The sequence below is a fragment of the Manis pentadactyla genome, chromosome 11 (assembly GCF_030020395.1).
Source record: "Manis pentadactyla isolate mManPen7 chromosome 11, mManPen7.hap1, whole genome shotgun sequence".
In the NCBI taxonomy this organism is placed as follows: domain Eukaryota; kingdom Metazoa; phylum Chordata; class Mammalia; order Pholidota; family Manidae; genus Manis; species Manis pentadactyla.
The window spans coordinates 121,707,069-121,838,080 of record NC_080029.1 but is presented as its reverse complement, the minus strand read 5'-3'; the positions used below and the strand labels follow the sequence as shown (position 1 = coordinate 121,838,080).

Below are 131,012 nucleotides of genomic sequence, written 5' to 3'. Positions count from 1 at the left end.
CATTCGTAGATTCTACCAAACAATTTTCAAAGTAGTTGAACCAATTTATACTCCCACCAGCTGTGTATGAGGGTTCCAGTTGCTTCTCATGCTCACACCACCACTGGATATTTTCAATCTTTTTCATTTTATTCATTCTGGAATGTTTGTTGACAACTTCCCTTTTTAAAATCTCTCAATGCTTCCCATAGATTTCAGGATGAAAACCAAACTCCTTTGCTTAGCACCCAAAGGATTCAGCAGCAGCCCTTGCTCACCTCTCTAGCCCTGTTTGCCATCATGACCCCATTGCTACCTAACTCCATTTTCTTTCTCCATATGTCGATCCCTTTGCTTGAAACCTGCACTCCACACTGCGTTCTCAGGTCAGCTCTTGCACATCATTTTATATCCTGCTCAGCTGTCAACATGCTAGCTGGGTCTGAACCCCTCCTCTGAATTCCCATGCTGCCCATCATCCTGTCTGCCCTTTGGACTGTGAGCTCCTTGAAGGCTGAGGCAGCTTCTGCTTTTCTTCGTATCTCTAGTCTCTAGCCCAGGGACTGGCACACAGCATGTATTCAGGAAAGGTTTGCTGAATCAGTCAGTGTTTTCTAGACAGAATGCTAACCTCCACAAGAGCTCTGCAAAGACTCTGTTTCAGGCATTTCCTGTGTTTGTTTTATGGAAATTGCAAGTAATAATCATTACAGCTAAAATTTATTGAGCACTTATTATGCACAAGCTCTGTGTTACATGCTTAACAGTGACCATTTCTGTTGTAGGTTCATAGCAATCCTATCCAGAGTAGAGTTGCTCAGGGAGATGCAGAGTGCGGCTAAGGTTAAGGCAAGGGGGATGGGCGAAGGGTATCCTTGGGTCATTCAACAAACTTATTCAGTGCACATTCATCAGCCTGGCTTGTGGTCAGACCTCAGTGATTGGCAGCCCCTCCACTGGTCCCTGTGGGACAAGTACTCCTCTGTGTCCCTTCCCAGTCCATTCTCACCTCTGTCATGGCTCTGGCTGCAAGGAGCTGTAGTTTTTGGCTGGCCCATCACCTAACTCAAACCTTAACAGAGACTGTGGGCCCCTTCTGGGCAGGTGCTGAGTCCTATTCATCTCTATGCCCAGACCTGGCACAGAAGAAGGACCTTTGTGGACACAGGTGCTGTAGGAAGCACAGGTGAATAATTAAAGCTGGGGTGGGGGTCCCACAGTCTACTAGATACGGATACGGAGCTTCAGTCACGGACACCCACCCACTGCCGCATGTGTCCAGCAGAGGCCCCCTGCCACTGCGTCCTCAACATGCCCAGATGGATCCTGTCGCCTCCCTGTCCAAATGCCCTCCCTCTGGGTCATCACACCAGTCAGAAGCCTGGTGATCCTCAAAGACTCCTCCTCTCATTCATCTCCCACCAAATTTTCAAGATTCTACCACCTAAATACCTCCCAATTCTGACTCCTCTCTGTTACCATGGCACCGCCCCCTGCAAAAGGCTCCCAGCATGGCTTCCCACCTGGGCTTTTGCAGGCACCTCCTACGTGGTGGAAACTTAGAGCAGTGAACACGACAGGCCCTGCCTTCATGAAGGAGACTGACAATAAGCAGGCAAACATGATGAGGAAGATCACTGCAGACCCAAGTTATGCTGAAAATCCTCTTTGTCCATTTGCCCTTGTTTCTCTGCTCTGCTCTGGGCACTGAGAGGCTGTCCTCTGCAGACGGTGTTGATGGGCTCCTCCATCCTCTGGCTTCTTGTTGGGTTCAGTCAGGGGGAGGCACTGGCATGAGATGGGACTGTTGGAGGACAGTGAGGTGGGGTGTTTTTTCTCCAGACCTTCCCTGCGGAGTCAGCATGGTAGGCTACAGCTCCAATTAGGTAGCTCTCCTCTCCTTACAGTCTCTCTCTCTCTGCATTCCAGAAACAGCCCCTTCCTCTTGCCTCTTCAGGCCCAAGATAGTGAGGGCTCCTCTCTGTTACCAGTCATATGGTACCATGCCATCTTGTGTTGGTTTCCATATATCTGCCCACACCTTCGTAAATAGTCCCCCTATTAAACTCTCTTCAATGACCCAGTTTGAGTGGATCCTGTTTCTTGCAAAGACCCTGTATAATAAACTGGTTCTTTGCAAATTTCTGCTCCACCAGCCCACCTTTTCCCCAAGGTCTTATAGTCACAAAATGGTTGCTGCAGTTCCAGCCATCACATCCAGACATGACAAGGGCCAGGGGGTTAAGAGTTCATCTTTTGCTATGTATCCCTTTTTAGAGTGAGGAAACTTTTCCTAAAAGCTGTTCCACCAGATTTCTCCTACATAGCATTGGCCAGAATCATGTCACAGATCTATGTTTAATCCAATGACCAGCAAGGCAACTGGGGTCACAGTGACTGGGTTCAGGCCAGCTGAGACCACCTCCTTGGGGTGGGGGTGGGGGTTGGGATAGGGTCAGCCTTCCCTGAAAGCACATAGTCCTTGGGAAGGGTGGGTGTTGGGAAGGAGGAAAAAAACAAGGTGGGGAGAATAACTACTGGGTGGTTGCAAGTGTGGAGCAGTTGGGAAAGGATCCCTAAGTTGGTTGAGTAGCCCATTGCTGGCTGGTGGGACAGCCAGGGTGTGCCCTGATAGGCTTTAATGAGACCATGGTAACAACTGTGGGAGCACAGCCAAGAGCATTTGGCTGACAAAGCGACATCTTCAGAAGCCCTGCTTTAATGAGAAGATGAGAACATTCATTATCAGCAAGCCTCTGTTTATATATAAAAGGGCATCTCTAATTTGGAAACAGAGTGTTCCCCTGACCATGCTTAACTTACCCTTCAGCAGGTTAAACATTTCCCTGCAAGGCTGTTTTTACAATTCACTGACTTGGCAAACATTTCCCTAATAATAAAGGGGACTGCCAAACTGAGCAGAATTAGTCAAATTCTGATACATAAATGGGTCTCAACGAATCATATCTGATGCTATTGAAGGAAAAAGAGAAAAAGGTAAAAGAAGGCCTGCCTTCCTCTCTACTGCGCTCTATTTAGGGTCAGCCCAGAGCCCCTGGGCCACTGCCCCCACCTCCCACCAAGTCTCTTCTATGCAGTGTCCTGGGCCTACATCTTTACAGCCCTTCCCCATCCATCAAAACAGGAGGTCTTTTGTCATGATCCTGCAGAGCCCTCTCTGCTGAGAGCAGCTACACCGAGCCTGCCCTCTGCTGATTATTGTGGTGGAACCCAGATTCTGGAGGGAGGAGCCAGGGCCTGTGGAGAGGTGCCAAGGAGGCTTTGATATTGAAAGTGGAAAATAATTATCTACAAAAAAAAAAAAAAAAAAGAAAGTGGATGGGGACTTCCCTTGATGATGGCCTTGTGATCCGCAGTGAGGCCTAGCCCAGATGCCAGCCCTAGATGGAAGGGAAGGTGGCATAATGTAAGATGCCCAAGATGGGCCAGGCTGGGATGAGCTTCTTAAGGCAGGACTGTGCCTGATTGCTTGTCTCCCAGCAGCAAAATGACTAACACTCACCTAGTGAGTGCTGAAGAGAGGATCTGGACCGGAGGGACCCATTCAGCTCCCCAGTTGGACCTCTACCATTTCAAATCTGGTATATTTTTCTATTTGGAGGTTTGACATGTTCCCATTCATTTAACAAATATTCATTTAGTGCCCACAGTGTGCTGGTTTACTATTGTTGAAGCATTGATCAAAGTCCCTGCTCTGCTGGAGTTTACATTCTAGTTGAGGCATGTAGACCATACAAAACATAAATAAGCAAAATACAGGTATATTTCAACTTTGTAAGTGCTACAAGTAGAAGTCAAGCTGAGAAGAGGGACAGAGAGTGAGTCAGGGTAACCATTTTACATGGCCAAGGAGGGCATATTGAGAAGATGATGATTTGGGGAGAAAGAGTTCCCAGGTGGAAGGAACAGCAAGTGTAAAGGCCCTGAGGCAGAATGTTGGGTATCTTCCACTTACCTCTCCAGATCCACTTTGCATTCTTTTCTACTCTCAGTCCTGCAAGGGTGACTTCTGTGGTCTGCAGTAATGGGCCCCTTGTCCTCTGGCTTACAGTTGTTCAGTCCATTGAAGGCACCAGTGGGACATTAGAGGGTGTGTGGACAGTGAGCTCAGAATACTTAGGCTCTCTCCCTGTAGGGTCCTTGCATGCCAGCTGCACCTCTGCCAAAGGCCACAGCTCCTCTCTGTAGCCTTTCCATGGCCACCTTCTCTGGGCTCTGTTTTCTGCTCCTTCTCCCTGTCACCTCTGACCCTGCTGTCATAGCCCTGGGGCACTGCCTTGTCCCTTATTGGTTTCCCTAAGCTTTGCCCATACCTTTTTGAATGGTCTCTTTATTAAACTCTCCTCAATGACCCAGTTTGGGCAGAGGGGGTGGGGCTCTGTTTCCTTCAGAGACTGACTCTGGCAGATACAGGCAGGGACTTGCCTGGGGAGTCTTAGGAACATCCAGGAGGCTTTTGGGCCTGGAGAGGAGTGAGCCAAGGGCAGAGAGAGCAACAGGCAAAGCAGCCAGAGTAATGGGAGCCACGTCTGCAAGGGCCTTGCAGGCCGTCATAAGGACTGTTTCCCCTGAGAGTCCTCATAAACTTCTTTCTGAAAACTTCAATTTGGCTTGTTCTGAACTGGAGGAAAGGATGGCATCTCTTCCTCAGCTAGCAGCTGGGATAGAAAACTGGACATCAGGAGCTCGGCAATGGTTGCTTCCTTGCCATGACAGCAGCCAGCAGGGCGGCAGGCTCCGCTCCTAGCACAGTGCGGTGGTCCTGGCTCATCTGAGGATTCCTGCTTTGCCCACGGGTTCTCCCAAGGCTCTCACCAGCCAGCAGCTCCTCAACGCCATCATGGGGGCTTCTGGGGATGGAGTCAGCCTCTCACAGTGGTCCTGATGGTGGCATTTGGGGCACAGGGACAGACCAGTAGGAAGCTGTAAGAGAGGAGGAACTTCTTAGGATTCTGTCCAACCTGCCCAGGCCTTCCTGAGGCCTGTCTCAAGAGCTGAGCTGTCATCGCTCAGAGAACACTGCCGGGTAAGCCCCTCTGGCTGGCAGGTTTCAGTTATAATTTTTTCAATTGCAAGTCCCGAACCACAACTCCTAGTAGAAGAAGAAGAGGAGGAGAAAGAGAAGAGGAGGAAGAAGAAAATGAGATGAAGAAGAAAGACAAAAGGGGAAAGGATGAGAACACTGATTCACATAACAGAGATGTCTTGTGGGGGAACTCTACTGGCTTCAGGAATAACTGGATCTAGGTGCTCAGTGTCATCGATTCTGCCCCTCTTCCCCACCCCTATTCCCAGTTCTGCTTTTCCCTGAATGGGCATCATTATAAAGTAGGCTTTCTTGAAAAATGGCCACTGGTAGGCCCAGACTTATTTTCTCATCAGCTTAGTCACCCCTGGCAATAAAAGAACCTCTCTTTACAACAGTTTCATAACCACCCCCCACAGTGTTCTCACTGGCCTGGCCTGGGTCATAGGCCAGCTTGCTAGTCTGCAGTAGGTTCAGCTCCACCAAAACTATTGGCTGAGAGTAGGGGTGGGGTGGTCCCCAAAGGACAACCAGAGTAGTGTTGCCAGAAAAGAGAATGGATTCTGGGCACACAAAACCTCTCAGATGTCCACTGCCACCAGAGTGACCACTTAATTCATTGTCCAAGCCAGGACTCTTTTGAGAGTGAAAGAGGGCACTTTGAATAATTATACCAGGATAATAGGCTTAGACCAAGCCTATCCTGGAAAAGTATCATCCCTCTAACTATAGCAGTCAGGAGCCAGGGAGACAGATGGACTGCCCCATTTGAGCCCTGGCTCCTGCACACTGAGTATCTCTGGATCTCTGGGCACAGGGGGGAGAAGGGCAGGTGCTCAGGGTTCTGGCCTTGGGTAGGGTAGAAGGGGGCTAGGCGGGGTGAAGACACATTGGGAGGCCAGTCCCACATCTCCACAGCCACTCAAAGTTTGCTCTTCTCAACTGCCTCGCCTCAGCCTCCCAAGCCCATGCTGCGTTCATGTGATGCCCCCTCCTCCATGCCAGGAACGCCCTTCCTATTCGCTGCTTACTCCATGACTGTTCTCCGGTCCTTCCCTCTCCCAGAGTCCCTTTATCTAACCCCCCACCCCAACCTCAGCCTTCTCACAGCTTCTGTAGCACAGGCTACACACTCAGCCTAGGCTGTGCTTGGGGTGTGGTTCCTGTCTCCACTGTGGGGTAGGGGGCTGTTGTGGGTATTACTCTCTCCCCATCCCCCTGCCACATAGACCTCAGCAGTGCTGACTAAAGATTCTAGGCTGGATCCCTCTGCTGGCCCAAGACCCTCAGCTGTCTCTACCCCTCTAGTCCCGAGCCCTCGCCCTTCCCCACTGCCCCCTGCCTCTGCATTTCTGGTATCGATCGCTAGGGAATCCTGGCCAAAGAGCTTCTCACGCAAAGGCATGCATACTTTGACCCAGGTCAAGGTCCTCTAACCTGCCTGTCTCCCTCTTTCTCTGCCAGGTGCTCCTGAGGGCTCCCTTCGGTCTTGCAAGCTGTTTGCCGGGGCAGGGCTTGAGATGAGAAGCGCAATGTCTCCCGTCACCCGAGTGCACCAGACCCTTGTCCAGGAGTATGGGAGCTTGGGGGGGGCCTGACCCAGGAGCTGGGCCCGTCCATCTTTGGCCCTCTGGGGCCTTGCTGGCAGTCTGGGACAATAAATCTTGGTGGGACAAGCCCTGGCCTGGAAGCAAGAGGCTGCAGTTCTAGGCCCTGCTCTGCTTTGTCCTGCGTCCTTATGCCTTCTCCCCTTGGCATCAGTCTCTCCCGCTGAGAAGTGGGAAGGGAATTGCCTTGATTAGCTGATGAAAATCTTTGGGGTCTAGAGCTTGTTAGAGAGTGAGAGCGGAGCACTGTGTCCTTCACCAAGAGAAGGGATTTTCTGGGTTTCTGGCCAGGAGCCCCAGTGGGTGGTCTCTCAGCCCTGATGAGCAGGCAGCCATGATTCTCTAGAGCTAGGGCCCTGGTGGGGAGTCTGGGCAGCCCAGGGAGAAACTGGGCTGCAGATCAGGACGAAGGATATGGGCAGGCCTTGCTCCCTACTTTCTTGCCACACTTCCACATGGGTTCTTTCTACTCTCTGTGGCTCTAGCTCCACCTGGGATTGAAGGACAAACATCTCTTGGGTACCATGAAGCTGTCAGGTTGAGCCAGAGATGCAGAGGTGAAATGAAAGGAAGGACAGGAGACAGACGGAAGGCCCGGGATACCCCCTTGTCTCCTGCCGGTTCTATTGCCTAAGTTCCACCATTACAGCATCAACAGTTTGGGCTCAACACCCTGGGCATGTGCCCTGTCCACAAAACAGCTGGATTTAACTCCTTCACCAGTTATTGATATCTTACAAGGACTTGTTTTACCAGGTCAATTTCCCACAGGCTGTTTTTCTGTGGCAGGGCATGGCAGAAGGTGTGACAAGTTGGTCTGGGGTCACAGCAAGGGTCTAGTGTCCTGAGGATCACCATGGAGAAGGGCTCCCAACATAGACCAGGAGACACCTAACCTGCTGTGGAGAGGATTCGGACAAACTTCCCAAAGAAAGTGATGCAGCTGAGACTTAAAGTAGGGGAGATTAGAGGTAGGGGTAGGCAGGCCTGGGGGTTCTGCTAAGGATTCTGTTTCCATTCAGATGGGAACTAGTGAAGGGGCCAGGTGGTGACAGAAGGAGATTTTGCTTTTGAAAAGACTGCTCTGGCTGCCACAGATGAAGAAGGAATGAGAGGGAGGGAAAGACAAATTGGAACCAGGTTTGGAGGCTCTAGACACACTGACGTCTAGATCTGACGGGGAGCTCTGCCGGGGGTCTGGATGAGGACATGGCCATGTGGTGGTGGGACAGATGTCAGCACGGACGTCTCCATCTCACACAGAAGAAGCCCCGTGTCTCTTAACCAGGTGCTCTCTGCACTCGGTACAGGGCTGTCCTCCCTCCACAAGCATCCCATCCCCTAGAGGTACGAAATTCCAGGAAAACTTCCCGGTGCACTTTTCCAATGCCCCTGCTACTGCCCCCTCCCTCTAAGCCACTGTGCAGGGCCTTTGAACTTGTTGTTCCCTCAGCCGGGTGGGCTCTTCTTCCAGATTATCTGCGCACCTTGACTCTTGATTCCACACTACTGCCTCCGGTTAGTGTCATTTTCACAGTGAAGCCTTCTTCCGCTACACCATTTTGAATTACAGTCTTCGCCCAAGTAATTCCTACCTGCTCTCTGCTTAATTTTTTCTCTATAGCACTGCCCACCTTTTGACAGTCTCTGTGCATTATCTGTGTTCGACGCCGCAGCACCGCGCCTGCCCCCCACCTCCAACCCCGGTAGGCTCCGCGGGAGCAGGAGAGTTCTCAGTTTTGTTCACTTCTCTACCAATAGCAGACACCCAGAACAGTACCTGGCACATAGAAGGCGTTTGGCAAGTATTTGTGACAATGTTCGAGGTGGCATCTGACGAGAGAGGTGAGGGGTCTGCATGAGGCTCTGTTTTCTGGCCTGGGTTGGCGGATGGTGGGGCCGTTCACTGGGTAAGGGAGCACGGCGGGGACGGGGGCTGATGTAATTAGTTAGGGACAGGTTGAGTCAGACAACGAAAATATGGCTTTTTCTTCTCGGACACCCAACATGGGGGTGTGGGGTCTCGGCAGGGTGGGGACAGCGTTGGAGGCAGCCTGCCAAGGCTGTGCTGGGGCTGCGTGTCCAGCCACAGGCGTGGACCAAAAATACAGACACAAACAGTTCGCCCGCTTGCCGGCAAAAGCCCAGCTCCGCACGCAAACCTGGGCCCTTTGCACCGCCCGGTACCCGACCAATCGCGCACCCGCGAGGCTTAGGCGGCTGCCCTCCGTCCATTCCCACCCCGAGGCTGGAGCTTCAAGAGCCCCGCCCCCGATTCCCCTCCCCCCAGCGCCTTGCGTGACTGTGCCAGGACCCGACCTGAGCCTGGAGTTCGGCGGCCGGGTGGCTGCGTGGTCTCCGGGCGCTTCTCACGCAACCCCCGGGCACCGTGCCCCCGGCCAGGTTGGGCGGGGATGGGCTGCGTGACCTCTGCCCGCCGGAGGGATGTACCAGACACGTGCACGCTAGCCGGGGGAGGTCAGCCGGGTGCCCCCCTCCGCGGCCTGGACTGAGAGCCTCCCTGTAACCCTTTACTAGGCCACGGGGAGCTAGCCGCATAGCCCCATTCACCGCCCGATTTCTCCAACCCTGCCAGAGCAGCCGGGGTCAGGAAGGCCAGTGGGTCCCGGCTGGAGGTACCCCGGTTTGCAGCACTCCAAAATGGCCTTAGTGGCGGCGCCGAGCCGCTAGTGGGCGCTCAACGAGACTGCGCTTTTTTTCATCCATTCCTGCCCATCGGTCAAGAGCGCAAACTTCTGCTAGTCGCCCGGGCTCTGCAGGCTCCAGGGGCCTGGGACAGCCCTTCGGCGCCTCTGGCCTTCCGGCCCCGGTGACCTCGGGGCTGGGGTCGCAGCGCTTCTCACGCGAGCCAGACTCAGTAACTCCGGGAAGGAGGTCCTCACCCGGCAGCCCCGCCCCTGCCTGCCTGGTCCCCTTAGCTAGTAACGAGGGGGAGGCACTTGCAAGCCCAGTGTTCCGGTGGCTGCAAAAATAAGAGTGAGGGGCCCCTGTGCCCAGGGATGGAGGCCCCCCATTTCCACTCTCCAGGCTGTTTGGGGGCTTTTCCGCAAAGCCCTGGCTCTGCACTGGGCTCTGCGCTGTCCATGGGGTATCTTGGAACTGGGGGGCCCAGGTGTCCACAGTCCTCACTCCTTTACACGTTGGCACTTAGATGAGGCGTCCCGACGGTGGGTTCTTACTTGTCCCCCCGAGTCTCCTGCACTTCCCCTCCATCCGGGGGCACAGCGACCCTGCCCCTCAGCCTGCCCCACCCCCTATCCTCTCCGAGCTCTAGGGGGCGTGGCCAAGCGTGCAAATCCACTATAAAGGTGGCAGTGCCCTCACCCTCACCCTGAAGGTGACAGTTCCCTGTAGCTTTCCCTGATCTTCTTGGGGTCCCTGGCTCCAGAGACCAACCTTCGCAGCTCAGCTCAGCACCTCACAGCAGCAGGTGAGTTCTGGGGGCCTCTGGCTTGCCCCTTACCTCCCAATAAAAGGAAAATTCTGGTGCCTTCAGTCTTCCTAGGAAGACATTGGTCTAGCACTTCAGAAAACGAGGCCAAGAGTGTCCTCAGACAGTGACCAGGTAGTTCAGCATCCTGGGTGGGGGTGGTAACTGAGGCCAGGGGAAAGGCAGGACTTGCCCAAGGTCCCACAGGTGGTACCAGAACTCTAGATGAAGATGGCCGCCTCTCAGGACTTCAGGACCCAGGCTGCACCTCCATTCCCCACTGACTCCCTGAATGCCTCGGGGCTTCCCCGTCAGGATCACCTGAGAGGCTGGAGTCCGGAGAGAGCTGTGGGAAGCTGGGAGCATGTGCAGTCCCTTCTTCAGGCTGTGTGATGAGGGTGGATGGAGAGGACAGGGTGGGTTACCAGCTGTATCTTGCCTTATCTAAAAGCTGCTGTGGCCAGTGGCTGGCTCTCCCCTCCCAAGGAATGGCTTGTCAGAGCTGAGATGCGCTGGCTGGACAGGAGGGGCCCATGTGAGCACTGCCCAGCTAGCTTGGGGCCTTCCCTATCTCCTTGGCTGTCTTCTCTGTCCTCTGCGTGGGGCGCCATCAGTGAGAGACAACCAGCTGCAGAGAGAGAAACCATGAGTCCCTGACAACTCACCGGTCACATCCCTTTTAGTTTCCTACCGTCTAAGGCTGGAGGTCCTTGTGGCGCCCAGTGCCCAGTTAGGGACATTACGGCCCACCAAGCTTCTTCCCATTTTACTCGAGGAATTTACTCAGGGAATTAGGGCTGGAGGGTGCTTTGGGATCCAGTTCCCTGGGTGGCCCCCTAGACAGATGCTAACGTACTTGAGGTAGGAACCTTATAGCCTCCCTGTCTTGTGTGGCTGTCCTGTGGGGAAACCTCACTCGTCAGACTGTGATCCCCAGGGTGGATCTGGGATTTCTCTTCTCTGAAATCTAGCTGGGTGCCCTGAATCAGGGATCACGTCCCACCCCCTCTCTCAGCCGATGTACCACAGCCCAGAAAGGTAAAATGATAAGTCCAAGGTCATGCCATGAAACTGGAAAAACTGTCCCCTCACCTCCAGTCCAGGACACCAGGAAGATGCTTTAGTTTGAGCCCAGTGCTGTAGAGAGAGTGCTCCACGAATCTGCCTTTCTAGATCACACCTAGGGAGAAAGTACTGTCTCTGCCTCTGTTTAATTCAGATCCATTCCTAATATTCCTTATTCCAGTCTGCAGTTTTCTTGCAGTCCTGGCCTGGTGGGAGCCTTCCATTTATTATGGGCTTTCTGGTGACTCAGAAATGGGGGAGGCCCAGACAATTCATTCATTTAGAATTGAGCCTCACAAAAATCCTGGCCTGGATTTCTATCACAGGGAGCCTCAATCTGCTGGATCTCCAGTTGCTTTCAAATTTTAAATCAGTTGAACTCTGAGAACTGAGGCTGAGAACAGTGTGGCTAGTGCAATGGAACTTCCAGTCCCCTGTCCCCTATGGCCAAGACTGAATGAAGAATGACTAAAATTCTTGGCAGCTCAACAAACATCTCCTACCACCTCCTCCCCTTCATGTCTAGTGAGTAGTTTTAGATAAAAAGGTTTCCCCTTTTCCTTGACCAGCATGCTGACACTAGGACATTGGCTCACCCCCTCCTGAAGTCTTAATCTTTTCTTCCTGTCCACCTCTCATCAGCCACCTGGAGATCTCTATGAAGATCATGTTTTCTGCATTTGGCCTCTCCATCCCCATCTCAGCCACAGAGCTTCTCCTGGCCTCTGCCATCTGCTGCCTGGTATTCTGGGTGGTCAGGGCCTGGCAGCCTCAGGTCCCCAAAGGCCTGAAGAGTCCACCAGGGCCCTGGGGCTGGCCTCTGCTCGGGCACGTGCTGACCTTGGGGAAGAACCCACACCTGGCGCTGTCGAGGCTGAGCCAGCGTTACGGGGATGTGCTGCAGATCCGCATCGGCTGCACGCCCGTGGTGGTGCTCAGTGGCCTGGACACCATCCGGCAGGCCCTGGTGCGGCAAGGTGATGATTTCAAGGGCCGGCCCGACCTCTACAGCTTCACCTTGGTTACTGATGGCCAGAGCCTGACCTTCAACCCAGACTCTGGGCCGGTGTGGGCTGCCCGCCGGCGCCTGGCCCAGAATGCCTTGAAGAGCTTCTCCATTGCCTCAGACCCGGCTGCCTCATCCTCCTCCTACCTGGAGGAACATGTGAGCAAGGAGGCCGAGTACCTCAGCAGCAAGTTCCAGGAGCTGATGGCAGAGTTTGGGCACTTTGAACCCGACAGGTATTTAGTGGTGTCGGTGGCTAATGTCATCTGTGCCATATGCTTTGGCCAACGCTACGACCATGACAACCAAGAGCTGCTTAGCATAATCAACCTGAGTAATGAGTTTGGGGAGGTGGCTGCCTCTGGGAACCCAGCTGACTTCATCCCTATCCTCCGTTACCTGCCCAACCCTGCCCTGGATGTCTTCACGGAACTGAATGAGAAATTCTACAGCTTCATGCAGAAGATGGTCAAGGAACACTACAAAACATTTGCGAAGGTACAGGCTAGTGGGGGGCAGGTGGGTGGTGGGAAGCAGGTGGTATAAGGCTCCAGAAGGCAGAGAGAACTGGAGCAGTATGGGGTTTAACAGACTCTCGGGGGCCTATACACTGGGATTTTGGAGCCAGTGGTGGAGTGGACTCCATCCTTGGCAGGGAAGTAGAACTGTTTCTTGACTGGCCCTTCTATCCTTCCATCAGACAGTGATATTTACTGAATAGCCAGTCAATGCAGGACCGTACCTAGTTGTTGGGGGGCCAAGAAGAGTCAAAGAGTTGGTCTCCTGGGCTCATGGGGAGAAAAGGCTAAACAGCATGTCCAGATGGTAATGGTGGAGACTCTGTGTTAGGTGTCCCTTGACTTGAGGCTGCCAGTATTCTGAAGCTAGAGGGAATATTTGAGGCCAGTATTCTGTGGAGAGGCAAGAGAGGTTGGAATGGCAGTCTTGGAGGCAGGGGGATCACCTCTGAACAGGGTTGTTAGGGATGGTGAGGGACCAGCCCTGGATAGAGAGGTAGGTCTGGGTTTGGGATTTTGCTCACCTATAGGCCTTTCCTAGGGCCACATCCGGGATATCACAGACAGCCTGATTGAGCACTGTCAGGACAAAAGGCTGGATGAGAATGCCAATATCCAACTGTCAGATGAGAAGGTCGTTAATGTTGTCATGGACCTCTTTGGAGCTGGTATGAGCCCTGATATATGCCCTTCCCATGCCCACCTGCCCTGACCCACCAACCACCTAACTTCTTGCTCTGTTTATCCCTGGCCAGGGTTTGACACAGTCACGACTGCCATCTCCTGGAGCCTCCTGTACCTGGTGACAAACCCCAGCATGCAGAAAAAGATCCAGGAAGAGCTGGGTACGTGGTGGCTTCTGCAAAGTGCTCAGGGCAGGGCGCCTGGCCAGGGTCTGGGCTGCCCAGTCATCCATCTGGTGATTTGTGTTCTGCAGATGCAGTGATTGGCAGGGAGCGGCGGCCCCGGCTCTCAGACAGACCCCAGCTGCCCTATCTGGAGGCCTTCATCCTGGAGACCTTCCGACACTCCTCCTTTGTACCCCTGACCATCCCCCACAGGTGAGGCCCTGTGGATCCACTGCTATCTGATATTTGGCCTTATTCCAATGCATGTGCCTGATCAGGGTTGCTGGGAGGGAGATGGCATGGGAGGCAGGGGATCTCCTTGTGGCCCCGAGGCTGACTGAGCTTTCTTCCTCCCCAGTACCACAAGAGACACAAATCTGAGTGGCTTTTACATCCCCAAGGGGCGTTGCATCTTTGTGAACCAGTGGCAGATCAACCACGACCAGTAAGTTGAGAAGGAAGGCTGCCCTCTACCCCCTCCCGAGCTCCAGAGCCTGCTGTCCCTGGGCCACTTGCCCATCCCCTACTCTTCTGGACTGGGGTACAACTCACTTGATGCTTCTGAACCCCAAGCTGCTCCTTCAGCTGCCTCTCTCTGATCACAGGAAGTTGTGGGGCAACCCATCTGAGTTCTGCCCGGAACGGTTTCTCACTGCTGATGGCACCGTCAACAAGGCGCTGAGCGAGAAGGTGATTCTCTTTGGCTTGGGCAAGCGGAAATGCATTGGTGAGACCATTGCCCGCTTGCAGGTCTTTCTCTTCCTGGCTATCCTGCTGCAGCAAGTAGAGTTCAGCGTGCCGTCAGGTGTGAAGGTGGACATGACGCCCATCTATGGGCTGACCATGAAGCATGCCCGCTGCGAGCATTTCCAGGTGCAGGTGCGCTCTTAGGAGGTGGAAAGCCTGGCAGCCTAGATGGTCTGCCTGGCCTGTCTGGGCAGCCAGCCAGCCAGGGGGATCTAAGCTTTGGACGGAAACCCACAGATACTGGTCTGGCTGATTTTTGTATTTGGGCTATGGGCAAGCCCGAAGCATCATGCCTGCCCCCAACTCTGGACTTGTCCTTCTGCATACTGGCCACAGACAGTGGACATAGCAGGGGCCACACAGGAGCTGTGGAGCCTTCTGGAGTTGTGCTTGAGCTAGGAGGCCGGTAAGGTCAGGAGGTCTTCATGCCTGTAGACACCTCTGAGGAGCTCCCCGGAAGCCCCTGAACCCAGCCGTTGGCTGGCTCTCTGTGGAACCTGGCTGGCTTGAGAAACATCTGAACAGGTCCCGGCAGGGCCTGTCCAATCTCTTTGACAAATGGGAGCCATCAGGGTTGAAGGGAAGAGGCAGCTCGGGATACTGGCACAGAGGCAGTCTCCCTGCCTGAGCAGGTGGTCCCTGACCACAGGGGTGTGAGACTCTGTGCCTGGGGGAATTGTGTTCCACTGCCCTCCCTCCAGGCGGGAGCGCGGTTCCTTCCTGTGCCTTTCCTGGAGGGCTGGGGATTTGCATCCCAGAGGAGCAGAGAGCAGAAGGAGTGCCCAAATCCAGGCACCAGGACCAGGTCAGGAGTGAGAGGACCGGTCTCCTTTGTCTATGCCCTGTGTATTAAAATGTCTTTTTAAAATGTATGTATACAAGGAGTTTTTTATTTTAGACTGCATTTTACTTGAGTGTTTGCATTTATCATAAATAAGAGCTTAAGAACACTTACTGAGTGCAATAAAGTCTAACCCCAAGTATCCAACAACGTATAAGAAACACCTACCTAAGCTAAATAAAGATATTATCCAGAAGTCCTGCAGGTGGAGATTTTTTGAATCTTGAATGAAGCCATCACTCATCCACACACCTACTCTGAGCCCAAGCTCTTGTCGGATGTTACTGTCACAGGAGGCAGGGAAAGAGGAGGCGGAGAAGAGGGGACGCCACTGTTCTTGGGAAGCTCACAGTGTGACTGGGGTACAAGACGCCACTGCTTCACTGCCTTTTCCTTCTCTAACTGATCACATGCTGATGAAGGACACTGAAGGTATAAGGTGAATAAAACACAGTCCCAACCTCCAAGATCCTTCCAAGCTGGTTGGGGGAATCAACTCACAAACACATCATCCAATTCATTGTGATCAGGGCTCTCCCAGACAGATGCACACAGGAGGGAGGCCCATAGCCAGTGGGGGCTGGGAAAGGTTACCAGGTCTTAGGAGTATCTGCACAGAGCCCTCCTTGATGGCTGAGAAGCGGTCTCTCTTGGGTCACACAGCATTAGATGCTCAAGTCCAGGAAGGTAGACTGTGGTCACACTGGCAGGGGAGGAGAGAGGTTCTCAGCTCAGAAGTTGTGGTCTGCTCCTCACTCGTCGTGCCTGATTCAGGTCCTGCAGCCCTGTTCAAACCCAAAGCTGGTCACAGAAGGAGAGCAAGGCCTACAATCGTTGGGCCCCATAACCATAAGCAGACTGTGGCTCAGATTTCAACACTGAAAGCCCCTGTCTATCTAGGATGGCAGAGTAATGGTACCAAGTGGGGGCAGAGGCTGGACCCATATAGCCAGGAGCTATTCTAAGGTACTGAGGGGAAACACATCTTGGGATGTGACCACCAACCTAGCTTTCTTCCTGAAGCTTTATGCAGTGGCCAGCAGCTGCCATTCATGCTCTGTGCTTTCTGGCAGGGGTAGGTAGCTCTGGCTCACTGAGGGTTTCAGGCCACTGCAAGGAAAGAGCTGAAGTCAACTGGAGCGGCCCTGTTTGTATAGGGGAATGAGGAATTTGGTGCTCAGTCATTCTTGCATTGAATTTTTTTTTCACTTAAAAAATAACTTGTACTAAATGCTATAACATAGGTGAGCCTTGAAAATATCATGCTAAATGAAAGAAGCCAGACACAAAAGGCCACATATTGTATGATTCCATTTATATGAAGTGTCTAGAATATGCAACTTCATAGAGGCAGAAAGTAGATTAGTGGGTTCTGGGGGATGGGGATGAGGGGAATGGGAGGTGCAGCATTTCTTTTAGGGGTGATGGGAATATTTTAGAATTAGATAGCTGTATGACTTTGTAAATATACTAAAGAATCACTGAATTATGCCATTTAAAATGGTTAAAACAGTAAGAAAAGAAACTTGCCAACATCCACTCTAAAAAAAGAGTGAGGGAAGAATGGGGACAGCATATGTAAAACAATTTAGGTAACTGTTCTCAGTACCTATATATTAGTAATGGTAATGTTAGTATTGCTATTTTGAGACTATAATATAATATGGGCTATAACAATGAGCAATTAATATATATTCTAATTCACCATCTCTTGTATCCTTGATGACCAGGATTTTTGGTATGAAAGAAAGGAGCTACAGATGTAATTTAGAAAAGGTTAAGTTAAAAAAATATACATTATTATATATAATATGTAATTATGAACATATGTTTCTAAGTGTTAAAAACAATGGCCAGCTCATAGGCATCCCTAATGCGTGGACTACTAGCCAGGACAGGACCTGGGGCAGGAAATGTAAAAGATGAGCCTGGGACACTTGCTTGTACCAGAGAGCCAAGAAGCCATAAAAACTACCAGGAGTGGATCAAGCCATTCAGAAGCCAACCGAAGAAGCAGGCCACAGACAGGACAATTTGAGTGTCAGTAATAATAACTGCCATTGCTTAAAACCCATCAAATATGTTTGAACCCGTGACTTCATAAGGACATATACATATTTTTAAATTAGCTAATTACCTTCAGAGGAACCAGTTCATTATATTGAAAAGTGAAAAACAAAGGCAAGGAATTAGGCATTTACCTGCCTTTCCTGTATGAACCATATCTACAGGTAATCCAACAGTAGACAAGAAGAAGCGTCTCTTCATAAAAATGTTTCAATTAATAAACCAAAGAGAAATAAGAAAATTAGAATGTGATGATTTTGCAGTCACCAGTAAATTAATGGATCTGGGCACTGTGCCCGGCAACTGCTAGCATCATAAAAAGAGAGGAAACTAGACTGTGCCTCCTGATGAAAAGACCCAGCACCGCCCATGGTATTGCCAAAGGGAATGAACCAGAATCTGACTGAGCCTCTGGAGCCAGCTGCCAGTTTGCGATAAAGACAGAGGCTGAAGAAACATGCTGAATGGAGACGTAAGCGCACAATCAGTAAAATTCAGACTTGAGAAACTGCAAGTCAGAAGATCTGGGATCTTCAACAGAAAGACTGTAAAGAAAAGAAAGAGATAGGAAACTTGTAGATTTAAAAAGACTTAAAAGATGTATCAACCTTAAAAAACTAAAAATAGAAATATCATTTGACCCAGGAATTCCACTCCTAGGAATTTGCCCGAAGAAAACAAAATCCCAGATTCAAAAAGACAGATGCACCCCTATGTTTATCACAGCACTATTTACAATAGCCAAGATATGGAAGCAACCTAAGGGTCCATCAGAAGATGAATAGATAAAGAACAGGTGGTACATATACACAAAGGAGTATTATTCAGCCATAAGAAGAAAACAAATCCTACCATTTGCAACAACATGGATGGAGCTAGAGGGTATTATGTTCAGAGAAACAAGCCAGGTAGAGAAAGACAAGTATCAAATGATTTCACACATTTGTGGAGTATAACAACAAAGCAAAACCTGAAGGAACAAAATAGCAGCAGACCTACAGACTCCATGAAGGGACTAGCAGTTACCAAAGGGAAGGGGTTGGGGAGGGCAGGTGGGGAGCGAGGAAGAAGGGGATTAAGGGGCATTATGATTAACATACATAATGTAGGTGGATCACAGAGAAGGCAGTATAGCACAGAGAAGACAAGTAGTGACTCTACAGCATCTTACTATGCTGATATCAGGACGGTGACTGCAATGGGGTGTGTGAGGGGGACTGGATAATATGGGTGAATGTTGGAACCACAATGTTGCTCATGTGAAGCTTTTATAGGATTGTATATCAAAGATACCTTAAAAAAATACAACAGATTTTAAGAAATGAACAACACTAAACTACAGTGTCTAAGAATACACACTTGGTGCTAAATCTTATAAGAACAAGGAAACGATTACTGTAAGAGTCTAGAGAGTGGTTACTTTTTAAAATTTTATTTAATTTTATTATTTTTTATTAAAGTATTATTGATATACATTCTTATGAAGTTTTCACATGAAAAAACCATGTGCTTACTATGTTCACCCCTGTTATTGTGTCCCCCCCCACGTATGCCACTGCAGTCACTGCCCATCAGTGTAGTAAGATGCCAGAATCACGATTTGCCTTCTCTGTGCTACACTGTCTTCCCCCTGATCTCCCCCATTTCATGTGTGCCAATCATAATACTCCTATATCCCCTTCTCCCTCCCTCCCCACCCGCCCTCCCCAGCCCCTCTCCTTTGGTAACTGCTAGTCCCTGCTTGAAGTCTGTGAGTCCGTTGCTGTTTTGTTCTTTCAGATTTGCTTCGTTGTTATACTTCACAAATAATGGAAATCATTTGGCACTTGTCTTTCTCCGCCTGGCTTATTTCACTGAACATAATATCCTCCAGCCCCATCCATGTTGTTGTAAATGGTAGGATTTGTTTCTTTCTTATGACTGAGTAGTATTCCATTGTGTATATGTACCACATCTTCTTTATCCATTCATCTACTGATGTACCCTTAGGTGGCTTCCATATCTTGGCTATTGTAAATAGTGCTGTGATAAACATAGGGGTGCATATGTCTTTTCGAATCTGAGAAATTATATTCTTTGGGAAAATTCCTAGGAGTAGAATTCCCAGGTCAAATGAATGGTATTTCTATTTTTAGTTTTTTGAGGAACCTCCATATTGCTTTCCACAATGGTTGAACTAGCTTACATTCTCACTAGCAGTATAGGTGGGTTCCCCTTTCTCCACAGCCTTGCCAACATTTGTTCTTAGTCTTTTCGAAACTGGCCATCCTAACTGGTGTGAGGTGATATCTCATTGTGGTTTTTATTTGCATTTCCCTGATAATTAGTGATGTGGAGCATCTTTTCATGTGCCTGCTGGCCATCTGGATTTCGTCATAGAGAGTGGTTACCTTTGAGGGGAGTTATACATTGAAATGAGTTATAAAATGAGTTGAAATTGAGTTATAAATTGAAATGGGACATATAAAGGACTTCTGGGATGCTTGATAAAGTGCTATTCCTTAACCTAGGTGTGGCTCAAGGGTGCTTGCTTGGAGAAAAACATATGAATAACTTGGATTGCTCTTTGCTTTTTAGAAATGTAATTAATATATGTTGTTAAAGCCCTTCAGTCAAAGATAACCAAGAACACACCTGCAATTAAACAAGTTTGGGTTTATTATTCATTGCAGTGAGGGAAAATATACATCACAGGGAACTGTGGGTGTCTCAATTGGAGGATGTTAGAAAAAACTTATATGATTTGCACTTTGGTTGAGTGATTTAGGGGAGGGTTAGTTCTAGAGTGGATGCTGTTAGAAAATGGGGACAAGCCTGTGAGGGGCATTTGGTGGGCAGCACTGTGATCATGCTTTCATCTGTGCTTAGACAAAATTATGAAGTAGCCTTGCCTTTTTCCATTCTTTTTATTTTGGTATAAAATATAGGTAATGTAAAATTGCCCATCTTACCCATTTTTAAGCCTACAGTTTAGTGGTATTAATTACACTCATAATGTCATACAGGCATTCCCACCACCCATCTCCCTAGTTCCCTGTTTCTCCTCCCCACAGCCATTCTACTTCTGTTTCTAAGAAAAGCAGCCTTATTTAGTATCATTTTATCATGTTCTCAGAATAACCTTTTAAGATGTTGTTTTTCTGGGAGAAAAATACTGGAGAAGAAGAGAACTGGAGAAGAAAGTGGTCTATGAGCATCAGAACAGCTTATAACAATATTAAGGTCCAGCTGCGAGCATCAGGTCAGATCCAACTATCAGGGGATAGCTCTTTCCCAGGTCCCCTTTTTGGTCAAGTACAAACAGAGTTAGGTTTCAGGACATTTATCCATTATATCCAGATTTTCATCATTGCCAAGGTTTTGCTGATAAGATCAGTTTGCTGATTAAGAAAAGCACCCACTGAATGTAGTCTATAATTGAGCCAGCATTAATCTTTTCCTCTATTATAGGATGAGTTATGGGACCATCTGATGTGGCAAGGACTGCCTTACTAGTTGTGCTCTACTAGTACCTAAGATTCCAGACAGCCTATGTGGGCCAGTTGTAGCATAGGCAATTACCAGATTCAAAATGACTGTAAGTCTTTTGATAGATCTGGAAGCCAAGGACTTAGATTATTAAATCCCACCAATTAAAAATGTCCCCAAATCTGGTTGGACCTATTTTGGACAGTCAGGCAGCTTTATCTATTTACCTTGTAGTATTTACATAGGTTTGCAATTAGTATTCGCTGTAGTCCAAATTTCCCCTTAGTTGACTAAGAGGAAACCATAGGTTGTTTGAATGTCTCTGACAACTCTAGCTAATGAATTTAGACTAGTTTCCTGTGGCCTTTAGAGCACAAGTCGGGTCATATATAACTTCACGTAGGTCGGGGACAAGCTTTGGCCCTTTTCTAGTCATAGTATTCCCACTGTGGGAGTTAGTGATGAAGTATTTCCACTGATAATTACTGATGTTGAGCATCTTCTTACAAGAGTGTTTCTTTTTTTATGGACACTAAATTATACCCTGCTTCCTTAAAAAGACACTCAGAAGCCTCTAAAATGAGGCCAGTACAGATTATTCAGGAGAACTTTCAGGAAGGGTAACTGATTTGGCATTAGGTAACTAACTGGCATTAGTACACAGCCAGCTAATATGGAATAATACCCAGCCATAAAAAAGAATGAAATGTGTGTATTGCCAATGGGTTTCAGCCCTCGGCAAGTTTGCTATGGATTCAATGTGACCAAAGAAATTGACAGCAAAATGTTCTTTGGGGTGAAAGGGTTTATTACCTGGCTTGTTTTCCCGGCGGTAGGTTGAGCGGTAGTGTCTCTGCCTCCGCCCAGAGCACTGGGCCGAGCTCTCTATGTAGTGCAGTAATAGCTTATTGCCTACAGGTGTGGAAGCGGCATCCCAGCAACAGGCCAGTTACATCATCAGGTGGTTTAAGTTCAGTGAGGATCCTGGCCATAGGAACCCCAACTTCCCCACACACTTCCACCTACCTCCAGTCTTGGGGTGGGGCCCAGCCATTTAGGAGGCAAGCCACCTCAGACCACATACCCATTGGCAGACAGTCAACTGTCTCATTCATAGAGGCAGCCCGCTGAAGCACCCCTCCCATAAGGGCAGCCTGTACCTTTCCTTGGCCAACAATGAATCCTGCTGACTATGCCAATTGTCTTGCCAATGGGTAAGTTCACTATGGATTCAGTGAGACTGAGGAATAACAATGGAATATTCTTGGGGTGAAAGGGTGTGTTACCCAGCTTGTTCTCCCAGAAACAGGTTGAGCACTAGAATTACATCTGCATCCACCCAGAGTAATGGGCAGAGCTCTTTATATAGTGACTCACTCAATAAGAGCTTATTGCCTACAGGTGTGGAAGCAGGAGCCTAGCAGCAGGCCGGTTACATCATCATGTAGTTTATGTTGAGGTAAGGATCTGGCCATAGGAACCTTCACTTATCCACACAGAGGTATCCCTTAATTTTCACAATGCTAAACTTTTAAATTTTTTTTAAGGATCTTTGATATACACTCTTATGAAGGTTTCACAAGAAAAACAATGTGGTTACTATATTCATGTTTATTATCCAGTACCCCCCATACCCCATTGCAGTCACTCTCCATCAGTGTAATAAGATGCCACCGAGTCCCTACTTGTCTTCTCTATGCTCCACTGTCTTCCCCGTGACTCCACACACACCATGTGCACTAAAAATGACACCCACAATCCCCTTCTCCCTCCATCCCCACCTGCCCTACTGCACCCCACCCCTTTCATAACCGCTACTCCCTTCTTGGAGTCTGTGAGTCTGCTGCTATTTTGTTCCTTCAGTTTTGTTTAATTGTTAGACTCCACAAATGAGGGAAATCATTTGGTATTTGTCTTTCTCTGCCTGACTTATTTCACTGAGCATAATACCCTCTAGCTCCATTCATGTTGTAAATGGTAGGATTTGTTTTCTTATGGCTGAATAATATTCCATTGTGTATATGTACCACCTCTTCTTTATCCATTCATTTACTGATGGGCACTTAGGTAGCTACCATTATCTTGGCTATTATAAATAATGCTGCTATAAAAATAGGGGTGCATATGTCTTTTTGAAACTAAGATATTGTTTTCTTTGGGTAAATTCCTAGAAGTAGAATTCCCGGGGTCAACTGGTATTTCTATTTTTAGTTTTTTTTTTTACTTTGGTATCATTAATATACAATTACATGAAAAACATTGTGGTTACTAGATTCCCCCCATTATCAAGTACCCACCATATACCCCATTACAGTCACTGCCCATCAGCATACTAAGATGCTATAGAATCACTACTTGTCTTCTCTGTGATACACTGCCTTTCCTGTGACCCCCTCCCCACATTGTGTGCTAATCATGATGCCCTTTATTCCCCTTATCCCTCCCTTCCCACCCATCCTCCCCCAGTCCCTTTCCCTTTGATAACTGTTAGTCCATTCTTGGGTTCTGTGGGTCGGCTGCTGTTTTGTTCCTTCAGTCTTTGCTTTGTTCTTATGCTCCACAGATGAGTGAAATCATTTGGTACTTGTCTTTCTCCACCTGGCTATTTCACTGAGCATAATAACCTCTAACTCCTAGGTATTTTATTCTTTTTGATGCAATTGTGAATGGAATTGTTTTCCTGATTTCTCTTCTGTTAGCTCATCATTAGTGTATAGGAAAGCAACAGATTTCTGTGTATTAATTTTGTATCCTGCAACTTTACTGAATTCAGATATTTATTCTAGTAGTTTTGGAGTGGATTCTTTAGGGTTTTTTATGTACAGTATCATGTCATCTGGAAATAGTGACAGTTTGACTTGTTCTTTACCAATCTGGATGCCTTGTATTTCTTTGTTTTGTCTGATTGCCATGGTTAGGACCTCTGGTACTATGTTGAATAAAAGCGGGGAGAGTGGCCATCCTTGTCTTGTTCCCTATCTTAGGTGAAAAGCTTTCAGCTTTTCTCTGTTAAGAATGATGTTGGCTGTGGGTTTGTCACATATGGCCTTTATTATGTTGAGGGACTTGCCCTCTATGCCCATTTTGTTGAGAGTTTTTATCATGAATGGATGTTGAATTTTGTCGAATGCTTTTTCAGTATCTATGGAGATGATCATGTGCATTTAGTCCTTCTTTCTGTTAATGTGGTTGATCATGTTGGATTTTCAAATGTTGTACCATCCTTGGAAGAATCCCACTTGATCATGGTGTATGATCCTCTTGATGCATTTTTTAAATTCAGTTTGCTAATATTTTGTTGAGTATTTTTGCATCTATGTTCATCATGGATATTGGTCTGTAGGTTTCTTTTTTTGTGGTGTCTTTGTCTGGTTTTGGTATTAGAATAATGCTGGCTTCATAGAATGAGTTTGGAAGTATTCCCTCCTCTTATATTTTTTGGAAAACTTTAAGGAGAATGAGTATTACGTCTTCTCTAAATGTGTGATAAAATTCAGCGGTGAATCCCTCTGGTCCGGGGCTTTTGTTCTTGGGTTGTTTTTTGATTACAAGTTCTATTTCATTGCTGGTAATTGGTCTGTTTAGATTTTCTTTCTTCCTGGATCATTGTTGGAAAGTCGTGTATTTCTAGAAAGTTGTCCATTTCTTCCTGGTTTTCCAGTTTATTCGCATATGGTTTTTCATAGTATTCTCTAATAATTCTTTGTATTTCTGTGGTGTCCATAGTAATTTTTTCTTTCCCATTTCCGATTCAGTTGATGTGTGTAGATTCTCTTTTTTCCTTAATAAGTCTGGCTATGGGTTTATCTACTTTGTTTATTTTCTCAAAGAACCAGCTGTTGGTTTCATTAATTTTTTCTATTGTTTTATTCTTCTCAATTTTATTTATTTCTTCACTGATCTTTAGTATGTCCCTCTTTCTACTGACTTTGGACCTCATTTGTTTTTCTTTTTCCAGTTTAAATAACTGTGAATTTAGATTATTCACTTGGGATTGTTCCTCCTTCTTTAAATAGGGCTGGATTGCTATACATTTTGCTCTTAGAACTGCCTTCCCTGCATTCCACAGAAGTTGGGGCATTTGTGCTCTTGTTTTCATTTGTCTCCATATATTGCTTGATCTCTGTTTTAATTTGGTCATTGATCCGTTTATTATTTAGGAGCATGTTGTTAAGCCTCCATGTGTTTGGGGGCCTTTTTGTTTTCTTTGTACAATTTATTTCTACTTGTATATCTTTGTGATCTGACTAGTTGGTTGGTACAATTTCAATATTTTTCAATTTACTGAGGCTCTTTTTGGTCTAGTATGTGATCTATTCTGGAAAATGTTCCATGTGCACTTGAGAAGAATGCGTATCCTGCTGCTTTTGGGTGGAATATTCTATAGATGTCTGTTAGGTACATCTGTTCTAATGTTTTGTTAAGTGCTTCTGTGTCCTTACTTATTTTCTGTCTGGTTGATCTGTCCTTTGCTGTGAGTGGTGTGTTGAAGTCTCCTAAAATGAATGCATTGCTTTCTACTTCCTTTAATTCTGTTAGTATTTGTTTCACATATGTAGGTGATCCTGTCTTGGGTGCATAAATATTTATAATAGTTATAACCCCTTATTGGACTGACCCCTTTATCATCATGTAATGTCCTTCTTTGTCCCTTGTTACTTTGTTTTGAAGTCTATTTTGTCTGATACAAAATAGTGCAACTCCTGCTTTTTTCTCCCTATTAGTTGCATGAAATATCTTTTTCCATACTTTTACTTTCAGTCTGTGTATGTCTTTCAGTTTGAAGTGAGTCTCTTGGTTTTTTATCCATTCTGTGACTCTATGTCTTTTGATTGGTGCATTCAGACCATTTACATTTAGGATGATTATCGAGGTATGTACTTATTGCCATTGCATGCTTTAAATTCATGGTTACCAAAGGTTCAGGGGTAATTCCCTTATTATCTAACAGTCTAATTTAACTCACTTAATATGCTATCACAAACAGAACGTAAAATTTCTTTTTCATTTTTATTCTTCTTCCTCCATTCTTTATATATTAGGTATCATATTCTCTACTCTTTGTCTATCCCTTGATTGACTTTGGAGGTAATTGATTTGACTTTGCATCTGCTTAGTAATTAATTGTTCTACTTCCTTTGCTGTGGTTTTATTTCCCCTGGTGACAGCTATTTAGCCTCAGGAATACCTCCTTTTATAGCAGTCCCTCCAAAATGCATTGTAGATGTGGTTTGTGGGAGGTTAATTATCTCAGCTTTTGCTTATCTGAAAATTGTTTAATCCCTCCTTGATCTTTGCCATTTTAATTATTATATGTTTTGGTGTTGTCTTTCTTGGGTCCCTTGTGTTGGAAGATCTAAGGACTTGCATTGCCTGAGAGACTATCTCCTTCCCCAGATTGGGGAAGTTTTCAGCAATTACCTCCTCAGTGACACTTTCTATCCCTTTTTCTCTCTCTTGTTCTTCTTCTGGTACCCCTATAATGTGAATATTGTTTCATTTGGATTGGTCACACAGTTCTCTCAATATTCTTTCATTCTTAGAGGTTTGTTTTTCTCTCTGTGCCTCAGCTTCTTTGTATTCCTCTTCTCTAATTTCTATTCCATTTACCATCTCTTCTACTACACGTAATCTTTTAAATATCTCCATCGTATGTTTCATTTCAGATATGGAATATCTTAATGATTGAATCTCCATCATAATTTCATCCCTGAGTTCTTGAATATTTTTCAGTACCTCCATGAGCATGTTTATGATTTTTATTTTTAACTCTCTTTCAGGAAGATTGGTGAGTTCAGTTTCATTTGGCCCTTTTTCTGGTGTTTGTGAGATTTTTATTTGAACCAGGTTCCTTTGACATTTCCTATTTGTATGTGGAGCCCTCTAGTTCCCAGAAGTTCAAGTCTCTGAAGCTGCTCAGCCCCTGGAGTGATGATGGGGTTCACAAGGGAGCAGTACTGGTGCCTGAGTGGAGGAAAGAGCTGTTTCCTGCTTCCTGGCTGCAGTGCCTGCCTCCAGTATCAGAACCAGTGGGCTGAGCACACAGGAGTAAGCCTCTGTGCTTTGCATCTGTAGCTGCCATAGGTGGGTTATCCCTCTGGCTGGCCTGATGCCAGTGCAGGGACTGCCAGTTTGTGAACTGGTGCCAGCCCGCCAGCAGGAAGGCTCTGTAGGCTGCATGTCACAGTGGGGGGCCTGGGAGCTGAGTAGCCAGCCAGGGGGATGGAGCACCTGAAGCTCCTCAAAGTTCCCAACCTGCTGGGCAGAGCACGCCCAGACAACCTTGTCCACCTATCCCTTCTTCCGCACAGCAGGCTCCATGAAAATCCCGCCCCTTCAGCAGCCCTCTTGCTGCTAGGAAGCCTCTCAGACCGCCCACCTTTCCTTTGTCCCAGAGCAGCCAGATGTGAATCCTCATCCTCCACAAAGGGCTGGAATCTCGGTCTGTCCAAGTATTCTGCCTGTCTTTGCTTTCCAACCCCACTAATCTGCAGAGCACCTTGCAATGTAGATTTGTGCTCCAAAGCAGATCTCCAGGGCTGGGTGTTCAGCAGTCCTAGGCTCCCAGCCCCTTCCTGCTCTGTTTCTCTTCCTCCCACCAGTGATCTGGGATGGGGGAAAGGCTTGGGTCCCACTGGATCCAGGCTTTGGTACATTACCCTGTTTTGTGAGGTCTGCTCTGTCCTCCAGGTGTATGCAGTCTGGTGCAGCCTTCTTTCCTATTGCTCTTTTAGGATTAGTTGTATTAACTATATTTTCACATTATATGTGGTTTTGAGAGGAGTTCCCTGTCTCACCTCTCACGCTGCCATCTTGAATCCTTGCATCTTGATCTCTGTTTTTTTTTTTTGGTCATTGATCCATTGATTATTTAGGAGCATGTTGTTAAGCCTCCATGTGGTTGTGGACTTTTTCATTTTCTTTGTGCAATTTATTTCTAGTTTCATATCTTTGTAGTCTGAGAAGCTGGTTGGTACACTTTCAATCTTTTTTAATTTACTGAGGCTCTTTTTGTGGCCTAGTATGATCTATTCTTGATCACATCAAGAATGGAACAGTTGTTCCATGTGCACTTAAGAAGAATGTGTATCCTGTTGCTTTTGGATGGAGTGTTTTGTAGATGTGCATTAGGTCCGTCTGTTTTAATGTGTTGTTCAGTGCCTCTATGTCCTTACTTATTTTCTGTCTGGTTGATCTGTCCTTTGGAGTGAGTGGAGTGTTGAAGTCTCCTAAAATGAATGCATTGCATTCTATTTTCCCCTTTGATTCTGTTAGTATTTGTTTCACCTATGTAGGTGATCCTGTGTTGGGTGCATAGATATTTATAATGGTTATATCCTCTTGTTGGACTGACCCCCTTAACATTATGTAATGCCCTTCTCTCTTATTACATCCATTTTTTGAAGTCTGTTTTGTCTGACCCAAGTACCTCAACTCCTGCTTTTTTCTCCCTATTAGTTGCATGAAATATCTTTTTCCATCCCTTCACTTTTAGTCTGTATATGTCTTTGGGTTTGAAGCAAGTCTCTTGTAGGCAGCATATAGACAGGTCTTGGTTTTTTTCCTATCAGTGACTCTATGTCTTTTGTTTGATGCATTTAGACCATTTACATTTAGGGTGATTATTGATAGGTATGTACTTAATGCCATTGCTGGCTTTAGATTTGTAGTTACCAGTGGTTCAAGGGTAATTCCCTTACTATGTAAGTCTAATTTAACTCACTTAGTATGCTATCACAAACACAACCTAAAGGTTCTTTTTTTTTTTCTTCCTCCTCCTCCATTCTTTATATATTAGGTATCATATTCTGTACTCTGTCTATCCCTTGACTTACTTTGGGTGTAGTTGATTTGATTTTGCATTTGTTTAGTAACTAATTATTTTACATTCTTTACTGTGATTTTATTTCCTCTAGTGACAGCTATTTAGCCCACAATGCTAATCTTAATTTGAATTTGTTGTGTAATTAATGAATGCACCAAATTCTAGATTCTACTGAGAGAATATGCCTCTTACATAAACCTGGATATGCATCAGCATAGCAGCCTTCAGAACCCAGGGTAAAAGGCAAGAAGGGAAAGGATTAACTTAGGCTTTGGAGGAGTGAACTTTGTCAATTTCTGTGTGTGTGGCTTGGGCACGAGGTGGGTGGCAGGAGGCTTGGGCAGGGAATGGTAGTCCTAGGAGGCTTTTCCATATAATGTTAAGCAAAGTACTTGATGTGGTTCCAAAAGTATGGTCTTCTAGCCACCAGAATCAGAACTCCCTGAGGAGCTTGTTAAAATATAGACTCCTGAATCCTACCCCAGGCTTCTGAAACAGACTGCTAGTGAGGCCTAGAATGTGTATTTTTAACAACTTTTGCAGGATGCCACTGGCTTGTGGTTTCTGAAAGAACTTAATGAGAGCAATTTTTCTGTGCTCAAGTCAGGAAGAGAAACAACTCTTTCTCAGAATATTTTCTCAGATGACCAGCTTTAGACAAAGAATGGAGACACAATTTAGAGAAAACAATGTTCCTTTTTCCAATTATGAATGTATTTGCCACTCCCTATAGGCCAAATGAGAAAAACAATAATGCTGAAAAGCATTAAAAGATTTAAAAGACTGGGTGATTGATCCATCCATGAGGTCAAAGTTCAAAAACAATGAAGCATAATTCTCTAAGCCAAGCAGTTCATAGTGGAATTAAGGCAGTTGTTGATCTATTTTCCAAAGTTTAATGGCTAACTAACCAGGACTTCAGATCTGACTCGAGCTTCCCAGGTTGAGCTCTGGGGAAAGTATATGTAGGGGGTCTTAGGACAATCCTTTCATTCCTTCAACAGACACTTATTTTAGCACCTATTATTTGGCAGGCACTACAAAAGGTGATGGAAGGGTAGATGTAACACCCAGCTGACCTCTGGGCTACCGCAATGCCTGCAGGAGAGAACCACCACAGGATGGAAGACTGACTCTCCTGTGAGTTTAAAAAGTCATCTGGAATGGACTGTAGAATCCTAACCAAAGGAAGACACAAGAGAATTAACCACCTTTTCAGGAACATCAACCATGTTCAGATTCACATTATCTCGTTTAATTTCACAGCAACTTTTGTTAGCTATTATCTTTACTTTCTCTCCAGAGTACTATAGCTGATTTGTAAAAAAAAAAAAAAACATTGCCTATAAGGAATCTTTAAAATAATAGCTTCTTAAGGCCCCTCCAGACTACTAAAACTGAACCTCTGGTGATAGGGTAAGGGAGGGGATTCCCTGCAAAGAGGAAATTTTATAATAAAGTTCCTCAACTGATTTTGTAAAGCCAAGTTTGGAACCAGTGCCCTACTCTATACTGCTTGCCCAGGCAGTGGCTCCCAAACCAGGTATCAGGCTTCAAGCCGACCTTGCACACTGTAAGCCCTCAAATTCTTCATTACCCTCAGTCTTGGTAAACACCTGTTTTGTCCAAAATCAAGACTATCAGGGCTCTAAAATGCTATGGAGAGGAGAGTTGCATTTTCGCATGTACCATGGACTGTACCAAGGTGCGGGGGCGGCGGCGCGTCAAGATAGGCTGGGTGGCACTAACCCCAAAAGGAGCTGAGAAACTTTGAAGATCAACCGCAAAGGCAATTTCTTGTCTCCTTTAAGCCGTCAAAGGGGCTTACTTACTGCATCCCAACAGATCGAAGATGGAGTCCACATTCCCAGACCTACCCCCATCCTCCCCAAAGTCCTCCGTTCTTGTTCAGCGATTAGCGAAAGACTCATCAAGACTGCACGACAGGGGAGTACCCCGGGTATTTGGGCGAGAGTGGTGAAGAGCCCAACTCCACTCACTACTCCACCCGACCGAATAAGTGGAGCTGGGGAGCGGTGGGGGGGGGCAGGGAAAATGGCAGCCCGGGCTCGGCTCCGAAAGGCTGCTTCCCAAGCTTTGAAATTTCCCGGGCGCCCCGCCCCCCTAGGGCTTTCCCTCCGGTCTCCCTGGCGTCGCGCCGGAAGTGAACTCAGACGGTGGCGAGGAGACGCGGGGAGCTTCCGGCGGCGGTGACCGCGGCTGTGGGGGTGAGTGTGAATCCCGTCAGTCTCTGGGTTATTTGGTGTTGCGCGTTCGGCTTGGCGTGGTGTGTGGAGAAGGCGCAGGCCAGACGGCGTGGAGGTGGGAGCGAGGGCAGGCGGCCGGTTTGTGGGTGCTCGTGGGAGGGGGCTTCCGGGTTTGAGGCGTGTTGCTTTTAGGCTTCGGGGTTCCAGGCCTTTCAGTCCTTTGTAGAGGCGGGCAGGAGCTGCGGGCCACATCGGGTGCTCAGGGGCCAGGTACCAGGGATATGATTGGGGGTGCGAGGCTGAGGACAGGAGGATTCCTAATAGTTAGGGAATTGTGCAGGGTGTGGGGCATAAATGACCCAAGGCTTAGCCTAAGTTTTAGCATTGTTTATGGCTGCTGCAGCTCGCCCACGCATAACTCCATGCCTCACTTTGCTTTTGCACAATGGTCTAGGGTGGCGGGGCGAGCGAATGCCACATCCACGACCGATAGCTTGAGGACAGAGGTGAACTGAGGTCTGAGAGGGAAAAGTGGCAGAGAAATTAATAATACCTGCCAGGGTGCAACTTCTGAATCTTGGGGACTTCCCCTGATTCTTTCCTGCTATTGGTGTCTGAGCTTATTATCAGTACTCTGTGTGTGATATTGAATTTATCGTAATTGACATGTTGAGTGGTTTGTGTTTTGGTGCGTGGGAAGCATAGTCCTTGTCTGGTTGGCAAGTTGATTTTCAGTGAATCTCCCAATTCAGAGCTAGGTGTCCTAACTCCCTGCAGCTGCAGGTGAGGAACATAATTAATGTAAAGTGGAAAATGTGTCATTTTTCTGTTCTCATCAGCCAGAGGAGCAGGGGTACTAGAATTCTAAATTCAGCCAGAGCAACAGGACAGGACTTCCAAATTTGTGTCTCAAAGGAGTGTACTATTGATAGAGTTTTTCAGAATTTTAGCCAGGCATTTATTCAATCTTTTATGATGACCTGATTGGTAAGATGGAGAATTTACTAGATTGTGGTAAAATTAGATGATCTTTGAACATCTGTCTCTGGAGAGGTTTGATTTATGGATATAACTTACTGCTAGGATTCTGGCGAGCTAATTTGAGGCTTTATCACTTCCTTTATATACTATATGTATTTTAAGTCTTATCTGGAATGTGTGCTTATCAAATTTGTTGCCTTTATTAAGAGAGAAAGTATCACCTGCTTAATCTCAAGATTTACCCAGTGCAGTTTAATGAATTGGAGGGGTCATATAAAGTGAGGAATTTCACTTGGGTTAAAAAATTCAGTTATATCAGTTAATGGCAGTAGAGATGGACCTTAGGAAGGTTTGTGAAATAAACAGATATGGCATGTCAGTCATCTGAATCAGTGATGTGGTTAGCCTGTGAGAAGAACCGATGTGACCTACAGTAGTTGACATCAGGAGAATATAAAACCTAGAATGTGAAAGGAAGTACGTCACTTGATCCCATCACTGGTTGGCCCATACCTGGTAATTAGGTTTAGGTTTGGGTATTTTGTACAAGTAAATTAGTTTTGGGGTGGAAGTTGAATGGAGTCAGAATTTGTCAAATTTTTAAAAGTGTTTTTTTATTGGCAGTCTGAAGATACGGTGGACTTGATTGTCTTGGTGTGAGTGATTCTTTTTCCCCTTGTCATTTCAGGTATATTCAGAATCAGTGGTCTTAAAATATTTTTGCTTGAGAGTGTCCAAAACATTGGGAAATCTGTGTATCTCTTACATACTTTTAAGTTGGCATCTGAAATTTTTCATCATAAATTTAAATAGTTTAAATATGTAATTTTAAATAGTTTAAAAAGATACGATTTCTGAAATGTAAATACTGACTTTTTAAAAATAAAAACAAAGTGAAGAGCAATATGATGTTTTAAAAATATTTAAGTAGCCCTTTTATATTTAAAAACCTCTTAAGATATGCTTAAAATATGTATAAATGGTGTATTACATTGCTTGATTTTCAGTTCCTAAGCCAATCTTGTGTTCCTGGAATGAACCCTAATGAATCATCGTGTATTGTTTTATATGTTGCTGAATTCAATTAGCTACCACTTTGTTAAGAATTTTTGTGTCTATGTACATGAAGTATATTGGTCTGAGTTTTTTTTTTCTTAGGATGTTTTTGGCAGAGTCGTACTATCTTTATAAAATCATTTGGGAAAAATGTTCCTTACTCTTTTATTTTCTGAAAGAGTTTATGTAGGATTTTTGTTGTTGTTGTTATCATTAATCTACAATTACATGAAGAACATTATGTTTACTAGGCTCTCCTCTTCACCAAGACCCCCCCACAAACCCCATTACAGTCACTGTCCATCAGCGTAGTAGGAAGATGTTGTAGAGTCACTACTTGTCTTCTCTGTTACATAGCCCTCCCCACCCCCCCACCACATTATATATGCTAATCGTAATACCGCCTTTCTTCTTCCCCGCCCTTATCCCTCCCTTCCCTCCCATCCTCCCCAGTCCCTTTCCCTTTGGTAACTGTTACTCCATTCTTGGGTTCTGTGATTCTGCTGCTGTTTTGTTCCTTCAGTTTTCCTTTGTTCTTATACTCCACATATGAGTGAAATCACTTGATACTTGTCTTTCTCTGCCTGGCTTATTTCACTGAGCATAATACCCTCCAGCTCCATCCATGTTGTTGCAAATGGTAGGATTTGTTTTCTTCTTATGGCTGAATAGTATTCCATTGTGTATATGTACCACCTGTTCTTTATCCATTCACCTACTGATGGACACTTAGGTTGCTTCCATTTCTTGGCTATTGTAAATAGTGCTGCGATAAATATAGGGGTGCATCTTGTCTTTTTCAATCTGGGCTGCTGCATTCTTAGGGTAAATTCCTAGAAGTGGAATTCCTGGGTCAAATGGTATTTCTATTTTGAGCATTTTGAGGAACCTCCATACTGCTTTCCACAATGGTTGAACTAATTTACATTCCCACCAGCAGTGTAGGAAGGTTCCCCTTTCTCCACAACCTTGCCAGCATTTGTTGTTGTTTCTTGTCTTTTGGATGGTAGCCATCCTTACTGGTGTGAGGTGATGTCTCATTGTGGTTTTAATTTGCATTTCTCTGATAACTAGCGATGTGGAACATCTTTTCATGTGTCTGTTGGCCATCTGAATTTCTTCGTTGGGGAACTGTCTGTTCAGCTTCTCTGTCCATTTTTTAATTGGTTTATTTGCTTTTTGTTTGTTGAGGTCCATGAGCTCTTTATATATTTTGAATGTCAAGCCTTTATCGGATCTGTCATTTACTAAAATATTCTCCCATATTGTAGGGCACCTTTTTGTTCTGTCCTTTACTGTACAGAAGCTTTTCAGCTTGGTGTAGTCCCACTTGTTCATTTTTGCTTTTGTTTTCCTTGCCCAGGGAGTTATGTTCATGAAGAAGTCACTCAAATTTATGTCCAAGAGATTTTTGCCTATGTTTTTTTCTAAGAGTTTTATGGTTTCATGACTTACATTCAGGTCTTTGATCCATTTCAAATTTACTCTTGTGTGTGGGGTTAGACAGTGATCCAGTTTCATTCTCTTACATGTAGCTGTCCAGTTTTTCCAGCACCATCTGTTGAAGAGACTGTCATTTCCCCACTGTATGTCCATGGCTCCTTTATCGTGTATTAATTGACCATATCTGTTTGGGTTAATGTCTGGAGTCTCTATTCTGTTCCACTGGTCTGTGGCTCTGTTCTTGTGCCAGTACCAAATTGTCTTGATTACTGTGACTTTGTAGTAGAGCTTGAAGTTGGGAAGTGAGATTCCCCCAACTTTATTCTTCCTTCTCAGGATTGCTTTGGCTATTCTGGGTCTTTGGTGTTTCCATATGAATTTTTAAACTATTTGTTCCAGTTCATTGAAGAATGTTGCTGGTAGTTTCATAAGGATTGCATCAAATCTGTTTATTGGCTTTGGGCAGAATGGCCATTTTGACAATATTAATTCTTCCTAGCCACGAGCATGGGATGAGTTTCCATCTGTTAGTGTCCCCTTTAATTTCTCTTAAGAGTGACTTGTAGTTTTCAGAGTATAAGTCTTTCACTTCTTTGGTTAGGTTTATTCCTAGGTATTTTATTTTTTTGGATGCAATTGTGAATGGAGTTGTTTTCCTGATTTCTCTTTCTGTTGGTTCATTGTTAGTGTATAGGAAAGCCACAGATTTCTGTGTGTTGATTTTGTATCCTGTAACTTTGCTGTATTCCGATATCAGTTCTAGTACTTTTGGGGTGGAGTCTTTAGGGTTTTTTATGTACAGTATCATGTCATCTGCAAATAGTGACAGTTTAACTTCTTCTTTACCAATCTGGATTCCTCGTATTTTTTTGTTTTGTCTGATTGCCGTGGCTAGGACCTCCAGTACTATGTTAAATAACAGTGGGGAGAGTGGGCATCCCTGTCTAGTTCCCGATCTCAGAGGAAATGCTTTCAGCTTCTCGCTGTTCAATATAATGTTGGCTGTGGGTTTATCATAGATGGCCTTTATTATGTTGAGGTACTTGCCCTCTATACCCATTTTGCTGAGAGTTTTTAATCATGAGTGGATGTTGAACTTTGTCAAATGCTTTTTCAGCATCTATGGAGATGATCATGTGGTTTTTGTCTTTCTTTTTGTTGATGTGGTGGATGATGTTGATGGACTTTCGAATGTTGTACCATCCTTGCATCCCTGGGATGAATCCCACTTGGTCATGGTGTATGATCCTTTTGATGTATTTTTGAATTCGGTTTGCTAATATTTTGTTGAGTATTTTTGCATCTACGTTCATCAGGGATATTGGTCTGTAGTTTTCTTTTTTGGTGGGTTCTTTGCCTGGTTTTGGTATTAGGGTGATGTTAGCTTCATAGAATGAGTTTGGGAGTATCCCCATCTCCTCTATTTTTTGGAAAACTTTAAGGAGAATGGGTATTATGTCTTCCCTGTATGTCTGATAAAATTCCGAGGTAAATCCATCTGGCCTGGGGGTTTTGTTCTTTGGTAGATTTTTGATTACCGCTTCAATTTCGTTGCTGGTAATTGGTCTGTTTAGATTTTCTGTTTCTTTCTGGGTCAGTCTTGGAAGTTTGTATTTTTCTAGGAAGTTGTCCATTTCTCCTAGGTTTCCCAGCTTGTTAGCATATAGGTTTTCATAGTATTCTCTAATAATTCTTTGCATTTCTGTGGGGTCCGTCGTGATTTTTCCTTTCTCGTTTCTGATACTGTTGATTTGTGTTGACTCTCTTTTCCTCTTACTAAGTCTGGCTAGAGGCTTATCTATTTTGTTTATTTTCTTGAAGAACCAGCTCTTGGTTTCATTGATTTTTCCTATTGTTTTATTCTTCTCAATTTTATTTACTTCTTCTCTGATCTTTATTATGTCCCTCCTTCTGCTGACCTTAGGCCTCATTTGTTCTTCTTTTTCCAATTTCGATAATTGTGACATTAGACCATTCATTTGGGATTGCTCTTCCTTTTTTAAATATGCTTGGATTGCTATATACTTTCCTCTTAAGACTGCTTTTGCTGTGTCCCACAGAAGTTGGGGCTTAGTGTTGTTGTTGTCATTTGTTTCCATATATTGCTGGATCTCCATTTTGATTTGGTCATTGATCCATTGATTATTTAGGAGCGTGTTGTTAAGCCTCCATGTGTTTGTGAGCCTCTTTGCTTTCTTTGTACAGTTTATTTCTAGTTTAATGCCTTTGTGGTCTGAAAAGTTGGTTGGTAGGATTTCAATCTTTTGGAATTTTCTGAGGCTCTTTTTGTGGCCTAGTATGTGGTCTATTCTGGAGAATGTTCCATGTGCACTTGAGAAGAATGTATATCCCGCTGCTTTTGGATGTAGAGTTCTATAGATGTCTATTAGGTCCATCTGCTCTACTGTGTTGTTCAGTGCTTCCGTGTCCTTACTTATTTTCTGCCCGGTGCATCTATCCTTTGGGGTGAGTGGTGTGTTGAAGTCTCCTAGAATGAATGCATTGCAGTCTATATCCCCCTTTAGTTCTGTTAGTATTTGTTTCACATATGCTGGTGCTCCTGTGTTGGGTGCATATATATTGAGAATGGTTATATCCTCTTGTTGGACTGAGCCCTTTATCATTATGTAGTGTCCTTCTTTATCTCTTTTTACTTTCTTTGTTTTGAAGTCTATTTTGTCTGATATTAGTACTGCAACCCCTGCTTTCTTCTCGCTGTTGTTTGCCTGAAATATGTTTTTCCTTCCCTTGACTTTTAGTCTGTGCATGTCTTTGGGTTTGAGGTGAGTTTCTTGTAAGCAGCATGTAGATGGGTCTTGCTTTTTTATCCATTCTATTACTCTGTGTCTTTTGATTGGTGCATTCAGTCCATTAACATTTAGGGTGACTATTGAAAGATATGTACTTATTGCCATTGCAGGCTTTAAATTCATGGTTACCAAAGGTTCAAGGTTAGCCTCTTTAGTATCTTACTGCCTAACTTAGCTCGCTTATTGAGCTGTTATATACACTGTCTGGAGATTCTTTTCTTCTTCCCCTTTTTATTCCTCCTCCTCCATTCTTCATATGTTGGGTGTTTTGTTCTGTGCTCTTTCTAGGAGTGCTCCCATCTAGAGCAGTCCCTGTAAGATGTTCTGTAGAGGTGGTTTGTGGGAGGCAAATTCCCTCAACTTTTGCTTGTCTGGGAATTGTTTAATCCCACCATCATATTTAAATGATAGTCGTGCTGGATACAGTATCCTTGGTTCAAGGCCCTTCTGTTTCATTGCATTAAATATATCATGCCATTCTCTTCTGGCCTGTAGGATTTCTGTTGAGAAGTCTGACGTTAGCCTGATGGGTTTCCCTTTATAGGTGACCTTTTTCTCTCCAGCTGCCTTTAAAACTCTTTCCTTGTCCTTGATCTTTGCCATTTTAATTATTATGTGTCTTGGTGTTGTCCTCCTTGGATCCTTTCTGTTGGGGGTTCTGTGTATTTCCGTGGTCTGTTCGATTATTTCCTCCCCCAGTTTGGGGAAGTTTTCAGCAATTATTTCTTCCAAGATACTGTCCATCCCTTTTCCTCTCTCTTCTTCTTCTGGTACCCCTATAATACGGATATTGTTCCTTTTGGATTGGTCACACAGTTCTTTTAACATTGTTTCATTCCTGGAGATACTTTTATCTCTGTCTATGTCAGCTTCTATGCGTTTCTGTTCTCTGGTTTCAATTCCATCAATGGCCTCTTGCATTCTATCCATTCTGCTTATAAACCCTTCCAGAGTTTGTTTCATTTCTGTGATCTCCTTTCTGGCATCTGTGATCTCCCTCCGGACTTCATCCCATTTCTCTTGCGTCTCTGTCAGCATGTTTATGATTCTTATTTTGAATTCTTTGTCAGGAAGACTGGTTAGGTCTGTCTCCTTCTCTGGTGTTGTCTCTGTGATCTTTGTCTGCCTGTAGCTTTGCCTTTTCATGGTGATAGGAATAGTCTGCAGAGCTGGGACGAGTGACGGCTGGAAGGACTTCCCTTCCTGTTGGTTTGTGGCCCTCCTCTCCTGGGAGAACAGCGGCCTCTAGTGGCTTGTGCTGCGCAGCTGCGCGCAGACAGGGCTTCTGCTTCCTGCCCGGCTGCTATGGAGTTAATCTCCGCTGTTGCTGTGGGCGTGGCCTGGCTCGGGCAGCTACTCCAAAATGGTGGAGTCGCGTTGGAGCAGGAGCTGCTGGGAGGCTATTTATCTCCGTAAGGGGCCTCCCTGCTCCCTGCAGCCCAGGGGTTAGGGTGCCCAGAGATCCCGGATTCCCTACCTCTGGATTAAGTGTCCCGCCCTGCCCCTTTAAGACTTCCAAAAAGCACCCGCCAAAACAAAACAACGACCGCAAAAAAAAAAAAATTTTTTTTTAATTAAAAAATAAATAAATAAATAAAAAATGGCCGCTCGTTTTTCTTTATTCTCCGGCGCCAGCCTCAGGCCTCTGCTCACCGGTCTTGCTGCCCTGTTTCCCTAGTATTGGGGTCCCTATCCCTTTAAGACTTCCAAAAAGTGCTCGCCAAAAGAAAACAGAAAAAAAAAATGGCCCCTCGCTTTTCTTAGGTCCTCTGGTACCCGCTCACTGGTCCTGCTGCCCTGTTTCCCTAGCATCCAGGGCCCCCTGCCCACGCACTGTGTCTGCGCTCTGGCCAGGATGGCGGGGGCTGGGTGTTCGGCAGCCCTGGGCTCCGTCTCCCTCCCGCTCTGCCTGCTCTTCTCCCGCCGGGAGCTGGGGGGAGGGGCGCTCGGCTCCCGCGGGGCCGGGGCTTGTATCTTACCCCCTTCACGAGGCACTGGGTTCTCGCAGGTGTGGTGGTGGTCTGGATATTGTCCTGTGTCCTCTGGTCTTTATTCTAGGAAGGGTTGTCTTTGTTATATTTTCATAGATATATGTGGTTTTGGGAGGAGATTTCTGCTGCTCTACTCACGCCGCTATCTTGGCTCCCGCCTCGATCATGTGGTTTTTGTCCTTCTTTTTGTTGATGTGTTGAATGATGATGGATTTTTGATTGTTGTACCATCCTTGCATCCCTGGAATAAATCCTGCTTGATCATGATGGATGATCTTTTTTATGTAATTTTGAATTCGTTTGCTAATATTTTGTTGAGGATTTTTGCATCTATGTTCATCAGCGATATTGGTCTGTAATTTTCTTTTTTTGTGGTGTCTTTGCCTGGTTTTGGGATTCAAGTGATGCCTCGTAGAATGAATTTGTGAGTATCCCCTCCTCTTCTACTTTCTGGGAAACTTTAAGGAGGGTGGGTATTAGGTCTTCACTAAATGTTTGATAAAATTCAGCAGTTAAACAATCGGGTTCAGGAATTTTGTTCTTAGGCAGTTTTTTTTATTACCGATTCAATTTCCTCACTGGTAATTGGTCTGTTCAGATTTTCTGTTTTTTCCTGGGTCAGCCTTGGAAGGTTGTATTTTTCTAGAAAGTTGTCCATTTCTTGTAGGTTATCCAGTTTGTTAGCATATAATTTTTCACATTATTCTGTAATAATTCTTTTTATTTCTGTGGTGTCTGTAGTGATATTTCCTTTCTCATTTCTGATTATGTTTATGTGTGTAGACTCTCTTTTTTTCTTGATAAGTCTCGCTAGGGGTTCATATATTTTGTTTATTTTCTCGAAGAACCAGCTCTTGGTTTCATTGATTCTTTCTCTTGTTTTATTCTTCTTGATTTTATTTATTTCTGCTTTAATCTTTATTATGTCCCTCCTTCTCCTGACTTTGGGCCTTATTTGTTCTTCTTTTTCTAGTTGCATTAATTGTGAGTTTAGACTGTTCATATGGGGTTCTTCTTTCCTGAGGTAGGCCTGTATTGCAGTATATTTTCCTCATAGCATGACCTTCGCTGCATCGCAGAGATTTTGCGGTGTTGAATTATTGTTGTCATTTGACTCCATATATTGCTTGATCTCAGTTTTTATTTGGTCATTGACCCATTGATTATTTAGGAGCATGCTATTAAGCCTCTATGTGTTTGTGGGCTTTTTTGTTTTCTTTGTGTAATTTTTTTCTAGTTCCATACCTTTGTGATCTGAGAAGCTGATTGGTACACTTTCAGTCTTTTTGAATTTACTGAGGTTCTTTTTGTGGCCTAGTATATGATCTATTCTTGAAAATGTTCTATGTGCACTTGAGAAGTATGTGTATCCTGCTGCTTTTGGGTGGAGTGTTCTGTAGATACCTGTTAGGTCCATCTGTTCTAATACGTTATTCAGTGCCTCTGTCTCCTTACTTATTTTCTGTTGGTTAATCTGTCCTTTGGAGTGAGTGGTGTGTTGAAGTCTCCTAATACGAATACATTGCTTTCTATTTCCCCTTTACTTTTGTTAGTAGTTGTATCGCATATGTAGGTGATCCTGTGTTGGGAGCATAGGTATTTATAATGGTTATATCCTCTTGTTGGACTGAGCCCTTTATCATTATGTAATGTCCTTTGTCCCTTGTTACTTTCTTTGTTTTGAAGTCTATTTTGTCTGATAAAAGTATTGCAACTCCTGCTTTTTTCTCCCTATTAGTTGCATGAAATATCTTTTTCCATTCCTTTACTTTCAGTCTGTGTATGTCTTTGGGTTTGAAGTGAGTTTCTTGTAGGCAGCATATAGACGGGTCTTGTTTTTTTATCTATTCAGTGACTGTGTCTTTTGATTGGTGCATTAAGGCCATTTACATTTAGGGTTATTATAGATACGTATGTGCTTATTGCCATTGCAGGCCTTAGATTTGTGGTTACCAAAGGTTCAAGGGTAATTCCCTTATTACCTAACAGTCTAATTTAACTCACTTAGTATGCTATCACAGACACAACCTAAACGTTCTTTTTTTTTTTTTCCAACTTTTTCTTCCTCCTCCTTGCTTTATATATTAGGTATCATATTCTGTACTCTTTTTCTATCCCTTGATTGACTTTGGGGATAGTTGATTTAATTTTGCATCTACTTAGTAATTAATTGTTCGACTTCCTTTGCTGTGGTGTTATTTCTACTGGTGACAGCTATTTAGCCTTAGGGACACTTCCATCTATGGCAGTCCCTCCAAAATACACTGTAGAGGTGATTTGTGTGAGGTATGTTCTCAGCTTTTGCTTATCTGAAAATTGTTTAATCCCTCCTTCAAATTTAAATGATAATCTTGCCAGGTAGAGTATTCTTGGTTCTAGGCCCTTCTGTTTCTTTGCATTAAATATATCATCCCACTCCCTTTGGGCCTGTAAGGTTTCTGTTGAGAAGTCTGATGATAGCCTGCTGGGTTTTCCTTGGTATGTGATCTTTTTTCTCTCTCTAGCTGCTTTCAGTAGTCTGTCCTTATCCTTGATCTTTGCCATTTCAATAATTGTATGTCTTGGTGTTGTCCTCCTTGGGTCCCTTGTGGTGGGAGATCTGTGCACCTCCATGGCCTGAGAGACTATCTCCTTCCCAGATTGAGGAAGTTTTCAGCAATTACCTCCTCAGTGATACTTTCTATCCCTTTTTCTCTCTCTTTTTCTTCTGGTCCCTTATAATGTGAATATTGTTTCATTTGGATTGGTCACACTGTTCTCTCAATATTTTATTCTTAGAGGTTCGTTTTTCTCTCTGTGCCTCAGCTTCTTTGTATTCCTCTTCTCTAATTTCTTTTCCATTTACTGTCTCTTCTACTACATCTAATCTGCTTTTAAATCCCTCCATCGTATGTTTCATTTCAGATATGGAATTTCTCAATGATTGAATCTCCATCCTAATTTCATCCCTTAGTTTTTGAATATTTTTCTGTACCTCCATAAGCATGTTTATGATTTTTATTTTGAACTCTCAGGAAGATTGGTGAGTTCAGTTTCATTTGGCCCTTTTTCTGGTGTTTGTGAGATTTTTGTTTGAACCAGGTTCCTTTGACATTTCCTGTTTGTATATGGCACCCTCCAGTTCCCAGAAGCTGGAGTTTCTGGTGCTGCTCAGCCCCTGGAGTGATGTCGGGGTTCGCAGTGGAGTGATGCTGTTACCTGAAGGGAGAAAAGAGCTGTTTCCTGGTTCCCGGCTACAGTGCCTGTGTCCACTATCAGAACCAGTGGGCTGAGCAAAGAGGTGTAAGCCTCTGTGCTTTGCATCTGTAGCTGCTGTAGGTGGGTCCTCCCTCTGGCTGGCCTGACGCCAGGGCAGGGACTGCTGGTTTGCAATCTGGTGCCAGCAGGCCAGGAGAAAGGCGCAGCAGGCTGCGTGCCACTGTGGGAATCCTCGTTGCTGAGTAGCCAGCCGGGGGGATGGAGCACCTGAAGCTCCTCAAAGTTCCCAACCTGCTGGGAAGAGCACTCTCAGACAACTCTGTCCACCTATCCCTTCTCCCATGCAGCAAGCTCCATGCAAACCCTGCCCCTTCAGCAGTCCTCTTGCTGCTAGGAAGCCTCTCAGACCGCCTGCCTTTCCTTTGTCCCAGAGCAGCCAGATATGGATCCCTGTCCTCCACAAATGGCTGGAATCTCAGTCTCTCCAAGTATTCTTCCTGTCTTAGCTTTCCAACCCCACTAATCTGCAGAGCACCATGCAATGTAGGTTTGTGCACCAAAGCAGATCTCCAGGGCTGGGTGTTTAGCAGTCCTAGACTCCCACCCACTCCCTGCTCTGTTTCTCTACCCCCTGCCAGTGAGCTGGGGTTGGCAAAGGGCTTGGGTCCCGCTGGATCCAGGCTTTGGTATGTTACCCTGTTTCGTGAGGTCTACTCTGTCCTCCAGGTGTATGCAGTCTGGTGCAGCCTTCTTTTCTGTTGCTCTTCTAGGATTGGTTGTATTAACTATATTTTCATATTATATGTGGTTATGGAAGGTATTGTCTGTCTCACCTCTCACACCACCATCTTGAATCGCTGTTGGAATACATATTTTAAGACTATTAAAGTTCTGTTATTAACAGTATAAACTTGAATGTATATTAGTACTTAAAGATTCATGTTCAATGAAGAGGTAAATGTCTTTTCACATCTGATTAAAAATTCTTGTTATAACTTTTCATTCTGCATCTCTCTCAAATAAGCATCACAGTAGGATTGTGGAGTATAAATGATAAGAAGGGAAATCCATAGTTTTGTAACATTAAGTAGACAGAGGCTGATCATGAAGGGGGAAGTAAGCCCTAAAGTATGTGTATTTTGTGCCTTTTACCATTATCAGTATGGTGGAGATTGTGTTGCATTGGAAATTCACCTGATCTCTTAAAATCTTGACCTTTTAACAACAAGGGTTTGAACTTTATGGGTCCACTTTTATGTGGAATTTTTTCAATATGTATATTGGGAAAAGTTTCAGAGTTTTGTGTCAGTTTGAAAACATTTTTCTTTTCTCTAGCTTACTTTATTGTAAGAATACAGTATATAATATGTAACATACAATATGTGTTAATTTTATGTTTATTTTATTGGTAAGGTCAAAATACTTAGTGTGTAAGTTTTGGGGACATCAGAAGTTATACACAAATTTTCAACTGCATAGCAGTAGGTACCCCTAACCTCCATGTTATTCAGGAGTTGATTGTACTGATAATTATTGCAAGTCATGATGAGTACATGGGTCTTCATTATGCTCCTTTGTCTACATTTGTGTATGTTTGAAAATTTCTGTAATAAAATGTCAAAAAAATCTAATGGATGAGCCTGCTAATACATTGTTTCTGTTCTGTCAGCATAGTTTTCTGATACTTGCTTTGTTAGATCACTAGAGAACTACCTGAGTTTGTCGTTGTTTCTGGTTTCTATATCGACATAGTCTTTTTACCTTAGGAGTATTTTTTGTTCCTTTATGTGCTTTTTTTTTTTTTCTGTTTTCTTTTCTTAGACTTTTTAAATTTTATGTAGATATATTTATGAAATTAATATTTGAAAACAGCTTGAAATTTCTTATGTTTTATGGAAAACAGTAAGCCAGTATTCCTTTTTGTACTTAATATTGTATGTTTATACTCATCTGCTATTTCCTGACTTCCTTTTGTGTGTAGAACAGTGTTAGATTTCATATCGTTTATAAGATTTTGCATAAGATGTGCTTAAAGGATATTGTATTTTTTAGAACCATTTCTAAGAAGAGCCAAGACACCTAGATACAAACATTTAGATACTCTAGATTTTGAGTGATTAACTTCTGTCAGATCTGTTATACCTAATTCATCCATTGATTTAATAAATATTTGAGTTCCCACTTTAGGCACTTTTTTTTAGCTGAACAAGACAGACAAGGTCCCTTGCCCACACGAAGCTTACATCTTAGTGGGGTGATACATCATAAACAAGATAATTCATGTGGTGATCGATTTTGAGCTCATAATAGATGAGGTGTTGGAGAGTGATGGGAAGTAGCTATGTCAGATTGGGTACCCAGGAAAGGTGCCTTTGGGGGGATAACATTTTAGCCAGTATCAGAAAGACAAGATGAAACTGGCTTTTCATAGAGTTGGGGAAAGAGTGTTCTGAGAATACCTGCTACAGAGTCATGGAGGGAACTTGATATATTTTAAGTACAGTTGTTAAGCACGGTCGTGGCACTGACGTACATTTTAAAGTTTGCTCTAGCTGCTGTGTAGAGAAAGAATTGAAGGAGGGGCAGGAGTGGAAGCAGAGAGACTAGTTAGGAGATTCCTGCAATAATGACATGACAGTGGTTTGGACTAGGACATGGTAGTGGAGATGTAGAGAAATGGACATGTTTTTCAGGTGGGGAAAACGAGACTTGCTGATGGATTGAATGTACGGGATAAAGGGCAGTCAAGAATGATTTTTCCTTTTTCTTTTCTTTTGGCCTAACAACGTGGTGGATTTTGGTGCCATTTATTGAGATGGGAAAGGCTTGGGAAGGAACAAATTGGGGGTGTTGAGTGTGGGCTGGAGAAATCAAGAATTCTCTTTTGGACATTTATGGGATGCATAATAGACATCTTGGTAAGAACTGTTCTGTGTGTGAGTTGTCATCTTATGTTTTGTGAAAACTTCTAGGAAATCTTCTGATTTTGGAGGAATGGCTAAATATTGTGGTGTTACATAGTGGCTGTGTTTGGTTCATATACTGTACCTCCTTTTTTAATTGATACAGTTTATGTTCAGTCATGTGCAGTTGTGAAGTGTACAATTCAGTGAGTTTTGATAAATGTGGAAATCCTTGTAACTATGGCATTAGTAAAAATACAGAATATTTCCATTATACCAGAAGCCCCTGTGCCCCTTTCCAACCAATTCTCCACCCTAGAGGCAGTCACTTCTGATTTTTTTCACTATAGTTTTGCGTCTTGTAGAAATTCTTACAGACTCATATAAAATGTATTCAGCTGTGTGATGTCTTTCACTCAGTTTTTGAGAATAATGTGTATTGTAGCATAAGTTGTTTTGTTAAGCCGTGTTCCATTGAAAAGATACCATAATTTATCTTTTCTCCTTGTTTCTAGTTTTTGGCTATTGTAAATAAAGCTACTATGTACATTTGTGTAGAAATCTTTTGGTGAATATGTGTTTTCATTTCTCCTGGGTAAACCCTAGGAATGAAATTTTGGGCCACAGGTGTGTGTTTCATGTTATAAGACACTGCCAAACTCTTTTCAAAGTGGTTGTATCATTTTACACTATCAGCAATATAAGGGAATTCGGGTTGCTCCATGTCATCATACACATTTGGTAATATCTACCAGTACTTTTCATTTTAACCCATTGTAGTTGGTGTGAAATGGTACTTATGGAATTTTTTTTTACGATTTGATGCTTTTTATTGTAATATACATAAAACTTAACCATTTTAACCATTTTTAAGAGGTTATAGTTCCGTGGCACTGGGTATACTCACATTGTTGTGCAACCATCAACACCATCTGCCTTCAGAACTTTCATTTTCCCAAACTGAAACTGTACCCATTAAACAGTAACTTCCCAGTCCCTTCTCTTCCAGCACCTGGCAACCACCATTCTACTTTCTGTGTGACAGACTAGTTTCTTGTGACAAGTGGTCTCTTAACTACTCTAGGACTTCATATAAGTGGAATCATACAAGAGCTGTTCTTGTGGCTGGTTTATTTCACTAAGTATATTGTCTTCAAGGTTCATTTACATCGTGACATACATCAGAGCTTCCTTTTTAAAACAATGATATTTCATTGTATGTATATACCACATTTTGTTTATCCATTCATCCATCATGGACATTTGGGTAATCTTACTGTGTTTTCCTTTCCCTGATAATTAATGATTAGTGGTTGACAGCTTTTCATATGTTTATTGGCCACTCAGATACCTTTTTTGCCAGCTTTAAAAAAAGTGTTCTTCCCTTTTTATTACTGATTTATAAGCATTCCTTACGTTTTCTGGATGCAAGTCCTTTTTCAGATAAACCTATTGTGAATATTTTCTCCTTGACTGTGGCTTACCTTTCTTCCCCCTCTTCTTTTGATATATTAGAAGAGGGTAGAAACATCTTTTTGCCTTCATAAATCTGGAAGTATTCTTCAAGTGCTTGGCTGTCTGGGAGGTAGTCTTCATTGGAGTGATTCTGGGATGGGAGCTAGATGTTACAGAATACCTCCTAAGCATTTTATTACAGTATTATTATTTTAAATGTACGACTATCTAAACCCATTCAGAGATCAATTTGGTTTGAAAAACAATTTTTTAAAATTTTGTTTGGGAAAAAATGTTTTGTAGTACAGTATAGGGAATATAGTCAATAATACTGTAATAACTTTGTATGGTGACAGACGATAACTACACTTAGGTGGTGAGCATTCATATGTATAGAAACGTTACCCATCTGAAACTAAATATGTCAATTATACTTCAATAAATTTTTGAAGTTTTCTGCTCTGGTACATTGTAATCAACTAGGTGATTTTACTGTTTAACTGATTGAGGCCCTATCCTAGGAAAATAATTTACGACAAGCACTAAATAAATTTATCCTTGCTGTGTTAACTGTAATTATGAAAAATGAAATTAACTAAATGTCCATTGAGAAGAAAACTCTGATATATGAATCCAATGAAATAGTGTGTACAAAATTAGAAAATATGCTGTTGTACTAAGAAGCTGACTTTATGCAGTTACAAATATTTAAAATAACCATTGTAATCTGTGTTGCAAATTCCCCGTCTATAAAATGGGATAGTAAAATAGCTACCTCATAAGGTTGTCATATGGACTGAAGTAAAAGAATGCCCTAGAGTTATAGCTCGTGCCTGAGACACAGTGTGCAGTAAGTGCTACCTGAGCAGTAAGTGCTAGCTGTTGCTGTTACACAGTGCAGTGGTGTGTGTATAAAGGCTGTGGGATTGTGTGTTCCATTCATGTTTTATTAACGGGAATTGTTTTCCCCTTTCTTTTATCTACCATATTAAATCATCACTGAATTCAAACCACCATTTATACCGGTCTTAATCCATCAGTTTCTTTCCATCTCCATTGATTCTACCTAGTCTTAAGTTATTACCATTTTCTCTCAAATGGTCTCTCATTGCCTCCCAGCTTGCCTTATCACATCTTTTTTGCACCTCTTAGAATTTGTATTCTTTAATGGTGACTTTTGATGAGCAGAACTTTTAAATTCTGATGAACTCTTATCATGTTCTTTCTTTTCTGATTAGTACTTATTTGTGTTTTGTCTAAGAAATCTTTCTCTATCCCAAAGTCACTAAAATACTCTATTTTTTGTTTCCCTAGTAGCTTTAGTTTTAGTTCTTATGTTTTAGATAGTTCACTTCAAGTTAATTTTTTGTGTTTGATGTGGGATAAGAATAGAAGTTTATTCTTATATATGTCCACTTGTTCGAGCACCATTTATTGAAAAACACTTTGGTTTCTCCATTGATGTATCTTGGTACCTTGATCAGAAGTAAGTTGACCATATGTGTGTGGGTCTGTTTCTAGACTTTGTTCTGTCCCATTGATCTATTTGTCTGTCTGAGCACCAATACCACAGTGATTTCTGTGGCTTTATAGTAAACTCTAAATAAGGTAGTATAAACATCTTACTTTGTTTTCTTTTTCTTGATAGTTTTGGTTATTCTAAGTATTCTGTATTTCCATATGTATTTTAGAACCAGTTTTTCAGTTTCTCCAAAAAGTTTGGCTGGGATTTTTATTGATAATTTTATTTGATCCATAGATCACCTTGGGGAAAATTGACATTAAGCCCTTCAACTCAGGAATGTAGTACATTCTCTGCATTTATATAGATCTTTTTAAATTTTTCTCTGGAGTCTTTCATAGTTTTCATTGTAGAGGTCCTACACATTTTTTATTACATTTATTCCTAAATATTTTGTTTTTTAATATCATAAGTAGTATTTTAAAATTTCAGTTGATTTTTGCTATTACAAGGAAGGAATACAGTTATTTTTATTGAGCCTGTATCCTGTAACCTTGCTAAATTCATTAATTCTAGTAGGTTTCTTTTTTTTGCATATTCCTTAGGGTTTCTATATACACAATCATAAAGTTTATAAATAAACATAATTTTCTTCTAATATTTATGATTTTATTTATTGTTTTATTTCATTGGGTGGGACCTACAATAGAACAGAATAAAACAGAAGTAGAAATGGTGAGAGTGGGCATCCTTGCCTTGTCCAGTATTTGGGGAAAAGGATTCATTATGTCACCATTAATATGTTAGCTGTTCTTGTTTCATAGATGCCACCACCACCCCCAACTTTTGAGTCCTGAATCAGTGTTGAATTTTGTCAGATTATCTTTGTGCATTTATTGGTACACTCATACATGATTTCTTCATTTTGTTAAGTTGTAGAACACATTGATTTTTTAAAATTAAATGTTTTACTTGCGATCATTATAGATTCATATACATTGGTAAGAAATAATACAGAGAGATTCCATATACCCTACACAGTTTTCCCTATTGGTAACATTTTGCAAAAATGCAGTACATTGTCACTACCAATATATTGACATGGTCAAGATACAGAATTTTTCTATTACCATGAGGATCCCTCATACGGCCCTTTCATAGTCATCCCTATTTCCCTCCTGTCTCTACTCCTCTAGCCCCTGGGAACCACTAATCTCTTCTCCATTTCTATAGTTTGTCATTTCAAAAATGTTACACAAATGGAGTCATACAGAATGTACCCTTCTGGGGTTGGTCTTTTTTCTTTTTTTCCACTTTTTCTTGATGGTATGGATGTAGCACAGTTTTAACTGTTCATCCATTGAAGGACATCTAGGTTGTTTCTAGTTAGGGGCTATTAGGAGTAAAGCTGATATAAATGTTTATGTACAGGTTTTTGTGTGGACTTAAGTCTTCCTGTCTCTGGGATAAATGACAGTTTTTGGGTCATGTAGAAGTTGCATTTTAAAGTTAGCTTTTTATACATTGCCATGTTGTTTTCCAGAGTGGCTGCATCATACAGTGTATGAGTATCGAGATTTTCCACATCCTTGCCAGGGTTTTGTGGTGTCACTTTTTTATTTTAGCCATTCTAGTGCGTGTTCTAGTGATACCTTATTCTGGTTTTAATTTGCATTTCCATAATGGTTAATGATATTGAACATCTTTTCATATGCTTGTTTGCCATCTGTATATCTTTGTTGAAATGTCTTTTTGTGTCTTTTGCCCATTTTTATTGGATTTTTTTTTACTATTTTTGAGTTTTTTTATATGTTGTAGGTACTAGTCCTTTGTCTTTGTCAGACATGTCATTTGCAAATACTTTCTCCCAGACTATAACTTGTTTTTTAATCCTTCTAACAAGGTTTTTTGTAGAACAAAGTTTTTAATCTTCAAGAAATCCCACTGATTAGTTTCTCTTTTTATGGATCATGCTTTTGGTGTCAAATCTAAGAAGTCTTTGCTTTACCCTAGGTCCCAAAGGTTTCTCTTAACGTTTTTCCTAAAAGTTTTACAGTTTGGCATTTACATTTAAATCCATGATCCATTTTGAGTAAATTTATTTACATTTAAGTCCATGATCCATTTTGAGTAAATTTATTTATTTATTTGATATTTTTTAAATTGAAGTATAGCTGATATACAATATTACATTGGTTTCAATTGAGTAAGTGTTTATGTAAGTTAAGAGACTTGGGTCAAGTTTCATTTTTTACTGATGGATATCCATTTGCTCCAGTACATTTGTTGTAAAAGTAACCTCTATTGAATTATTACTTTTGCAGTTTGTCAAAAATCAGTTCAGCATATTTGTGTGGGTCTATTTCTGGGTTTTCTGTTCCATTCCATTGATTTATGTGCCTGTCCTCCTGTCAATACTACATAGTCTTAATTACTGTACCTATATAATAATTCTGGAAATTGGGTAAATGATTCCTCCCATTTTCTAGTCAAAATTGATTTAACTATTTTAGTACCTTTGCCTTTCCACATAAATTTTAGAGTAATGTTATCTATATTAACAAAAAATTATTACTGGGATTTTGATAGAAATTGCATTAATCCTTATACTAATTTGGGGAAAATCAACATACTTACTGTGTTGAACCTTTCAATCCATGAACACATGTCTCTCCATTTATGTCTTTGATTCTTTTCGTAACCATTGTAGAGTTTTCAGCATACAAATACTGTACATGTTTTGTTAGATTTACACCTAGTATTTCATTTTTTTTGAGCAATTGTAAGTGGTATTGCCTTTAAAATTTCAGTGTCCATGAAATCATTGCTAGTATATTAAAATAAGATGGACTTTTGTATCTTGTATCTGTGATCTTGCTGAACTTGCTTATTAGTTTTGTAGATCTTTGGGATTTTTTTTGTAGACAATCATGTCATCTGTAGATGGCAGTATGATTTTTCCCTTTCCAGTCTGTGTGCCATCTGTTTCTTTTTCTTGCCTTATTGCAAGAACTTCCAGTGCTATGTTGAATAAGATTGGTGAGAGTGGACATCCTTGCCTTGTTCCTGATCCTGGGAAAGCATTCAGTCTTTTACTATTAACTGTAGGTTTTTGGTAGACGTTCTTCATTAAATTGATAAAATTGCTCTTCTGAGAGTTTTTATCAATGGGTATTGAATTTTGTCAGATGCTTTTCTGCATCAGTTGCTATGATTGTGTGATATTTCTTCTTTAGCCTATAAATATGATAGGTTATGTTGGTTTTCTAGTACTGAACTAGCATTGTGTCCTTGAACTAAACCTCATTTAATTATGGTATATAATTCTTTTTGTATGTTGTTGAATTCTGTTGGCTGATATTTTGAGAAGGAATTTTATTTCTGAACTCATGAGGGAGGTTCTGTAGTTTTGTTTGGTGGTGGTGGTGGTGATTGTTTTGAGACTGTCTTTGGTTTTGGTATCAGGAGAATTTTTCTCCATTTGGTGTGATAAAAATGACTTTCTCATTAATTTTGTTATTGTGGTAAAATGAATTTACAGATTTCTAAAATATTGAACCAACCTTGTACTCTAGAAGTAGACACCTAAATAATCATGATACAGTACCTTTTAAAATATATTGCTGGATTTGATTTGTTGATTGTTTTTTTGAGGATAATTGGTCTGTACCTGTACAGGACGTTGTTGTTGTTGTGTTTTGGTAAGGCTTTCCATATTAGGGTTATGCAGGACTTGGTGAATGCATTGGGAAGTGTATCATTCTGTGTTTTCTGAAAGTTTGTATAAGATCGGCATTATTTTGTAAGGACATATTTGATAAAATTTACCAGTAAAGCCATCTAAGCCTGGAGTTTTCTTTGTGAAAAGGTTTTGAAGATTCAATCATTTTTCGTCATCTTTTAGAGCAATTTTAGGGTCATAGCAAAATTGAGCACAAAGTAGAGAGTTCCCATATACTCACTGCCCCTACACATGAATAGCCTACCCCAGCATCAGCATCTTGCACAACAGTGTCACTATTTATTGCATTTGATGAATATACACTAACAAGTCATTGTCACGCAGAGTCCTTAGTTTACATTAGGTTTCACTCTTCATATTGTGCTTTCTGTGGGTTTTGACAAATGTATCCATCATCATACAGAATAGTTTCATTGCCCTGTGCTCTATTTGTCCTGTCCCCAGTCCCTGGCAACTGCTGATCTTTTTACCGTCTCCATAGTTTTGCCTTCTCCAAAAGGTCATTTGATTAGGATTAGACAGTATGTAGTCTTTTCAGGTTGGCTTCTTTGACTTAGTAGCATTTAAGTTTCCTCTACGTCTTTTCATGGCTTGTTTTTCTTTTTAGCACTGAATAACGTTCCATTGTCTGGAAGTACTACAGTTTATTTATTCATTCAGTCATGAAGGATATCTTTGTTGCTTCCAAGTATTGGTTGTTATGGATAAAGCTGTTATATCTGACAGCCCTTTGTCAGATAAGTTTTTTGCAAAATTTTCTCCTAGTGTATGGCTTGTCTTCTCATTCTTTTGACAGATTCAGTTTTTAAGATTTATATAAAGCTATTTACAGATTTTCTTTTTCTTCTTGTATATGTTTTGTTAACTTTTGTCTTTCAGATAATTTTCTCTATTTCATCCAAGTTGGCAAATTTACAGGCATAAAATTATATTTTTAATGCCTCCGATGTCCCCTTGTTCATTTGTGATATGGTCAATACGTGTTTTATCTTTTTCTTGATTAGTTAGGGATTCATCAACTTTATTAATATTTTCAAAGAGCTAATATTTGGTTTTGTTTATTTTTCTAACTGTTTCATTAATTTATACCCTTTATTTCCTTTCTAGTAACTTTGGGATAATTTGCTCTTTTTTTCCTAGCTTCTTAAGACGGAAGCTTCAATCACTGGTTTTAAACCTTTCTTTCTTCTTTTCTAATATAAGTACTTAAAGCTGTATATTTCCCTTTAAGTGCATCCCACAAATGTTGGTAAGTTGTGTTTCATTATCATTGAGTTTGAACTATTTTCTTACTTCCTTTTTGATTTCTTCTTTGACCCATAGGTTATTTAGGAATGTGTTGCTTAATTTCTAAATATTTGGGAGTATTTTAAATATCAACTTAAAATTTATTCTGGTGTCAACAAAGAATATACTTATCTAATTTCAGTCCTTTGAGTTGAATTGATACTATTTACGGTCCAGCATATGTCGGTGAACATTCCATGTGGACTTGAAAAGAATGTATTTTATGTAGTTGTTAGGTGTGGTGTTCTGTAATTCCTTCAGTAAGCTTTTTTTTTAAATGTGTCCAGCATTTATCATTATAATCAGCAAGGGGACAAATCTGCTATGAGCTACTCCAACATTATCAATATATTTTTTATATATTATTTCTTCTTAATATATTCTGTCTGGAGGCATTCTAATGGCAGATACATTAAAATATAATAAGCTAAAAAGAGGTTATGTTATGGTTTGTTTGATTTGAGTCTAGGTAAATACTGTCTTTATCCAGTACATGTGATGTAATTATAAGATCTTTATGTATATTAAATTGATATCACTTCATTAATATGCATACTCCTACTGAAAAAAAAGTTTACTTTTCATGCCTTGTTACTTAAATTAAGGGTGTGACATAATATTTGCTGAATTCATTAAAGATTTGTCTGTTTCTCAAGGTTCCTTCTCTCCACAGTGGCCTCACACCTGAAACATGGCTACAGATTGGCTGGGCAGTATTGTGTCCATCAACTGTGGAGATAGCTTGGGTGTCTATCAAGGAAGAGTGTCAGCAGTGGATCAGGTTAGCCAGACCATTTCTCTTACCCGGCCTTTCCACAATGGAGTGAAGTGCCTCGTGCCAGAAGTCACCTTCAGGTGAGTATCCTGAGTGATTGTTTCAAATTCAGTTTGATGGTCTGTGGAGCCTGAACCTAGGTCTGATTGCCAGTATTCTCTTGCATAGGACTGCTTGTGAGAAGAGTCTTGTAAGGGGTGAATTTGCAGTATTAGATCTTATAGTCCAGCTGCTGTTTCAGCAGACTTTGTGTTGTAATTAGCTTTTAGCTAATGATTCAGGATTTGTAAAACATTTTTCTTATCTCTGTCAGGCATGCAATATTATATTATTTAAATGGGTCAAATTCAGAATAAACTTTGTTTTCTTTTATGGTTTCAGATTTTCTCTCTCAGTTTTGCATTATTACTTGTGTTTTCTTACATCTAAGGTCTTTATTGATATTTTCCCCCATGTATAAACATATCTCTCTTTGTCAATTTAAATTACACTTTATCTCCAGGAGCACAACTGTAGCCAGTAGCGAAAGTCCTCAGTTATAAGAATGTATTTTTTTTAGTGTTTGCCATCAGATCTCAAGTTCAGTTGTCTTCAGAGCCCTCCTTTCACCAAATTGGCAGAAAACCTCTCTTTCTTATGTTTAAAAAAAAAGAGACTGTGGGGCAAGAGCTTCCTTGACTTTCTGAACAGTACCTGCACATAACCTTTTCTTTAGGCGTGTCCATTCTTATTTCTTACCTCCTCTGAAGTCTCAGTAGAAGAAAGAACCTTTGTGTTCAAGGGCTAAGCGTATCGTGTATGCTTTATATGCTGTATTTCCTATCTCCTTTGAGACCCTCCTCCATCTCTTTTGTGTCTTCAGCTTCAACTTTTATTTATACTGTCTCTTTCCTCTTTGTATTCTGACATTCCCACGCCTCCCACGTAATAAAAACAACGCCCACACACCCCTTGCCTTTGCTACTAGGTATTGTGCTGTCAGTTCCCTTCTCTTTCTACCCACAGGAGTTGGTATTGGCAGAGTAGTCTGCTTTCATTCCCTTTGTGGCCTCATTTTGTAGTCCCTCCTTGCCTTACTGTCGTCTTTTTTCTAACTTTGTCATCTTACTAAACTAATTCTTGCCAAGGTTACAGATGACCTAGTTGCCAAATTCAGTGCCAGTATCTCAATTCTAATCTTAGCCAGATGTTCCCCAATGGTTGAAATGCCCTTTTCTTAGTTTCTTTGCCACCTCCTTCTATATATTCTTTAATTCCTTTGTGTGTTTTTTTTTTTTCAGGTTCCTTTTCTTCTGTTCACTTTTTTAAGATTGGTTTTACTCAAAATTTTTAATTTTTTTCTCAGCCTGCATTCTCTTTAGACAATCTCATGTGTACCTTCTTAGGTACACTTTAATGAGACCCCAATCTCTAATTTAGACCAATTCTCTGAGCTCCAGACTCTTTATTTTAATTGTCTTTGTTATTTCCAAGCAGATATCCCACAGATATCTTAAATTCAAGATTTTCAAAGCTGAACTCATTATGTTACATGCAGATTTGTTCTTCCAAAGATCTGCCCTTAATTGGTGACTAATGACACCTTTCACCTAAGTTACAAACTTAGGAATCATAATAAATTCTTTCTCTTTGATCCTCATGTTCAGTCACTAAGTCCTGTGTCTTCTAAGTGTCTCTTGGTTTCATCCTCCCTCTCCCTTTGCATTGTCACTTGCCCTGTTCATCCCCTTATTTCTTGCCTGGTCCCCAGACTGGCCCTCCTGCCTCTGGTTTCTCCAGCTTCCTGATGACCACCAGAAAAACCTACTGTGATTATCATCTGGCCTCTGATCACCTCCACAGCCTTACTTCCTGAGGGCCTTTCACAAGCATCTTTACCTTTAGTGACTCCATAACATTTGCAGTTCCTCAAATGGGCCATGTTTTCTCAATTTTAGTCTTGGCCTAAGATGCCCCTTTCCCTGCTATATTCTGCTTGGCTAACTCTTAGTTTTCTAGCCCTTATTTTTCCCACCCAGGCTTAGCCTAAGTGTTTTATCCATCTCTGCCAAACTAACTTATGTATTTTGCTTTTGGGCTCTCTTGTGCCCTATGCATACTTCTGTCATAGTATTTAACACTTTTGATTAGTTTATTTTTCTCTCTGACCAGACTGTGAGTTCTTTGTGGGCATGTGTTGCTTTTCATCTCTACCTATGCCATTCCTCACACGGGGCTTACCACATAGTGAGTACTGCACATATGCCCACTGAATGAGGAAGGGAGTGAGTACTTGAAAAGAGCCATTAAGCATTCTGGAAATATAAGATGCTAACTATAGTTTTGTGATTGGCGAAGGCCTCTTTAAAGGCCAGTGCTGTGTCAGTTGGTGGCTGAGCCTGGTCTTCAAGTGCTTTACCACCTTTCCTCGTTTTTGCCTCTGATAATTCATTGAAATGCAGCCCTGCAATTAAGAGGTACAGACTTCCAGTTATAAAAAATAAGTCACAGGGATATAAAGCACAGCATAGGGAATATAGTCAATTATATTGTAATAACTTTGTATGGTAACTAGACATTGTGGTGATCATTTTGTAATGAATATAAATTTTGGATCACTATGTTGTACTCCTAAAACAAATACAATATTGTGTGTCAACTATATTTCAATTTAAAAAAAGGATAAAAGAAAAAAGAAATGCAGTCCTACAAGGTATAGCTGATTGCTATTGATCCCAGTGTCATCACTGTTACATTACTGTAGTTTTGAGACTTGGACTCTTTTGTGTATTTCAGGGCAGGTGACATTACAGAATTAAAAATTCTGGAGATACCAGGTCCTGGAGAAAACCAACATTTTGGAGACCTTCTTCAGACAGAATTAGGCCCTTCTGGTGTTGGGTACCAAGTGGGTATCAATCAGAATGGCACGGGAAAGTTGGTCAAGAAGCCAACCTCTTCCAGCAGTGCCCCTCAGAATATCCCTAAGAGGACAGATGTGAAGAGCCAGGAGGTGGCCATCTCCCCGCAGCAGCAACAGTGCTCGAAGAGCTATGTGGACAGGCACATGGACTCCTTGAGTCAGTCCAAAAGTTTCCGTCGGCGGCACAACTCTTGTAAGTTGGATCAAATTAATATTTCTTCTTAACTTGATGTTTCAGGTCTATAATTCTAATCTCTCCTGTTCTTTAAACAAGTCCTTTATTATCCTTAGAAAAGGATACTGTCAGACCTTCAGAGAAATACATTCTGGGTCTTTTTTTCCAGGGCTGTTCCCTTAAGATACTAAGGGAGAGGAAATGAACTGCTAGAGACTCCTACCAACTCCCTGCCCTCTCCCACCACTTCCCTTCCTTCAGGAACAGTCAGTGATCTGCCTAGAGATTACACAGACAAAAGTGATGTTGTCCTTAATGGGTCGGGTCACTGATGGTGGTGATGATGTCTGAGTTGAACCTGCACTTGGGCTATTCCCGGGGATTCTTGAATAACTTCTTCCTGTGATTTGGCTCCCATCCTCGGTTAAAGGGGAGGAAGAGACTGGCATAGACATCTCTATGATCTTATGGTTTCTGACAGACTGACAGTGTTTTATTTGCTGTATTCACTGTCCCTACTGGCACATCAAGGAGAGCATGCACTGGTGTGTGTTGATGTTCAGTTTTGTTTGGTACTGACAAATTGTTAAATGCCATTTGCTCATTGTAGAACCATAGTTAATTCACCAGAATCTGATATGCTCTTTAACATACTCACTAAAATAATGTAACAATGAATTTTAACACATTCACTAGAATCTATATGGCACCTGTGTTGGGGGCCGATATTTTTAATTTTGAAAATGCCTGATTCCATGAATAAACTATTGAAGTTTTTTTTTTTTTTTTTTTTTTTTTTTAGATAATTATTTTTTATTGAAGGGTAGTTGACACACAGTATTACATTACATTAGTTTCAGGTGTACAACACAGTGATTCAACATTTATATACATGATAATTCTAAGTACCAGCTATCACCATACCAAGTTGTTACAATATTTTGACTATATTCCTTATGCTATACATTACATCCCGGTTGCTTATTTATTTTACAATTGGAAGTGTGTACTTTTTCTTGGTTGTTGTTGTTAGGGCATCTCTCATTTTTATTGATCAAATGGTTGTTAACAACAATAAAATTCTGTATAGGGGAGTCAATGCTCAATGCACAATCATTAATCCACCCCAAGCCTAATTTTCGTCAGTCTCCAATCTTCTGAAGCATAACGAACAAGTTCTTACATGGAGAACAAATTCTTACATAGTGAATAAGTTACATGGTGAACAGTACAAGGGCAGTCATCACAGAAACTTTTGGTTTTGCTCATGCATTATGAACTATAAACAGTCAGTTCAAATATGAATACACATTTGATTTTTATACTTGATTTATATGTGGATACCACATTTCTCTCTTTATTATTTTTAATAAGATGCTGAAGTGGTAGGTAGATACAACATAAAGGTAGAAAACATAGTTTAGTGTTGTAAGAGAGCAAATGTAGATGATCAGGTGTGTGCCTGTAGACTATGTGTTAATCCAAGCTAGACAAGGGCAATAAAACATCCACATATGCAGAAGATTTCTCTCAGAACAGGGGGGGTGAGGTTCTAAGCCTCACCTCTGTTGATCCCCAATTTCTCACCTGATGACCCCCCAGCGACTGTGCCTGTCTTAGGTTGTTCCTCCCTTGAGGAATCTTACCCGTCTCTGGCTAACCAGTCATCTTCCGGGGCCACACAGGGAAATGTTAAGTTGGTAAGTGAGAGAGAAGCCTTATTGTTTGAAATGGTTAGCTTTTTATTTCTTTGCATATTTATGCCCTGTGGCTTCTATGCCCAGCATTTGTCTTGAGGTATCTTTACCACTTGGAGGAGTTATGATACTCGGTAAATTTGATATGAGGCACGAATTCTATTTAAGAATTCGTTGTAATTAGGAAGGAAGAAGAAAAGCTATAGAAGTAGCAGGCGGGAGAAAACATGGGAAGATTGATTATTTCTTTGACATATCTTCTTGTAGAGTAACTTCAGCATGTATATATTTTAAGCTACTACTTAAATTGCGCACACACATTAACATAATAGGAGTATAGTTACATAACCAAAGCATACCTGTAATTACCAGCCATCTCCAGTGAAACCAAGAAAACCAGTTAGGCACCCTAGGCATTTGTGAAAACTTATCAATGATATGATGGTTATTATCTAACTGAATTTGAGTAGTTTGAGAAAAATCAGACAAATTAAAACAACCCATTCCTGGGCACTGTTCACATCCCATATGTTCTTTTAACAGTAAATAGTCTGTAGTTGTAAGATTTTGGAGCGCTACAATTTGCAGTTCTCCTAATTCTTGGTTGAGTTCCAACAGTATAGATCCAGTCAAATTTGTTGTTTTACTGTATGCACAGGCCAGCTTAGATATCTCCTTCATTCCCATGGCAAGTCCAGGAGCTGGTGGGATGAGTGCATCTACAGCTGTAGCAGTGCGTGGATCTTTGTTGGGGTTTTTTGATGATCATCTTCTGGCATGAGTCTTCCCGAGAGTGCTGATGTTGGAAGTTCTCTTTCATATCGTTTCTTAGTTCATTTTCGGGGTAGCCAAATTAGGCTTTGATCCTCTGTATAAACACAAACAGACCCTTTGCCTACACTTTTATATGTCCTTTATATTATTGTGTAGAACTCATTAGAGGTCACCACATAGGAACTGCATTTTTTTTTTTTTTTTAATCATTAATCTACACTTACATGACGAATACTTACGAATACTTTGTTTACTAGGCTCTCCCCTATACCAGGTCCCCCCTATATACTCCTTTACAGTCACTGTCCATCAGCGTAGCAACCTGTTGTAGAATCACTACTTGTCTTCTCTGTGTTGTACAGCCCTCCCCTTTCTCCCACCCCGCTATGGATGCTAATCTTAATACCCCCCTACTTCTCCACCCCTTATCCCTCCCTACCCACCCATCCTCCCCAGTCCCTTTCCCTTTGGTACCTGTTAGTCCATTCTTGAGTTCTGTGATTCTGCTGCTGTTTTGTTCCTTCAGTTTTTCCTTTGTTCTTATATTCCACAGATGAGTGAAATCATTTGGTATTTCTCTTTCTCTGCTTGGCTTGTTTCACTGAGCAAAATACCCTCCAGCTCCATCCATGTTGCTGCAAATGGTTGGATTTGCCCTTTTCTTATGGCTGAGTAGTATTCCATTGTGTATATGTACCACATCTTCTTTATCCATTCATCTATCGATGGACATTTAGGTTGCTTCCAATTCTTGGCTATTGTAAATAGTGCTGCGATAAACATAGGGGTGCACTGATCTTTCTCATACTTGATTGCTGCATTCTTAGGGTAAATTCCTAGGAGTGCAATTCCTGGGTCAAATGGTAAGTCTGTTTTGAGCATTTTGATGTACCTCCATACTGCTTTCCACAATGGTTGAACAAGTTTACATTCCCACCAGCAGTGTAGGAGGGTTCCCCTTTCTCCACAGCCTCGCCAACATTTGTTGTTGTTTGTCTTTTGGATATTGAAGTTTTGAAGTTAAAAAAATGTATTTCCAGGCACTTCCCTTCTTAAGTAACTATCTGAACTCACAATGACTGAAAACCTGAGACTGAAATTAAATTGTTACTTCTTCTGCATCCTTTGAAAACCTGTAGAATGCTTGGATAGAAAATGACTCTTTCCATTTCTACTTTAACCTTCTCTACTTAAGTTGCTTTATTCTTCTTTTAAAAAATAAACCTTTTTTCCTTACCAGAAATATTGACTTGTTTGTTAAAAGTTCAAATATTCAAGCAGTGTATTATCTGTCATGTACTAGGAGGTACATAAGCAATTTTAAGCAAAAAAAATATTTTTTCTTACATATTCCCCCCCCATTATAAACATCTTACATTACTATTGTATATTTGTTACAATTACTGAACCTACATTGATACATTATCAACTAAAGTCTGTATTTTATTTAGATTGTCTTTGTTCTCACCTAATGTCCTTGTTACAGACTCTCACATTACACTTAGTAGTCATGTCTCTTCTTGGCTCTGAGGTTTTAAACACTTCCTTTTTTTCTGATGACCTAGACAGTTTTGATCAGTTATGGTTAGGTATTTTGTATAATATCCCTCAATTGGTATTGGATGTTTTGGGTCATGTGTTTTGGGGATGAAGACCACAGAGATAAAGTGTCATTTTCATCATATCACATCAAGGGTATGTATAGTGAACATGCTTAATGACTTTGATGTTGACCTTGATCACCTGTGTGTCAGATTTCTCTTCCAGAATGTCTGTGACCTGGGCATTCGATGATGAGATGAGGATTGGTTTGTGGAAGAAGGTAGAGTTCATTTATTTCTCTGTTCAGTGAACTCTGCAAGCTGAATAGAAAGGTCTGCCAGATACTGACAGATATTCCAAGGAAATAAATTAGTTTTCTATTTCATTGATGAACGACAAAATGGAGCATTTTTCTCATTAGAGATCTATAAATAGAATTTTCTTGATGTTGAAGCTAGTAGATTTGTAAAGCTGTAGGACTATAATCTCTTAAATTCTGGCTTTTCATTTTATTAAAAGTAATAATAATAATAATAATATGGGAGAAATGTGGGATTCACATATAAATCAAGTATAAAAATCAAACGAATATTCACATTTGACCTGATTGTTTATAGTTCATGATGCGTGATCAAAATCGAAAGTTTCTGTGACGACTGCCCTTGCACTGTTCACCATGTAAGAACTTATTCACTATGTAAGAACTTGTTCACCATGTAAGAACTTGTTCATTATGCTTCAGAAGATTGGAGACTGTTGAGAATTAGGCTTGGGGTTGATTAATGATTGTGCATTGAGTCCCCTATACAGAATTTTATTGTTGTTAACAACCATTTGATCAATAAATATGAGAGATGCCCTCTCAAAAAAAAAAAAATTCTGGCTTTTAAGTGTTCTTTCAAGGTTGGTAATGAACTGTGGAAGGATTTTTTGGTTCTGTTTACCTAATCCAATATTGATGAGAAATTTCGCACAAGCAATTTTAATCTCTTCCTTTGGGCTGGAGGGAGCATGTTATAAAGAGTCGTTTCTGTCATCTTGGTCATTGAACTGACCACTCAGAACACTTGTCAAGTAGGTAAACGGAACATCATTACTGGGGAGCAGAGGGGACACACTTGAGTTCCCAGAGAGCAGAGAGAAACCACTTGAGGCCTTCTAAGGATATAGGTCTGTTCAGTGTAGCAGTGATCCTACCATCTGAGGTCAGAAAGCTATTTTTTGGCAAGTTTTCATGATTATATTGTGACTTCTTAACCTCTTTGGGTGTGTTTTATATATCCAACAGACTTAAAAACCCTGGTGCTGCTTTTGGAGCTCAAGAAGTTGACTAATTACTAGAACCTAAAATTTGGGAGTTGGAAAAAAGGTCCCAGATTCTCTTAGGCACCTCCTCACGAGGCTTGTTGAGTCCGGCATTAAAACATTTGTAGTTTGACCTTCAGGTGCTCTTTAGCGTGCCAAGTGCAGGACAAAGTTCTCCTTTACAATATGTGTGTGACAAAACCCAATAAATAAGTGGCACTGAGGGTTACACAACAATGGGTTTGTTATAATTTATCCTGGCCAAACAGCTTCTGTGCCAAAGGCTGGCAGCAAAATGGCACAGGAAGGCGGCCAACCTCTAGTCTTAACACATACTTGGCCCTTGTAAATTGAAAGGTAAAGAAATCCAGGAGCACCGTTTATCTTTTCCAAGGAAAGTGCTTTTCTCTTTCAGTGGCCAAAGGCAGGTTTAATACAGAGTCAGGTCCTTTGGGCTGAGTAAGCCAAATACTGAGATAGCTTATTCATCCAGGACTTCCCATATTTGTATTAAAGTATGAGGAAGGGGACGAGTAAGAAACAACTGAGCATGTTAGCCTGCTTTTCTATTTTTTAAATAGTCTCTCATCTTTTTCTTGCTGACCCTGTGATGTCAGTATTTCCTCTTCAAAATTTTTCACTCTGTGCTTTTCTGACAATATTTGGAACATAGCTGGACCTTGTATGTTTGTCAAATGAATGAACGGAAGATCTGTATTTAGAGGGAACATGAGGAAATTCCTGGTATCTTTTAAAGACATAACTCTGGGTTTGGTTACAAGTGATGTTTGTAGAGTCCTATGGTTAAACTGAAAATGTTTTCGCATTTGGCTGCTTTTACTTTACCCTGTCTGCTCTCCTATTGATTAATTGCTTGTCTTCATCTGTTATTGTGATAGGTCTGGGATAGCTCATTGTCATTTCGTACTGGACATGACTGAACTACTTTCCTCTGAAGGTCTTGCCTCATACGCCTTCTTGTATTATTGTTGACTTCCTCTTCCTGTCCTTTTCAGTCACGCAATATGCTTGGCGTACTTTTTGATTGTTCCCTTTCTCATAGTTAATCTCAAATTGCCTTTTCTTTTATAACCTCTTCAGACTCAACTTTTGCTGTTTGGGTGTTTTGGTTTGTTTTTTGATATGGCTGTTTTATTTCTTAATTCAGCAGAGATTTATGTACTTACGGTAGACCAGGCATAGTGTTGGGTGACAGGTCTGAATGACATGGTTCTGCCTTCTGTTGGCTTACAAGCTACTTGAGGAATTAGCATAAGAATGCCAATAACTGATCTTCTCCTTGATTAGTTTCCCACAATTCCACAGATTGAAGAATACTGCAGAGAGAAGAAGGGGCTATAAGCACTTGGCTACAGAGTTATGGAGAAGCACCTGCAGGAGGCTCAGCTGTACAAGGAGAAAGGGCACCAGCGTTACCGGGAAGGGAAGCACCGAGATGCTGTGAGTAGGTACCATCGAGCTCTGTTCAGCTGCGGGGTCTGGATCCAAGTCTGCCCTCCCCGATACCTAATCTAGGACCTCAGGGCCCAGCCCTCACACCTGAACAAGAAAACACGCTGCATGGCCCAGACAGACTGCTACAAAATCTGGCTGCCTGTCTCCTTCAGATGGAGCCAGTCAACTATGAATGAGTGAAAGAGCACAGTCAGAAAGTCCTGGAACGACATCCTGATAATGCCAAGGCCTTGTATAGGGCTGGAGTGGCCTTTTTCCATCTGCAGGACTATGACCAGGCCCGGCACTACCTCCTGACTGCTGTCCATAGGCAGCCAAAGGACGCCAGTGTCTGGCCGTACCTCCAGCTGACACAGGAGGAGCTCAGTAGCTTCCATGGGAAAGAGCAGCAGCTGTTCCTGGGCATGTTTGGTTAACAGGAAGAACGATGCTCCTCCACCTGAACTTAGGTGAACCATAAAGACCCACTGGCGGGGAACCTGAGCCTCAGCAAGAGAAACTAACCCCATACCTCTGACCCAGTGGATTTCTGTGTCTAGTTCTGCACAGACTTTGCCACTTACACACTCGGTGTCTCATTTTGCCTATCCATCTATGTGTTTATATAAGCCTTTAATACATAGTGTCTCGGGGGACATTTGCCTTGAGAAATAAAACCAGAAAACATTCATCAGCTGTGGGTGGGACCAGTCATATCTGTGGCATAGATTTTAGCGGTGGATATTGTTAGATGTATTCATATACAGCAGAGGCTAGCAGAGGGTGAAATAATACGGTAGGCAGAAAGGAGTCTCTTCCTTTGTTTCCTCAGATGCCCGAAGCCAAAGTCATACAGGCCCCAAACAGAGAAATACATACTTTTTTGTGAAACTAGACAGTTATAAATTGGCCTACATGGCTTAAATGGAAGATTTGAAATTAACTGTTTTTGATTGATTCCATATTTTTTTCTTAATATTCTATGTACAATCAGATTCTTTTTCCCCTACAAAACTATCTGGTTCCTATTATTTCTTTTGGTAATTTCTGTTACTCAGATCATTAATATAATATACATATTTATTTTTCATTAAATGCTTCTGTCTTAAAACATCTAGAGTCAAACATTTAAGTAGTTATGTAATAACTTTTCAGCCCTCATGCCAAAAAAACACCCAAGGAAGCATTTAAATTTTTAGTAGGTGCATATCTGTAGTATGCTCATTTCTCTAAAAAACATAGGAAAAACAGATTACCAAGTCTTATAGAAACATTACTGTAAGAGCAGGATAAAAACATAAATCTATTCTTTACCTGTCACCTTGTATTTTGTAAGAGCTCAGTTCCTTACAAAGAATGGAAATAATCAGGAAGGGTTCTCCTTCCTTAGTGCCTTTTAAATACCTCATGTAACTTTCTTGAAGCTTGTTGGGCACAGGTGCAGGCTGCAGATCTGGTGTGGTCATGGCTCCGTAGGTCAACCTTTGTCTTTCTGCACACTCATTGTGAACAGTGTCCACAATGTATGAATTCTACAGAGTAGATGAGACCATTTGGCACTGCCTTTGCCTTTGTGAGTGGAAGTGAGGAGCCCTATGTCCTTAGCCATCCTATAACCACAAATTTTAGGAGAAAAACCTTAGTCCTGCCAAGTGTAAATGAATTATTCTCCCTTTATGTAACACTCCCCTCTCCCAGTGAGCTAGGCTCCTCTTTGTATCTCCCTCCCTGTACCCTTAAATAGTAAAACCATCAGCTTACAACAAAAAGATTCTCTACCAAATAATCTAAGTCCAAGGACAGAACTAACAAAAGTAGAGTATTTTATTCTTCTTCCAAGCTTCTTAAATTTCTAAGCCTAGATTGTTGACAAATTATGTCATGGTTGCATGTTTTTTTGTTTGGGGCTGGTTTTGCTTGCTTTCTTTTTTTTTCTAATGACTTGATGTTACAATAAGCTATCTCCTACATGAATGAAAAAAACAAAATATTTAAAAATGTTAAAAAAAAAAGAATGCCAATAACTACAGAACAAAGCAGCTAGTAGAGGGTAAGTGCTAGATGGATGGTACCCACACTGCTGCGGGTGATCAGATGGAATTGATTTTTCAGCTGGAGTAATCAAAGACTGTGTTTGGGCTGAGTCTGTAACATTAAAAATGAGAAATAGTTGAAAAGGTCATCAGTAGCTATGCTGTATATCAATATTGTATGATATATATAAAAAATCCTATAAAAAATAAGATACTTGGAGAAATCTTTACAAAACAGGAAGGAGCTCCTAAGCCAGAATGGAGGGTATAGAACTTTATAAGATGGATGCATTTTTTTACTAAAAGGAAAACATATGTCAAAATGTTAAGTATTTGCAATTTTATATATATCTTATGCATTGTTTACTATGAGAATTTGTTAACAAGTTATTTTTTTAAAAGGAATACATGTTACCTGTTGCTTTTGAATTCCTTGTTTTCGGGTTCTTTTAACTGTTAGTTCTTGTAACTGCCTGTGCCTGTGAGAGTTACATGGTTTTCCTACTCTTGTTTCTGTTTTTTTGTATGTGGGAATAGTGTGGAATTTGGAATCTGGTAGATCAAAGTTCAAATTCTAATCAGACATTTATTAGCTATGTAAATTTGGAGCACCCTTAGTTTCCTCGTTTGTAGAATGATAATTTGAATCAGGTTGTTTTGGAGATGAACTGAGATAATGTATACATCAAAGCCTAAGTAAGACAGTGGCAGGCACATGGGTTCTTTGGGGTGGAGTCTTTCATATATTTCTTTCCTTTACTCTCAGCTAATAAATGACTGTTGACAGTAATCTTTAAGTATTTTCACACCTTTCTAATTCCTTAAAATACCTTAGAGTGTTATAATAATTAATGAAGTAATTGTTGTAAAAAAGCTCCTGGAAAATGGTAAAGTACTAGGTATATTACATCTGTTAAGATGATGTTGCTGTAATAGAAAACCCTACTCAGTGGTTCAGATAATAAAGAAATTATGTCACAGTCAGTCCAGAGGTTGGACATTTCCAGATAGAGAACAGTCAGGGCTTTAGCCTTATTTCTTAGAAGCTGTCCTTTGTGTGTAGCTTCATCTTCAAATTTATAGTTTGGCTCTAGCAGTTCCTTGTGTCTTTGTCAGACTTACCATTCTTTTGAGGGAGAAAAGACATGGTTTCTTCCAGCAGATCATCTTAAAAGGGTTTCTCAACCTCAGTACTCTTAATATTTTGGGTCAGTTCAGTTTGCTGTTGTGGGAGACTTCCCTATGTGCTGTAGAATGCTTAGAGTCTCCCTGGACTCTACCTACCAGGTGCCAGTCGCACTGCCTAACTACCACCAGTGTGACAACCAAAAATGTCTCTAGACATTGTCAGAACTGCCCCTGATTGAGAACCGGAGGTGCTTTAGAAGTGAGGAAACCTTTATGAGAAACTGCTGCAAGATCTTCCTCCCCCTGACCCTTGCCACATCATGTCTTCTTGGCCAGTATTGTGTCAGATGCCCATGCTTACTTAAATCAGCTGTTGGCATGAGCACCACCATGATTACTAGAAATTAATCAGCTTCATTACCTGAGAGGAAGTTATCTATCTGAACAAAAACAAAGGGTTTGTTCTGAAGTTAAGGGAATCTGGATGTTGGATAGGCAACAGCAGAGTCTGCTAACAGAGAAAAAAAGTTAAAATTGCTTACCTATTGCAAGGGCCTTTTGGAAGTGCCATAGTGGAAAATGCAGGTAACTTGATTATTGAGTCTTCAGGAATGATTTGGAATGATAGTTATAGGGGTAAGTATAGGAGTGGGGTTATATTGATAGTGTTCACTGTTGATTCCCCAGTACCTAGTACAGATCCCAGTAGATAGCAGATGCTTAATAAAAATTTTTTGAATGAATGAATACAGAAAAATGCTGATTAGATACTCTCATGAATGAAATGGTATTTTGGATTCGGAGAGCAGTGGTGTAATTATAAATGCAGTTGACTGAAATGAAGACACTCATGTAGACCATTCCCTCCTTCCAAATAAGCTGTAGTCAGCTTGATGGAATTAAGCTTTTGCCTAAGTAGTGCCTTAAAATAATCATGAACTATTTGACTCATAATATTGATACTATTTCATTAGGGTTCTTGTACCTCCTTCTTCAGAACTAAACATTTTTTATGACATTGGTAAGAACTCTTGATTAGCTTAGCAACTTACTGACTTCTTCCATACTTATATACATTAGGTAGAGACATAAAAGTACAAATTAAAAAGGATTAAATAAATGTGAACTATTTTACTGGTTCAAAATATGGTTCAATAGTTCAGAGTACCTTTGTTTATTAAAAATTAGTATTTGATTAGAATAGAATGCGAGTCATTGGCTTTTGGGGGTGATTGGGAGGTGGTGGATATGTTTATTATCTTGATTGTGGTCATGCATCACAGGTGTATGCATATGTCCAAACTCATCAAATTATGTACATTTAAACATGCAGGTTTTTGAAAACTATACCTCAACAAAGTGGTATAAAACAAAAACAAAGAACAGCGATACACTTCATGAGCCGATGAAACCCAGATGCATCTTTTTTTTTACTCTCTGGAGTGAATCCAGTTCAGAAAGGCCTTTAACTTTACAAATTAAAAAGGATTAGAAGGACAAGAAGAACTTGACTTACTTTTTAAAGTATTTTCCACCTCTAATAATGTTGTTTTTTGCTTTGTTTTCAGTTTCTTTATAGCTAAGCTGTTGCCCACTGGTATCAGCAATGACTGGAGGATTGGCTTTGTGATTTGAACACTCGATCTCTGTAAAGGGATTGTTCTTTCTAGATGTCTAATCTATGTTGTATAAGAGACAACACAGAATCTGGTTTGTTAGTCCTTTTTAGTCTTATTTGTCTACTTTGAGCTCAGGTCAATTAAGATTTTCATCCCCACTGGGAGAAAGATCAGCTCTTTAATATCTGCACTAGTGTTTGTATCTGTGTTTACTTTTGATGCATGTCTGAGATTTTAGAATTGAAGCTATAAGCTGTTTCTCTGTATCTTTGTTATAGTTCAAAAAGGTCTTTAACTTTACAAATTAAAAATAATTAGATAATGACATGATATTGTACATAAAAAACCCTAAAGAATCCACTCCAAAACTACTAGGTCTATAATATCTGAATTCAGCAAAGTTGCAGGATGCAAAATTAATACATAGAAATTGTTGCATTCCTATACACTAATGATGAACTAGCAGAAAGAGAAATCAGGAAAACAATTCCATTCACAATTGCATCAAAAAGAATAAAATACCTAGGAATAAACCTAACCAAGGAAGTGAAAGACCTATACCTGAAAACTGCAAGACACTCATAAGAGAAATTAAAGAAGGTACCAATAAATGGAAACACATCCCGTGCTCATGGATAGGAAAAATTAATATTGTCAAAATGGCCATCCTACCCAAAGCAATCTATGGATTCAATGTCATCCCTATCAAAATACCAACAGCATTCTTCAACAAACTAGAGCAAATAGTTCTAAAATTCATATGGAACCGCAAAAGACCCCAAATAGCCAAAGCAATCTGGAGAAGGAAGAATAAATCTAGGGGTATTATATTCCCTGACTTCAAGCTCTACTACAAAGCCACAATAATCAAGACAATTTGTTACTGGCACATCAACAGACCCAGAGACCAATGGAACCTAACAGAGAGCCCAGATACAAACCCAAGCATATATGGTAAATTAATATATGATAAAGGAGCCATGGACATACAATGGGGAAATGACAGCCACTTCAACAACTTCTGTTGGCAAAACTGGACAGCTACATGCAAGAGAATGAAACTGGATTATTGTCTAACCCCATACACAAAAGTAAACTCAAAAGGGATCAAAGATCTGAATATAAGTCATGAAACCATAAAACTCTTAGAGGACAATGTAGGCAAAAATCTCTTGAATATAAACATGCAACTTTTTCCTAAACTCATCTTGGACAAGGGAAATAAAGGCAAAAATGAACACATGGGACTACATCAAATTAAAAAGTTTCTGTACAGCAAAGGACACCATCAGCAGAACAAAGAGGCATCCTACAATATGGGAGAATATATTTGTAAGCGACATATCCAGCAAGGGGTTAACATCCAAAACATAAAGAACTCACATGCCTCAACACCCAAAAAGCAAATAACCCTATTAAAAAATGGGCAGAGGATCTGAACAGACTCTTCTCCAAAGAAGAAATTCAGATGGCCAACAGGCACATGAAAAGATGCTCCACATTGCTAATTAGGGAAATGCAAATTAAAACCACAATGAGATATCACCTCACACCAGGATGGCCAACATAGAAAAAACTAGGAACAAATGCTGGTGAGGATGCAGAGAAAGGGGAACCCTCCTACACTGCTGGTGGGAATGTAAATTAGTTCGACCACTGTGGAAAGCAGTATGGAGGTTCCTCAAAACACTAAATATAGAATTACCATTTGACCCAGGAATTCCACTCCTAGGAATTTACCCTAAGAATACAAGTTCTCAGATTTAAAAAGACATATGTAGCCCTATGTTTATCGCAGCACTATTTACAATAGCCGAGATAATGGAAGCCACCTAAGTGTCCATTAGGATAAAGAAGATGTGGCACATATACAAAATGGAATACTATTCAGCCATAAGAAAGAAATCCTACCATTTGCAACAACATGGATGGAGCTAGAGGGTATTATGCTCAGTGAAATAAGCCAGGCGGAGAAAGACAAGTACCAAATGATTTCCCTCATTTGTGGAGTATAAGAACAAAGAAAAGAACTGAAGGAGCAAAATAGTAGCAGACTCACAAACTCCAAGAAGGCACTAGCAATTACCAAAGAGGAGGGGTGGGGGAGGGAGGGAAAAGGGGATCAAGGGGGTATTATGATTAGTGTACATGGTGTGGGGGGATCATGGGGAAGACAGTGTAGCACAGAGAAGACAAGTAGTGACTCTGTGGCATCTTACTGCACTGATGGACAGTGACCGCAGTGGGGTGGGGGGGGGGACTCAGTATGGGTGAATGCAGTAACCACATTGTTTTTCTTTTTTTTTCCATACTTAATTTTTTATTTTGAAATTTCCTATTCCTCTATACAAGAACCTTTGCTGAAACACTTTTCACAAAGGCAGCATAACATTTTACATTTTTCCCCTTGGCAAAAAGTGTAAATTACGTTGTTCTGCTGTCATCTTTGGCTGGGGAACCACATTGTTTTTCATGTGAAACCTTCATAAGAGTGTATCAGTAATACCTTAACAAAAAAATGATTAGATAAACATGAACTGTTTTTATAGGAGTATTTTATTGATAGTTCAAAATATTTTTTGCGTAATAAGCGTTAGTATTTATTTAGAACAGAATGATTAACTTTGAGTCATTAATTGTAAAAATCCTGGTATACCACTAAGGAAAATTAGTAGCCACATTGTCTTATTTCAAAAAAATTTAGTAGAGGAACTTGTTAAGTAGGTGTTAGGAGACTAAAAAAGCAAAAAGACATTGAGGGAGGTGAAACAGAAGGAAGAGGTCGGGGTTATCAGAACCTTCAAGTTCAAAGCAGGGACTTCACCGAGCTGGTGCCAGCCAGTACTTCTGGGGGAGTGCAGTGGGGCTGGTTCTGTCTGTGCGTGCTGGAGACTGGAACCCACTTCAGGGCGGTGCTGATGCAGACAGCAAGCAAGCAAGGAGAGCATCCCTTCTCCCTCCCGCCTTCATTCTAATTTCTTCAGATACATGGTACTGGTGGTGGAACCTAACAGGAAGTCACCTAAGGAGGGAAAAGTGTAGTTTGTACAGTTCTAATCCAGCATCACAAAGGGCACGTGTGGAAGTCAAAGACAGTAGTTTAATGACGTACTTAATACGTTGAATGAAGTAGAGATTCAGAGAACTGGTACCAAGTTCAGTTAATCAAAAAATTTTTTTAATTTTAATGGCAGTCATAGCTGAAAACAATGCCTCTGAGAGTATGATGTACAGCAGGGTGAGCAAACTTTTTCTGTTAAGCATCAGATGTTAAATATTTTAACTTTGCAGGCTGTTAGGTCTCTCAAATACTTAATTTGCCTTCGTAGCACAAAAGCAGCCTTAGATAATATGTAAACGAATGAGTGTGACTGTGTGCCAATAAAACTTTATTTATAGAAGCAGGCAGTGGCCTGGATTTGGCCCTGGGGCTATAGTTTGCAGGCTCCTGATAAAGAACATATGCTTAGAGGGAAATTAATCAGGTGATAGTCCATATGGATTCATGTTTGGCATAACCTTGATACTTTTTAATTTGGGAGACCATTGTCTTAAGGTCTGATTAGATTGATTTTTACAACCTTGCTGGCAAAAGAAAGCCTATAAGAGGAAAAGGGAAAGTGTTAGCTCTCCCATTCTCATGTTCACATATGATTGTATTATCAGTACTATCTTTTATACGTAGTTTCTTTATAGGAATCTTTTTTTTTAACTAAAGTATCATTGATATATAGTCTTATCATGGTTTCACATATACAACACAATGGTTCCGCATTCACCCATATTATCAAGCACTCACCCGCTCCACCACAGTCACTGTCTATCAATGTAGTAAGATATTAATAGAGTCATTAATTGTATTCTCTGTATTGTGCTCGGTGACCTACTTATATTATAATTGCAAATTATAGTGCCTCTTAATCCCTTTCTCCCTCTCTCCCCACCCACTATCCCCAACTCCTCCCTTTGGTAACCACTAGTCCCTTCTTGGTGTCTATGAGTCTACTGCTATTTTGTCCTTCTGTTTTGCTTTGTTTTTATACTCTAAAAATGAGTAAAATATTTTGGTATTTGTCTTTCTCCGTCTGGCTTATTTCACTGAGCATTATACCCTCTAGTTACATCCATGTTGTTGCAAATGGAAGGATTTCTTTCTTATGGCTGAATAGTATTCCATTTGTATATGTACCACATCTTTATCCATTCATCTACTGACGGACACTCAGGTTGCTTCCATTTCTTGCCTATTGTAAGTAGTGCTGCGATAAACATAGGGGTCATATGTCTTTTTCAAACTGGGCTCCTGCATTCTTAGGGTAAATTTCTAGGAGTGGAATTCCTGGGTCAAATGGTATTTCTATTTTTAGTATTTTGGGGAACTTCCATACTGCTTTCCACAATTGTTGAACTAGTTTACATTCCCACCAGCAGTGTAGGAGGGTTCCCCTTTCTCCACATCCTCACCAGCATTTGTTGTTCCTAGTCTTTTCTATGGTGGCCATCCTAACGGGTGTGAGATGATATCTCATTGTGGTTTTAATTTGCATTTCCCTGATAATTAGTGATGTGGAGCATCTTTTCTTGTGCCTGTTGGCCATCTGAATTTCTTCTTTGGAAAAGTGTCTGTTCATATCCTCTGCCCATTTTTTAATAGGGTTATTTGCCTTTTGGGTGTTGAGGCATGTGAGTTCTTTATAGATTTTGTGTTAACCTCTTGTTGAATTTGTCATTTACAAATACATTCTCCCATACTGTAGGACGCTTTTTCTGCTGATGGTGTTCTTTGCTGTACAGAAGCTTTTTAGTTTGATGTAGTCCCATGTGTTCATTTTTGCTTCTGTTTCCCTTGCCCGAAGACATGTGTTCAGGAAAAAGTTGCTCATGTTTATATTCAGGAGATTTTTGCCTATGTTTTTTGCCTATGTTTTCCTTTTAAGTTTTATGGTTTCATGAGTTACATTCAGGTGTTTGATCCATTTCAGGTTTAGTCTTGTGTATGGAGTTAGACAATAATGCAGTTTCATTCTCTTACATGTAGTTGTCCTATAGGAATCTTTTTAAGCCACTTACTCATTTTTGTATGCCTTTAGTAGTTAAAAATTTATATAGTTGCACAGGAATGTGAATATCCTTACTGCCACTGAAATGTACACTCAAAAATGGTTAAAATAGGACTATGGTTACAAAGGGAAGTGGGTGGGGAGGGAGGGAGAAGGGAATTAAGGGCATTATTATTAGCATGCATAATGTAGGGGAGTCATGGGGAAGGCAGTATAGCACAGAGAAGACAAGTAGTGACTATAGCATCTTACTACGCTGATGGACAGTGACTAATGGGCTGTGGGGGGTGATTGATAATACAGGTGAATGTAATAACCACAATGTTCCTCATGTGAAACCTTCATAAGATTGTTTATCAATGATACTTTAATAAAAAATATATAAAAAATGGTTAATAAGTTTTATGTTAAGTATATGTTACCACAATAATAAAAATTTAATATAAATCCACTTGCATGCACGTACTTATTGTTATGGAACCTCACTCTTTCCTCAGCTGTTTCAAATACTGGCAGTGATTGGTTGGCATGAAACCTCCTAAGGGTGCCAATTTCCATTCATAAATTAAATTCAAAGCTTAATTTAATGTTTTTAGTAAAAGAAGAAGTAAATAGGATATTCAGTATCTTCTCCTTGCATTGTAGTAGATTGTCCTTTACATCCTGGGTATGCACACCCTGCTGGAGAGAGACCACTGGGCTGCAGACCTGTTTCCTCATAGGATCGTTTGATGTAATACTGAGGCAGTACAGTGATAATCCTGCACACTGGACTCTTTCTCCAGTTCTTTCCCTGCCTGCATTGCACGTATTGCTATTGGTATTATCCTGACCTTGTGTTTTCACGCCTGCTCTCCCATTCCTAACCCAGCTCTGCTTTCTCGTGCACATTTCCATGGCACTTTATATCAACTTCTATTGTAATTCTCATCACGTGTATTTTAGTAATTTGCTTATCTATCTCTCCTCCTTCCTTGAGTGGCATGTCTTGGTTATATACTATATTCCCAACACTTAACTATGGTACACAACATGCTCTCTTAAATATCTTTATCAGATGACTGGAACTAGAACCTAATGCAAACTCTGACGAGCTGCTCAGTGGTTCATGATCTGAACTACTGATGGAGTCTCCGTCAGCTATTCCTCCCCTTCAGGATTTTGGTCAACCTTAATTTCTTTCAGTAGCCCTAAATTTCGTCTTTACTGCCAGCACAGCCCTTTCCTGTATCAATATTTGGCATCAGGAACACCTGGGCATGCATTATGTTCCTATCGTACACATCTTTCAGAATAGTTACTGCAACTATCTTGGTGATATTGATTAATTTGTCAAACATTTATTGATTGCCTGCTATGTGCTAGAAACCCTGCTGAGGATATCACAACGAGCATTTTACATACAAGGGAACTGAGAAGTTGGATGACAGGTATAACATGTTAACGACAGATTATATAACACGTTAATGACAGAACTGCAGCTAGATCTTCCGGCCTCCTGGCTCTCGGCCCAATGGGCAGAAGGCAGTCGTGAGAAGAGCTAGAGTAGTATTGTTGGGATGACGTGCATGAGGGGTTTGCTTGTGATCGTTCTGACCTCTGCTTGAGTATTTTCAGTAATTGAGGAGGTTGGTCTCAAGAGGAAGTACATTACATTTGTTTAGACCATGTTGGAGTCTCATTTGGCATACCACTTGCCTGGTTCACCCTTCTTAGGGTGATCAGATGGGAATTAGATAAACTCAATTCAAGATTCTCTGGGAATGGATGGTTTGGAGAATTCTGTGTGGGTTTCTGCTAGGGGAAACCTTAGGAGTCTCAGAGACAGAGGGTGGCTGGCTCTTGAGGGAGTTGGTGTGTATCTTGGTGTGGCCTCTGCAGGATCAAGTCAGTATGGTGCTTGTTGCTGTGTGACTTGGTTCAGAATTTGTTTACACAGAAGTGATAGACTTCTGAGAAGGGAGCACATTAAAGATCTAAGAACAGGTTTCTATAAGCTTTAGGTTATGAGGACTTGGTATACTTATACTATGAGGGTATTTCTGTCTTAAGCAACTACTGGACATTCAGAATCAAACCACCCAGGCTTCTGGGAAGAGACTGCTCTATGTTTCCTCTTCTGCTTCTTTGATACTCCGCTGTCAAAAAAGCCTCTGTCATTACCACTTCCCTTATGAAGAACAGAACCAGTTAAGGTTTCCAGGAGTACTGCTTATTTCATATTCACTGTTACCTGGGTAATATATGACATCTATCATTCCATGAATTTTGTGTGGTTGTGCTACTTAATATAATTTAGGAATAGCTTACTTTACCATCTTCACTTTGATTCCTGTAACACCCTCCATAAAGGACTACTAATGTGTTTATTTTTCACTTCCACTAGCACTTTCTGTGGGCACACTAACTTTAGTCCCTGTTTTTTCTCCAGGGTCGTCTAGTAGCAGGCACCCAAATCAGGCAACTCCAAAGAAAAGTGGCTTAAAGAATGGCCAGATGAAGACTAAAGATGATGAGTGCTTCGGGGATGATATTGAGGAGATCCCAGATACAGATTTTGATTTTGAAGGGAACCTGGCTCTTTTTGACAAGGCAGCTGTGTTTGAGGAGATTGACACCTATGAGAGGAGAAGTGGTACCCGCTCCAGGGGTATCCCAAGTGAAAGGCCTGCTCGGTACCGCCACGATGAGAACATCCTGGAGTCCGAGCCCATTGTTTACCGGCGGATCACAGTGCCCCACGGCGTGAGCAAGGAGTTCTGCACGGGTGAGTTGCACCATGTCCAGGCCTCACTAGCTGTTCCTCCCTTGCTATCATGTTTGCAACAGAATGACCCAGATTCGGAATCAGTCTTACAGAAGCAATTAACTAAAGTCACTTGGTGGTTGACCCATTAATTACTGTTTCTTGGGGATTGTGGCCAGTACAGCATCCTTCCTACCACTGTGGTAGGGTCTGATTTCTCTACCTGTCCATTTATATCCCGCATCTGGCAGGATCTGGTCTGCTGTTATTTAGTATGTTATGAATAACAACTAAAGGCATAAGGGCTGACTATCTAGGTTCACATACAGTAGCCTCCCCTTATCCATGGGGGATACATTTCAAGACCCCTAGTAGATGGCTGAAACCACAGATAGTACCAAACCATATACTATGTTTGTTCCTATACACATATGCCTATGGTAAAGTTTAATTTATAAATTAGGCACAATAAGGTTAATAATAAAAAAAGAACAATTGTAATACATTGTAATAGAAGTTATGTGAATATGGTCTCCCTCAAAATACCTTACTGTACTACACTCACCTTTCTTCTTGTGATGAGATGAAGTGAGGTAGATGCCATGGGCATTGTGACGTAGCATTAAGTGTTGTTGACCTTCTGATAGACCATAAGGATCATCTACTTCTGGACAGCATTGAGTGCACGAAACTGAAACCATGGGTAAGGGGGTATCCCTGTTAAACTGCCTGTACATTTTACCAGAAGTTCAGCTCTGTTTTACTGGTTATTTCCTGGTATAAAAACCAGTTAGAGCTCAAAAAGATCATCCACCATGATCAAGTAGGACTTATTCCAGGGATGCAGGGATGGTACAATATTCAAAAATCCATCAACATCATCCAACACATCAACAAAAAGAAGGACAAAAACCACATGATCATCTCCATAGATGCTGAAAAAGCATTCAACAAAATTGAACATCCATTCATGATAAAAACTCTCAGCAAAATGGGTATAAGAGGGCAAGTACCTCAACATAATAAAGGCCATATATGACAAACCCACAGCCAACATCATACTTAACAGCGAGAAGCTGAAAGCTTTTCCTCTAAGATCAGGAACAAGACAAGGATGCCCACTCTCCCACTTTTATTCAACATAGTTCTGGAGTTCCTAGCCATGGCAATCAGATAACACAAAGAAATAAAAAGCATACAGATTGGCAAGGAAGAAGTTAAACTGTCCCTGTTTGCAGATGACATGATATTGTACATAAAAAACCCTAAAGAATCCACTCCAAAACTACTAGATCTAATATCTGAATTTAGCAAAGTTGCAGGATACAAAATTAATATGCAGAAATCTGTTGCTTCCTATACACTAATGATGAACTAGCAGAAAGAGAAATGAGGAAAACAATTCCATTTACAATTGCATCAAAAAGAATAAAATACCTGGGAATAAACCTAACCAAGAAAGTGAAAGACCTGTACTCTGAAAACTACAAAACACTCATGAGAAAAATTAAAGAAGATACCAATAAATGGAAACACATCCTATGCTCATGGATAGGAAGAATTAATATAGTCAAAATGGCCATCCTGCCTAAAGCAATCGACAGATTCAATGAAATTCCTATCAAAATACCAATGGCATTCTTCAACGAACTAGAGCAAATCATTCTAAAATTCATACTGAACCACAAAAGACCCCAAATAGCCAAAGCAATCATAAAGGAAGAATAAAGCAGGGGGGATTACACTCCCCAACTTCAAGCTCTACTACAGAGCCACAGTAGTCAAGATAATTTGTCACTGGCACAAGAACAGAACCAAAGACCATATGGAACAGAAGAGAGAGCCCAGATATAAACACAAGCATATATGGTAAATAAATGCACAGTATAAGAGCCATGGAAATGACAGCCTCTCAACAGATGGTGTTGGTGAAACTGGACATACATGCAAGAGAATGAAACTGGATTATTGTCTAACCCCATACACAAAAGTAAACTCAAAATGGATCAAAGATTATGATTAGCATGTATAATGGAGGGGGGCACAGGGAGGGCTGTGCAAGACAGAGAAAACAAGTAGTGATTCTACAGCATCTAACTACGCTGATGGACAGTGACTGTAATGGGGTTTGTGTGGGGGACTTGGTGATGGGGGGAGTCTAGTAGACATAATGTTCCTCATGTAATTGTAGATTAATGATAACAAAATTTAAAAAAAGGTGGGGGAGTAGAGGCCATGTGGGACCTAAAAAAAAAAAAATGGATCAAAGACCTGAATGTAAGTCATGAAACCATAAAATTCTTAGAAGAAAACATAGACAAAAATCTCTTGAAAATAAACATGAGCAACTTTTTCCTGAACACATTTCCTTGGGTAAGGGAAACAAAAGCGAAAATGAACAAATGGGACTACGTCAAACTAAAAAGCTCCTGTACATCATGGTGGATGATCTTTTTGATGTATTTTTTAATTGGATTTGCTAGTATATTGTTGAGTATTTTTGCATCTATGTTCATCAGGGATATTGGTTTGTAATTTTCTTTTTTTCTGGAGTCTGTCTGGGTTTGGTGTTAGAGTGATGCTGGTCTCATAGAATGAGTTTGGGAGTATTCCCTCCTCTTCTATGTTTTGGAAAACTTTAAGGAGGATGGGTATTAGGTCTTCAGTAAATATTTGATAAAATTCAGCAGTAAAGCCATCTCGTCCAGGGGTTTTGTTCTTAGGTCGTTTTTTGATTACCAATTGAATTTTGTTACCATTAATTGTTCTGTTCAGATATTCTGTTTCTTCCTGGGCCAACCTTGGAAGGTTGTATTTTTGTATCAAATTGTCTATTTCTTGTAGATTATCTGGTTTGTTAGCATATGATTTTTCATAGTATTCTCTAACAATTTTTTGTATTTCTGTGGTGTCCGTAGTGATTTTTCCTTTCTCATTTCTGATTCTGTTTATGTGTGTAGGCTCTTCTTTTTTCTTCATAAGTCTGGCTAGGGATCTATCTGTTTTGTTTATTTTCTCTAAGAACCAGCTCCTGCTTTCATTGATTCTCTCTATTGTTTTATTCTTCTCTCCTCTAATCTTTATTATATCCCTCTTTCTACTGACTTTGGGCCTTATTTGTTCTTCTTTTTCTAGTTTTATTAATTGTGAGTTAGACTGTTCATATGGGTTTGTTGTTCTTTCCTGAGGTAGTCTTATATTGCAGTATACTTCCCTCTTAGCATGGCCTTCGCTTCATTCCACAGATTTTTCAGTGTTGAGTTAATGTTGTCATTTGTTTCCATATATTGCTTGATCTATGTTTTCATTTGGTCATTGATCCATTGATTATTTAGGAGCATGTTGTTAAGCCTCCAAGTGTTTGTGGTCTTTTTGTTTTCTTTGCATAATTGATTGTACTTTCATACCTTTATGGTCTGAGAAGCTATTTGGTACAATTTCAATTTTTTTGAATTTACTGAGGCTCTCTTTGTGATGTAGTATATGATCTATTCTTTTTTTTTTGGTATCATTAATCTACAATTACATGAGCAACATTATGGTTACTAGACTACCCCCTTTATCCAGTCCCCACCACATATCCCATTACGGTCACTGTCCATTAGTGTAGTGAGATGCTATAGAATCACTACTTGTCTTCTCTGTATTGTAGAGCCCTCCCTGTGCCCCCCACCCCCTACATTATGTGTGCTAATTGTAATGCCCCTTTTCCCCCCTCGTTCCTCCCTTCCCACCCATCCTCCCCAGTCCCTTTCCCTTTGGTAACTGTTAGTCCATTCTTGGGTTCTGTGAGTCTGCTGCTGTTTTGTTCCTTCAGTTTTTTCTTTGTTCTTATGCTCCACAGATGAATGAAATCATTTGGTACTTGTCTTTCTCCACCTGGCTTATTTCACTGAGCATAATACCCTCTATCTCCATCCATGTTGCTGCAAATGGTAGGATTTGTTTTCTTCTTATGGCTGAATAATATTCCATTGTGTATATGTACCACATCTTCTTTATCCATTCATCTACTGATGGACACTTAGGTTGCTTCCATTTCTTGGCTATTGTAAATAGTGGTGCGATAAACATAGGGGTGCATATGTCTTTTTCAAACTGGGCTCCTGCATTCTTAGGGTAAATTCCTAGGGGTGGAATTCCTGCATCACATGGTATTTCTATTTTTAGTTTTTTGAGGAACCTCCATACTGCTTTCCATAATGGTTGAACTAGTTTACATTCCCACCAGCAGTGTAGGAGGGTTCCCCTTTGTCCAAATCCTCGCCAGCATTTGTTGTTGTTTGTCTTTTGAATGTTGGTCATCCTTACTGGTGTGAGGTGATATCTCATTGTGGTTTTCATTTGCATTTCTCTGATGATTAGCTATGTGGAGCATCTTTTCATGTGCCTGTTGGCCATCTGAATTCTTCTTTGGAGAAGTGTCTGTTCAGATCCTGTGCACATTTTTTTATTGGCTTATTTGCTCTTTGTTTGTTGAGGTTCATGAGCTCTTTATTTTGGATGTCAATCCTTTATCGGATATGTCATTTATGCATATATTCTCCCATACTGTAAGATGTCTTTTTGTTCTATTGATGATATCCTTTGCTACACAGAAGCTTTTCAGTTTGATATAGTCCCACTTGTTCATTTTTTATTTTGTTTCCCTTGCCCACGGGGATATGTTCATGAAGAAGTTGCTCATGTTTATGTCCAAGAGATTTTTGCCTATGTCTTTTTCTAAGAGTTTTATGGTTTCATGACTTACATTCAGGTCTTTGATCCATTTGGAGTTTACTTTTGTGTATGAGGTTAGACAATGATTCAGTTTCATTCTCTTACATGTAGCTGTCCAGTTTTGCCAACACCAGCTTTTGAAGAGACTGTCATTTCCCCATTATATGATCTATTCTTGGAAATGTTCCATGTGCATTTGAGAAGAATGTGTATCCTGCTGCTTTTGGGTGGAGTGTTCTGTAGATGTCTGTTTGGTCCATCTGTTCTAATGTGTTGTTCAGTGCCTCTGTCTCCTTACTTACTTACTTTAAGTCTCGTTGATCTATTCTTTGGAGTGAGTGTGTGCTGAAGTCTCCTAAAATGAATGCATTGCATTCTATTTCCCCCTTTAATTCTGTTACTATTTGTTTCACATATGTAGGTGCTCCTGTGTTGGGTGCATAGATATTTAATAATGGTTGTATCCTCTTGTTCAACTGACCCCTTTATCATTATGTAATGTCCTTTCTTTGTCTCTTGTTACTTTCTTTGTTTTGAAGTCTATTTTGTCTGATACTTGTACTGCAACTACTGCTCTTTTCTATTAATTCCATGAAATACCTTTTTTCCATCCCTTCACTTTTAGTCTGTGTATGTGTTTGGGTTTCAAGTGAGTCTCTTGTAGGCAGCATATAGATGGGTCTTGTTTTTTTTATCCATTCAGTGACTCTTATGTCTTTTTTTTTTTTTTTTTTTTTTTAAGGAGAGCAAGGTGAAGGCTTTTATTTAGAGATAAGGTGAAAGGACAGAGCTCCTGGCTCATGCCAGGAGGGGACAAGAGAGCCCTCTTATGTCTTTTGATTGGTGCATTCAAACCATTTACATTTAGGGTGATTATCGATAGTATGTAATTATTGCCATTAAAGGCTTTAGATTTGTAGTTACTAGAGGTTCAAGGGTAACTTCCTTACTCACAGTCTAATTTAACTCACTTAGCTATTACAAACACAATCTAAAGGTTCTTTTTTTTACTTCTTTTTCTTCTTCCTCCATTCTTTATATATTAGGTATCATATTCTGTATTCATTGTCTATACCTTTACTGACTTTAGGGGTAGTTGATTTGATTTTGCATCTGCTTAGTAATTAATTGGTCTACTTTGTTTCCTGTGGTTTTGTTTCCTCTGGTGACAGCTATTTAGCCCCAGGAAAACTTTCATCTGTAGCAGTCCCTCCAAAATACACTGTAGAGATGGTTTGCGGGAGGTAAATTCCCTCAGCTTTTGCTTGTCTGGAAATTGTTTAATCCCTCCTTCAAATTTAAATGATAAACTTACGGGGTAGAGTATTCTTGGTTTAAGACCCTTCTGCTTTATTGCATTAAATATATCATTGCCACTCCCTTCTGGCCTGTAAGGTTTCTATTGAGAAGTCTGATGATAGTCTGATGGGTTTTCCTTTGTCATCTTTTTTCTCTCTCTAACTGCATTTTAAAGTCTGTCTTTATCCTTGATCTTTACCATTTTAATTAGTATATGTCTTGGTGTTGTCTTCCTTGCATCCCTTGTGTTGGGAGATCTGTGCACCTCCATGGCCTGAGAGACTATCTCCTTCCCCAGATTGGGGAAGTTTTCAGCCATTACCTCCTCAAAGCCACTTTCTATCCATTTTTCTCTTTCTTCTTCCTTTACCCCTATACTGCGAATATTGTTTCGTTTGGATTGGTTGCACAGTTCTGTCAATATTCTTTCATTCTTAGAGGTTCTTTTTTCTCTCTGTGACTCAGCTTCTTTGTATCTCTACTTCATCTAATCTGCTTTTAAATACCTCTGTTGTGTTTTTCATTTCAGATACTGTATTCTTTAATGGTTTAATCTCATTCCTGAATTCTTCCCTGAGTTCTTGAATATTTTTCTGTACTTCCGTTAGCATGTTTATGATTTTAATTTTGAAATCTCTTTCAGGAAGATTAATGAGTTCAGCTTCACTTCTTCCTCTTTCTGGTGTTTGTGGGATTTTGGTTTGAAACAGGTTCCTTAGATGTTTCATATTTGTATGTGGCGCCTTCTAGTTCCCAGAAGCTCTTCTCTTCTGGAGCTGCTCAGCCCCTGGAGCGATGGTGTGGGTTTCAGGCGAGCAGTGCTGGTGCCTACCGGGAGGAAAGAGGTGTTTCCTGCTTCCCGGCTACAGTGTGTGTCTCCACTGCCAGGGCCAGCGGGCCGAGTGCACAGGGAGAAGCCTCTAAGGCTTGCAGTTATAGCTGCCGTAGGCAGGGCTGCCCTGTGGCTGGCCTGGTGCTTTGGTGGAGACAGCAGGTTTCCAAGCTGGTGCCCACCAGGAGGAAGGCCCAGCAGGCTGCATATCGCAGTAGTGGGCCCCATAGCTGCCTTGCCAGCCAGTGAGAAGGAGTGCCTGAAGCTCTTGAAAGTTCCCAACCTGCTGGGCAGAGTGCGCCTGGACAATTTTGTCCACCTGTCCTTTCTCTTGAGCAGCAAGCTCTGTGCAATCCTTGCCCCTTTAGCAGCCCTCTCACTGTTAGGAAGTCTCTCAGACTGCCTGCCTTTCTTTTGTCCCAGAGCAGCCAGTTGTGGAAACAAGTTTTCCACAAGTGGCTAGAATTTGTTTCTCCAAGTATTCTGCCTGTCTCAGCTTTCCAACCCCAGTAACTCCAGAGCACCATGTAATGTAGGTTTGTGCTCCCAGAGCCGACCTCCAGGGCTGGGTGTTCACCAGTCCTAGGCCTCCACCCCCTCCCCGCTCCATTTCTCTTCCTCCTTCCAGTGTGCTGTGGTGGGGGAAGGGCTTGGGTCCCTCCAGAACATGGCTTTGGTACTTTACCCTTTTCCTTGAGGTCTGCTGGATTCCCCAGGTGTAGACAGTCTGCTGCAGTCTTCTTTCTGGTTGCTTTTTCAAAGTTTGATTTATTTGCTGTATTTTCATATTATGTGTGGTTTTGGGAGGAGGTTTCTGTGTCATCTCTCATGCCACCATCTTTAATCCTATCCCCTAGGTCCTTAAATCTTTTTTTAGCTTTAGAATATTTTCTTCAAACTTAAGGCATTTAAGGCAGATAATGTCTGTTCCCCATAAACCATATTATTAATTGGGCCTCTTGGAATACAGTTTGAAAACCATGTTTATTAAAAGATCTTAAGAGCTAAAAGGGAAATCATAGTCATTTTAATAAGTAGAGAAGGAACTGAGTATAATAATCATTTTGGTTTAAAGTTTAAATATTCAGTAAGGAATATGAGTATTGAATGCTAGTAACAGTTACAGGGAGAATGTTGGAGACAGCTTAAGTACATTTGAAGGAAAAATCAGAGATGATGTGGCTCTTTTGCAGACAGCAGTAGGGCTCTGTTGTATTTGGTTGTGCTGATTATGGGAGCTTGCGTGTGCTCACCATGTGAATAAAATAAGCAGACTGTCAGGCTAAGAAAGACTATTAAAATTGTTTCTGTCTTTCACTAATAGATAATGTCCTAAATAGCACTGACAGTGTGACTTGCTGAACTCCTTTGATTTTTGCCACCTTAGGTGTAAAGGCAAACAGCCTGGCTCAGAATCAGGCTTAATCTCAGTTACCAGGTTTTAAGTCTTTTCAAAGGCTGCTGTCGTGCAGCAGGTCAGATCTTTCTCTGCCAGCCAGCTGTCCCTGACTGCTTCCCCTTTGACTGCCCGGAGTTGTAAAATAAGCTGCCTCTACTGGTAGCGCTCTGAGCTAAGGTGGTTGGATCACACAGTATGTGAGTTCCCTGAAATTCCTGAGTTTGGGGAGATCAGAGCCTGTCTTGGAGTGAAGTGGCTAAAAGGGAGAGAATAACAATCAGGAAAGATTGTCAGATCTGAAAGAACCTGAGAAGACATTTGCTGAAGTGGGAAAAGGCAGAGGTGGGGGTTTTTTCCTCCTACACACTCTGCCTCCCCAGCTTGATCTTCACACTTCAATGACAGAGTGAAAAGTTCCCTCCTGTCCCATGGAACTTATTTGTCCAGAGTTACCATTAACGAATATCATACAAACCACATGTGTTGGTTCTTGGCCAGGAACTCAGGGAGAGCAGCTTGTGGTGTATAGAAACCAGTCACATGACAGTGAGGGGATGAGAGGCCCTGCAGCCTCGTGTCATCTGTTTTTCCTTTGTTCTCCGTGCTGTTAAGGAGTGGAAATGAAGCCCTTTTGCCAGGGTTTGTGCTGGAAAATGAGCAAGCGAGTAGTTATCTTGCTCAGCAGTTTCTCCTACAAGTGATTTTTACTTCTATCTCTGCTCCAGCTCTAAGGCACAATCCTCAAAGCAGGTTTTTACTGAGTATTACACAGTGCATGGCTGGGGACACTTTTCCAATTGAATTTACCATCCAGATGTTAGGATCAGCATAAGGCAAACTATCTGGAGTATGTGGGGAAACAACCTAGGGCCATAAAATGTCAGGTTAATTGATCACCTAGTATAATTTTCTCATTTTACTGATAAAGATATTGAGGCTCAGGGAGGTAAAGGCTCTAACAGATCTTATCTACCACTTTCCTTTCCTCTTCTGAATGTGGTAAAGTTAAAGAGGAAGAATATAGTTTAAGAAGAGAAGGGCAGTTTAATGGCAAAATAGGCTGTAGTCTTTTCTCTTTAGTACTCCCTCAGACATGGACCAGCTTGGATCAGCAGTTTTGGAGAGGAGTTTGTCTGGCTCCCTAAGCTAGCCTTACGGCATTTGTGTCCTGGAGCCCCAAGTACCTTGTTGTCTACTGATCCCAGAGTAGCAAAAGGAGAACATGGTGACCACCCATTTGGTGGTGGATTGGGTTTTAGGCTGGTATCCTGCATACTGACTGCATGCTGAGTAAGTGGTGTCGCCAGTTTCTAAGCCATTATTCTCTAACTGCTCATACTCCTCTTGCCAGTACTCTTGGCCAACTATGTGTGTGTTGCTGAGGGAAGATCTGTTGATTGGGAAAACACATTCAGGAAGCAACTAAATTTAGCTCTTTGTTTAACCCAAATCTTTTCTCTCTGGAAGGCCCTTTGAGTTCCTTTGATAGTGCTGTCTCCACCAGTCACAGATTATCAGACATTCCTCCAGCTTGGACCTGCCCTGCTAAATAATGGTATCCAGTGGTCATATGCATGTATTTTAAGGTTGACTATTAAATGCTAGATGTGTGTGAGCACTCTGTTCAGTGGTGAGAGGTCCCCAGAAAACACTGGTTCAGGGAGTGGAGGCTTCAGAGAAGAATCTTTGTTCAACCTTCATACTATTATAAAAGGAATAGTCAAGACAGTTGGGTCAGTCAGAACACTGTCCTGATGTACAAGTCGCTATAAGACAATCCTGTGTTCAAGTTGTAAAATGTGCTAGGAAATGGAGAGATACCATATATGCCTGGAGTCCAGTGAGAGTGTGGACATGAAGTGCCTGGGTGTTGAGAGGCCAGAGAGGTCCAGAAGGCTGGGCTGACTGGGGAAGACTTACAAAGAGAACAGGACAGAAGCCTTGAAGCAAGGACCGGATTTCACAGGCCGAGAGGAAGAAGATCCTCACGGGTAGGCTGGCGAAGAGTGTGAATGAGGAGCTGTGTGAGAGACTGGCCACTGGCCGGTCTGGCCAGGGCACGGGGTTCACGTGGGGAAGTAGCAGGAATTAAAAATAACTTTGGCCCAGAGCACAGAGAGCCCTGTGTGCCAGTGCGGCCCCTTCTTACGGCCTTGGGGGGGCAGCTGAAGGACTCTGAAATGGCATGACTCAAATATCTTTTCGGGAGACTGGTCTCATGGTAGATTTCAGGGTAGAATAAGAGGGGAGGGACTGGAGTGGGAAGACCAGTTAGGCTCATGCCTTAACTAAAGCACCAGGAGCTTGGTCCTCAGAAGGGAAAAGAAGACAAAAGATGAGAGAAGTGACCAAGGGAAGTTTGATGATTGAAAACAGGTGGAAAAGGATTGAGAGAGCAAGAGGATTCAAAGGCATGGAGCCTGTAGGGCAGGAAGAATGACTGTGAGAGTCTAGTTGTAGTTGGATTGCATGAGTTTACAGTGGACCGGGTCTACGTGGTTCGGTGGCTTTTCCTCCGGCAGTGCATTACCGCTAAGGCCAGAGAAAGCAAACAGTTCAGAGTTGCCACAGTGAGGGATAGAAAGGTGAGCAAATTGTAAAGGCTTTAAGGAGGTGGCTTTTGTAGAGTCAGAGAATTGAGTTATGTGGCCAAACAGGGGTTACTGAGCCTGTTTCCTTACCTGTAAAGTGGGACAGTACTCGCCAGTGAAACGAGACCATGTGGGAAAGTAGCGGCCCAGTGCCTGGCTTCTGACTGTCAGTCTGTATTCGGCTTCAAGCGTGAATTGAAGAGGCTGCCTCAGGTTATTTCAAAGCATAGACATTTATACAATTCCTGCTGTGTGCCAGGCACGTTCTAGGTAGTCATTGCCCATTGCTTAGCGTATAGAGTAATCAAATGTGTAAACAAACAAACAATAGAACTTTGTATAAGGTTTAGAGGTGTCAGAAGGGAGGGTGGGAGCATGGTTTAGAAGAAGCAACATCATAATCAGCGTTGTAATACTGAATGTTCATTGGGTATTTATTATGTCCCAGGCACCACTCTATGTATCTCATGTGCTTATCTCAGTTAATTTCATGGCATCTCTTTGAGGTTGCCCTGTTGTCCCCACTTTGTTATCATCCCCATTTTGCTGGAGTTAAAGTGTTCCAGTAAACCTTTCATCAGGAATGACTTTGAAGTGTACTGAATTCATTCCCAGGATTCTAATAAATTTTTCTCAGTATTTTTATCCAAGAGCCCTTCCTTTTGGGTAGAATTCTCATTTAACTTCCACTATTTGTTTTCCTCTGTGTAAGTCGCCTTCTGTCCTCAAGTATGTGGAAGGCCAGGTGGGAGGCAGTGGGTGCCACAGGTCCAGGCACTGAATCTCCACAGCTATCCCATCTGCTTTGCCTGAACAATGTTCCTCTGCTCACACCTATGTGTCTGAGATTTGGGGAGCAGCAGGTGAGTGAGGGTGACCTAAAGTAGAGTTGCCATTTACTGCTGCAAAAGGATCAAGTCAGAGTGTGAGTGAGGCGCTCTGGTCTGAGCTCCCGTAGAGTCCGGCGCCACTTGCCCGTATTCATTTCTCTTGGGAAAGCATTTCTGGTTCCCACTCCATAGGGGAGCAGGTGAACTATAGCTGGTGAAGCTACAGCTGCTTTGTTTCTGCTGCTTTGTGGCTTGCATCTTTTCTTGTCCCGCCTTGGCTAGCTAAGTCTCTGAGCTTCAGTGGGGATGTAACTATTTGTAGGGACAAGTATGGCTTTCAGCGCTCCAGGCCGGCAGTTGTCTTCCGTTTCTGCCTTTGAGCTCTGGCTGCCTTGCTCTGCTTCTTGTCACCAGTGTTCTGATGCTTTCAAGACTAGCAGTGTTTTTTGTTGTATTTTGGTATCATTGATCTACAATTAAATGAGAAACATTATGTTTACTAGACTCCCTCCTTCACCAAGTCCCCCCCACATACCCCATAGTCACTGTCGATCAGCATAGTAAGATGCTGTAAAATCACTACTTGTCTTCTCTGTGTTGCACAGCCCTCCCCATGCCCCCCCCCACATTACACATGCTAACCATAATGCCCCCTTTCTTTTTCCCCACCCTTGTCCCTCCCTTCCCACCCATCCTCCCCAGTCCCTTTCCCTTTGGTAACTTGTTAGTCCACTCTTGGATTCTGTGAGTCTGCTGCTGTTTTGTTCCTTCAGTTTTTCCTTTGTTTTTATACTCCACAGATGAGTGAAATCATTTGGTACTTGTCTTTCTCCGCCTGGCTTATTTCACTGAGCATAATACCCTTTAGCTCCATCCGTGTTGTTGCAAATGGTAGGAGTTGTTTTCTTCTTATGGCTGAATAATATTCCATTGTGTGTATGTACCACATCTTATCCATTCATCTACTGATGGACACTTAGGTTGCTTCCATTTCTTGGCTATTGTAAATAGTGCTGCAATAAACATAGGGGTGCACATGTCTTTTTCAAACTGGGCTGCTGCATTCTTAGGGTAAATTCCTAGAAGTGGGATTCCCGGGTCAAATGGTATTTCTATTTTGAGCTTTTTGAGGAACCTCCATACTGCTTTCCACAATGGTTGAACTAATTTACATTCCCACCAGCAGTGTAGGAGGGTTCCCCTTTCTCCACAACCTCACCAACATTTGTTGTTGTTTGTCTTTTGGATGGCAGCCATCCTTACTGGTGTGAGGTGATATCTCATTGTGGTTTTAATTTTCATTTCTCTGATGACTAGCGATGTGGAGCATCTTTTCATGTGCCTGTTGGCCATCTGAATTTCTTCTTTGGAGAAGTGTCTGTTCAGCTCCTCTGCCCATTTTTTAATTGGATTGTTCACTTTTTGTTTGTTGAGGTGTGTGAGTTCTTTATATATTTTGAATGTCAAGCCTTTATTGGATCTGTCATTTATGAATATATTCTCCCATACTGTAGGATGCCTTTTTGTTCTATTGATGGTGTCCTTTCCAGCAGTGTTTTTATCTCCTGAAGAATAAGTAATCAAGACAGCTGCTTGGCGGGGGGGTGTTGAAAAGGAGCTTTTTGCATTTAGAGGTGACCATGGAAGAGTCTCACCCTTAGAGTAGTGAGACCTTCAGCAGTAGTTGTGCTCCTGATGAGGATCCTTCTCATTCAGAGCATCAGGTGTCTGCGGTGGTGGAACTGGGCATGCTCTCATTGCCTTCTCAAGCACTGACCTGACCCGACTCAACCTACCTGGGCTCCTGCTTTGGTTTTCCCACTGATCCCCATTCCCCACCCTATGTTTACAGGTTAGACCATGTGCTACAGGGATGCCATTCCCAGGGAGACATCAGGAGGTAAATTATAGGAGATGTTTTGGGCCAGTATGCCTGCAGTAATACACCTGTGCTCCTGCACCAAGTGCCACCACAACTTTCCATTGAATAGAACTAATGAACCTAGATTCTGAAACTTGTCTCTGTAGGCAGACTTCCTTGACAGGACTTGCTTGACTTTGGGAAACTCGGGTTCTCTCCAGTTCCAGGAGTGGAGGGCGTGCCTTTGCCGTGGAATCCTTCAGAGTTTCTGGCCCCGGATAATCAGTCAGGTGGATACTTGGCGTAGACCTGAGGGGCTTGTTTGTAGTTATTGGCAATCTGGTGATGTTTTAGAGCAGTATTGTTAAGACAGGTGTCTTAGCTAGAGTCTTCTCCCAAGAATGAACACGTGTGCTTCCTACAGTCTTTCCACTTGGAAAAGGTCTCCTGGCAACTTGTTGCCAGAGTTTAAGCTTAAGCTGAGGGCTGGAGGGGCTGGAGCCTAGCACATTAGGGCTCGACACCTGAGCTTTTAATGAACCTGCCAATTGATCCTTCTAGAAACTGAGGTGGTCTCTGTGAATGTGACCACTTTGCCAGTATGTACCCTCTTGCCACCTCAGAGCCACAGATATCTAGTCAGAGTTAGGAAGAAATTTTATTTCAGTGTATCCACCATGGTCAAATTCAATATATCAAAACTAAGTCATTTATCCCCACCCATATCCTTGATTCTTTGGCATTCCCTTTTTTTTCTTTTCCCCCAGTGAAATCATCATTCTCTAAGTTCCTAGCATGAAAGTTTGGAGCCTTCTTTGCCTCTTCTTTCTCATAAAAATTCTAGAAAGGACTTAGGTTGTTTTTCTAATTTAATAACAAATGTGGTGATTCCTTCTGTAGTAGTTTTCCTTTATTCTCAGTAACATTCTGGATCCAGATTCTCTTCAGAGAATCTTAAAATTGTCATGATCTTTTAATTTCTTGTGCTACCCTACAGGTTTCCTGTGTCCCTTGAAATCAGTTCTGCAAAGTCTTTTCTTGCTCATTTTCTATCCCTGTCAACTTCATCCTACATAAAACAATTTGGCTTTTAAAGCCTTCTGCAGTCTGGCCCTGCCCACTACTCTAACCCAGCCTTCACATTAGCCTTTGGGCTTCAGGCAGGGAAGTTTTCATCTGCACATTTCACCCCAATTCTAGCCTCTGGAACTGTTTTCAGGGTTCCTGCCCATTCCACCCAGAGTGCTAATAGTGTAACTATAATCTTGCCTGATCACTTGGTAAGGTGTTGTCTACAAGGCTTCTTCTTTGTAAAGATAGTTTTCCCCTTTGTAACAATTAATAAGTAATTTTGGCAGCATATCCTTTACCTTTTAAGTCCAAAGCTTGTTCCAGTGGAGCTTTAACCTGAAGGAATGAGGTACAGCATGTGTATTAGTCGTTTAGTAAGGGAAGGAAGAGGTGGGGAAGGAGTCAGAAGCCTCTTACCCACATTTGTCATTGGTCACAGCTGGTCCTTTATCCACCTACGGAATGGAATGCCCGGAGGCTGCTGTACGTATTTCCTTCCCATTCATTTATTCATTCAGCGCAGACTATGCAGCCCATCCATCAGACCCTGGGCGAGCACCGAGGGTGCAGCAGAGAGGAAGGGGCTAGAGCAGTGAACAAGACAGAAATGGTAATGGCCCTGGTAGAGCTCACAGTCTAGCAAAGTAGTTAGTCCGAAAAGGAAAAAACCCTTATTTGGAAGTTGTATTAAGGACGGTAAAGGACGTAAGCAGTATGCAAGACAGATTTAAGCTGAGACCTGAAAAATGAGGAACCAGTCGTGTGTGGGAAAAGAGGAGGGTGCCAGGAGAGGGACGTACTTCCTGAAGCTAGAGTATTTAGGGACCAGAAGGCCACTAAGGTCACTGGAGCATGGTGGGGGTTAGGGCCCCAAGGTAAAGAGGGTGAAGAATACAGGGGCCACATCATGGGAGGCCTTGGGGACCCTGATAAAAAGTATTTGGAGTATTTAAGCTTGTGTGGAATCTTTCAGAGATGTATTTGACACAAAATTGCATTATGTGGGGAGCTTTAATGTAAATCTACAGGGGCTGTCTGTACCTTGTAGTTCAGAGGGTATGAATTTACTAATCATTTTATATTCTGGGGAAAAAAAGGGAACAGTGTGATACCACCATCCACCATCCAGTTGTGTAAGCACTCCAGAGTGGAATCGGAATTCATAGTCCTGGGAAGTGCCCCTGCCTGTTGATGAGCTGTGCTCCTCATTGATAAGGCATGGGACACACCCAGTCTTTCCAACCAAAGGGCTGCGTCAGTGTAAGGACTGAGCCCACTTGGTTGTGAGAGCCTTGTTACACAGCAGAAAGGCTGGGAGGTTTGAAGGGCAGACTGCGAGGGAAGGCTTGGACCCTGCTAGAGGGTGTGGCAGTGCGATGGAGGTTGTGAGAACGAGCACATGTGTCCATGAGGAAGGGGAAGACGCGACAGAGTATGTGCTGGACCGAGCATTGCGGAAGTGAAGACATGAAGGAGCAGACTGCAGTGGGGACGCGTAGGGCCTGGAGCAAGCAGTTCCGTGGCCCTAGCCTCCTGCCTTGGGGTGCGTCGTGCAGGGAGGGGGAGTCTGCTCTCCTGGCCTGAATGGAGCGTGCTTAAGCTGTTTGCCTTAATACCCTGAGGTTAATCAGATCCTCAGAAGTGCTCTACTTGTCATGAAGTGGCTGTAATTATAATTCGCTTTCTTGTTTCACCAACAGCTGTGAGATGCATATTAGTTTTAAGAGAAACCCTACCAACTGATTTTACTGCCTTGGTTCCCAAACAATAAAGATCCATCTTCCAACTAAAACATAATTACATTTGGCCCATGTTCAGGCTTTGACAGCATTATTGTTTGCAGTTTTCACGCTATGTTCTTGGTTCCCTTCCTTTGGAGTTTTATTCCCTCTGCCTGTTTCTGATAAGGCGGCCTGGCTGGTTAGGCTTTGTCTGTAAATGTGGAACAGGAACATTTTGTGGTGTTTGCACGTTCCTCTCAGAATAGCAGCGTAGAGTGCAGTGGAGGCCTAGACCCTGCAGCTGGCCACTGAGCAGAAAGGATTCCTGGCCTTGCTCTTACCCTGGGCTGCAGTAGTATGCCAGCTCACCAGCAGTTCCCCGTCCCCTTAGCACAGGACAGTGAGGAGATGGCAATGCACGCGGCTTCCAGCTGCAGAGTCAAGCCATCAGGGAGGGTAAGCTGTCTTCTTTCTGCACCATGCGTCCATTCCCTTAAGGACCACAAGGAGAAAGCTAGCAGGCTGTGCTCAGCCTGTCCCCAGAGAGCCCTCAGACCTGGAGACCCAGCACAAGGTCCAGACCCAGAAAGAAAGCTTGATTGGTAAGTCAGCAGGCCCAAGACTCACTGCCCTGACCAGGTTCAAAGTCAACACAAGTAGAATAAACAGGTGAAGAAGTGCGCAGGCTTGAGGGAAAGTGGCCCCTCGCGTGACTTGGCAGGTGACGGGTGTTCGGAGCGGGCAGGTGTCTGACTCGCCTGACTTGTCTAGGGTTCTTAGTGTGTCAGTGACTTAGGGCTCCTGAGAATTCATTCAGCTTTTTCACTCTGCTATCAGCGGTTTCTAATTAGTTCTGATCGTATGTGCGTGTTTGGAGCAGGCCATAAAAATGGCTGTTTTAATCAGCTGTTGTCATGCAAGGTCAGGCTGTAGCCTCCAGCATTGGCACCTGGGACATCAATAACTGATACTTCAGAAAGGGTGAGAGGAGAAACAGAGCTCCCAGTGGCACTGTTTGTTATCTCTGCCTAGGGCAGGAGGGGCTCAGTGAATCAATAGGATAATGTTAACTTGATGTGTAGACATTTTATATTTTTATTGTCATTACATTCAGTTATTACTATTTTGCCTTCTCTTGGAAGATACAGACCTGGGTGCTTGAGGTTCAATCTTTGTGCTTGGAAGACTGTTGTTAAAACACACAGCCACAGCTTTGTTCTGTATAGTTTTAAGAATCTGTGTAGGCAGAACTGGACACCTGATAGAACCTCCAGAAATTTCTCCTGCAACGACCAGTGAGGAAGACAACTTTCTGTATATAGGGCTCTGGAACCAGTATAATGGTGATGAGCTTCCTGAAAACTTCTGCCTTAGAGTTATGCCGACCGGAAGTAGCACTAGGTTTGCATCATTTATATGTTTGAGTGTCTGATGAGAACTCGCCTCTGTTGATAAATATAGCTAAGACAAGTTGAGGAGGTGGGGGCCAAAGAATTAAAAGGCTTATTTTCCTACTTTGTGTAGTTTACTGTCCAATATAGATGAGAACACAGGATCTAAAAAGGCATCAGATCAAGCCAGACAAAACTAGCCAGATGCAGTCCCAGGGGACCTGCTAGTTGGACTCGTGTTTGTGGCCTGTCAGCCAGTGAGGCCGGGTGGGGCTCTTTGGCAAAGGTTCCAGACCAATGGCTTTAGCATCTGTAAGATTGCATTGGTTGTCGAGGCAAGAGCTGCCCATCACAGATCACAATTTTTGACTTGGCTGTTTCTTTCCTGTCCTGGTTTTCTGGACCCTGCAATGGCACCTGGCATGTGGATACTGGTGCGTATAATACTGTAGGCTCCGAGTGTACCAGCTGCTACAGACTTTGGCCTTATAAAACCAAAAACTTCCCATGGTGTACTTTAGGTGACTGTGATTTTCCCTGACTTTTATTGAGTTCTCTTTATTTATAGTGAGTAAAATGTTCAAGATTCTTCTGAGTAGCTCGAAGCAAGCCATAGGTGACTTTCCATGTACTCATTCCCTGTGGTATGAGTATTGGATTACATTCACCCTGAATGAGGAGAAAATGACAAATTGTTTGAGAAAACAAGTTGCTGGTTTGAGTTTCTTAAGCAAATTGAAAGGGCTCAGAAGAAGAGAGGAGGAAGAAGAGGAGGTGAGGAGCAGATGGGATGAGCAGGTCATGCTCTTGGGCAGCAGGGACCCGAGGGCCGGGAGGGTTAGCTACTGTCTGCTCCACCTCTGGGGAAGGACAAGGGGTCTGCCTGTGGGGAGAACTCCATGGCCAGCGATGGCCTTTCTGTCACTTTGGGAAAAATGTTCTCTTCTAATGTGGTTGACCAGTTGCTGTCACATCCTGTGCCAGCCTCTTCTCAGTAGCACCAAATACATCGTGGTAGATTTGGCCTTCATGGTCGAAAGCCAAAGTGCTAAGAGCTTAAGTTTACCCCTGCTCTGTGGTAACCTAAACAAGTTGTTACTCAGCTCCCAATCCATGGCTTGAGCTCTGGAGGACTGTCTGGCCTGCCTCAGTCCCAAATCAGGCAGATGGGCCAGGGGAGGGTCAGTCTTAAAGTCTGGGCTTTCACAGAATCCTGGTTCGAGTACACCTTGTGGACCTGGCTTCCTATAACCACTTTCCCTTTCTCTCCTTACCTCCGGTTTGAACTGCAGACTCTGGCCTGGTTGTCCCAAGTGTTTCCTATGAGCTGCACAAAAAATTGTTGTCTGTGGCTGAGAAGCATGGATTGACTCTGGAGCGGAGACTGGAGATGACAGGCGTGTGTGCCAGTCAGATGGCATTGACCCTACTCGGAGGACCCAACAGGTAAGTGCCCTGGGCTCCTTCAGGGTTGAGAGTGGGGTGACGCTGCTCTGCCTGGGCACTGCCACCGGGTTAACCCTGCAGGAGTTCATCACACCCTTGCTGCTCACCTGATGTGAATACCTCCAGGAAGTCACTTTCCTGGATGCTACAAGGATTTTTTTAAAAATATTTTACTATCATTAATGTACAATTACATGAACAACATTATGGTTACTAGAATCCCCCTATTATCAAGTCACCACCACATACCCCATTACAGTCACTGTCCATCAGCATAGTAAGATACTATAGAATCACTGCTTGTCTTCTCTGTGTTATACTGCCTTCCCCGTGCATTACACGTGCTAATCGTAATGACCCTTTTTCCCCCTTATCCCTCCCTTCCCACCCATCCTCCCCAGGCCCTTTCCCTTTGGTAACTCTTAGTCCTTTCTTGGGTTCTGTGAGTCTGCTGCTGTTTTGTTCCTTCAGTTTTTGCTTTGTTCTTATACTCCACAGATGAGTCAAGTCATTTGGTACTTGTCCTTCTCCGCCTGGCTTATTTCACTGAGCATAATACCCTCTATCTCCATCCATGTTGCTGCAAATGGTAGGATTTGTTTTCTTCTTATGGCTGAATAATATTCCATTGTGTATATGTACCACATCTTCTTTATCCATTCATCTACTGATGGACACTTAGGTTGCTTCCATTTCTTGGCTATTGTAAATAGTGGTGCAATAAACATAGGGGTGCATCTGTCTTTTTCAAACTGGGCTGCTGCATTCTTAGGGTAAATTCCCAGAAGTGGGATTCCTGGGTCAAATGGTATTTCTATTTTTAGTTTTTTGAGGAACTCCCATATGGCTTCCCACAATAGTTGAACTAGTTTACATTCCCACCAGCAGTGTAGGAGGCTTCTTCTTTCTCCACATCCTCGCCAACATTTGTTGTTGTTTGTCTTTTGGATGTTGGCCATCCTTACGGGTGTGAGATGATATCTCATTGTGGTTTTAATTTGCATTTCTCTGATGACTAGTGATGTGGAGCATCTTTTCATGTGCCTGTTGGCCATCTGAATTTCTTCTTTGGAGAAGTGTCTGTTCAGCTCCTCTGCCCATTTTTTAAAAGGGTTATTTGCTTTTTGTTTGTTCAGGTGTGTGAGCTCTTTATATATTTTGGATGTCAACCCCTTATTGGATCTGTCATTTATGAATATATTCTCCAATACTGTAGGATGCCTTTTTGTCCTACTGATGGTGTCCTTTGCTGTATAGAAGCCTTTTAGTTTGCTATAGTCCCACTTGTTCATTTTTGCTTTTGTTTCTCTTGCCCAGGGAGATATGTTCATGAAGAAGTTGCTCATGTTTATGTCCAAGAGATTTTTGCCTATGTCTTTTTCTAAGAGTTTTATGGTTTCATGACTTAATTCAGGTCTTTGATCCATTTGGAGTTTACTTTTGTGTATGGAGTTAGACAGTGATCCAGTTTCATTCTCTTGCATGTAGCTGTCCAGTTTTGCCACCATGAGCTATTGAAGAGGCTGTCATTTCCCCACTGTATATCCATGGCTCCTTTATCATATGTGAATTGATCATATATGCTTGGGTTAATATCTGGACTCTCTATTCTGTTCCACTGGTCTATGGGTCTCTTCTTGTGCCAGTACCAAATTGTCTTGGTTACTGTGGCTTTGTAGTAGAGCTTGAAGTCAGAGAGCATAATTCCCCCTGCTTTATTCTTCTTTCTCAGGATTGCTTTGACTATTTGGGGTCTTTTGTGGTTCCATATGAATTTTAGAATTATTTGCTCTAGTTCATTGAAGAATGCCGTTGGTATTTTGATAGGGATTGCATTGAATCTATCTATTGCTTTAGGCAGGATGGCCATTTTGACAATATTAATTCTTTCTAGCCAAGAGCATGGGATGAATTTCCATTTATTAGTGTCCTCTTTAATTTCTTTTAGGAATGTCCCATAGTTTTCAGGGTATAGGTCTTTCACTTCCTTGGTTAGGTTTATTCCTAGGTATTTTATTCTTTTTGATGCAATTGTGAATGGAATTGTTTTCCTCGTTTCTCTTTTGGCTAATTCATCGTTAGTGTATAGGAATGCAACAGATGTCTGTGTATTAATTTTGTATCCCACAACTTTGCTGAATTCAGATATTAAATCTAGAAGTTTTAGAGTGGATTCTTCAGGGTTTTTTATGTACAATATCTTGTCATCTGCAAACAGGGACAGTTTAACTTCTTCCTTGCCAATCTGGATGCCTTTTGGTATCATTAATCTACAATTACATGAGCAACAGTATGTTTACTAGACTCCCCTGTCATTAAGTACCCCCACACATCCCGTTATAGTCACTAGCCTTTTATTTCTTTGTGTTGTCTGATTGCTATGGCGAGGACCTCCAGAACTATGTTAAATAAAAGTGGGGAGAGTGGGCATCCTTGTCTTGTTTCCAATCTTAAAGGAAAAGCTTTCAGCTTCTCGCTGTTAAGTATGATGTTGGCTGTGGGTTTGTTATATATGGCCTTTATTATGTTGAGGTACTTGCCCTCTATGCCCATTTTGTTGAGAGTTTTTATCATGAATGGATGTTGAATTTTGTCAAATGCCTTTTCAACATCTATGGAGACGATCATGTGGTTTTTGTCTTTCTTTTTTTGATGTAGTGGATGGTATTGAAGGATTTTCAAATGTTGTACCATCCTTGCATTCCTGGGATGAATCCCACTTGATCATGATGGATGATCTTTTTTATGTATTTTTGAATTCAGCTTGCTAATATTTTGTTGAGTATTTTTGCATCTATGTTCATCAGGGATATTGGTCTGTAATTTTCTTTTATTGTGGTGTCTTTGCCTGGTTTTGATATTAGAGTGATGCTGGCCTTGTAGGAGTTTGGGAGTACTCCCTCTTGTACTTTTTTTGAAAACTTTAAGGAGGATGGGTATGAGGTCTTCACTAAATGTTCGATAAAATTCAGCAGTGAAACCATCTGGTCCAGGGATTTTATTCTTGGGTAGTTTTATGATTACCAATTCGATTTCTTTGCTGGTAATAGGTCTGTTCAAATTCTCTGTTCCTTCCTGGGTCAGCCTTGGAAGGTTGTATTTTTCTAGAAAGTTGTCCATTTCTTCTAGGTTATCCAGTTTGTTACTGGAAAAAATATAATTTTTCATAGTATTCTCTCATAATTCTTTGTATTTCTGTGGTGTCCATAGTGATTTTTCCTTTCTCATTTCTGATTCTATTTATGTGTTTAAACTCTCTTTTTCTTGATGAGTCTGGCTAGGGGTTTATCTATTTTGTTTATTTTCTTGAAGAACCAGCTCCTGCTTTCATTGATTCTTTCTATTGTTTTATTCTTCTCAGTTTTATGTATTTCTGCTTTAATCTTTATTATATCCCTCCTTCTACTGACTTTGGGCCTCATTTGTTCTTCCTTTTCTAGTTTCATTAATTGTGAGTTTAGACTGTTCATTTGGAATTGTTCTTTCCTGAGGTAGGCCTGTATTGCAATATATTTCCCTCTTAGCATGGCCTTTGCTGCGTCCTACAGATTTTGTGTTGTTGAATTATTGTTGTCATTTGTCTCCATATATTGCTTGGTCTCTGTTTTAATTTGGTCATTGATCTATTGATTATTTAGGAGCATGTTATTAAGCTTCCATGTGTTTGTGGACTTTTTCGTTTTCTTTGTGTAATTTATTTCTAATTTGATACCTTTGTGATCTGAGAAGTTTGTTGGTACAATTTCAATCTTTTTGAATTTACTGAGGTTCTTTTTGTGGCCTAGTATAACATCTATTCTTGAAAATGTTCCATGTGCACTTGAGAAAAATGTGTATCCTGTTGCTCTTGGATGGAGTGTTCTATAGATGTCTGTTAGGTCCATCTGTTCTAATACATTGTTCAGTGCCTCTGTCTCTTGACTTATTTTCTGTGTGGTTGATCTGTCCTTTGAAGTGAGTGGTGTGTTGAAGTCTCCTAAAATGATTGCATTGCATTCTGTTTCTCCCTTTAATTCTGTTAGTATTTGTTTCACATATGTAGGTGCTCCTGTGTTGGGTGCACAGATATTTATAATAGTTTTATCCTCTTGTTGGACTGACCCCTTTATCATTATGTAATGTCCTTCTTTGTTTCTTGTTATTTTCTTTGTTTTGAAGTCTATTTTGTCTGATACAAGTACTGCAGCTCCTGCCTTTTTCTCCCTATTAGTTGCATGAAATATCTTTTTCCATCCCTTTACTTTCAGTCTGTGTATGTGTTTGGGTTTGAAGTGAGTCTCTTGTAGGCAGCATATAGGTGGATTTTGTTTTTTTTATCCATTCAGTGACTCTATGTCTTTTGACTGGTGCATTCAGACCATTTACATTTAGGGTGATTATCGATAGGTATGTACTTATTGCCATTGCAGGCTTTAGATTTGTGGTTACAAAGGTTCAAGGGTAATTCCCTTACTATCTAACAGTCTAATTTAACTCACTTCGTATGCTATTACAAACACAACCTAAAGGTTCTTTTTTTTTTCTTCCTTTTTCTTTTTCTTCCTCTTCCATTCTTTGTATGTTATGAATCATATTCTGTACTCTTTGTCAATCCTTTGGGTGACATCTATTTAGCCTTAGGAACACTTCCATCTATAGGAGTCCCTCCAAAATGCACTGTAGATGTGGTTTGTGGGAGGTAAATTCTCTCAGCTTTTGCTTATCCGAAAATTGTTTAATCCCTCCTTCAAATTTAAACAATAACCTTGCCAGGTAAAGTATTCTTGGTTCAAGGCCCTTCTCCTTTATTGCCTTAAATATATCATGCCACTCCCTTCTGGCCTGTAAGGATTCTGTTGAGAAATCTGATGACAGCCTGATGGGTTTTCCTTTGTATGTGATCTTTTTTCTCTCTCTAGCTGCTTTTAAAGGTCTGTCTTTATCCTTGATCTTTGCCATTTTTATTATTGTATGTCTTGGTGTTGCCTTCCTTGGGTCCCTTGTGTTGGGAGATCTGTGCACCTCCACGGCCTGAGAGACTATTTCCTTCCCCAGATTGGGGAAGTTTTCAGCAATTGCCTCCTCAAAGACACTTTCTATCCCTTTTCCTCTCTTTTCTTCTTCTGGTATCCCTATAATGCGAATATTGTTCTGTTTGGATTGGTCACACAGTTCTGTTAATATTCTTTCATTCTTAGAGGTTCTTTTTAGTCTCTGTGCCTCAGCTTCTTTGTATTCCTCTTCTCTAGTTTCTATTTCATTTACTGTCTCTTCTACTACATCTAATCTGCTTTTAAATCCCTCCATTATATGTTTCATTTCAGGTATAATATTTCTTAATGATTGAACCTTTGACTTAAATTCGTTCCTGAGTTCTTGAATATTTTTCTGTACCTCCATAAGCATGTTTATAATTTTTATTTTGAACTCTCTTTCAGGAAGATTGGTGAGTTCAGTTTCACTTGGCCCTTTTGCTGGGGTTTGTGAGATTTTGGTCTGAACCAGGTTCTTTTGACGTTTCATATTTCTGTGTGGTGCCCTCTTGAGCCCAGAAGCTCCACTCTATTCAGCTGCTCAGCCCCTAGAGTGAGGTTGGGGGTCGTAGGGGAGCAGAGCTGGTGCCTGGGGGGAGGAAAGATCTATTTCCTTATTCCTGTCTGCGATGCCCATCTCCGGTGTCAGAGCCAGTGGGCCGAGCACACAGGTGTGAGCCTCTGTGCTTTGCGTCTCTAACTTGTAGGCGGGGCCTCCCTCTGGCTGGCCTGATGCCAGCACAGTGACTGCCAGTTTGCGAACAGTGCTGTCAGGCCAGGAGGAAGGCTCTGCAGGCTGCATGTCACAGTGGGAGGCCTGGGAGCTGAGCAGCCAGCCAGGGGGATGGAGTGCCTGAAGCTCCTCAAAGTTCCCAACCTGCTGGGCAGTGCGTGCTCAGACAACCTTGTCCAGCTCTCCCTTCTCCCATGCAGCAAGCTGTATGCAAGCCCTGCTCCCTCAGCAGCCCCCTTGCTGCTAGGAATCCTCTCAGACCGCCTGCCTTTTCTCTGTCTCAGAGCAGCCGGATGTGGATCCCCGTCCTCCATAAATGGCTGGAATGTCAGTCTCTCAGGCACTCTGCCTGTCCCAGCTCCCCCACCTCCAGAGCACCTCACAGTGTAGGTTTCTGCGTGCAAAGCAGACCTCCAGGGCTGGGTGTTCAGCTGTCCCAGGCTTCCACCCCCTCCCTGCTCCGTGGCTCTTGCTCCCATCGGTGAGCTGGGGTTGGAGGAGGGCTGGGGTCCCGCTGTATCGCGGCTTTGGTACGTTACCCTGCTTCGTGAGGTCTGCTGTGTTGTTGATGTCTATATGCAGTCTGGTTCAGCCTTCTTTCCAGTTGCTGTTTTAGGGTTAGTTGTATTAATTAACTATATTTTGTACTATTTGTGGTTTTGGGAGGCGTTCTCTGTCTCACCTCTCACGCCGCCATCTTGAATCCACCTGCTAAAAAGTTTTTGTGTGCCCCTCTTACCCATCTCCTGGGAGGTCTTCCTTCTCCCAACGAGTCACCCTGTCACCCTTTTCTTTCCTGATAACAGCTGGCTTCGAGACTCACACTGACTACCAGAGGCCCAGACTCTAGCACTTACCGTTCACTCAAAGGGGCTGAGATACAAATCAATCCTGAGTTCCATATCAGAACTTCTAGAACCACCCTGAGAACTGGGTAGAAAGGCTGGAGTTTCATACCTTTCTACCTGCCCCTTAGGCTCATGTGTCAGGAGCAGTGCTTCATTTTATTTGTGGACATTTACTAATAAATGTACCAGTCCTTGTGCTAGGACTAGGAATACAAAGAAGAATAAAATGCTGCCCCCTGCCCACCAGTAGCCCAGCGAGGGCTGCAGAAAGTACAGTGCCGGGCAGAAGAAACAGGATTCTGCAGGAAGCCCTGTTTCTACGCCAGTACCATTTCTTCTACCGGAGAAGCCAGTGGCATCCAAGCTGAGTCCTGCAGAGCAAGAGGGCAGTAACAGGGGCAAGCTGGCAGGGGGGAGATAGTCTAGGTCCAGGGAGTAGCATGTGCCAGGGGCAGAGGGAATGGAGAGACCGTGGAAGTGGTGGGGATCCATGACTTAGTCTGTGTGGCTGAAAAGTAGGGCTTTTGTACAGCCAGCAGTAGGGAGCTGCTGAAGGCATCTCAACATGGCTGTGTTGTGAAAAGTCTTACGTTTTAAAAAGATGACTTTGGCTGAGTAGATTGAATGGAGGCAAAACTGGAAGTGGTGAGACCAGTTAGGAAACTGTAACAGAAAACTGAGCCAAGGGCCAGAGGGTGGCTTCAACCAAGGAAACAGGGATCAAAGAATTGGATAGATGAGGGGTTTTTAAAGGCAAAATCAACAGGGCAGGGTAATTGAACCCATGTGGAAGGTGATGGGACGTGGAATGTCAGTAACCACTGAACTTCAAGCTTTCTAGCATGGATTCCTGGTTAGTGATAACATATACTGTGATAGGGAACATGGGGAGAGGAGCAGGCTGGGGGAGATGGCAGATTTTGTTTTGAATATGTTGAGGTTGGGGGTGCCTGTGAGGTATCCAGACAGACCATTAGCAACCTGGTCTGAAGCTTAGAAGAAGGTCTGAGCCGAAGATAGAGATCTGGAAGTCATCAGCTCCTTGATGGTATCAGAATAGATGAGGTCCTCAAAAGAGATGATATAAAGGGAGGAAAGGGCCCGGGGTGGAATTCTGGGGAAGGTCAACCTTAAAGGCATGGTTAAAAGACAAGGAGTCTCCCTGAAAGGCTGAGAAGAAAAGACGGAAAGGTAAGAAATCCAAGAGGGTAGTGTTTAAGAACCAAAGAAATAGCATTTGAAGGATAAAGTAATGGTTAACAGTGGTACTGCCCAGAAATCTAGCAAAACTAGAGTTGGTAAGAGTCTGCTGGATTTGTCCAGCAGGAAGAGGACGCTCGCCGCCTTGTGGGAGAGCGGCGTCTGAAGCGATCCGGGCTGGACGGGAGGCTGCCCCCCCTTGCTCCTCCACACCCCTCGCTCTGCCGAGATGTGCGGGTGTTCCTTCCTCCTTGGCCCTTGATTTAGGCCTGCTTCTCAACATGATGGATGCCTGGCTTCTCCTGTGCCAGGAAGAGCCAGTGGAGACCCTCCCCAGAGGAGGGAGGAGTGCAAGCCGCCCTCCAAAGAGGGTCAGTCCCTTGGCTCTGGGGACTGCTGCACTTGGTCCCCGTGCAGCCACTGGGGCAGCTCCTGGAATAAACTCTTCCCCAGAGTGGTGGAGGCCATTAAGTGGCTCCCCCAAAAGCAGCAGTTTGCCCTCACCATCTGAATGTCCTCACCAAGTCACGTTCCTCTCTAGCCGGCTTCCTGGGGCTGTCTGGCCTTGTGCCCATATTTCACCCCAGTGTCTGAACTCTCTGAAGGCCCATCTCCTGTCCTTTGCTGCAGTTGCTGGCTTTCTTTTGAGAAAGATTACCATAGTTAGTAAGCAGTTACATGTATGTCAAGTACCATGCAGTTTTTCACAACAGCATTTATTTGACCCTCATAACCTCACCTCGAAGGTAAAGGGCAGCCTGTTGTTATCAGATGACCAAGCTAAGGCTTAGCGAGCTGAAGATGTGTCCACGTGACACTGCTGGTAGGCGGAGCCAGTCTCTGGTGCAGATAGGTGTGCTTCTAATGCCTGTGCTCTGCTCCCCTGCTGCTGGGCCTGTGGGCGCTGTGGTCTGCTTTGAATCCTGTGCGGTGAGGGGGTGCCTCGATGAGAGGGAGAGCCCGTTGGGGGCACAGACACGGGTGAGTCACACGCCAAAACTCCATAGTGTCTTTCCAAAGGGAAAAGAGCTCATCGTGTTTTCCTGAGATGCAAACATTGTGTGGAAAACGAATGGTTTGGTGTCTGTAGAATACAGTGCTCAATTCCCAAAAATTTATTTGGAGAGTAGAGGTTACCTCTTTGGCTTAACAGCATCTGTCATCTTCCTCCTTTTGGGAGACCAGTAAATGACTGTCACTGCCTCCACCCCCAAGCAGGGACCTAAGCCTTTCTTGCTGCCCATCTTCCCCTGTCTTTCTGCTCTGGCAGCAGGTTGCACTACCTGTAAGGTGGGCATAGCTCCAGGGCTAATCTTCCAAACCTCCTTACTGTGGCTTCTCTGAGGCCAGAGGGCTCTCAGCTTTGAATGGCAGGAAGCTAGAAGTGATTTCATCAGGAAGTGGGTGTCCAAGGCAGCTGCCAGCCTAGGAGTCTGGGAAGCCCTCACCTGCTGCTTCCTCTCTGACCAGTACTGTAACAGTGCCAGGCAGCTTCGACTGAGCACTTCCTGTGTGTCAGGCCCTGTTCTAAGGGATGTGCATCCTTATCCACACAACGTGCTGTAAAGTAGGTACTTCTAGCACCTACAACACCGCCCCTGTTAGCTAACTGTTGGCTCAGGAAAGAGAACTTTGACTGGCAACCGATAGATGAGGATTTAGAGGCTGTGAGTTTCTCAGGAGCTGAGCCAGAGGAGTCCTGGAAGAGGTGAGCCTGGAGCTGAATCTCAAAGGAAAGGTGGGTCAGAGTTTGACCAGAGAAGGGCTTTCTGGTCAGGGGACATGGTTTGAGCAGGAGCAAGGAAGAGCCTTACAGTTGCAGGGGAGAATGAAACCAGCCTTGTGCAGCGGAGAGGGCTGCAGAGGCGGAAAAGCCTCGTTGTATGTCGTACAGTGAGGAAAGTGTTCTTGGTCAAAAAGCAGTGTTCTGGCAGTAGTGTTACATGGGACAAGATCTGGGTGAACTCCCTAGTGACAGGACCCAGCATGTGACATGACACTGAGGTGTGGGACAGTGGGACACTACCTCATAGACCTGGTCTGCCGTGGATTTGGGGCCCCTCTGGGACCTGGCACTGCCAAGAACTCTGAGAGTGACAGGTGCCAGGAGGCACTCATTTGGTATCAGGCACAAGGGGTTGGCAGGTCTGCAGGTGACAGTGCTTCTTCACCTTCTGTTCCAGGTTGAATCCCAAAAATGTTCACCAGAGACCTACAGTGGCCCTGCTGTGTGGGCCCCATGTGAAGGGGGCTCAGGGTATCAGCTGTGGAAGGCACCTAGCCAACCATGATGTCCAGGTCATCCTCTTCCTGCCAAACTTTGTCAAAATGCTGGAGTCCATCACCAATGAGCTGTCTCTCTTCAGCAAGACCCAAGGCCAGCAGGTGTCCAGCCTCAGAGGTGAGCGCTTGCGGAGGGCCGGGCTGAGCCCTCCCCTAGGTAGTTAGAGAGTCTGGTCCTGCCACCCAGTGGCGACAGGTGGAACAGCACCGCGAGTGTAAGGGGTGCTCTGCCTCTGCTGTCCCTTCACCCTCCCCGGTCTCCCATCACTCAGACCGAGCGCCGGGGACCCATTTGTTCGTTTCACAGATATTTACAGACCTGGCGCTGTACCTGACACTGGGGATATGGCTGTAGATTTGTTTTTTTAATTTGTGCTTCCATGGAGCTGACGTTCTGATGAGGACAGATGAAGAGATGAGTAAGGAACGTTTCTCTCAAGTCACATGGCAGTGAGTGTCAGGAGAGGCAGATGAAGCAGGGAAGGGTCTAGAGAGAGTCGGAGGCTGGGGAGGGGCGGGGCGGGGTTAGGCGCCGCAGGCTCAGGTCAGAAAGGGCCTGTGGGTCACTGGTAAGGGTCTGAACTCTGTTCTGGGTGAGGTCGTCAGTCACTGGAGGAGTGAGAGAAAAGGTATAAGCAGTCGATTCTTCCGGCTTCTGTCTGAGAGTGAACGAGGCCTACAGTGAGAGGTGTTAAGAGGCTGCTGTGACCCATGAGAGAGGCGGTGGCTGACATAGTGGTAGTGCTGGAGGTGCTGTAGGGTGGTCTGTTTCTGAATCGGTTTGGAAGGTAGAGTCTACAGACTGGCTGTAGGGTATGAAAAAGAAGGGATAAGAATAACTGCAAGGCTTTTGACTGGAATAACTGGAAGGACGGCGGTACCATCCCTGAGATGGGAAGACTTGGGAGAGGAGGTTTGGGGAGGACGAGCTGAAGCGGAAAGATGCCTGTTGGTTATGCAGATGGAAATGTTAATTGATAGAGGTGAGTCCCGAGTAAACCGAAGGGATCTGATCTGGAGTTAGGAGTCTGTAGGTGGAATTTAAAGCTCTAAGGAGCCTGGGTAAGATGTCTTGTAGGAAGAGAGAGTAGATAGAGAAGAAGTTGCTGGACTGAGTTCATTATGAAGAAGTCAGAGAGCTGAGAGACCAGTTAGGGGGATAGGGAAGGAGTGGTCAGTGGAGGAGAAGGGAAGTCAGGTCTGGTCCTGAGAGGCAGATGAAGAGAGGAGGGTGTGGTCAGCGTGTGGCCAGCGCTCAGCCAGCCATTCTCGGTCCCTGGATGAAGTACTGGGGAAGCCCCTGGGGAAGCTGACAAGAGCAGTTTCAAGTGTAGTGGGGCAAAGTCTGACTGGAGGGAGTTTAAGTGGGAACAAGGGAGAAGTGGAGAGAAGAAATTTAAAAAATGATGCCTTGCCAGGGATCAGACAGCAAGTTGGGGCCAGAGCCTTGGCCAGAGCCTCAGTCTCCTAATGCCCAGGCCAGACTCCTTTGGATGCTCTGGAGACACTGCTGTCACTGTGGAGAGCCTCGTGGTTCACAGGACCCCCACCCCTCACCCCACAGCGGCCTGTCCTACGTAAGGAAGCCAAGAGTCTCTAACTGAGGAGTATGATGACTTCAGGCTGACAGCTGGGAAGTGGGGCTGCTATGGGTTCACCCTTTTGAAATCTTCAGCATGATGCACTATTCCAGATTCTTCCTCTGATGCCCAAAAGTCTTCCTGTCCCATCTGTTTGAGGAAGCAAGTCTGACCCTTCCGTTTGGTCTGATTTCTCCTATTCTCAGTTTAACCTCTAGGGCAGGTCAAACTTACATACTTGTTGAGATACCTATTCTTAAAATGGTCCCAGAAGCCTAGTTAGAGGAGAGAGGCTTTTTAAATGCCTGGGAGAAGTGATAGGTTCCCTCCCCCTTTTTAGGCCCGGGCTGTACGGAGAGCCTATTCCCATGAGATGCTGAGAGGAGCCGGCAAGGCCAGGCTGGCCCCGGCAGGGTGAGTGGGCCAGCCCGGAGTGCAGTGAGTGAGACCGTCCTGCCTGCTCACACTTCTCGGGCCAGTCAGCAGATGGCAGTCAGCACGTTTTTGATGAGCCCTGGGCAGGGCCTTCCTGTGAGGGCTGACTTGGCAGGAGACCCCCACCTTCCCAGAACTACATGATATACCAGGAAGTTAGTGGGGTGTGCAGAGGAGGTAAGGGCCTTATGGCCTGAGAAGCTATGCATACCCCGCTGGACAATGGAGAGGCCTGGGAGCTCCACGAAGACAGTGGTCCATTGGCCTGATATGTTCTTGGTCTGTGGCACCAGAGCAGCTGGGCCTTGGATCTCCTAAATACTGGCCCAGCCTTGAGAAGGCTGGCCTGTGGAAAGGCACCAGAATGATGTCTGAACAAGATACTCTGGGGGCCATTGGGTTCTAGTCCCAGCGTGGGCTGCTGTCTGCTTATAGGGATTTTCAGATGGCTCTCTTTCCTCCTGCAGATCTGCCCACTAGCCCTGTGGACCTGGTGATCAACTGCCTGGATTGCCCTGAGAATGCCTTCCTGCGGGATCAGCCTTGGTACAAGGCAGCTGTGGCCTGGGCCAACCAGAACCGGGCACCAGTACTCAGCATAGACCCTCCTGTGCATGAAGTTGAACAGGGCATTGATGCCAAGTGGTCACTGGCTCTGGGTCTGCCTCTGCCACTGGGGGAGCATGCAGGTCGTGTCTATTTGTGTGACATTGGCATTCCCCAGCAGGTATTCCAAGAGGTGGGCATCAACTACCACTCACCCTTTGGCTGCAAGTTTGTCATCCCTCTGCACTCTGCCTAGAAGGGCTCTGGGTGGACTGGACCCCGCAGTCCCCCGCTGCTCCTGACTCTGAACTTGACAGCGAACGCCTTAAGGATGTGAAACTTCATGGACCTTGGTCAATTTTTTCTCTTTTGGGTTTATTTTTCCTGTGAGAGAACAGATCATATTTAAACTGACCTGTCACCTGCCCTTAGTCAGGGAAAGCTCTCCCACTGGGCGTGCGGGTGGTCGGGAGGCCCACTGAGAGCGCAGTGGCTCCAGGCATCTCTGTACTTGGCCTTCTCCTGCATGGCCGGGTGGGGCTTTGTTTACAGACGTAGGCAGCTCACAGACTGTGTTTCAGGTTTACAGCCGTGGCCGGGGTGCACGCCTTACGGGGGTGGGGCGGGTCCTGGCTGGGGGCCTGTGTTTGCTCCATTTCAGAGCCTGTGGCTTCGTCTCCGGTGTCCTTCCCCGTGAGCCCGTCAGCCCCTCTGATCGCGTAGAGCTGGCCGCGCTGCCGCGTCACTAGAGGGCGGACCTGCGCGCTCCGTTCATTTTGGGGACTGAGGTGAGGCTTTCCGAGCCCCACAAGTTTATTTGGGGATTTTGGCCCTTTCTCCTGAGCTGATCCGTTTTACGCTAGGATTGTTTTCAGCGGTCCCCCCTCCTTCCCGTTCCATCACTCAGAGACAGGGGAGAGGGCGGCATTAGGATGGTTTTACTGCACTGGGATTTCATACTGGTTTTCTGCTGTTTTCACAGGTATCATAAGGTTATGTTACTGTAGAACCGCAGAGCCCCCCAACTCCATACCCGCTCTAGCTGGGGGCTGAGCCTTTGCCTAGTCTGGGGCCGGAGCCCTCAAGGTGCAACTTTAATGTTCAGTGTTGGGGAGCCCCTGGGGGAGCCTGGTGCTGAGTCAGAGGAGGCTCCTTGGTGCTCCCGTCACCCCAGAGCAGGTGCATGTCTGTCCCGTCTGGGCTCTGCCCCAGCTCCTAGTGTCGGGCCTTTGAGCCCTTGGTGGTTGTCCGGTCTAGGTGAGTAAGCTTGGGGTCGGCGCCCCGTCTCAAAGATGCCAAAATGAGGCTAGTTCTGGATGAGCCACCTGGTGGGGCTGTCGTAGGATTGCACTGCTGCCCAGATCCTGTGGCACGGAGTCCCTGGACCTTCCTAGGCCTCGGAGGCTGCTTGGTAGGACAGGAGGCATGCCCTGGAGCCCCTGGCACGGGCCCTTGTGCTTTCAAGCCTTCTTCAGGGCTCCAGGCTTCCTTCTGCTCTGTGCCCACCCACTGTGGCTTGGGGTGAATGGGAGGGCTCAGCAAGGATCGAGGACGCGGTAGGCCCTGGTAGCGAGGGTTTCGGGCTACTTAACCACTTCCCTTAGAGGAGTACAGCCAGGAGCAGATGACGCAGCGCGGAGGGCGGGTCCCTCCTTCCCTCCGTCCTCCCTCAAATATCTCCAGCAGCGGGAGAAGGCCAGAGACTGAGCCCTGTGCTGTGCATCCTCCCCGGGGCTTTGCTCACTCTCAGGGCCAGGAAGCTCCCAAGATGGGGCCCTTCCTTTACTGGCAAGGCCCACAGTCTGAGCAGCAGGGCTGGATTACTTACAGGCATTTTAGTAAGTAACCATTAAACAGTCTGGCTGCCTATTGCAGTTAGGCCCTCTGACTTGGTGCAGTGGAAAACTAGTTAGAAGAACTGTGTCCCAGCAGATTGCTTGCTCCAGTCAATCGCAGTAGCCCTGGGTGGGTGATGGCCTTTGTTGAGGGGCAGTGGGAGTTTGCACCCAAGCCGCGCCCTCTTCTCTCCCCAGGTGGCACTGGAGCCTCTTCCCACCCTCAGCCTAACCCCAGTGGTATTAAAGATAAGCATGATTCCTCTATCTTCAGCTCTTTTCAGAGGCATCCTGCCCAGAGGGCCCAGCCAGCTGGTCACGACCATAACTTACGCAGCTCTTGGGGAGCCAAAAACCAGCACTAAAATAAAGCTGAATGATGGAGTCCTGTGCTCTGGTAAACTGCTCTCTAGGCTGCAGTGAGGGTGCTGCCACCCCAGCCCTGGGTGCCTGCCTGCCTTGGTCGTCTCATACTTGGCAGTCTTCAGTAAGCCATACTTTTTGGGCACGTACAGCCTAAAGTCCTGGCCAGTGACAGGGCTGGAAGGACAGATAAAACCAGGTGCTGCCTGGCTAAGTGCAGTGGGCCATTCCTTTCAAGTCCGTGGGGAACAGGTCCGGGAGGCCAGGGGCTTGCTAGGACTGTGCAGCTCCCGGTCCTCCCTGCTGTGCCTGGCCCAGTTTACACGTAGCTCTGCACAAGCTGAACTAAGAGAGACTTTATTAATAAGGTAGGGAACGGAGAAGGCACGGAGCCTGGAGATGGACACGCTGGTACCAGGGGTTACAAACAGTAAGAAACACTTTATTATAACTTTACAACATATAAATAGCTTGGGTCAAATCTGTGCTTTCTGGCAGCTGGACATCAAGTTCCCTCCCCTGCGGGCCCCCGCCTTCCTTCACATTGCACTGTTCATCGGGTGGCTCCGGCCCTGGGGCCTGAGGGGAGAGGCTGGAGAAAGGGGGCCAGGCAGCCCCAGTCCCGCTCTCCGTTTGCTCCTGTGGTGGCCTGTGTCTGTCATCTGCTTGGGTTGCGGCTGGTGTGGAAGGACCGCTCCTCAGGGGTGAGGCCAGCAAAGAAGGGGTGCAGCAGGGCCTCCGCCAGTGTGATGCGCTGGGCAGGGTCAAATTCTAACATCCTCCTCATCAGGTCAAACAGCTGCACGTGCTCCAAGGAGTCTTGGAGCATGTAACTCTGCTCAGGGACACAAGGTGCCTCAGTGTGATGGCAGGGTCGTGGGAAGCCACAGCAGGTCCCCTGGCCTCTGGGAAGCCTTGCTGCATGGGCTGAGGAGGCAGTGGTGCCTCCCTGGAGGACTTCTGCCCTCCAGGACAATGAGCAGCTCCTTTCCTTTCATGCCTGTGTTGAGCACTTTGCTCTGAACTTGTCTCTACTGGGTGTCTTGCTGGCTTGGTGCCTCTGCCCCCACATGCAAAGTCCTGACAGGTAGAAATCACCTCTGCGAAATTCACTTGTCCAACATCAAATGCAGTTGACAGAGGCTTCCTGGCCATGTCTAGGTCTTCCCTCCCACTCACCTCAGTCCTGCCTAGTTCTTCTTAAAACTGAGAGAAGGGGGGGGGGCAGGAAGCAGCAGGGTCTCGGACAGCTGGCTCCTCTGGTGTTCCCCAGTTACATTCATAGCCACCCTTTGGGGAGGGGGGAGGGCTAAGGGCCCCTCGGGGGCACTCTGCAAGAAGCCCCGCCGCAGCACCCAGCAGCCTTGGGTGCAGCCTCCCACAGAGCCGGAGCGAGGAGGCAGCGTTTAGCTGCCCGGCCTGTCTCTCTGCTGTGTGTCTGCCCAGTGCCTGGGGTCTCCTTGGCATGAGTTGAGCTGGGGGAAGCCAGAAACTGACCTTCAGAGGTTTGCAGTTCTCCTTCACATACCGGCCATCAGAGCTGTTCTCATCCCAAACCAGGCCCCCCTTATAGAAATATTTCTGCTTTCTGAAAATGAAGGGAGAGAATCAGGTCTTGGGTCAGGGGTTAGGGAAGACTGCAGCAACCTGGGGAGCAGCAGCAAAGCCAGGCAGGGGCTCCTGGCCTAACCTAGCAGGGCAGGAAGGTCTGGGCAACGGGTTTGCCTGGTCACTTGGAAGCGTGTACAGGGAATGCTACCTGAGGCTGGAAGAGCCGTGGGGTGTCCCGCAGAGCCTCCCTAGCATCTTGGGCCCACAGGCAACATGGGGAATGCTGCTGAGGCTAGCCCCACAGGAGCTGCCCGGGCGCCTTACCTGGTGCGGTGGACCATGTGTGATGGGATGGGCCCTAGGATCTTCTCCATCATCACCAAATGCTCTCGGTTTTCATGGGTCTGTGGAAGGTCAGGGACAGAGCAAGCAGGGGTCAGGTCCAGCCTCAGCCCCGGCAGAGAGAAAAAGGGACAGAAGATGGCCAAGTGCCCTCCGTGCTGCTGGAGATGGAGACCCGCCAATGCAACAGCAGTCTCAGCCTTTCAGACCAGGTGGCTGCCCACCAGCCTAGAGCCAGAGGGCAGGCCCGCTTGGGGACTTCTCTCCTTGGCCCTTGGGTGGACTCACTCATGATTGTGAATCTGGTTGCACCTTCACTCGCTTCCCGGAAGGTGCCCTGCCCAGCCCATCTCCCTGCCCCTCTGTCTAGAATGCTCGCTCCTTGCCCCTGCAACCCTCCCTCCTCTCTGGCTGAGCCCAAGACCTGCTGAAGGCCCCAGCTACTCTGAGCTCTCCTGCTCCTGAGCAGCCACAGCCCTCAGGAGCCTGAACCTCACGACACGTGGGCGGGCGGTGGCACAGAGGGGCTTTCCGCGCCAGGCCCCTGCATCCCTCAGCAGCAGTGCTCAGGATAGTGGGGCTGTGTAGGAGGCCTTACCTGGAAGAGTGTGAAGCCCCGGTAGTACTCAAAGAGAATGCAGCCAATGCTCCAGACGTCACAGGGCTGTGCCCAGCCCAGCTCTGAAAGCCAAGATGAGGAGAAGCTTAGAGATCGGCCCGTGCCCCCAGGCTAGAGGGCACAGGGCAGCTGCCACACTAGCTGGCAGGACTCTTGCCCAAACCCTAGCAGAAGTCCCTTTCTTGGTAAGGCCAAGTCAGCCATCACGGTGACTCAGGACACTGGCCCCGGGCACATGAGTGCCGCTGTTCACGGCCTCCCGCCAGCTGCCCACTTTATCAGGGTGGGGACTGTGCAAGCACTCACCAAGGATCACCTCAGGTGGGCGATAGTGACGGGTGGCCACAATGGTGGTGTGATGCTCATGGTCAAAGGTGGCACTGCCGAAGTCAGCCACTCTGATGCTGGTGTTCTTCACTGCCTTCTCCTCACAGCTCTGAGGGCAAGAAGGTGAGCCAGGTCAGGAGCGGGCCCAGTGGGTCACCCACCCCTGGAGCAGGGCCTCACCTTCTCACCCCCCCGTTAAGTACCTTGTGCTCATTGTAGAGGGTTTCAAACTCAGAATTCACAAACAGAATGTTCTCTGGCTTCAGGTCTGTGTGGGTCAGTTGGTTCTCATGGAGAACTGAGGCAGCAAGAAAAAGGAAAGCTGACGCTGAGAAACTGGGCCGTGTCCGCTCTGGCTGCCCCGCTATCCCCAGGCCAGACCCCTCCTCCAGAGCAGCCTGCCGGGGCCCCTCGCACCTCTACGCTCAGCAGTGGGCCAAGGAGACCAGGCTCTGCCTCTGCACTGGCCTCCCCAGAGTTCTCTGCCTGGGGCCTTGGAGAATTCTGAGACTTCAGAAGAGAGGTGCAGGGGGAGCTTTTTCCATTCAAAACACTTCCCTTCACCTCCCTTCTGCATGGGCCAGGCCTCCTCAGCCTGCCGCTGACCAGCAGCTGTGACACCAGCCTTGGAGTGGTTCCCTTCCCGAGCACCAGCCCCCACACTCACAGTGCCCAGGGCAAGATGGAAATGCAGGTCCTCTTACTCAGAAATTACTAAGAATGTCAAGAGGTGATAAAAGAGCATTAAACAGGCACAGGGCCACCGTGCAGCCTGACCCGCCACTCTTCATCCCTAACCCTGAGCAGGGATGTCAGCCTTCTCCCTCCAAGTCCCGCCCTGTGGATGGTAGTGCCTCTCCACTCATCACTTCCAAGCCCTGGGCTCCCACTGGCACTCAGGACCCTCACAACAGTGGGGCCCACCTCTCTTTACCCGACTGTGTGTCAACATGTGCCAGGCTCTGGGCCGTCACTGAGCTGCTCAACTTTGGTGGACTGTTCTTCCCTGTCTCCTCCATCTGTGCAGGGCAGACCCTGCATTGTCTAGCTCAAGGTTACCTACTACCAAAGAGTCTGTTGTGCTCCAACCACAAATCCTGTGGTGCTAAGCATGGGCACCACCAAGTATGCTCCTAAAGGTAGTCAGGCGGCTGGTAGGTGATGGTTAGACCAAGGGTGGCCTTGTGGGTAAGATCTGCCAGGTATCCTATGCAGAAAGGTGAAAGCAGGGCTGGCAGCAGGCCAGTTCTGGAGCAGCACTTTCCTTCTTCCTGGCTGCCTGGAAGCAGAGGCTGGCACAGGAAGCCCCTGGAGGGAACTGTAACCTCTCCTTTCTCAGCAATTCCTGACTGAAGGCCTTTTGGCCAAGGGGACCCCACTACTATCAGGCCCACCAGAATGGTTATCAGTGCGCTGGAGTGAATGGGGGAGCGTGGAGAGCAGATGACTTTGCTGCAGGTAGTGGCCACCCCACGCTCCGAGAGTGGACGCTTACATCTAAGGGCGTGGCAGAGCTGGTAGGCCATGTGCCGGACATGCGGTAGGGGGTAAGGCTGGAAGTTATTCTCCTTCAGGAACTCAAAGGTGTTCTTGCCCAGGAGCTCAAAGGCGATGCACATGTGACCGTGGAAGTTGAACCAGTCAGACATCAAGACGCACAGGCTGGGGGAGAAGGACGGGTGGGGATCAGGCTGTGCTGGGGGACTGGCTGCCCCACCCCACCATCCGATGAAGCCAGTCCCCACTCCGTCCCGGACCACTGGGTCACACCAGGATGCAGACACATGAAGGAGAAGAACCAGTTGCCAGAGCAAGAGCACGTCTCCTCCTCAGCTGTCACCCAGGTCAGCTTGGAGCAAGGGCTGGATTTCCTGCCGCGGGCGCATCCTGGCCCGAGGCTGCCCGCCTCACCCGTTTATGATATGGGCCTTGTCCCTGTGTCTCCGGGCTCAGCACAGTGCTTGGAGAGAAAATGCTCAGTGTCTGGCCAGAGGGGCTCTCCTGCGGGTATCTGGCTGCACGAGCCCCAGACAGCTTCAGGTGACGTCTTATCTAGTGCCCACTAACGACCCAGGGAGGGCCTGAATTTACGAAGGCAGGGCTGAGAGGCCTGCCTCAGAGCACAGCTGGTTGAGGGTAGAGCCTGGTCTGAAATCCAAAGGTTCCTTCCAGCAAGTGTGCCTGGCCAAGCCCCCCTGGCTCTGGGTACAGGGAGAAGGCACGGTGCCATCTAGGGGAGACCCAGGGGCCCAGGCAGCTGGGGCTGGAGCGGACCCTTTCCCCACTGAAAGCTCCGCTCCCATGCCCTGCTGACACTTACAACTTGTTCTCTTTGTCCTTCTCCTTGATTTTTTTGAGAACATTGATCTCTAGGCGGGCAGCCTCCCGGTACTTGCCCACGTTGCGGATGATCTTCAGGGCAACCTGAGACTTCCCTCTGGGACCACGGAAGGAAGCACAGGTTCTCATGAGAAGCTGCCCGGCGTTTCCCCCCCCCACCCCGCCCCACCCAACCCAGCAGCTCAGGATTCCAGGAACAGGGCCAGTCTACCCGCCCCGAAGAGAGCCGGTACTTGACATCCAGCCTGCCCATGTAATACCAGACCTCCACCCTCTTAACAGCAGGATCCCTTGGCATCTGTGCCAGCCTTAGGCTTTTATTATCTCAGTCACTGCCAGTTTACAGGGGAAGTGGGCAGAGTACAGGTCTATCCCACTGACCAGCACCAGACCCAGGGCTCACTCAGTAACCCAATCCGTAAGCAGTCAGCCCTGACCCCAGCCAAGCCGTCCCACCCGGAACCTTCCTGTGGCTCCTCCTGACTTCCCTGGGCATGTCTGCAAGTCCGGGAGCACAGCTCCCCTTGGGGAAGAAGTTCCAGCATGGAGTAAAGGCCCAGCAAGAGGGTAAGGGTGCCAGAAATACGGTCCTCTCGCTGGGGAGGGGCCGCAGGGCCATTCTCTTTACCACAGCCCCTTTGGCCCTACCTCCCTGTCTCCTAGTCACAGAGTCTCTCAGACCACTGACAGCCAAGACCCCTTGTTCAGTGTCCAATGAGGATTTTAACATTTTTTGCTCTGTACTTCTTACCCCCGAGCCCTGCTCCATAGGCCACTTGCAGGATGCCAGCAGAAACCTAAGGTTAAGCCGCCAGGCCCAGTGGCTGTCAGGAAGGGACAGCCAGAATTCAGGTGGCTAGAGGGGAGCTGGAGTGAGACAGCCCCGGCCCACAAGGGTGTAGCCTCAGGTCCCTGGGGGCTGGCCCTTGGTGCCGAAGGGAAGGCTCACGAGCCCCAGGGGAGAGGCATCTCCTAGGGGATACCCTGCTTTTCTCTATCCCCTTTTCCCAGATTTTCAGGGAAAGAAGGGATCTTAGCAGAAAGACCACCCACTCCAGCCTCCTTTAGAATATGATCCCTCAACGGCATTCCCACCCTCAACATAGGGGGCTCATCACTTCCACAGGCAGCCACTGCCAGGGTTAGATTGCTCCGAGGCGAAGGCCCTTTCACGTCCTTACAACAAGCTCACTGGGCTCCTCCCTTTTGGACGCCTCATAGGTCCCCTGGGCCCTATGCCTACCCCTTAGTGGCTTCAGAGGCTCTGTTCCCCTACTACTCAGAGGCATAGCCAAGAGAGCTTGGCCACCCCCGGGTGTTGAAGATCCCAGATCTGCCACACTTCTCTCTGGTCACAGAATAGCCTACATGTCCCTAGGCCCACTTTTCCAGCCTGAACCTCTTGGGCCACATTAGGTCCAAGGGGTGTTTAAATGGGTACTGGGGGGCCAGGGAGGCTCCTCTCAGCCACTGCCACATCTCGGGGCCAAGAGCTGGCTAGACTGCCAGGTCTACCCGTCCTTTCTGAGCACCCCTCTGCATGTGGGAACACTGCAGCACAGTGGTACCCAGCCCTGCCACTCAACAAGGAGGGATATGGGCAAACCCTAAGCATGTTTCTTCCGTCTCTAAAATGGCAGGTCAGTCATATGGACAGCACACTGCTCAAGTAAGGCAGCAAGGCCATAAGCACTTTGTAGCTAGAGCACCCACCCAGCGAGAGGGCCGGCCAGGCAGGGAGGCAGCAGGCTCCCAGCCTCCCAGCCCAAGGTGGAGGAGCAAGGGTGCTGGTCTGGAGGGATGGCAAGGGGATAAAAATGTCCCACTGTTCAGCCGGGAAGGGAGCAAGGTGCCCACAGCAGCACCCCGACACACAGAAGTGCACCCTTGCCCTACATGAGCACACTCAACCCTAGCTGCTCTGGAAGGGCAGGGGCCTGCTGGGGGAGAAAACCCGGGTCTTGATTCTCTCAACTAGCACGTGCACAGTCTCGGGTGGACCTGCACAGAGCGGGAGCTCGTGCTTGGGGGGCTCGGCGGTGTGCTCGACCCCCGGCCAGGCCCAGACCGCGAAGAGCCAGAGCCTTGGCCCGATCCTGACGCCCACCGCCGCCGCTGTGGCCCCGACCGCCAACCAGAGGTTCCTGGGCAGGGACAGCACACGCCTGTGAGGCCCCTGGACTCTTCCCTATTTCCGGGGATCAAGAACCCCAACACGGGCGGGTCAGAACTCGGCTTTGGGGTCATCTTTGCGACAAAGGTCAAGCTCTGACGACTCCCTCCTCCCGAGAAGCCCCCTCACCTGGCGTGGTCCAGGCACTCCACCACCTTGCCAAAGGTGCCTTCGCCCAGGTTCCCCACGATCTCATCTAGGAGAGAAAAGAAACAGAGCGTGAGGGTCTGCAGGGCGGAGGGTCGGCAGCTCCTCCAAGTTCACAGCACTCAAAGTTTCAAAAACAAAAAAGGTTTCTCTCTCTCTGCTACACTCTTAAAAACAGAAGTTGCTAGTGTTGGTGTCATTCAGGCAATTACTAGAGGCCCCTCCGGGCAAGGAGAGCTCTCGTCTAACAAGGGGGGTAGGAAGTAGAGGTAAAGGTTTACGAAAGGTGGCTGTACATCGCTCTTGGAGCCAATCGCCGATCCGGCACACCAGGTGGCCCTCCTTGTCATCTTCCACACTCCGGCTGCTGCGCTTACTGCTCTGTTGGCTTCTCTGCATGCACCGCCCCCCGAAACGCCATCCGACCAATCGCATGGTAGGCGGTTCCGATTGACAGATTGAGGTGTCAGTCAAAGGCAGAGGTGGAGACGGTGAGGAGCCGGTGGGTTGGTTGGTTGGGTTTTCCAGATGCCAGCATTTCATAAGGCACACAGCATATATAACGATAGGGATATTGCAAGGGACACGTCAAGACACAAGCCGACTTCAAAAACAGAAAAGTAAAAACAGCTACAGGTACGTAAAGAGAACTCGGACATTATCTCAGAGGAGCGTGCCCAAGTGCTCAGAAAGACGACCAGCCTGCGCCGCTGAGGGGCCAGGCCGCTCCTGCACCGGGTCTCCCGCCCAAGGTCCTCCCGAGGCGGCTTCGGCCAGGGCGGAGACGCAGTGAGATCGACGCACGAAGGCGGCCGCTCCGGCCCGGGTCCGATGATCCGGCATGGCCAGGGGCCACCTGCCTCCAGCCGCAGCGTGCCCAGCCTGTCCGTGCCTGCCTGTTCACCCACACAGTCCTGCACACGCCCAGCGGCTGCCACTCAGAGCCAGGCGGCTATCCCGGACAGCATCCGTGGCCAGACTCGACGGCACCACCAGAAACCGCCTTCCATCAGCCTCTGTGCCGCCAGCCTCGGGCAGGGAAGGAGCCCAGGACCCTCCGGGCTGGCCGACTTCCTACCACAACGGTCCACAGAGGCCTCAAGCCAGCTCCTGCCCTGGCCTTGGCACTCACGCCACCCGCAGGCCAGGCCTATCCTGAGCCTCGTGATGACAGAGGGCACCGACAAGAGAAGAAGCGGGGCCACAGACCTGTGGCCGTGTGGCAGTGCGCAGAGAGGCCGCCAGGCCGTGCCGGGCGCCCACACAGTCAGCCCGCAACCCGTGGCTGCTCCAAGAAGTCACAGGAGAGCTGGACAGAGAAAGGATGCTTGGCCTCTCCACTGGCTCTGCCACCACCACTCAGGGGCCTCGCGGCCAGTGGGAGGGAGTGTGGAAGGGAGGAGGGGCAGAGGTGAAGAGAAGACAGCACAGAGCCTCAGATACACAACTGGCTTTCCTTCCTGGGGGTCTGAATGCAGTGCGGGCTCCTGGTCTCAGCAGAGACCTTTACAACCCTCCACGCTTGGAACACCGCCAGGCCCTCTTGATATGTGGCCTGCAACTGGACAAGGCCTGGGGCTGAGGGCCTCTCCGCCATCTCTGCACGTGCCCCATCATGCAGGCATCACCTTGCCCCTTGTGCGAAGAGTCTAGGCTGAAGAGAGCCTGGCTGGAGGTCAGAAAGGAAGCGCCCACTCTGAGCTGATTGACAAGCAGACCCCCTCAACCCGAGGGCGCTCCAGCCTCCGGGCCTTTGGGGAGGGGTGTGGAAGTGAGACTGCAGAGGTGGGTGCAGGCCACACCAATCAGATCGCTCAGTTATGTGTGGGGGCAATTCCTGGTGGAAAGAACCAGCCATCCAGTTCCAGACCACATACCAGCAGACCTGTTAGGATCCCTAAGAAGTGTCCCCAGCCACTTGAACCATGCAGCCTGTGCCTGGCACAGCGTGGAGACAGACAGGCCACGGGTCAGCCCACGCCGGAGCCAGAGCCTCTGCAGCTGCCGCTGCCAAGAGGCCAGAAGACAGAGGAGCTGGGCCCCCTGCCCTGCCCTGCACCTGGATCAGACGACACATACACACACATGCACACACACCAAATGCGCGCGCAGGGCTGGCAGTACTCACCCAGACCAGCCAGCCTGAGAGGAAGCTAGAAAGAGATGAGGCCTTTATGCCCCAGCCAGCACACTCTGGCCACCACTCACCGAGGAGGCGCTGCTACAAGACCTGGTGCGGCGTTTGTGGCAGTGATGGGCATGCTTGCGGGTCCGGTACGGCTCCCTCTCCCGTGACCGCCGACGGTGATGGGAACGTGCAGATCCATAGCAGTCCTCTCCAAAGGATGGGCTCCGCTCTTCACACCGGTATGCGTCACTGTCACGGCGCTCCCGGTATCTCCTCTGGTAGGGCAGGCGGTCGTGGCTGTCAAGAGGGGGATGAGGACATTGTTCAGACTCGGCCCTTCCTCCCACCCACCAGCCAAGTCCCTGCCACCAGGCAAGAGGCGTGTGGTGGGGCCCCTGCAAAGGGCTCACAAAGGTGAACACAGATATACAGACTGGGGTAAGTGGGAGAGGAGGGTGTTCATGTGTGTGTGAAGCCCAACCTCTAGAACCTCAGCTACTGGCAGCAAACCTCCAGCACCACAGGAAGCACAGTGCCAGGGAGAGCAAGCATGGTGAAGGGCTTCCGAGGACAATGCCTGGGAGCACGCTGTGGTCCTGCTGAGTCTGCCATTTTGGCCTGGGGACTGAGATAGGACCAGGGACCCACCGCTGGGAAGGACTGCAATTATGTTCCTAACCCTCACTGAGGTTAGCAGAGGAGATGTTGGCCTAGAAAAGGGGGGGTATGTCTGGAGAAGGAAGACTCAGGAGTTGAGAAGGGAAGGGTGGTAAGGATGGCAGCAAATGCTGAGGCCAGGAAATGCAGGCAAGATCAGGGAAGATCCCGAAGAAAGAGGGCAGTGACCTGGGGGCAGCCAGGCAGAGGTAGCGGTCAGTGGGAAGAGCCCGGGGCGGCCACATGTCTCCAGATTATCTCCCTAGCCTTGCTGAGGGAAGGAGCCCTGCCTTCAGACCTAGTGCCCCTCTCACCTTCTAGACCGAGATCGTCGGGGCGGAGGCTCCCTTCGAGATGGGTATCGCAGTCTCCCTTCGTGCTCCCGACTGTAAGACCTCCTCCTCTTCCATCTGTAGCTCAGGTATGGGTCTGGCTCAGGGGAGCGGTATCGCTTACAGTGATGCATCTAAGCCAAGAGAAATACAAAGCCCTGCTAAACACACCGCCAGCCACCTCCAGTTCCAGGGCAGCCTAGGCACTCCTGAAGAAGGGGCCCATTGTTCTGTTTGGGGGCAGCCCCTCCCAGGGGTTTATGAAGTGAAGAACTCTGAGGTCACACTGGGCAAACAGCAGACAATGGGTACCACCCTTCTCTGACCGTGAACAAACAAACAGCTGTCTCCCCAGCAGAGCATCATTGGCCTGGTGGCCTGAGCACCCGGGGAACAGGCAAGCCAGGGCAGGTGCTGGGGCAGAATGCAGGGAGAGGCTGGGAGCACGATCACAGGGGACCAAGGCCAAGGAAAAGAGAGCCTCCTGTGCTCAATTCCCTCTTGCTTGTCTGTGGTGACCTATGAGGCAACTGCTCTGTCAAGCCAGAGTTAAAGGGCTGTTGGTAGGGAGCCACTGCACAGGAGCAAGGGGTGAAAGCCTTCAAGTCTGGGAGCCAAACTGCCAAGGCCCCAAATTGACCCCCACTCAAGGCAACAAAGACACAAGTCAGTATGAGGAGCCAAAGGCACGATCAAGAAGACCTGCCTGTGGAGAAAGAGGTGTGCAGGGTCACAAACATTCCCTGGCCCAGTTGAAGATCTGGCCATGCAGACACGGGGGACTGCCCAGCCCCTGCTGGCTCACACTCCATCTCAGGGGTGCTCAGAGGATCCAGGTTTCTTGACCGAGGCCCATTTGGTACCTTCAGACCACCTGCGGTGCCACGCTGAGCAGTACCTCCCCATCTATGCAGCACTACCATCACTGTCACTCCTTCTATATCCCCTGCTCCAGTACCCTCTCCTGTGCCCATGTCAGGAGCAGCAGAGGGCTGGCTGGCTGGCAGGCCTCTATGACTGGGGAGGCAGGCCAAAAAGGCCCCACCCCACTAAACCCCGTTCAGGTACACTGGCCACAGGAAATTGCCAGGCCGGCTCAGCTACCAGCTGAGAAAGATGGTGAAATCAGCTCCCTGCTTCACCCACATCCAAAACCTTGACACTGCCTCCTCCACGGGGAAGGCTGGGCCTGAGCCTTCATCTGGCCATAGCCAATGGTGGTCAGCCCTGGGTTTGTCTGGCCAATCACGTTATGGACAAACCCACTGAGGTTTCCCCACCTTATGAAAAGGGTCTATCAGGAGGAGAGCAGATTGGAATGGCTCCCCTGGGATAAACAGGGCAGCAAGGTGTATCTGACCAAACCCCTGGAAGCTCCTCCATGATCCTGAGAAATTCACTGTTCTCAACCCCTGACTAGTAGCTGTCTTCCCCGGTCTACCTGAAGTTCCAGCCCTCTCAATCCTTGGAGATAAATACTATGTAAAGTCACTGATGGCTCTTCAAGAGCTTAGACTATTGTTTTGAGGATCAGCTGACCAATGTTTCACTGTTTTCCTGCAATTACCCTGGGTCAGGTGCCCAAGCTATGGAAGGCCTATCACATCTCACTAAGTGACATACAAGATGCTCCCAAGTGGCCAAGGCAGAGGCCCTGCCCATTCTCACTGGGCACATAGAGCACCAGAGCTGGAGGACATAGTTTAGTCCGCCAACAGGCCCAAATTCCCTCTGGGACCTAGAAGATTGCTACATCCACACACGTTCCCATTAGCAGAAAGAACACAGCTTCAAGGACAGATAGATGTTAATCTGAATCCTGGCACTGCCAAGGTTAAAGCACTGCATGCTTTTAGGTAAGTTATTAAACTACTCCAATCTTCAGCTTCCTCTTGTAACAAGGGAATAGCAATCTTTTACAGGATTCTGTGAGGGTTTAATTATGTCACTCCTTTAAGTAACATGCCTAGCACATGCCTTAGGTCATATACCTAGCCCAAGTCTGGGCCCACAAGAGGAACTGAAGGCAGCAGCTTTTCATTACCAACATTAAAAAGGTTCCAGGTAACACCTTTGGGTCTATGTTAAATACCTCAAGGGCATTAAGGGCATTTTACTTCCAAGTCCCTTCTAAGGGACCCAGGGGAAGGGGGAAGATCGCTGGGCAGAAAATCCTGAACCAAATCCCAGTGCTGCCACTCACTGGCCTCGTGACCTTATACAAGTCATTCTAAGCCTTGGTTACCATACCTGGAAGATGGAGATAACACCTCACAGCCACCTTGGCAAAGGAGATGACAAGTATGAAAGCTATAAAGTACGACACACAAGGCAGTCACAGAGGAAATATGACTTGTAGGAAATCTCCTTTAACACATCCTAGGCAGGTGAAATACTGGGAATAACCAGATGACTCTCATTATCGTCCCAGCCAGGTCTCTGCAGCCCATCTCTCATCAATTATCCCCGATTCTCTGGGACCCCAGCCAACGGGTTGTTTAAAGAAGCAAAGGGCCACAATTACCCTCCAGAAGGCTCTGCTCTGCACAAGAAAGGAGAAGGTAACACGAAGGAAAGCAGGCCGAGGATGACAGCTTTTCTCTGGCTTCTCATTTGCTGTTCCTGGCTAGAGAACTGGGCTGACTAGAAGAGCAGCCAGCCAGGTCAGCGGCTGCCCTCCCGGATCCCAGCCACCCCAGCGCCCCACGGTTATTTTTGGCTGACGCTGCCCCACCACTGCAACCTCAAACCTGCCACCTTGCAAGCCGCCACCGCCGGGTGAAACGCTCCTCCTTTTCAAGGGCATGGAGGAGGGAAGCTGGAAGGCAGCCAACCCCGCCTCGACGGGGGCCTGGCACAGGCATTTCCCACCCCGGCTCCGCACCGGGGAACCCGCACCCGGAACTAAAGCACAGAGGCTCCCGGACTGGGGGCAGCCCGGGCTTTTGTACCGTCAGCCTGGCCCTGCCCCTCCCCCTCGCTGGAGCGGGTCCACCTCAACAAAACACAGAGGGGGCTACGGCTCTGGCTCGCGTCCCTTCCTGACGCTCCGCATCGAGTCCCGAAGATTTCGGAGCCTCGTCCCCGGCAACCGCCGCCAGCGGCAGCAAGCGGGGGCCCTGCAGCAGGCGGAAGGCCGGCCCGGGCCAGCATCAAACACCCGGACGCGCGGGGAGGCGGCTGAGGGCCGAGCCTCGAGCCAGCGGTAGGAGAGGGGTCTGCAGACCCCTCCAAGCTGCCCCGGATAGGACCCGACCCCATTCCGCGGGCAGGTCCAGGGCCCAAACTGTGTCCCTGCAGGGGCCGCTCCGACTCCGATGCCGCGGTACCGAGAGGTCGCAGTCTGCGGTGTTAGCCTCCAGGGAAGAGGCGGGTCAGGGGTGAAAGGTTGGGACCGTGGCCTGACGCAGGCCGGGGAGAAGAAAGAAAGAGAGGAGGCCGAGGCCGACGACGCGCAGCCAGCGCGCCGGCCCAGGCGACTCACCCCACCGCGGCCGCCTTCGCGGGCCCGGGCCCACACTCACCGCCTCCCAGGATCCAGCAGCGGCTAGGCCCCACTCCCCGTTCGGAGCGCCTCTTCCGCTTCCGGCTGTGGCCTCCGCCCGGGACGGCTCCGCCCCTCACGTGACGCGGCCGTCGCGGGCCCGGGAGCTACCCGGCTCGGTGGCCTGGCTGCTCTAGCCCCGGAATCGAAGGCCCTGGAGGACCCGCCTTCTCCGCCCTGGTCAGGGCGGCAGCTGTGGACGCTGGCTCCGGAGGGTCGAGGGGACGTCCCCAGCCGCGTCCCGCCCCCGCCGTGTCGCACTGCACGTCTGACCCCAGGACGCGACAGGGTCGCCGTTCCGGGCCCGCGGGGGCTGGGAGCTGAAAGGTGGGATTTGGCCAGCACCACCCCCTGGACCTCACCGGGACCCCCCCACCCCTTCCTGCGCGCCAGAGGTCATTGTTTCGCCGTTGCCCCAGTGAAAACGGCCCAGAGGACCCTAAAGTCAACGGACTTAGAGCGCCAAGGTTCGGGAGGGTCCCCACTCCCGTCCACGTGAAAGAAGCAGGGGACCTTATTCTCTCTCTTTATGGGGTTTTTTAACCATGGCGGCACGCCCACACTCCCATGTGCATGCACAACAGTTTCTGCGAAGAGACCCGAGAGCTACGTTGGCGGGGTAGGGACGGCGTCTGGAGGAAAGGTGTCTCCTTTTCCTCCAGCATCGCAGTAAGGACGCCAGCGTTGTTTCTCAGTTAATAAACCCCCGCCAAAGAAAAGCCCGGCGCCCTTCTGCGGGGAAGCCGGCAGGCCATTTCTTCTCCGAGTCGTGGGAGGACCCCTGTTGCTGCGGCCGCGAGTGCGGGGTCACCAGAACCCCTCCCATCTCCTGTCCCGCCCTTGGTTAGGGCGGGATAAGGGGGCCCCACTTTCCGGATGAGAAGACAGAGTCCGGTCTTTGGGGAGACCTCAGGTGTGCCGGCGCGCACGCCCCACCCGGCGGGGGACTGGCGTCTCCGCCGCAGGGAGCTGCCCCTGATTACCCCCACGCCGCTCCAGGGCCGGGGCGGGGGCACCCTGCAGGCTCCGCCCCTCCCGCGAGGGCGCTGCAGGGGCAGCCAGGGCTTCCCCGTCCCAGTCGGGAGCGGGCCACTTCCAGTCCCCTCGAACCAGTGAGAGCTGGGCCCGCCCTTGGCCCGGGGTCCGGGCGCGACTGGAGCCGAGCCGCCCCTTAGGAGCTGCGGCGGTTCATTTGTTCCTTAGCCCCTGGCCCGCCCTTAGACTGGACCTGGCCACGTGACTCGGAGTCCTTAGAATCCCCCCCAGTATCCGCCAGCCCCGCCACCCCACCCGAAGTCTACAACTGAAGCCGAGTAAAAACTGGATGCTTGCTCCGCGATCGCAGCCTCAGGACCGGCCTGGCCCCTTACCCCCAAGTGCACACACTGCCCAGTACAGAAAGTCAGGAGCCACTTCAAGCACGCAGGGAGCGACCCAGAGCGCGACTGCCCCGCCCCTAGCCCCGCCCCCTTAGGGTACCGCCTCACGGACCTGAGCTTCTTGAGTTGCCATTCCTGGCCCGGCCCCATGCTTGTCCTGCAGCCTCAGCCACAGCAGCCCGGTTCCATCTCCGTCTCGTCCACTCCGACGAGTTGGCGGGACTCTGTGGTGTCTTCTCTTCCCACAAGTTGGTGCAGCCCACGGTTTCCATAGCTCCGGGAAGCCAGGGCCGTGTCTGCAGCTAACAGCAGAGAAGCTCCAAAAGGCTCCTGCCCCCAGCGCTGCCCTGGGCACCAGGCTCGAGGGGGTAAGTCAGGCTCGTCTTCCCACCAGGCCTCCCATGAGGACCCAGGAGTCTCTGCCTCCAGTAACTCTTCTTTTCTGAAGAAGCTCTCTTTCTGAAATGGAATAAGAGCCATCTCCCAGCTCCCTTTCCAGAAATCTGCAGTCCAGCAGCTGTCCAGCCTGAGATTCTACCAGTAGAGCTTCATTCTTTTGTTTATTCCTAAAAAAGAGGAAGAACTCAGGCTCCTAGAAAAAGATCTACCCTGAGGTGAAGTGTGGGTAACTCCGCCCACCTCCCCCGCAGCCCCTCACATCATTCCTGCAGTGCTGCGGGGCTAAGAACATGGCAGCTCGTGCCTGGGGAGCTCGGGGGGTGACCCAGCTCCAGAGGCTTGCTGCGCATTCATATTCTCTGCCCCTCAGGCCCAGGCTCTTTCCCCAGGCCTCAGCCCTTGTGCCCAGCAAGTCTTTTCCTATGTGGATTGAGGGCAGCAGCCTGATTCCAGGGCACCGGGGAGATGCCCCACCCTGCCACTCACCCCCAGCCGCCTGAATCCCACAGCAGCTTTACCCCTCGTGATCTCCCTGTGGTCCTCCTGGGCTCCCGCCCCCACCCATCCAGGCCCCGGCTTCTCTGATCCCCACCTTGTCCTGCGCCCTTGCTCTCTCTTCTGTTGCCACATCCACCTTTTCTGGAGGCAGTTCATTCCTTACAAACCTCAGCCCAGGAAAGCCTTCCTGGGAGCCCCAAGGGAGAGCCTGTTCCCCTTCGCTGTGCTCCCAGAGCACTCAGGGGCTGTGCTGTCCTCTGGGCTGGCTCCGCAAGCTCAACAATCTGGCCCGTACTGCTCCCCACTGCAGCAGACCATGAGCCCCTCCAAAACCAAGCCTGGCAGAGCTCGGGTTCTCAGTAAGGGCTGGGGCCTGCATGTGGAGAGCCCCTATTTCTAAATGGGAGAATACCCAGCCAGAGTGAGGGTGCAGGTGCTGCCCCAGGGTGTGGGAGGTTGGGGCAGGGGCCAGTCCTCAAGATCCATTTTGGATAAGCCTTGCCTGAACTGTGGGAGACAGCTCTGGAGGGGGTGCAAGAATCTGGGCCTGGGGTCAGGGGAGAGGAGAGTTAAGGTGTCTAGAGGGGAGAGAGCCTGTGGGTGGTCAATCCTGAACAGGGAACGGGTGTGGCAATGTGAGGAGTGGGTGAGTCACTTGGGGTTAGGGGAGTTCAGCCTAGTGCACCCTCTCTCAGTGGGTGCCTTCTTCCTGTACCCTCACAGAGCTGGGACAGGGCGCCTGGTGCCCATGGGTGTGGGTGGGAGATAGCGGTAGGATTCTGAGGCCCAAGCTCTGGAGGTGAAACGGGTGGGGGTATGGAGGAGTGGGGTTAGGAATGCCACCAGCTGAGCAGCCCTCATCTACTCCCATTTTCCTTAGTAAGCTGTTGGGGCATGGGGCCAGGGGCCCCCATCTTACAGCTGAAACTATGGAAGCCAGAGATACCAGAGCAGTGACTTGATTTGAGGGCTTCTGACCCCAATATCAGAGCTAAACCATGGTGTCCCCCAAATGTTCTCCTGACCCCTACTGTTTCCAGATGCCCACACAGGGAAGGAGAGTACCAGGGGTTGGGAAATGTGGGCCCAGCCTGCACGACCCGGGGTCACTGACTTCCCTTTCAGCCTTCAGTGCCACTGTCCCAGACCCTGGAGGACGCAACCAGCCTGGTTGTTCAGCATGTGGCCAGGCCGTGGTCAGCACCCACAGCTCATGGAAACTACTGGAACTGAATACTGCTTCACAGGGTTGGAGCTGGTATTTATTTGAAATCTGAACCACCACGGAAAACCCTGGGCCAAGGACTTGGGGTTGAAGACTTAAGTTCACATTCATCTCCAGAGCCTCAATTTCTACATCTGGGGAGAGGCTGGTGCTCTGGGACTGGTGGGAGAGGGGGGACGACTGCCCCAGCTCCAAGGTCCCCCATCTGTCCTGCTCTCAGGATCCATTTAGGCAGAGCTCCACGGACCTGAGGCCCAGCCCTGCCTGCTGTCCCAGGCATTCCTGTTACTTTTGTTCACTGGACCTGCCAGCCCACTGAGCCCCACTGAAGTATGCAGGTGGGGCTGGGGGTGGGCACAGCAGCCCCTGGGACCCCAGTGGAAGCCTGGCTTCTTTCTCTCTGGCAGGTGTTCAGACAGAGCCCCCAAGAGGGCCTTGTGGCAGTCAGAGAACCTTCAGGTGTGGCTGGCAGAGAGCAGGTGGCCACGGGCCAAGCTGGTGGCCACCTGTAGGTAATGCGTGGGAGGTCCCATTGGAACAAGCACAGGTGCTGCAGAGGGGACGTCGCAAACTGGGACTCGGCAGGGCCTGCTGTGAGCTCTGGCTCTGAAACAGAAAATGAGGCTCCCATCCTCTCTCCCTGATTCCCCTCGTGTGTTGGCAGTGCCAGGGAGGTCCCGAGCTAGCAAGGTCCCCTTACCAGACTAAAAGCTGCAGAATGCTCAGCGCTGGTGCCAGGAAGAGGCTTGGCAGAGTCTGCAGTATCCAAAGGAGAAAGGGAAGTCAAGTCCCGCAGGGGTACTGTGCTGAAGGGTCATCTCTATGAATGGCGCCCCCTGGAGGTGCTCACTGCGTGGCCTGCTGTGGCTAGGGGCCCTGATGGAGGCAAAAGGTTGCCCAGGGTCCCTGTGCCCCTCTGGGAGAGTCAGGGAGGGAGGCAACTGGTCTTAGCTGAGTGGACAGAAGGGCTTCCTTAGAAGCCCAGTTGCTCCTAGTGAAAGCCACACTCCCCGGGGAGACGGGGCCTCTGCAAGCTGAGGGTGCTGGGGAGGCACCAGCACACCTGCTCTGTGTGAGGGTGGGCGCAGCATTACCCCGTGACGGCCTATGTACCTAAGCCTCTAGGGGCCTGGGGGTCACAGCCCACAGATGACCCTCCTGGAGCCCCTCCCTTCCAGGCCTGCGGTGGCCCCCTTGACCACCTGTGTCCTCAGGACTGCCCACCCTCTAATATCCTACAGCAGCACCCCAAGGCGTCTGGCTGTCACTCCAAAGCCATCAACAGCTGAGGTGGAGAGGTGATGTTTCGGGTCCAGCTGGAGGTGGAGGGTTGCACATCGGAGCCTGAGCAGCCCCCCAGAGCTGTGGGGAGCAGTCCCTCACATACAAGCCAGGCTCAGACCCATGCTAAGCACTCAGCTGGGCCCCTGGCTGTATTTATCACAGCTGGTGGAGCAGGCAGGGCCTTGAGGAGTCAGCCTGCTTTATCAGTACCTGCAGACACCGCTGTGCCTGGGGTGGGAGTGGAAGACAGCCCTGGCCAGGGGCTCCGTGCTTCCTTGGGCCCTCCCACCAGCAGATGGAATGCTTCCTGGCTGGCTTGGAGCAGGAGAGGATCCCAGGGACAGGAGTGGAGGCCCGACCAGGACATAGAAGACAAGTGAGGGTGCCCAGAGATGGGAGGGGAAGTGTGGCAGAGGGCAGGCAGACAGTCCCTTCTGCCCCTAGTATCCTGCTGATGCAGACAACAGTGGGAAAGGCCCAGAAATGTTTGCACAAGATAAGCCAGCAACCCCTTGGCCAAGAGACTGGATCACTGGGGTAGGGATGACACCAGAGCCCTCTTCCAAGTGGGTGTGTGGCAGGGTCCTGAACACTGGCTCTGCCACACCTTTGGCTCTGCCTTATACTTCGTTCTCCGGGCTTCATTCTTGAAGCAGTAGCTGGGTAAGAAGTGCAGTGCAGGGGTTTCTGTTCAGTCCAGAGAGGGATTCCCCCAACATTTGGGAAGACCCTGTAATCATGCAGCCAACTGCCCCCCTCGTGCAGATGGGGAAATGGAGCCCAGAGGGTAGGGAAGAACCTGTTCAGAGTCTTAACAGTGTGTTCTGGAACCTGGGAGGAGACCCCAGGATCCTGGACTTAATGTACCTGCAGGAGATGCTGGTGCCAGGCCTGCAGGGCCAGGAGCAGAGCTGGGATGGGGACAGGGCCCATGTACTTTGGGGCCCAGACAGTGTTGATGGGGGCAGCTGAGACCCCCGCCAAGGCTCAGAACACTACCTTCCTGCAGGAACAGCTGTTGATGCTCACCCAGGTGGGTCCAACAGCTAACATGGTCAGCCCTGCAGAGAACCTAGGGCACCAACTGAGCCAGGCTGTGCCCACCTGTGCCAGGGGGCAAAGCAGGGGAGCCTAGGCCCTGTCCTTGGGGGATTTTGAAGTTGAGATGGGAGCTCTAGAGACACCACGGAAAAGAGAATGACCAAAAGGGACAGATGGAGAAGGGCCTCCACACACACAATTCCAGCAAATGCCATTCACACACTGGCCCACTCAAACAACACACTTTGGTGATGTGCAGCCGAGTATGTATGGTCCAGACTTCAGTTGTTTGATCCAGAGTCCAAGACTGGAGTTTGGGGTTCTGTGGGCTGCAGTGGTAGGAGAACACCTCCTAAGAGGGCTGAGTCCCAGAGGGGCCCTGGGAGGAGGGACTGCCTGGGTAAAGACCTGGGGGCTAGCTTGAGCAGACAGATTCCAGCCAGGGGAGCCCCCCAGCCCTGGTGGAGGCTGAGCTCTGACTTGGGGTGGAGTTGGGATCTTCACAGGTGAACAAGAGACTCTTGGAAGAGCTGGGCCAGAGCCACCACTGACTAGGGCTCTACTTGGAGCAGCTGCAGCAGTTGCAAGGGGGAGCAGATGGTGCCGGGGAGCTGCGTGCGGGCCCTGGAGGCAGGGCGCACTGGGCTGCTGGTAGCCCTGGGCATGGCCCCTGGCCAGGAGGCCTGTTAAGTGGCTGCTTGAGCCCAGCCTTAAGAGGGTCCAAGCTAGGTGTGGGTGTGAGTCCGGCTCTCACTGGATGAGAGGGCCCTGTGGGCAGGATGTGGGCCAGTCTCTGTCACCAACTGGAATAGCCCA

The 131,012-nt window shown here is 45.5% G+C and overlaps 3 protein-coding genes and 1 pseudogene across 10 annotated transcripts; 3 read left to right on the top strand and 1 right to left on the bottom strand.

Annotated features, from left to right (window-relative positions):
• The first annotated feature begins 9,207 nt into the window (after nt 1–9,207).
• LOC118923650 (cytochrome P450 1A1) lies at nt 9,208–15,305 on the top strand. 2 transcript variants are annotated; one of them, XM_036907691.2, is made up of 7 exons: nt 9,208–10,084; nt 11,792–12,653; nt 13,215–13,341; nt 13,429–13,518; nt 13,611–13,734; nt 13,880–13,966; nt 14,127–15,305. In XM_036907691.2, exons 2-7 carry the CDS (start codon nt 11,808–11,810, stop codon nt 14,410–14,412), a joined length of 1,560 nt encoding a protein of 519 aa, XP_036763586.2. In that variant the 5' UTR covers nt 9,208–10,084; nt 11,792–11,807; the 3' UTR covers nt 14,413–15,305. The 2 variants fall into 2 exon arrangements, with proteins under 2 accessions (XP_036763586.2, XP_057344958.1); XM_057488975.1 differs by lacking the exon at nt 9,208–10,084 and adding an exon at nt 11,548–11,674.
• An 11,115-nt stretch (nt 15,306–26,420) lies between these two features.
• EDC3 (enhancer of mRNA decapping 3) lies at nt 26,421–110,231 on the top strand. 4 transcript variants are annotated; one of them, XR_008992674.1, is made up of 8 exons: nt 30,571–30,697; nt 53,678–53,859; nt 56,555–56,874; nt 75,901–76,236; nt 95,222–95,375; nt 105,352–105,569; nt 107,934–108,800; nt 110,046–110,231. XR_008992674.1 is itself a non-coding variant. In XM_057488979.1 (7 exons), exons 2-7 carry the CDS (start codon nt 53,696–53,698, stop codon nt 108,266–108,268), a joined length of 1,527 nt encoding a protein of 508 aa, XP_057344962.1. In that variant the 5' UTR covers nt 26,421–26,728; nt 53,678–53,695; the 3' UTR covers nt 108,269–110,231. The 4 variants fall into 4 exon arrangements, 3 of the variants coding, with proteins under 3 accessions (XP_057344962.1, XP_036763589.2, XP_036763592.2); XM_057488979.1 differs by lacking the exon at nt 30,571–30,697 and adding an exon at nt 26,421–26,728 and having other exon boundaries at nt 107,934–110,231; XM_036907694.2 differs by having other exon boundaries at nt 107,934–110,231.
• Nucleotides 61,750–66,029, top strand: LOC130679635 (tetratricopeptide repeat protein 9C-like; annotated as a pseudogene).
• A 400-nt stretch (nt 110,232–110,631) lies between the features above and the next one.
• On the bottom strand, nt 110,632–124,494 carry CLK3 (CDC like kinase 3). 4 transcript variants are annotated; one of them, XM_036907698.2, is made up of 13 exons: nt 124,351–124,494; nt 120,809–120,960; nt 119,918–120,134; nt 118,006–118,102; nt 117,692–117,758; nt 115,370–115,486; nt 114,545–114,711; nt 113,253–113,347; nt 113,029–113,158; nt 112,702–112,784; nt 112,086–112,165; nt 111,708–111,798; nt 110,632–111,045 (listed from the first exon to the last, which is right to left on the bottom strand). In XM_036907698.2, exons 2-13 carry the CDS (start codon nt 120,958–120,960, stop codon nt 110,869–110,871), a joined length of 1,473 nt encoding a protein of 490 aa, XP_036763593.1. In that variant the 5' UTR covers nt 124,351–124,494; the 3' UTR covers nt 110,632–110,868. The 4 variants fall into 4 exon arrangements, with proteins under 4 accessions (XP_036763593.1, XP_057344963.1, XP_057344964.1 ...); XM_057488980.1 differs by having other exon boundaries at nt 124,311–124,380; XM_057488981.1 differs by lacking the exon at nt 124,351–124,494 and adding an exon at nt 123,581–123,604.
• Nucleotides 124,495–131,012: the final 6,518 nt, after the last annotated feature.

What these genes read in the sequence shown, in the direction of transcription:
- LOC118923650 (XM_036907691.2), top strand. Translation starts at nt 11,808, where the DNA reads ATGAAGATCATGTTTTCTGCATTTGGCCTCTCCATCCCCATCTCAGCC. An exon ending in AAAGATCCAGGAAGAGCTGG is followed by an intron (nt 13,519 to 13,610) that starts GTACGTGGTGGC and finishes TGTGTTCTGCAG; the next exon opens with ATGCAGTGATTGGCAGGGAG. An exon ending in CCCCTGACCATCCCCCACAG is followed by an intron (nt 13,735 to 13,879) that starts GTGAGGCCCTGT and finishes CTTCCTCCCCAG; the next exon opens with TACCACAAGAGACACAAATC.
- CLK3 (XM_036907698.2), bottom strand. Translation starts at nt 120,960, where the DNA reads ATGCATCACTGTAAGCGATACCGCTCCCCTGAGCCAGACCCATACCTG. An exon ending in GAGTGCCTGGACCACGCCAG is followed by an intron (nt 115,487 to 117,691) that starts GTGAGGGGGCTT and finishes CCGTGGTCCCAG; the next exon opens with AGGGAAGTCTCAGGTTGCCC. An exon ending in CCCACCTGAGGTGATCCTTG is followed by an intron (nt 112,785 to 113,028) that starts GTGAGTGCTTGC and finishes CTTGGCTTTCAG; the next exon opens with AGCTGGGCTGGGCACAGCCC.
- EDC3 (XM_057488979.1), top strand. Translation starts at nt 53,696, where the DNA reads ATGGCTACAGATTGGCTGGGCAGTATTGTGTCCATCAACTGTGGAGAT. An exon ending in GTGCCAGAAGTCACCTTCAG is followed by an intron (nt 53,860 to 56,554) that starts GTGAGTATCCTG and finishes TGTGTATTTCAG; the next exon opens with GGCAGGTGACATTACAGAAT. An exon ending in GCAGGTGTCCAGCCTCAGAG is followed by an intron (nt 105,570 to 107,933) that starts GTGAGCGCTTGC and finishes TTCCTCCTGCAG; the next exon opens with ATCTGCCCACTAGCCCTGTG.